General features: G+C 44.4%; 2 protein-coding genes across 2 annotated transcripts; one reads left to right on the forward strand and one right to left on the reverse strand.

Annotated features, from left to right (window-relative positions):
- Positions 1 to 29127: 29127 nt before the first annotated feature.
- FBXL4 (F-box and leucine rich repeat protein 4) lies at positions 29128 to 85932 on the forward strand (the record flags this gene model as incomplete). The annotated part of the gene is made up of 7 exons (XM_084261941.1): positions 29128 to 29636; positions 40757 to 41102; positions 48785 to 49029; positions 58478 to 58691; positions 75002 to 75073; positions 77606 to 77918; positions 85754 to 85932. 7 exons carry the CDS (start codon positions 29128 to 29130, stop codon positions 85915 to 85917), a joined length of 1863 nt encoding a protein of 620 aa, XP_084118067.1. The 3' UTR covers positions 85918 to 85932.
- Positions 85933 to 114550: 28618 nt separating this feature from the next.
- POU3F2 (POU class 3 homeobox 2) lies at positions 114551 to 115864 on the reverse strand (the record flags this gene model as incomplete). The annotated part of the gene is made up of 1 exon (XM_084261943.1): positions 114551 to 115864. The coding sequence occupies one exon, from the start codon at positions 115862 to 115864 to the stop codon at positions 114551 to 114553; it is 1314 nt and encodes a 437-aa protein (XP_084118069.1).
- Positions 115865 to 144179: the final 28315 nt, after the last annotated feature.

Raw genomic sequence — 144179 nt, forward strand, 5'->3', positions numbered from 1 at the left:
CAACACATCGCTCTCCCTTGCTCCTTAGGGCTCCACGTGGCCCTCCGGCCTGCTTCCCTCCTGTTCATTACGGCCTCCTTTGGCCCCCCAGAGCAGCTGCCAGTGCTCCCTTGGCCCAGCGCCGGGGTGACACGAGCAATAATACCATCAGAAGCCACAACAGCGTTGGGCATCCTTGTCCACATTCATCAGCTGTCAGCAGGAGCTATTTGAAAGATAGATGGGGGGTTTCAGTCGCTTTGTTTGTGCACATGTGTCTCAGAACACGGTGCTTAACTAGAAGGGACATAATTCCACAAGCTTCATCGGGACTATCCGTATCCTTAATATTAGGCTCACGCCTTAGGGACTTGTCTGAATCTGGACCTAAATCTGTGACATTTGCTCTGCACACACGTTTCCCGGGGTTTCTCTGTGCTGTGGCTGCCCGGGCCTGCTGTGGTGGCAGCTACGCAAGAGCCTGGTAGGACCACACAACGGGAGGGATGTTTCATGCAGCCTCTTCCCCACTGTTTTGAAGCAGTAAGAGGAGAAAAAAAGTTTGTTAAAAAAACCCCAGTCTATAAAAAGAGAGCTGGGCAATTTTTTTGGAAGTGCTTTTCTCTGGGAAGCTCTGTGAGGACAAAATTAAGGGTTTTTTTCCCAGGTATAGAGAGTTTTTCTTGCTGTTGTGCAGCTGTGTGAGTGGAAATCATAGATCTGCTGGAAGTCTTCAGAAAAAAATTGTTTAACAAGGATCAAGATTATCAGGATTTCCCTTCAAGTCACCAAGAAGGAATTTATATTCTGTTTTTTCCAGGTAGCCTTTGTGCACCATGTTCCCTTGCCATAGAAACAAAATCCACAGCCTGACTGGCTCTACCTTCTCAGGTGGCTCCTATCACTGGGAAAAAAGAAAAACATGTAAGAATGATCATTGCCTTATGCTAATGATCAGACACCCTCATTCCAACTTCACAGTCAAGGAACAGTGTAGGCAAAGAGAAGCAACGGCCTAAAGCAATATGATGGTCCTGTGTTGAGCCTTGCAGCCCCCATTTCCTCTGAAGCAATGGAAAGCCACATTCTCATTTCTACTTCAGTATTAAAATTCAGACATCTCTTCTTAGCCTAAATCAGTTTGGAAGAAATGGAATACAAAATAACCAGTGATTTTCACCACAAAACGCTTTCCATAGGCAAAACCATTGTATTTCCTGAATCCAGACGTATGTTGTACCAGAGAAATTTTTAAAACAAAAGCTTATAGAAAAGATGAGCTAAGGAAATGCAGCCAGAGTTTTTTCTCTTTTATTTCATACTGATGAAAACTAATTTCTTATAAGCAAATAGAGAAACCTCACTAGCGGTCTTAATTTTGTGGTATTTAAAAAAAACCCAACTCTCTGGGGATAAAAATATTGTATAGATACTGCTCCCGATTCAAGAAAAATCTTCCCAAGCACAGAACAAATATGCTGTGGGAGGGTGTTCAGTGGCGTTATAACTGAGTGCCCTGGATGGTCTTCTGTAAAGGTTAATAGAAATAGCTGTTTAGAAACCAGACCCTCACTTCAATCCCTCTAATACGAAATTGAGCAACGAATTGACTACCCTCCATAATGCACCTTGCAGCTAGGAACTAGGGTGTTTGGCTGTTCAGAGCTGAAGGTATTGTCCTTCAGTCGTGGGTTGTTTTTTTTACTTTGAGGTTTTTTTTGCTTCTAGATTGGTTGCCAGAGTCACATCCTTATACACTTACAAAACAAAGCAGGATCACTGAACAGGCAATTTGTGAACTCTGCCTATCTGGGTTAGGTGCTGAATCCAAATTCAAACTAGATCCAGATGAAATATTTATGAGTATGCACAGATAGATATTTACACAGAGAGACATGGATATAGACAAATTCAGATTATCTGTTTTTCTCCCCCATGATCAGACTGTTCCTGGATTGCTCGCTTAGATATATTTTAAATGGTTTGCATTTATATTCATGGTGTTGCACATATCTGTGTTCTTGGTGTTACAGATAGATTTTAAAATATCATACTGAAATTTTATGGAGCCTGATAAAGTTGGATAGCAAACTTTCTTAAACAGAATGAAATTGTACTGTCTAACATCATGCAGGGCTCTCCAAGATATTCTTTAACTTCTTTAAATACAACATTGAGCATGCAGTTCTTTTTCTTTGACATTTTTTTGAGCAAGTTCTCTTCAGAAACGTCCATCATTCGTATCTGTAACCCAGGAATGCATGCAGTATTTCTTCACAGCCTCATTTATCAAGAGAATCTGAAGCAGAGGAAGCTATGGTGAGCCAAATTTTCTGGTGGCGCAAGTGGGGAAGCTCACTGACCTCATGAAGGCTCTGCCAATTTATACTACCAGAGTCCGACTTGTCAGGTGTATCCACATGATGGATAATTAAAAAAACATACTTAAAATTTCATCTGAGTATGTACTGTGATACCATCAGCATTAAAAAAAGAAAAAGAAAGAAGAAAGGTATCCCACAGAAGGAAAAAAGAGCTTAAATCTTTTTCTTGACATTTTCACTCCATTGATTCCATCCCACATTCAGACAGGTAAATGGAGTGTCCCTGACTGCTCCTTGTTTCTGTTTTGAAGCCAGGCATGGAAGAGAAATCCACCAAGGGCTGTTAAAAACAAAACACTCTCTCTGGCTCAGAAAGCCCCTGAGATGCAAATTTGTGGTTGCTAGGCGAGCATTTTGGGGAAATATCACTATGTACTTTCTCTATTCTCATACTTCTCTGTAGCCACTTGCCCTTGGACACTGCTAAAAACAGGGTCTTGGGCTAGGTGGACCTTATATTGGTAAGAGTCAGAGGTGAGGGGCAGATGTAAACCTTCACCATTAAAGCTGTTCTCCAAGCAGAAATGTTTGCCGATATTCAAAGTGCATCAGAGTCTGATAATGACATTTTTCTCTTTTCTAGATGGTCCTGGGTCTTTTCCTCAGAGGCACATGCTTGTGTTCCTTACTCAGAATTTACGATGAGTAATCAGACAAATCCTATCCAAAATACCCTATTCAGAATCCCCTTGCAGCGCCCCTTGCCCCTTCCCCTTACAGCTGGGAAGGGTGAGTGCTTTGGTTATTGTCACAAAATCACACCAGGCACATGAGAAACAGGGCTCCACACTGTAGGTGGGTTTTCTGCAGGACAGAAATGGGGGGAGTTGAAAGCAGTGAGGGCTGAGGAACAGAGAGGGCAGAGATTCAGGACATCACTCTTCTCAGTGATGGGCAGCGATAGGACAAGGGGCAATGGGTGCAAGCTGGAGCATAGGAAATTCTATGTGAATGTAAGGAGGAACTTTTTCACTGTGAAGGTGATGGAGCACTGGAACAGGCTGCCCAGAGAGGTTGTGGAGTCTCCTTCTCTGGAGACATTCAAAACCTGCCTGAACTCGTTCCTGTGTGATTTAGTCTAGGTGATCCTGCTCTGGCAGGGGGGTTGGACTAGATGATCTTTCAAGGTCCCTTCCAACTCCTAATGCTCTGTGTTTCTGTGATTCTGTGACATGCAGCTTCAGTTTCTGCTTTATTCCAGAAACTTCTTGCACGTCTATAGTACCTTGCCCATACTAGTAATTGCACAAGGACTAAAGAGGAATTTTTCACGCTGGCCCTCACCCTGCTAATTGCTTTCCCACTCCAGGCTAACAACGCTAAGCCCTGGGTTTTGTACAAACAGTGCTCTGGTGGGGTGCAGCACAGGTTTCGTATTATTATCGAAAAGATGCATGGACAGAGCCATGATCACATCTCAAATCTACAGAGGCTCCACTTGGCCCAGAAGTGGCCCAGGTATCATCTGGATGATCTGAAGAGAGCTGAAAGGTATCTCCTACTTTCCTGTGTAATCTGAGTCAGCAGCTGTCTTTAACTATATTTTTTAGGCAGTTGGAAACTCTAAGCATTACTGTAAGCTTAGTAAATAATGAAAACAAAGCTAGCTTCTTGATAAAGCCCTTCTGGTAGGGAAGAACAAGCTTTTCTGTTACTCTTGCTGCATGTGATGCCTTTAAAGGGTGGCTCATCGGAAATGTGCACAGTGATCCTGTTACAAGGCATTCTCAGTGATTTCCTTAATAAGCCATCCACGTTTACTGTACTTGTCCCTTATAATATGTGCAGTGTTATATTTGCTATCTGTAATCTCTTTGTTGATTTTGATTCTTCTGAAATGCATTTTTCCCTCCAATGAAAAACACCAAAAGGGCTTTCATTCAAGAAAATATGCTTGGCATCTGAAAGTTTGGGATATGTGGGAGTCACATCATTTTTGTACAGTTTCTTTTAGTACAGTGGGAGTTTAACTCCTTACTGTGTCCCAGAATCAAACTTCTGGAGCTTGCAGTGCAGGTGCTCGGGAGAGAGCAAGGCTGCAAGGGACCTTCCTGAGGCAGAGGCCTCTGAAGGCTTAATACATTGCACCTTCGGTTGGTCTAGATCAGTTGTTGTGCTGATAAGGATCAGGCAGAGTATCAACATGTTCATCTTTTTCACATAATTCCCCTTTTATTTTCCAGCACAGTTCTGACTCCAGAATCAGGTTAAAAGCTTGAGAAGCTGATGAGAAAGTACTGAGTGCTGGACTGGATAGAAAATTAACAGATTTTGTCACCTGCTTAATTCTGGTGGTTCTGTGGGCCACAGGGGCTGCTCTCTCCCCACCATCTGTAGCTGTTCTTCTTTGACAACCTCGCACACTGGTTATGGTCTACTTTGTGCATCAAATACATTTTCTCCCACCCATGAGCCACCACATCCCTCTCTTGGCTACATTTGTTCTTTTGATGGTATATGGCACAGGTGTAAGAGCAGTATAAACGTAGGAGATGTTGAGACTGCAGCACCAGAGAGTGCTTCCCAAGTCCTGAGCTGGCTTAGTATCCAACCAAGGTCTGGACTGCACAGGTGCAAGAGACCTGCAATGCTCTCCAGCAGGGCCCCTGAGGGCACCTGGCCTGCTGTACAGACATGGCCATGGGGCTGATTTGCTCTTTTTGCACCCAAGGAATCACCAGAGATCATTACAGGCGTCTCTGCTCTGCAGGAAGCATATAAACGAAGGCAGGAACCAGTACCTGGCTCACTGACAGAAGACTTCTGGCCAAATGACTCACCTCTGGAGGAGTCATGATAAAGCTCTTCAGAGGACATGACTTACAGGGGAATTCAGTAGCTGGGATTTATTTATTTTCAGGGCTTGCTGAGCTTTCTTTAGCTCTTTAAATAGTAAATCTGCATATGGAAAGAACATAGACTGCAGACTCTTGAGGTCTGAGGACAGACTTCACAAAGGGTCACTTGTGACTTCCCCACAGAGGAAGAAAAAGCAGGTTTCTTACTGTTGCCCAGATCATAAGACTCCACTGCTTGTTTACATGAAGATGGCAAGCTGAGCATTTGCCTCTGGTTATAAACACATCATTTGTGAAAGCATCCATCCTGAAAGAGAGAAGTTTGCTTCTCCTGAGAACTGTCTCCTTTATCCCCTCGGTCCTTCAGCTGAGGCTTTGCCAAAAAGGTCAAGTAGACAGCGGTCTAATAAAACTGAGAGTCTCTGAATGTATTTAGTGTATTCATAACTCTGATGGCTTCTAAATATATTGCTAGGGAAAGACCAGAGTGTTCAGGGAAAAACTGCACTGATAAAATTGTGAACGTGGAGTACAAAGAGCCAGACACAGCAGAAGATGTGACACAATGGACTACCTGGAGCATTAATGCTGAAGTTGCATTACCTTGAAATTCTCCAGTTTCTGTGCAATAGTTTACACCTTAAGTCCTCCAAGCAGATCCTGCAGCATAAAGTATATATGTCAGAATAAACCCACAACTTATTCCAGCTATCACTGAAAACTATCTGGTGTGTTTGCCTGAAATTGGGGATATAATCATATGTGGTAATTCTAATTCTAATGATAGGTTTATTTCTGCCATAATATCCAGAAGTGGTTACACTGTGCCATTTTTAAGGAGAATCTTCCCAGTGAAGTAAAAAGATAGGAAACCGCTTAGCTTATATTGATATTTTTCCCCTTTAAGAAGTCACATAACAGATTTGTTGGGTAGTTGGTTCTGTAACACTTTGCATCTTCGGAACAACCCCTTTCACATGGGACAGAGAATGCTTTGATATCTGCTTCTGATAAAATTACAGGCTGCAAATCACTTCTGCCCCACTGAAATATGGCTTGAAGTAGTCTGAATTAAACTCTAAAAACAACAGTTCCAGACTGATAGTTTTCAGGCACTTTGCAAGTCCATTTTCAACTAATCAATTTTGCTATAACTGCAAATAAAACACATTTGCAGAAAGCTTTTGTGTTTAGAATTTTAAATCTACCAGTAAAACCTTGCCAGAGCACTGGGTTAAAAGAGGTGAAGGCAAAAAAAAAGTTGCATTTTTCTGTTTTATGCTGAAGATACTTAAGATGTATGCATCTTGAGATTAAATAACAGATTAATTAAATCAGCTTTAAATTCTAGCTTGATGGTGGCAGAAGCAGCGCGTTCGCCTGTGGCATGCTGGCAGTGCAGTAATGATGTGGCGTACTTCATACAGAAGAAGGCAAAGAGGAAACTGTGATTTAAATGTTGGTGCATGGTTCCCTTCCTGCTGACATGTAAAATGGACTGCTCTGGAAAGAAGTATCGCTTTTAGCTGAGCTTTCACAGCTCTTCATTGCAAGACAGAAGCTCCACTTGGTCTATCAGAACATGGGACTGTGAGGAGGTGTAGAAAACGTTCCTTGTGCTTGTTCATCTGGACATGACTCCAGTCAATTCTTCTTTCTTCCTTAGCTCTATCAACACCAAACTGGTTTAGATTATATATATATATATTTAATATATATGTCAAAAGTGAATTATTAAGGAATTTCTTAATTTCCTTCTGATGTTGTACCTGAGAAGCCAAAAAGGAAAATGAGAAATAGTCTTTCATCTAGGTACTGATTACAGACTGGAAAAACAGCAGTAGGAAATAAAAAGTAACACCAGACTAGGCTGGACTTGAACAATCTTGGCTCATATAAGTAACTTTTATTCACTCAGATTCAGCTCGCAAAGCTTGGTGCTTAAACAGGATATATATATAGTCCCAAATTTGGTTGTCATAATGGGCAGTTACCCTTGGGTGACTAAAAAGGAGGCAGAATTTGTGCCTCCTACTGCAAATACCCAAGTATTGGAAGTTGGGTTCTAAATATTTGCTTTCCTGGCTCAGAACAATTATCAGACATTACTATTTAAGGAGTACACTGTATGGCATGTAAATAATGGCCATGTGTTTTAATGTATTTAATTTTACCGGCCTGATTTTCACATAGAGTAAGAGCTCCCTACCTCTCCTTGGCAGCGTATGAAATCTATCTGGCTAGGAGGATATAAAGGGTTTGGGAATGAAAATTAGGGCTCAGATATTCTATTTCTGGACATTAAGGTCTCAGGTATTAGGCGGTTTGAGATTATTGTTACCTACTCCACCTTAACGTGGAAGCAGAATTGTGCAATGAAGAATGTGCTGGGATGAGTGACATATTCCCCCCTTCTGCTGTTGTTTTTTGTTTCTGTGCAGTTAAGAGAAGCAGAGAATGTGCAACTGAGTCCTGTTTGGTTAATAGTAAGGTAATAATTTCACGCACATACTCATACAAGCAGTGCTGCAATGAGAACAGAATACATTCCTGCAGCCTAGGAACACCCATAGTAAATAGCCCTACTCTAAATTAACCAATAAAACTTTCCTAATTGCGCATGGCAGAACAGGTGAAAGAGAGTGATAGCAGGAAATTCCTTTTGCCTCATGTTACGGCTTTGGCAGTGCAGCAACATCACTCCTACTGCCAGGTGCTAGAGGAGATCATACTAGGATATAATTGTTGCTTGCTCATTTGATTGAACTTCAAAACTATATCAAATAACACTTAATTATACACGTGGAATATCATTATGGAAGAGAACTCAGAACTGAGAGCTCAGTGCAAGCAGAAGCATTTAATAATTATACAACTCCTGGAGATGCAAATAGATAACTCGCTGCTAATTACTAGGGAACTTTACGCTCACGATATCCTAAGTAAATCCAGTGAAAATTAGTTGAGAGCCTGAACATACAGTTTTACTATAGCTCCATCTGGTACGTGCCCTCTGATTACCCAGCACGTTGGCTAGCTGTTTGAGGGACACGTTTGATATCTGGCCAAGTTTAAAGGTCTGCTGGAGGTAAAACAATGCCCACCCTTTTACAAGGGGATCATTGTTGCTCAACAATAAAGCTCCCTGGCTTATTTGAATGTCAACAATTCAGAAAAGTTGATGTTTTGAGCCATCAAATAAAATGTTTTTGTGAAACAGTTTATTATTTCAGTGGTAATTATTTGAATCATTCATGGTAAAGGATGTTTGCTAATGAGAGCTTGGCTGCTGTAAATTCCAGGGAGACTGAATGCTCTTTGTGCTGACAAAAAGGCCCAAATCACTGGAGAGCGACTGACTGGACAAATCATTCATCTATGCAAATGCCAGCTGAAATGGTCAGATGCATTTATTACCCTCCTCATTATAGTAAACAAGGCAGGAATCGTGACTGGCAGTTATCAACTTGCCCTGAAGTGTGATTTGTTCTCCTACCACTATTTAAATGAGAGGAAGAAAGGCATGCCACCAGGGACTTTGTCGGTTTATAAAAGAGTAAATGTCACATAGCCCAGTGCTTAAAGACTTTTGATTGACAAATGTTTTATTTGACATATCAAACAATAATGGTTTTCATATCAAATAGTCCATATTTGTTAGCAGAAATTTAACCCTTGGAAGAGCGAGAACTGATTTTTCAGCAGACTCTGAACCCAGATGGGAAGTTACGAGTAAAAAGGAACTCTCACTGGGTGGACTGGAAAGACTCAGACAGGAGCATCAAAAGATGCTTTCAACGGAGGCTTCAAATGGACTGCAGTCTCAGTCCCATCAAGGAAGCATCTCACATTGGGAAGGCAAAGTAACGTATAGCAGAAGGAAATGAAACATTGATTTTTTTTTTCCCTAAAGGGAACACAACAGGAGTTTGAGAGATCTCAACAGGACCTGCCTCATCCTCAGACTATGCTCCTAAGATGTTTTTGCTTGCATTAGGACTGGTAATAGCCCAGTTTGTTTGGGTTTGATAACCAGAAATATTACTGAAAGGAATAAAAACAACCAAAAAAGAAGCGAATGAGAACACAAATCAGAATTCTGATCTGTAGTAGGGGAGTGGATTTGTTGCTCTTTTCCATTTCAACAAGCACAGGCTTCTGTGTCAGTGGTCCGTCGCTATTGAGTATGAACCTACTATTATATAGGTGGCTCTAAGACCCTGCACAAGTATTTACAAAATCATATGTCTGCTGGTATAAAACAAGAAATGAATTGCACGTGATTAAATGATGCTTCACATCACTTGCTGATGGTGTCTTTTCACCTCTGCTAGCTGGTGCGAGGGCCGGATGAAAGAAGCTCGTGTGCTGCATCCACGTGTGCATGCACACTGCTGGGGAACGGCACCTTTCGGCTTTACACCAGCAGGACAGCAGGCTGAGTCAGACCCTTTACAACTTCTCCATCCAGAATGGTAAACTGGGTCTTGAGAATGAGACCCTGAAGCTGAGAAAAAGTGAGAAAGCATTAGTTAGTGTAAGAAGAGAAAAAAGCTGTTTGATTATGACTTTTGGGGTAGTGAGAGAAGCACAGTCCTTGTAACCCACCCATACTGTTGAACTGAGATTCCATGATCCAGGTAGCCCAGAAGAGAAATACCAAGTATGAAAGCAGCAAGAAAAAGCGTATCAGAAAGATGCCTTGGGTTATCTGGGAAATATAATGTGATTTTAATAATAGTATGAATATGAATAATACTGCTTATTAGCTAGCATGATAGACGGAGGAATTAAAAACAAACAATGTCTATATAATGCTTTACGGCTCTTGTGAATCAAACATTAACTGATTCATTTTCTCATTAGCTCTGTGAAGTAGCATCATTAATCCTCCTTTGTGATGGGAGAGCATCTGCATGCATAGATAGGTGATAGATATTTAAGGTCACTCAGCTGGCTGCAGGAGACCTAGGTGTTACTACCTAGAGCATCTGATTTCCACTTGTCTGTGTAGCTGCTACTGTACGCTGGGACTACGTACAGAGACGCTTCCAATGTGCTGCAAACAGACCAGCACGGCATTAACTTGCACTGTGTAACTTGGCTATCGACATTTAAAGGTCCTCTGCCTTTTAACATCATTAAAAAAAAGCACTTGTCATTGTGGCGGTCGCTACTGTCATTAGAAATACAGGATTTTCCATTCCAACCTGAAATAATTATTCACAATTCCAATATCCAGTGCATGGAGGCAGGTCGGCCTGGTGCTACAGAGCAATATCCGTGGCCAGTCGGTCTGTACTGATTGGAAGAAAAAACCCTCCACAGATATCTTGGAACCACAAGGACATGTGGTGAGATATACCTTGCAGACGGAGAACTACAAACATTATTGCTGACCACAAAATAATCCAGCAGCAGTATCTGATTTTGTGACATTGTGCAAAGACGACTATCAGAAGATAATTATTGCTAATACGGGAAAGAAAATATTCCCAGTTTTTTCTAACGTAGCTTCCATTATTAGATCCAAGTGCCCCCTTGCATTCTGTTCCTAATGTAGTCTGAACACATGCCTATATAAAAAAAATAAAAGAAAGAGAGAAAGGTCATTTGTTACCAGCATCCTCTTTATAGGCATCCTGAGATTACCCTCCTGTCTTGGGATCCGGCCAGCTCTTATTTATGGGAGTCCCTGCTTCTCCTCCCTCCTATGCCCCCATATTCCCCTTTTATCATCCTCATGCTCCTGATTTCTTCCTCAGCCTCTCAGAAGCTGGTGCTTTTAAATGCTCCCGATGGGCCACCATTCTAGCTGGCATCAATCTCCTTCAGATCTGCCACGTCATTCCAGAGTCGTCGCTTCTGCAGGTCTTGAGGGTGCTGTCACAGGGGGCTGATTTAACGCGGTGGGAGAGGCAGACAAATGGTTAGCTGCAGAAACAGGACAGGCCAACGGAGCTCTGCAAAAGCTGTAAATAGTGTTCCTGGTTTCGAGGGGTTTGCTACTGAAGAAGTCAAGGTGCTAATGAGGCAGGGAGGAGCATCTGCTCTTTGATGACACTGCCGGCCTACACCTTCTCCACTGGAGAAAAAGTTAAAGGAGTTGATTAATATAGTTCAGGAAGGTTTCAGGATTAATTTTCAGGAATGTGAAGTAGTCAACATTTTCTCAAGCAGTTAGTATGTTCGGTCAATAACAATGCCACCTTCAGGAATAACTATGTGCCCAGAATAAGTGATTGGGAGGACGCCAGGGACAGGGCAGCACTCAGTCTAAAGAGTTGCAATATTAGAGGAGGGGAAAATCTCACTAGCAATTCTGAATGCCTGTCATTCATGCATACTGGAAGCCAACAGCAGGCAGCAAAGGAACTTGCTTCGTTATTCCAAATAACTTGGTGTGTGTCCCCTGCGTTGATGTGAGTAGGCTGCAGGCACATAAGCAGCTTTCTATGCATCCCAAGCCTCCCTAACCCATGCGGGAGCTGCAGATGTCACTGCAGCTTCAGGCTTGGACTGATGATCCCCAGCTATGTCCTTCAAACAGTAAGGAAAGCTTTCGGTAGAGAAATCAATAGATAAGGAACTCAAACCACAGATCTTCTGGTGAAACCGCTGTATTTAAGAGCTAGGAATGCAATCGCTCTGCCATGAAAAACATATTCCGGTCAGTGTTCTTAGCAAATGCACACTCTTACCATTATTTACAGTACTGACAACTCACTGGCAAAGCTCAAATATGAGTTAGAGGAAAAGGCTCCAGGAAGAACTGACCTACCTATAATATTCCTTAAGCAAATTTATAATGGGGTAACTCCAGTCACTTCAAAGCAGTTACACTCATTTGGAAGTGTAGAAATCAGTACAGAAGTAGGCCAAATATTTTATATATATTTCCTGTCAAAAACTATTTAATAGTCATAATTATGTGAAATCATTGGGCCAAATAGCCTGAAACCAAAGGGAGAACAGAACAAACAAAACAAAGTATGAAGATATTTCTACATTTTAAAAAAAGTAATGTTCCTTACATGGTCTGATCTGTATCCAATACGAAGATATTAATACTGGTCTTTTCATTATTCAGAATTCTTTCAGCAACAGCATCCAAATTAGCATAACCATCTATTTCCATGTGAGCAGGAATTCATACTAATTGTACATTAATTCCCAGGATGAATAATTGAGGTATCAGATGCAGCAGCTCAAAAAAAGCTAAATCTTGTTTAGTGAAAAAATAACAACTTATAAGCATTAAGTTAATCAAGAAAACTATACATAGGTCCCCATTACCATACCAGGAATCAATCCACAGCTGATAAAACCGCAGACCATGCAGGTTTAACAGTGTGCGACTCTATCATACTTAACTCAGTCTGAACACATCCGTCTCTTTAAAGTTCCACAGCTCTGGTAATTTTCTATCTAGGAACCATCACCTCCCATTATGCTGCGAGTCCTCTTTCCAAAGCGATAATGATGTGTGGATATGGAAAGGAATTATTTTATAATGATGCCTAGTTTTTCTTGTTTGGGATCAGCTAGTGTTTACTCCAGCTGTATTTCCTCCTGGCAGTGCTGCATGGAAAACTTACATGTGGATGTCCTGCCCATTATGATTCCTCTGTGTACTGGTATGACACTGCGTTGCTTGACAATTGCTGCCTATTCCTCCTCTCTTCATAAATATTACCTGGATCACAAACATACTTCATCAACTAGGGACACCAGCCAAATTCCTGCAAGAAAATATAATAATTTCAAAAGCTAAAACGTGCACATAGAAGACAGCTATCTAGACAACCTAGACAAACTGAGTCCCAAGGGTTGGAGAACTACTTGTAACTAACAGTTTGCTTGGTTCTGACTAGCTGTAAGATGGAAATAGAGTATTCAGCTCACTAAGGCAGAAAAACCCAGCATAATTAGTAGGCAAGAAAGAAAAATACCAAACAGTTTCCTGATTTTTACATTCTGAATGTACGAATGCCGACATGGTACCCACGGACTCTTCAGAAGTTACTCTGTCCAGCTAGTCCCATTGCCATAACAAATCCTTTCCTAAACAAGGAATGTTGGGGTCAGACACCTGGCTGTGGTGTTCTGTATTTGCAATGTAACCATGCTTGAAGGACTTCTGCAAATTAAGGACACCAAAAGTGATTCCAGCAATGGGGACAAGGGGTGTGTGTGTGTGTGGGGGGGGAGGGGGTGTACACTTACACATATTACAAGCACACACACACGGTGTAACTCTTAGATGTTGGTATAGCAGGGAAAGTAAGGTGGCTACATCCTTCTAGTTAGAAGCCAAAGCGCAGTAAGTCTCTTCTGAAATTAGCTGGTCAAAGCATACACATTTAGGGAAGTGATGGATTCTTTTCTTGCATCTTACCTGCTGGAAACCAAAAGCAGAAAGAACACAACTAGAGACTTCTTGCCAGTTTTCCACACCTGTCTGAGGAATATGAGCTCTATTTCTCAATCCATTCTCCTGGTCTGCCCTACATTCTGGAAAAATACTTGAACAACACGCTCAGCTGGATGACCTCAAGTCATTTATCCTCAACTCTGGGAGGACTGAACTTCTGCTGATGAACAGACCTTAACTCTTTGAGAAGAGAGGTTTCTTTTTTGTGCCCTTGCTTGCTGAAGAAGACTTATTTGGTTAACTAAAAGGTCATTAGTTCATTAACTGCCCAAGTTGTGTTAGCTTTCCCATGACTTTTTAGGGCTTGTACATGTTTAGAATCACAGAATCGTAGGGGTTGGAAGGGACCTTGAGAGATCATTGGGTCCAAACCCCCTGCCAAAGCAGCTCCCCAGCTCATATTGCACAGACAGGCGTCCAGACGAGTCTGGAATATCTCCAGAGATGGAGACTCCACCACCTCCCTGGGCAGCCTGTCCCAGGGCTCTGTCACCCTCACTGTGACAAAGTTCTTCTGCATGTTGGTGCGGAACTTCCTGTGCTCCAACTTGCAGCCATTGCCCCTTGTCCTGTCTCCCCAGACCACTGAAAAGGCGCCGGCCATTCCCCCTGCGTTCCATGCTTAAGATACTTTTAAACATTAATTAGGTCCCCCCTTAGTCTTCTCAAGACTGAAAAGTCCCAGCTCACTCAGCCTTTCCTCATAGGGGAGATGCTCCAGGCCCTTAATCATCTTCGTACCCCGTCTCTGGACTCTCTCCAGGAGATCCTTGTCCTTTTTATCCCAGGGAGCCCAGAACTGGACACAATACTCCAGGTGGGGCCTGACCAGGGCAAAGTAGAGGGGGAGGATCACCTCCTTTGACCTGCTGGCTATACTCCTCCGGATGCACCCCAGGATCGCATTGGCTCTCTTAGCCACCAGGGCACACTGCTGGCTTATGGCCAACCTGTCATCAACCAGGACCCCCAGGTCCTTCTCCACAGAGCTCTTCTCCAGCAGGTCATCCCCCAGCCTGTACTGATACAGACGGTTGCTCCTTCCCAGGTGCAAAACTCTGCACTTGCTTTTGTTGAACCTCATTTGGTTTCTCCCTGCCCAGCTCTCCAGCCTGTCCAGGTCTCGCTGGATGACAGTGCAGTGTTCCTGCGTATCAGCCACTCCTCCCAGCTTTGTATCATCAGTGTACTTGCTTAGGGTGGATGCTATTCCTTCATCAAGGTCACCAATGAAGATATTAACCAGGATTGGACCCAACACCAACCCCTGGGGAACACCACCAGTCACAGGTCTCCAGTCAGATCCTGCTCCACTCCTAGACCTCCCCTCATTCAAATTCAGGAATAATTTTGGTTTAGTTGAAGCTAACAAAATAAAATGCTGACTTCCTACCTGTGCGATATGTCCTAGGGAACCTGCTTTGGCAGGGGGATTGGACCTGATGATCTCCCGAGGCCCCTTACAGCCCCTACACTTCTGTGATTCTGGGATTCTGCGTGATACATATTCTGAAAGTTCCATCACAAAATGAGCTTCACAATGGGCTTTGTATATTTCCTCTCAGGTTTCTTTTTTTGTTTTCTTGTTTTGTGTTGTTTTTTTTAATGTAATGCATCAGGCACTAAAGCCTCCTTAATTCTTTTATGGGTACATTTTCTTATGTTGTCTTATAATACATCGCTTTCTCTTTTCATATCACATGATACCTTTAGCAGTGGAGAAAGGCACTAAATAAGTGTATGTATGTTTTTACTGTCATCTACATGGCTGAAAACAGCTTTTCTGCATTCAGTGGATGCACATGCTATTTCAGAAAGAAAACTTGCACATCTGATGATGGAAGCCTAAGACATCAGTTGCACAGCACCATCATCAACTTCTCCATTCACGGCCGCTGATAACAATGCTCAAGTTGGTCTGATTGGAACAGTGATATGAACTCAACAGTACTTTTCATTGTTTTCCAGGTTTCTGACCCTTGTGTGGGATCATCTTACTGTTTAGCATCTGTAAGTCCTCAGCTCTGCTGAGCACCGATTTGACTGATCGTGCCATTTGTGAAGTGCCACAGGAGTGGATGAGCCAAGGGCAGCTTTGTAGCCATGGAACACAACTGACCTATAAAAATATCTCTGGTCATTTGAACATGTTATAAAGGGCTTAAAATAGTTATGTGATGCTTGATGAGAGGCTAACAATGTCTTTTTGTGAGGCTAAATGACATATCTCTACTGAAATCAATATGTCTCAGATCTACAAACACTGAAGTGCTGCACTGCAGCTGTATCTATTCCCTTGCTTTTTGTGATAAAAAAAAAAAGCACGGTGTGGACATGATACGCATCTATCTCAAAACTACCAGTCATCTGCTCCTCGCTGACAGTCGGTTCATGCAGGGACTATGCAAAAAACCATGGAACCCAATGATACATTTCAAAAGACGAAGTACTGGCATGATAAAGGAGAGTCGAGCTGATTAACAATTACTGCCAATCAATACCATAGGCCTGATAAAACACAGAGTCCCGCTAACTGCTAGAACTTTCCTTTCATCACGAAATTACAGCAAGACCTTGCTGAAATGTACCTCGCAGCTCTCTGGTTGTTAGGAAGAAGGAATCAATTGTCCCTGCTCCTGGAGCGCAGGAGCCTGTGATACCTTTCTGCACTCCTGGCAGGCTGCAAGGAAAGCCGAGAGACTAGAAGCAGCCGGCAGTGCACCAGAAGCGCTTAGCTTTTAGAAATCTGACATTCAGAAGGTTAAAGCAACGGGTCCGGTTTGAAGAAAGTAGGTGCTTTGCCAGAATTGCCTCTGGGAAAGTTTTTATGGCGTAGACACCTAGAGCAGTTACTTGTCTGCTGGAAGAGAGAAATGGCGGTAGCCCAAGGGCTAAAGGAATTTCCTACTTATTCTTTCAATTGTTATTCAGGTTTCAGTGTTACTGTATATCTCCCTAAAATGTTATATGGGTTTTACATTCCCGCTCTTAAATTTCAATTGAATGCAGTAACAAGCTGTGCAGTGTCAACACAAAAGCTTAATAAGATTGTATCTATCTCTGTCTCTTTAGATCCCTATATGAAGCCTATTGCTGGTTAAAATTAGCATATTATCCTTACTGGATCCTACTGCTGCTGCCAAAGGATTCTGATTTAAAACCTGTCTGAAGATTCTTGCACAACAACCTCCTTGTATACAGTAGATTTTACTATCTCAAATTCCTTAGTCCTCATTATAAACCTCACGAAGGCTTCAGTCAGCAGAACCTCTTCAGGTTTTGGGATTATTGCTCATATTTCTGCAGAAAGACTAAAAGGAAAGAAGAAAGATTTTTGACCGTGATATCTCCAGGTAATACTCTATTTTGATAAACTGGGATTTTCTCATTCTTTATGCTTTTTTCTTAAAGCTTAATTACGAGGGGTCCTTCCACAATAAGGGCAATGCTTAGCCGAAACTTCTACTGCATACTAGGTACTTCACAGGAGACATAGCAAGATAACGCCCTTGCCCCAGCGAATCTGTAATCTAAATTCTGTGTGATCTGCCCAGAACCAGTGCTAAGCAGCAGAGATGCAAATGAAATATGGCAGTAATTTAATTGTGTATAAAATTTAAGCACATGCTTGTACTGTGGCACCTTCTTCTCTTTATCTTTCAATAAAAAGACAAGAAGATAAAGGTAAAAAAGCAGCCAATGGGATTAGCTATGCAATATGGCGTTTTCAGAGAGCACAGCAGAGAGAAGATGCTATGCAAAATATTGTCACATGGGAAAGAAAACCAAAATCACAGGAAATAAAAAATTTCCTCTGACAAAAAAAAACCCCATAGTTCAAGCCAACATAGAAAGCAATGACTTGTTAGGCCTGGCTCATGGAAACACCTACAAATACATTTAAATTTACTCAGTGAGGAGTCTCATTGACTTAGTATATTTTCTCTTCCACTTCAAAGAATATTGGTAATTTCACATATCAAAAAGCAGTAATGCCAGCCCGAGAGGCAATGAGATGTTTCCTGCGCTGGGTTGATATCCTGGGATGCAGAGGAAGCCAGAGAGAACAACTCACACCAATGGCAACGGTGTGATGCAGACGCACCCAGCGCTGCTTCGCCGCTAACACTTGGCTAAGTGTGTTGTATTAAAAGTAACTCACGGATTAAAATGATTTTGTTATTTTTAGGGTTTGATGTAACGTTTTCACATACAAAGCTTTGCAAAGCAGTAAGAAAATTCAGATCGCTTTCCTGTTGGGAGCAGGAACTGGTGACTTACAAGCCAGGTAGTTTTTCACATGATTTGTTTATTTCCAAAATGTTTTCTCAACCGGGATGCTGGAAATAGCAACACAGCCCCCCTGCCCTCCCTACCAACCTCCCCTCCCCCCCTAGAAAAAATCCCAACCAAAAACCAACAACAAAACTTTAAACTAAAGAGTTACTCTGCTTTCAGGAGGAGCTGTCTCCTAACTCCAGGTCACTGAGTAATCTTTATCAATGACCTGGATGAAGGGATCAAATGTTCCCTGAGTTAGTTTGGTTATGCTATGCTGGGAGGAAGTGTCCATCTGCCCGAGGGTAGGGAGGCTGTTCAGAGGGATCTGGACAGGCTGGATCAATGGGCTGAGATCAACTGGATGAGGTTCAACAAGGCCAAGTGCAGAGTCCTGCACCTGGAACATAACAACCCTGTGCAGTGCTAATGGTATCTTGGCTTGTATCAGGAACAGTGTGGCCAGAAGGTCCAGGGAAGTGATTGCACCCCTGTACTCAGCATGGGTGAGGCCGCACCTCGAGTACTGTGTTCAGTTTTAGGCACCTCACTACAAGAAAGACATTGAGGTCCTGGACCATATCCAGAGAAGGGCAGCAAAGCTGGTGAAGGGGCTGGAGAGCAAATCATACAAGAAGCAGCTGAGGGAGCTGGAGATGTTTAGCCTGGAGAAGAGGAGGCTGAAGGGAGACCTTATCACTGCCTACAACTACCTGGAAGGAGGTTGTTGAGAGATGCGTGTTGGTCTATTCACCCAAGCAACAGGTGATAGGGTGAGGGGGAATGGACTAAAGCTGCACCAGGACAGGTTCAGATTAGACATTAGGAAAATATTCTTCACCAATAGGGTTGTTGGGTATTGGAACTGGCTGCCCAGGGGGGTGGTTGGGTCACTGACACTGGATGTATTTAAAAGATGTGTAGATTAGGTGCTCAGGGATATGGTTTAGTAGAGGATGGGTATGGTTGGACTTGATGATCTCAAAGGTCATTTTCAACCTAGGAATTCTGTGAACTCTTTACCTACAGCTCAGGTAAGCTTCACTGCTTAATCATCAGATTCTTCATTCTCACTAAAAATCCCTTTGCTACTTTTTTTGCTTTTTCAACAACCACCTTGCCAGGAACAGTGGATCTGGACATCTTCTGCGAGTGCAGAACACAAAAGAACCTTGGAGCTCCAACCACCAGACACAACAGCTGTTGTGGTTGGATCTTTACCTCCTCCTATGGAAAGTTTCCCTTGGAACATTTTTATCAGTCATCACAACAGTGCCTCGCGGTGATGAGTGAGTTAAAGATCCTGATCATGGATCCATGACCCAGTCAGATATCTTGAGAGTCAACAGTAATTGAAATGTCACTAGCCATATCACTTCCTTTGGTATAGGTACAGATATAACCTAACTGCATTTAACCATGTCAGTTCCATGGCCTTTCCATTCTTTGTACCAAATTTTGAAATAACAATGATCCTACTGACTTCAGTAAGATCTCTGTCTAATGAGCATGCCATAGCACCACTTACCATGAGCAGAAGCTGAAGGAGATGCAGGATGCTGTTAAGACATGAATTTGGTGATTACAAAGTTTGATTAACACACAGAAGGTAAGTCTCTCTTACGTTACAAATGCAAGTTTTCCCCTGCTGTTCTACCAGTGTATTTCCCTTCAACACAGAGGACCATTTCTGAAGCATATCCTAAGCTTAGTTGTACTGCTGATGTGTATACAGAAATATGAATAAAGCCTTTATGTGGCATAGCTCACTGGAAATTATCTGTCAGCTCCAGACGTGGATAACTGTTGGAGAGAAACAGATCATCAACTCATTTTTACCAAGGCTATGGAATGACAATTTGACAGTAATTTGGAGCACATCTTGAATGCACGTAGCTCGAATTTGAGACAGCAGTCTAGACAAAAAGGACACTGTCACCCAATGTCCTCTGTCCCCTTCAATAAATAGTAGTCTCTCTGCAGAGTTAAAATCCTGCCATTGGACAACCTCTGTGAATAATGATGAAGTTGGCTCTGTAATTCATCTAGTTTGGTACAGATGTTCGTACCAAGCACATCCTATTTGCTGTCTGAAAGCCTGAGGATGGTCTGTGCTAAGCACAGAGAGCTGTACCTCCAAACATCAGTATATTCCGTGCACCTCAGGTACCTGCCAGAGGGGTGAATGGGATAGGCTGGATCACCTGGAGGTGCACATCCATCCCTCCCCACAGGTTACAGAGTAAGTCTCGCAGAGTAGATCAAACTCATAACTTCTACAAAGTTAAATTTAAGTTAAGATGAATCTGTGGCAATTCCAGCCTCTGTGAGCTGGCAGATGAGCAGACTGAGAGAAAACCTTTCATAAGACTTCCCCTATCTTCCGTGCTGGTGCAGAACTCAATGTCAATGCAGTCTTAAAATAAACACAGGCCAGGAATGATTTAGCCAAACACTGACCTCTGTACAAATATCTCAACTAGTTGCCTGCTTTTTTTTATAGCAAACAGAAACTTTGAGGTTGCTGTTCTCAGGCTAATACATTTAATGCTAGAGCTAGATCTTAAAGGGACTAGGTAAATTGTGTCTTCCTAGTGTTCCCTCTCTCTTCATTTCATTCGGGAGGATAGCATACGTACAAAACTTAAAATGAAAACAGGAACAGGAACAAAATAAACCACAAAAACTCAGCTTCATGCCCAACTTATTTTCTGACTCACAAAATGTATTCACAGTCTTATTTCCAATTTTTTTTTTTCTTGTATTACAAATTCAAATGTTGAGATGGCAACTGCCTGGGAAGGTGGTAACCGAAAGCACCTTTCTCAGCACTCTGTAGCTAGTACCTGACTTTATGACAGAAGTCGACGCAGTGAGGCACGCTACACCTCTGCCCACTGGAACCTGAAAGGCCTTCCTTCCTCTTCTGTAGAAGTACTGCCTTAAAAGTTGGGGATTAAATTGGGTATTTTAAAATGGTGTAGTGGCATTTTATGCATATGAAAAATCTTATTGATGTATTTCTGTACGTGCACGCAGGTATAGGAATTGCCTACAAACCGGCTGCCCCGCCGGCACGTCTGCTCGTGGAAGACAAGACTGTGTGGTGGCCCGTCTGGCGCGACAGACAGCAAGAGAGAAGCACCCTACTCTAAATCTCTATTTCTGTATTTGGAATGTATTAGAAACGTACAGAATTTACATTAAGAGCATTATACAAAAAGTACCTTTGATAGCAATCACTGGTTACTGTTTTCTGGATTTAGAATTATGCTTTAACCACCTAGCTGGAGTCAGCACCGCTGTTTTCTACTGTAAGAGAGCAGGCCGGGGTATTGTCTAGCATGGCGCATCGCTGGGGGCAGGAGGAGGAGGTTAAGACATACTGACAGCAGTTTTGGCAGCCTTCACAGGCGATGGCCTTGGACGTGGCAGCCGAAAGTGCCAATGTTTGGGTGCGCATACAAAATTCAAAGATATGGAAGCAGAATATGACGACTCCTTCCCAACAGGCCAGCCAGAGACCTCAGAAGCACCACAGTTCGCTGGAGCAAGTGCTCATTAAGATCAATTAAAATCAGGGCTGCCCTCACGACACGCCGGGGGCTCAGGTTAAAGGCATGACGCGGTGGGGCTGAGGGGAGACGTGTGAGCCGCTTGGGGAGGAACCGGGCCGGGGCTCGCCGAGGGCAGGTGGCTCCCAAGGGCGGCCCGGCGCGGCTGCGGAGGCACGGCGACACCTGAGTCTCAAAACAACAAGGAAACAGTAACCCGCCTTTCCCGGGATTTCGCCGTCAGTTACAGACGGGGACGGCGTCGGGCAGCCCGCCGCTCCCCCCGTGGCCCAGCCGCCGCTGCCGCCCGCCTCGGCCCGCCCCGCGCTCAGGCGCGGGCAGGCGCAGCCCGCGACCCCGCCCCCGCGGCGGGCCGCCGCCGCCGCGCCTCTTCCTCCGGTGCCCCGCCTCCGCGGCGGCGAGGGGCTTCCGGCGGCGCTTGGCGCGACGGCGTGCGGCCCGGGCTGCTCCGCCCTCCGGACGGGGTAGGGTGGCGGCTCCGCTCGGGCGGGGGAGGGGCGGGCGCGGGGAGAGGAGAGAAGGAGGGGGGCGACCCGCTCTGCCTACCGGGGCTCCTCCCCTCGGGACACGGCCCGGGGCGAGGGGGCGGGGTGGGGGGGGTGGTCGCCTCGGCGGGGAGGCAGCTGCCGGGCGACCCCTCGGCGCCCCTGCTCGGCCTTGCAGACGGTTATCGCGGCGCCGGGGCCCGGGAGCAGTCCGGTGCCGAGTACCGGTCTTGCGCGGTGCGTGCGGCCGACCGCAGGTGTGTGCGTGCCCGCCCGGCCGCGGGAGGCGGGGCCGGGCCGGGCCGGGCTGCCGCCCTGGCGTCAGAGAGGGGACGCGAAGAGCAGCGGTGGTGCTGGGCAATCCCGCCTGCTTCTGGTGCCCGTGGGCCTGGGCCCCTGGGTAGAGCGCCCGAGAGGGCGTCGAAGCGGACAGAGGCGGCAGGGCAGGGGCAGGGCGTCACCCCAGGTGAGGGGCATCAGCTGCCCTGGGAGCGTTGGGCTCTCCTCGGGTGTTAGCTGCCGTGCTGTCACTTGCCGCGCTTACACCTTGCGCCCCAGTTGCCTTCTCACAGCACGACAGGACAGGGTAGGAGCTTGACTAGTGGCTTTTAATATTTATTTGTTTTGGTAGGTGTGCGCTTGGCTGTGTTTGGCCTCACGTGAATTGTCAGTTACTGCCCGTGCCGCCTGGCGGTGTGAGGCAGGTGGGTGTGTGGCCTGACGGCTGTGGCCCGTGCAGCGAGGAAGCAGCCGGCCTGCAAGGACATGCTAGGCAGAGGGTGGCTGCATGGAGAGGTAGTACAACACTTGTGAGAGAAAAATGAGAGGACAAACGCACTAGAATTTCTCACTGGAAGTGACATCGAATGGGGATGTGTATTTATTTTTCTTCCAGGCGTGAGGAGGAGAGCTCCACCACAGCTGGAAGGGCAGTTGTTTCAAAATGAAGTGGTACAACCCTGGTGGCTTCAGGCTTTGTGGAGAGGGAGTCGCCTTTTTAAAAGGGGCTGCCCGATGAGTTACACATACCAAAAAGCAGTGTTGGCTACATGGGAAGACAACCCCCAGAAGGCAGGGTGGTCACCTGGAGCTTGCAACAGATGCCTGAGGAACATTTGGGGCCTTTATACTGCAGTGCTAAAGTGCTCAATGAATTCTCGTCCCAGCAGGAGGGCAATCAGTGAAGTAATCTGAAATGCTTGGATTTTGCATGTTTTGATGCTTATGGCAGTGGCATGAGCACGATTTCAAATAGATGGAATTGTTGCGGTGTTCTTTTTTTTTTTATTTTTCCCCAAAACCATAAATTTAGAAGTTGAAAATAGGTAAAATGGCTGGGTCTAGTGCCAGAACGCATTATAGGAGGAAACACAACAAGTGGGGCCTGAGTTTAAAGTAAGCTGTAAGAGCTTATTAATTTTTAATTACTATTAGCTTCTAGTTTGAACGAGTTGAGTGTAGATGTTGGTATAATCTAGGTAATTAACAGTGAGAGATGCTAACCTGTGGTAAAAATACTCTGTTTTCGCCTGTAATATAAGGTTCCCTTATTCCCGCTGTGCATTAACGTGCAAAGATAATTAAGAGATTTTCCATTTACCATCTTTTATCTAAGACGCGTATATTAAATTGCATTAATCTTTCTTCAGAGATAATGCAATCTATTGGTTTTGTCATTTATACATTCTTTGTAATTTGTCAATGTTGCTATTTCTTTTATAGTCAAATGAAAGAAAACTCTGCACAGTACTCCCAAGTGTGAGATTAGCAAAACTGGTGTAAAGAGGGATTATTACCTCTCTGGTTTAAAAAATCAAACCCAGTGTATACATGACTTGTATATACAACACTTGCTTCTCTTGAAGCAGTACAAACTCTTATCTTATGCATGCATTGCCAGGGACAACTCAGGAATGAAAAACGTAATTTTTAAAATGTTCTTTTCTGTGTCTCATACCTGTTACTTGTTACGTTTTTACACACGTCCTTCACTTTGCATCCCCTCAATCCCTGGTATTTTTCTGTCTATTTCCCACCTTTGCTCAGTGTTCAGGTTGGTGAATAACTATTAAGTGTGTCCTGCTTCTGCTTTCATGGGATGAAATTGTGAATACTGGGAAGAAGAATTTGCAAAAACAACCCAAATGAATAGGTACAAGAATCAGAATGGGTTGCTTGGAAGCTGGAAAAGAGATTTATGTGTGTAAGCTTCATGTACAAAGGGGCAAAATAGGTTCACAGAATCACAAGGTTGGAAAAGACCTTTAAGATCATAAAGTCCAACTGTTCCCATCCTGATCTACCCTTTTTTTAAACACATCCAGGGATGGTGACTCAACCCTCTCCCTAGGCATCCTGTTCCAGCCCCAACAACTCTTTCAGTGAAATGTTTTTTCCTAACATCTAATCTGAACCTGCCCTGGCACAGCTTTGTGCCATTTCCCCTTGTTCTATCTCCTGTTACCTGGAGACCAGAAGCTATTTAGTGGTTTTGGATTATTTAGTTTAATTACTGCCTCTTCCCATGAAATCTGTAGAGAAGCCATAAGATCTTTTCATTTATCAAAGTTGGTTGTGTTTGAAAGAAGGAAATAGTGAATTATTGTAGAAGGCTTTCTATATCTATGGCGTGAAGTGGAGAAGGCTTAATCATATAGAAAAGGGAATTTGCCCATATAATTGAAATAGTTGTCAATTAAATAGTGATATGAATAGGAGAGATGGTAAATAATCGGAGGCACGGTAATGTATTTGGAAGAAAGCAGCGTCTCTCTCAGGGAAGTTTTATTCCAGGTCTAGTCCAACCTGGTTCTCTGGAGTCCCGTCTCTCTTGCAAAACTAGACATTCCATTTTGGTGGCACTTAGAGCTGGTCTGACTTGGGGCTCTTGCAGTTTTCTTGCCCCTTGACTTGAGCCAGCACTGACTTCAAGTTAACTGGCAACGAGTTGGTTTGGGGGGATAAACAGACTGAAAGCTACACCTGTCTGCAGGAGCGGTTGGTGCATGGCTGCTGAACCCATCTGGTTCCCCAGCAGCGCTGGCTGTAGGGGCAGCTGTGAAGCCAAGAGGGATGGGCCTCTGTGGGGCAGGAGATGGGTGGGCAGAGCTTGGGCAGCCCGGAGAGAGGCTGGGCAGGGGATCCAGTCTGGAAGTGTAAATGGGGTGTGTAGGCATAGGGCAGCACTCCACAATGTCATAGCGTGCTGCTTTATGTTTCTAATCAAACCCTTACACCCTCTACGCTCATCTGCGGTGGCTGCTGAAGGCCTTGGTGTTCGGTGGTGCCATTTCAGTCCATTTAATGGCTTCTTGACTGAAAAAGGTTATGGAAGAAAACAAATAAAAGGCATCTGTTGCCTGGGAGGAGGAGAATAAGATCCGTTTAAAAGAAACCTTTATTAAGCTTCAGTTTGGCATAATTATGCCTGTACAAAAGAAAATTAATAACATGCAGCAGGCCAGAGATGCTGCCAGAGATTGGAAGGTGTAGTTGCATAGGCCCTAATGGATCTCTTAAGAGTAATCAAGCAGTTTGGGGGGAGGAAACTTTGCACGTACATGAGCTGCTCTGCTGCAGAGCTGTTTATCTCAATGCTTTGCATAGGCCTGAGTCTGCATTTTTATCTTTTTTTTTTTTTTTTTCCCAAAGTTAAATCCCCTTAATTGGAAATCAGCTTGACCCGTGGTGGTTCCTGAAAAAAAATCTCTATATCATCTGGCCCTACTGATCTGTATTTAATGTAATTCTTTCACTAGCTTATTATCCTTTAACCTCCTTAGCAATTTTTCATTGGTCTTCTAACTCAATACAATTTCTATTGCTTCTTTTAAAATGCCAGAAGAAGAGCTCTTTTTTGTATTGGAGTCTTAATGCTTATTTATCCTTCTCTTATAATAGTTTTGTTTCCTCTTACTAGTTACAAACTACTAAATTCTTTATTGCTTCTAAAGCATTAAATTAGCAATATTTACCACCAGTTGTATTGTTCAGACTAAGACAATTTTATAAATGCTGTGTGTTCTTCCCAGTTTCTTCCCACTTACTTATCCATTTTGGAGCCTGTTGATCAATGTCAGCCAGCCAAAGATGACAAAGTGGCATCAGTGTCAAGGATGTAAAATTTTTACAGGTTTTACGAAAATCACCAGGTTGTTGGTAGAGTGGGAATGATCCGAATTGATGTTTCTGCTAATGGAGAATCTGCAGTGTGATTTCAAGTTACTTGCTCTGTTAGATCTGACTTATGCTGGCCAGCTGGTTAATGTAGAGCTCTGAACCATCTGGAGGTTACGTTGCACTTGGTCAGGCTGGCAGGGAGTGCAGATGGGTGTTACTGCAGCGCTGTGAGAACCCTGAGCTGCGGCCAGAGGAAGCCAGGAGTTTGTGGTGCAGACGTGAAGGTGTGTAGGATGCATGCAGGAGATCCATGATTCACACCTGATTTTGGAGTACCTCAACCAAATGATTCTTTAAGTTGAGCTGTGAAGTCATCATTCCCATGGAGCAGGCTTCCAACCACATTAACCAGTAAAATTTTGAGGCAGAAGCTGGTGTAATTGCTGGTCTGCCTGTGATTCCAGGGCTTGACAGCAGCAAGTTCGTTTAAGTTTAATGTGTATCAACATATTCTGTAAATCAATTATTATTTTAAGAGGGGAAAAAAAATCTAGAAGGAGAATGTTTTTGTAGTCTTCACTAACATCTTAGAGCAGCTCCATGCTGAAAAGATAAAATAACAAATTTCAGTTTGTGGGGTTTTTTGCTTTGTTTTGTTGTTGTTTTTTTTTAAGGAGGAGAGATAGAGGGTTGTGCTGGTTTTTTTCCCAGCGGCTTTCTAAAAGATGGTTCAACAGGATGTTTTGGGGAAATGTGACATTGTTGGGTTTTGGCATTCCAGAAGAACTTGAATTGGATCTGGCATTATCATTTTATGCATTCCCGTCTGTCAGGAGTAATTCATGTTGTTGACAGCTATGTCAACATGTGAACTGAATGAAGGACAGGAACTAAACAAAAAGCTAATAATGGAAGAGGCTAGAAAGCGAGAAGTGAACACTTCGTTAGTAAACTTTCTTGCTGTCAGGAGTAAGAGGGTCAAATAGTGCAGCCTGTCCTTATCTGCTGCCACTAGTGCCTTCTTGCTGGCAACATTCACGTGATGACGAGTTGTTTGTACATCTATGTGTGGCAACAAGAATATAGGAAACAAGCAATTTACCCAAGAAACACACAGTAGATTTCTATAGAGGCATACAAAAGTTACTCTGATTTGTCTCTGTTTAATTATTTACCATGCTTCATAGAGTTTTTGGAAATGTAAGCTTTAAGTATAGTCTCCCTTGTACCCATCACAAACAGGAACTGTGTGGTTTGTCTGCCAGGCATCATGTTGGTTGTTGCTTGATGTGTCATCTGCAATAGAGGAGTAACCTCTGTCGGGTTGGTGATTACTGCAGTATGTATCCTGTGATAAACTAATCTGCAAACCCAGTACGGGCTGTTGAAGAAACATTTATTCTATTTTGAGACATGCTTGGTCCTCCCTGTTTTGGCCTCTTAACAGGTTACAGGCATTACTCTTTATTCTTTCCTAGTAAAGCTCATGAGCATGTTAACCTGAAGGTTTGTGAGAAACAGTTTGTACTACTGGAGGATGTGAATTCTGGGGTGCTGTGTTATTGCCCGAGCGTGTTGTGTGCTGCTAGCAGAAATCAGAGAATGCCTGCTGCATTTTGTTACTCTGTTGGCAAACCTAACAGTTTACATCACCCAGGTATGGAGTGGCTGCTAAATATGGGACAAACATACGTAAGAGGATCCTTATTAGTAGAGAATATGATACGGCCCTTCTGTGGCCCATAAACAGCATTCAGCTATATGTATTTCTTCACTGTTGTAAACAGAAAGCTATACTAAAGACATTTTAACTTTGACTTTTTTCTAACTGTTAAACCTGCTTGTCTGTTTAACAGTTAGATTTGGTGTAGGCTGTGCAAAGCACATTACCATTCTTAATTATTAGTATGCTTTGTGTGGATTTTTTAGGTGTCCTGACAGTATGTGGATCTAGTATGCTTTGTGTTTAACTGAATTGTTACGTAAATGAAAATATTTTCTCTTATCAGAAGTAAAATGTTTTCTATGGGGACTTCTGCTTCTGATGCCAGGACTCTTTTGAAGACTTACTTTGTTGCTTGGCTTAAAGGAAGATGATGTTAATGAATTCTGAGCATCCTTCAGGAGGCTGATGACTCTTCTATCATTGGCGAATGCCGTCATGGACAACTTCAAAAGGTAAAGACAGTATTTTTGTGAATCTGTTTCAGGCTAGTGCTCTGACATAGGAACCAGTGGATTAATTTTTTTTTGTTTGTTTAGATTAAACTGCCCAAAGCTCTTTTTCACTTTTAAAACCATTCACAAATTATGGGAACAATTTAGAAGATACAATTTTCTGGAGTAGCTGTCTAGCTTTCTATGAGCTGTGTTTGAAGAGTGTATTTACTCTCCAGATTATAATATATACTTGAGCTAGCTTTAACTACTTTGGGTATAATTTGAGGTAATTTGCAATCCTGTTGCAAAATACAAGCAGTGAAGTACCTTAGGCTTTGTAGAGCTGTGTCCTGCTGCAGCCTGACTAGGCACCCGAGTGCCTATTTATTTAAAAATAAATTTTAAGTATTTCAAAACTACACTACAGGTCATTTCAGCTGTACCTTCAGTCATTTCAGCTGTACCTTCAGATACTCTTCTACAGTCATTTACTGCAAGGGCTAGACTTCATTTCGTATCTGATTTCATTTCCATAAATCAGCACAAGACTTTTTTCTCTTAACAAATCCCTGAAAATAATGCTTTATTTAACCATTGGTCTTTTTGTTGCTTATGGGCTAGTTTGGGTTAGTGTTTCTTCCTAGTCTTCTCTCTTTTTAAACCCAGTAAGTGGGAAGCCACTTAGTAGGCTTCCACTAAATAACTATCTTAAAATTATAATAGTTTGTTAATGTTGGTAAAGGACTTGGTTTAAGAGGGTATTTGAAAGAGCACAGTTTGCTTTCTGAGCATGTTGTGTCTGCTCATTACGTTTATTCATTCTGTTTTATCAGCTCTTTTCCAAAACACCACAAGCAGTTAATGCACCTTATAGAGGACTCTTGACCGTTTTGCATCCTCCCAAGTCCTATCTAGATGTCACCAGTGTTTCCCATGTTAACAGTTCTGAGCATGTTTTACTATATGTGCCTTCGGCGCCGAGCTAGGACAGCGACGAGAGGAGAAATGAACAGCCGGAGGGCTATTGAATCAAACACCCGAGCCTTACCTATCAACGTTGAAATAGTTCAGTATGCCAAAGAAGTGTTGGATTTCAGCTCTCACTATGGCAGCGAAAACAGCATGTCCTACACCATGTGGAATTTAGCAGGTATTCCAAACGTGTACCCTAGTTCTGGGGACTTCACTCAGACTGCCGTCTTTCGAACTTACGGGACCTGGTGGGATCACTGCCCTAGCGCTCGGCTGCCGTTCAAGAGGACACCACCCACCTTCTGCAGCCAGGACTATGTGGAACTTGCTTTTGAGGAACCAGTTTATCCCACTGCGGTGCACATTCTGGAAACCTACCATCCTGGAGCTGTAGTCAGGATTTTGGCGTGCTCTGCAAATCCTTACTCACAAAATCCACCAGCTGAAGTAAGGTAATTTTTTTTTTCCTCCTTTGCTATTTCCTGTAAGCTGATATGATACAAATAACACAGTTCAGAGATCTTTACTTCCTAGCATTTGTCTGTTCTGTATGTGATTCACCAACATTTTCTTTATTTATGATTGTTTATAAAAGTGGTGCTGTGTTTTTGCCGCAACTTCAGCGTTGTAGTACTTCTTGTAGGAATTAATGCAGATCCTAATATCAGGTTTGATTGTGTAATGGTAGGCTTCGTGTTGGAATTTCCATGACCAGTAGTTATTATGTATGTACAAAAAAATCACTTTTGAACTGTCAGTTCTGAGTTCTTCTCTTTCTCCAATAAGGTGAACAAATTGCCTAGAAGAGGCTGAGGATTTACGGTTGCTGTATTATCCTGCTTCAAGTAGCCATAAACTCCTGTCTGTGTGCTTCAGATTGTATGTTTAGTTCAGTCAGGCATTATAACTATCCATATGACCAAAATCAGAAGCACAAAACAGTCAGGGAAAAGGTGATGCTATTTGTCTGATCTTTATTTTTGGTCTAGTCAAAGGGTGTGAGTCACCCTTCATTTTTACACTTGCTTCATGGACTAAAGAAGCTGATTGGATCTTGTTGGTTTTGCTCCTAATGGGAAGAGCTATCAGTATGTGCAATCAAAGTACTCCATTTACATCAAAATGAGATGAAATGTTACCAAGCCCATAAAGGAAAGAAGAACTGATAGAATAAAACTTTAAATATATCCTATAGAAAAGGACATGCTAACTGCTAACGCACTTTGGCAGTATGAGCAGTGTTAGCTTGGATGATGGGTGGTTTTTCACTGACCTGTCTCTTACAGCTATAAAGCATGCTTTTAGGTCTAACTTAGTATACCGTGTTTCCTAACACAGAGCTGTAGTTGTTTATTCAAAACCACTAGAAAATCAAGTGTTGTTGTATTCAGAATTCCCAATGAATCTATTTTGTGTGATTTCTGTCATCTACTGTTTAGTGCAGTTGTTTGTTTTACAGCTAATAAGTACATACTGTATAGCTCTATAGTAAACATCCAAATTCAAGGAACGGGGATAGGTTGAACAAATAACAATGGCCTGCCTAACTTCAGAAGGAGGAGTATGTTTGGCATGATAATGCAGAACGTATTTATAGGTAGTGAAGGCAGCTTCTAAAACTTTGGAACTTAGGACCCAATGTGAAATGACTTTTGGCCGATTACTCTGTGAACTTTCATTTTACTTTTTACAATCTAGATTTTACTTAGTTTTATGATGTAGCACAGCTGTGTGTAGAGATCATTTCTGGAACTGTTGATATTATCGCATTAGAGTAATAGTAGGATAGTGTGCTGCAGGGCACCACAAGGATATAATTCTGGGTAATAAGCTTATGCTGCTTTATAAAAATGTCCATTTAGGTTTTGGTTCTTCAAATAATATACTACTATTAGTTTTGTGCAAAGACTAAGAAGTGTTGAAGGAAAGCTCAAGAGATGTTAACCGAACTGATACGCCAACCATATCCTGGGGCTCATCAAGCATGGCACTGCCAGCCAGTCCAGGGAGGTGACTGTCCAACTCTAGACTCTGCTGGTGCAGCCTCACCTCGAGTGCTGGGTGCAATTTTGGGCACCACAGTACAAGAGGGATACAAAAACATTGGAAAGTGTCCAGAGAAGGGCAATGAGGATGGGGAAGGGTCTGGAGGGGAACTCCTATGAGGAGAGGCTGAAGTCTCTAGATTTGTTCAGCCTGGAGAAGAAGAGGCTGAGGGGGGACCTCATCAGGGTCTGTGGCTTCCTGACAGGGAGCAGAGAGGCAGGCGCAGATCTCCTTTGTTTGATGGCCAGCGATAGAACCCAAGGGAACAGTATGAAGCTGTGACAGAGGACGTTTAGGTTGGATATTAGGAAGAGGTTCTTTACTGAGGGGGTACTTGGGCACTGGAACAGGCTCCCCAGGGAAGTGGTCACAGCACTGAGCTTGTCGGAGTTCAGGAAGTGTCTGGATGGTGCGCTTGGTCACATGCTCTGACTTGGCTGGCCCTGTGTGGAGCCAGGATTTGGACCTGATGATCGTTATGGGTGCCTTCCAACTCAGGATATTCTATGGTTCTATGAAGGAGCTATTTAGTAAGGTGCAATAAAAAAAAAAAGGAGAAGTTTGTTCAGAAAGCTTAAAGATGAAAGAGAAAATACTAATAAAAAACTTTTGGGGATGTGCTTATGACTCCTCTTGGGGTGTGGTCACAGTGAGAGCTCAGACTGTCCCTTCATTAAAAAGAAATAAAGCTTCTGTAGGACTCTGATTTTTCTTTGTAGGCAGGAATGTCTTCTATTCTATCTACCTAGGTTAAGAACTCTTTTTTTTCTACAAGTAGTTTGTCTCAGGGAGCCTCAGAACCAGTTGGCTATGCTGTATCTTCAATACTTGGCAGTCTTGATGCTAGGGAAGTATCAGTGGGGCTTTTTTTTTTTTTGCTTCCATTTCCTCAGCAGGACTTGCCTGTTCAGAGCTGCACATGTGGTTAGTCTCCTTTCTTCTGAGCTGCACATTTGTTTTGTCTCCTTCCTTCCAGAAAGAGACAAATATGTCTTGTGGATTGTGTTTTGAAGGTAAGATGAAGGATCCCTTTCTCCACATGGGGTATGCAGTATTTTTTCTCTGTTCACTTGCTCATGTTTGTGAGAAGCATACGAAGAGTTGCAAGAATGTGATCTCTTTTCTGCTTCAGTTCTTGGTCCCTTGTTTTCACCTACAAAAATTCTTTGAGATGTCAACTAAGAACTACTTCTTTTGAAGGTAGAAGGCTGCTGATAATCTCAGGTAATTCTGTGTTTAAGCGATGTTTTGGACTTAAACTGTCATACTATTTTTTTCTGTTAAAAAAGGCCATGTCCCAGTTACTCAAAGGAAAACGTGTTTTCCTTTTCTTAAAAAACTTGGAAACTTTTTTTCCTCTTCTGACTATTTTGATACTCAATTTTAAATCACCTTATTACCTAAATCATTACAGTGCTGCTTTGTTTCATCTGCTGAGTCTGGATCTGTTTCTATTCACCAATGTAGAAAGGGCAAATCATTAGAAAGGTTCCTTTTCACCAGTTCTTACCTTGCTATAAAAAGACCAAATTAATGGTGGAGTCAAAACTGTTGAGAGGAAAAAGTGTGTTGAAACTTGTTTGAATGTTACGCTTGGTGGAATATGCTAGTTGAGCTGAGTAATCTTTTTCCCCCCCTCTTCATTTAGTATTTAAAACATCAGCTCATCCTCGACTTTGCTATGTGTAAGATCAACTAACCTCCAAGAGGCTCTGTAAGGACTTGGTGTGCCACAGTCCTTCAGAGAGTCACAGAATGGTTTGGGCTGGAAGGGACCCCAAAGCTCATCTGGTTCCAAGCTCCTGCCATGGGCAGGGACACTCTCCACTAGCCCAGGTTGCCCCAGAAGCCCCATCTAACCTGGCCTTAAACACTGCCAGGGAGGGAGAAGCCCCAGCTTCTCTGGACAACCTGTGCCAGGGCCTCACCGCCCTCACAGAAGATGTTTTTTTTTCTATCTAATCTAAATTTACCCTCTTTTAGTTTAAAGCCATTACCCCTTGTCCTATCGCTACCTGCCCTTGTATACAGGCCCTCCCCAATGTTCCTGTAGGCCCTTTAGGTACTGGAAGGCTGCTTTAAGGTCTCCTTAGAGCCTTCCCTTCTCCAGGCTGAACAAGCCCAGCTCTCTCAGCCTGTCTTTTCATATGAGGTGCTCCATCTTTGTGGCTCTTTTCTGGACTGCTTCAACTTGTACTAGGGACTTGCTCAAGAGCACGTTATGTATTCTTGTAGAAAAAATGCTATAGCCCATGTTGTTGACCAATGTGTTTGTTGGTTTCTCCCTTTATGCTTCAGTTACATGAAAGAATGATTTGTGCACATGATCAGAAGAAGCTTTATAGTCGTGTCCCTGTCTTGCTGACGCATTGAATGCTGCCATTAGTTACAGATTTGTGGGACACTGTCTCAGGTCACCTTATTCAGAGTCCTTTTAGGGACAGGATTGGCCCTTCATGGAATGGAAATAAGCATACATTTTTCAGAATGGAATATAATTGATCCTAAATAATTATAATGCTTAAACCAAGAGAGTTGCTGTGAATTTTTTTTCATTGTAGTTTAACCAGCTTCTAACAATTTAAGCATTCTCAGTCTTTTGCTCCTTTAAACACAGAAGACATTATATCATTCCTCTGAATAAACCACTTCTTAAAAATCATAAATGTCAGAGAACTGCTGTCTTTACACGTGGAGACCTTTTCTGCTTTTCATTAGTGCCACTCACACCTTGACTGGTGAGAAGTGTTTGCTAATTTCTTAAACTATCCTAACAAATGTTAGTATCCTTGTACAAATTTGTTACATGTATTTTCTGAGTGCAGAAAATCCAAGCAAAAATTACTATCCTGAGATTAAAGGAATATTGTAGCATATAGTCTCAGTTGTTAGGTGGTGAAGAAATCCCTCTCTTTTTTTCATATTGTTTTGCACTATGATTATTGTACTACTACAGCCCTGAGATTTTTGTACCGTGGTGTACATTAGGGTTTGGTGACAAAGATAAGTCCCTCTTCATCTGGTGGAAGAGGCAGAGCTCCACACAGCTGTGATGGGGAGGTGGCACCTGAACTCAAACAAGAGAATTTTCTTTGTTTCTCATAGCATATCAGATTGATGGATAAGACACAGCTAGCTTCTGTCATGAGGAAAAAGTGGGTTTTTTTTACCCATTTCCTTTTCATCCTCATTTACTCAGAAGGCTTACTCTTTGCCATTCCCTAATGGCTTTCTTGGTGTCAGCCCTTTTGAAACGTTTTGATACTCCTAATAGTTAACTGCTGTCAGATGGAAAGAGTTTGTGTGTGTTTAAAGGGAGCTTTCAAGTCACAAATAATTTTTCCAGAAGTTTTTCAACTTTTTCTTTTTACAAAAATAACTTTGCTTTTTAAATTTGGAATATAAAAGAAAAAAATGGTCCCTGTTCTTCTTCTGTCGTGGTCTTTTTTTAACTTAATTTGACAGTTTCTCTTATCTCATGTACGTTACTGTGACACCATGTATTCATGTGCTTTTATAAAAGCTCAAACCCAGAGATTCCTAACTAGTCTGGGATGTGTGGCAGCGCTAAGGGGTGATGTTTCATAGCATATGTCCCTACTGCTACACAATGATTGCTTTTTTAGTAGATTGGAGATTGTTTTGTGATGATTTTTTTCTTGTTTTCCACAGATAAAGTCTAACATTGATGAGGTTTTTTTCTCACAGACAAGATACCACGATCATTTGACTGGCTGGGAGTAGTTCCATTCTGCCTTGTGCGTTCCCACCATTTGTTTCTTTTTAATTGAAGTTCTTTCCTGTCATTTAGAATTTTGTTAGATGTTCTTTTGAGCAAAATTCCAGATCTGATTTGTAGATGAACAGCTTGGCTCAGTCTTTCCTAGCTTCGCTGTGTTTGTTGCACGTGAGATTCCTTCCTCTTTCTGAAGGTCTCGAAGCCTGTTGAAGTAGAAGCTGCTGCAACCAGAGGAGCAGGCTAAGGAAGGTGGACAAAGTAAAAGGCTCTATCTCCTTCCATTAGGAATTTCATTGTATTTAGGCAGTAGGCTCTCTCTCTCTGGAAGTCTGATCCAGGAGGGAATGCTGCAGATTTTTTTGTTGGCAACCAAGATTGGGATCAAAATATTTGGTTAAAAAACCCAAACAAAACCCAAGTCCCCCTTATGATAAGGGGAGTATACTGAAAGTTAAATATCCTGAGTCTCTTGCTTTTAGAGAGTGAAATTCACATGGTTGTCTACCTTTTATTCCCTGTGAATCTCAGATGAAGGCACCCAAAACACTGCAGATACCCTCAACACATTGGAGTGTGATAAGGGACCTTCGGGGCTGTATCTCACCTATGTGTAACACACAACTTAAGTTCTAGCCATTTGCATCCTTACTTGTAACTTGTTTTGACATCTTCAGGGAAACAGCTTTTCCTTGTCCATATGACTGTCATAGAAGAATGAATTCTGGGCTCACAGGACACAGTCCCGTAGAAAGCTTATGTGGCCAGAACAGTTATTTGAAATAGATTTTGCTGTTTTAAATGCCTTGAGCATTCTTGGAGTCCTGTCTGCTCTCCCTGGTATTTTAGAATTGAATTCTCAAAGTAGAATTGAAAATAAATCTGCTGTGTATTTCCCCCTAGTAATTAGGCTGCTGTGAACTTGGCTTGTCACCTTGATCTGAATAGTTCAGAACTGCCTTCCCTGCCTTTTGTATTTATGAACTCACAGCTGTGACTAGGGCTGCGCTTTCCAAGTTGTGTTGAACCTGGTATGCTGAGGCATCCATGGCATCTTAGCAGGCAGGAGATGGTTTCTTGTAAGTAGCCTACAGATTATTTACGGAGCGCTTGCTTGGAGAAGGGTGGCTGGGATGTATTATAATTACATACCATGATTATAATTGTTGCAGAAGTTGCCATTTCAGCAAATGTATGGTCATACTGTTCTCTGAGTTTCCTTATGTTCGCCTTGTCCCTCTATCTGAAACTTTTCCTTCTTTTGTCTGTTAATGCAACTGTAAGTTTCTTGGGACAGGGAATGTATTTTTTGTGCTTGAATAGCATGTGGTGCTTTATTCACTTTCTAGAGCAATCTCAATTTTACAGTGCAAGAAATCTCAATAGATTGCAGGAAAGTTTAATCTTGTCGTTCCAGAAAGAAAGTAGATCACTTTTCCTAGGAACCACTTTGCCAAAGGATCTTGTTATGCATTTTCTTCAGAAGTAACCAGGTCTATTTAGTCATCAGCCATTAAAAAGCTTTCTAACAGCATTAGGTCAGTAAAAAAACCCCAAACAGGTATTAAAGATGTGCTCTTATTTGACACAAGCCTTGAAAGCATGCTTCTCAGCCTAAAAATCACTAGACTGTGTTTTTCTGTATGGTGAGGGAAGGAGAATGGGAAATTTTTATTTATTTATTTTTTAGCATAGAGGTGTATGGAGTCTTTAGTGTCAGAAATGTGAGTAGAATGAGACTTCATGAGAGAAATCTAATGGGAAAACTGAGTCCATGAATGCTGAATGGAAAAACTTTGCTTAAATGTCTTCATTTTCTTCTGTCACCACAGAAAGTAACACTGATGTTACTGCCTCTTGCTCAGGCTTTGCATGGCAGTGTGAAGACTACCGCGTTCTAGGACATCACTGGTGAAACCTTATCAAAGCACTCTCATTGCAACACCTTTGAACAGCTGCTACTGTATATCTGCAGGAGTTGAGGACAGTGTGTCCTACCATCAGTCATTTGATTCTGCTTGATTTTTTGAGAGCTGCTGAATTAACTCACTGGGCAGGGGGAAAGAAAAAATCCTTTGACTTCTTTACAGGTATTTCTGGGAATTCAGTTGTTTTGGGTTAAATGGTTGACTGAGGACCTTACATTTGGAACAAACGCAGGCAGCCTTATTACAGAAGCTGATTTTGGCACTCACCCTCAAACCAGGACTGACTGTCAAAATGTCTTTCTTTGATGGATTTTGAAGTGGTTGACTAACAAAACAAGTGCTCCAGAACAGAAGAAATGGAGTTCTTACTAAAGCCTCCTGGAAATTTAGACTTTCTAATTCAGTTCCAACCGTGGAGTCTTTACTCCCATTCAGATTACGTGTAGCGCATTAAGTGCCAAAGTGCTGGTGCTAGATGAAGAAACCACTGCCAGTAATGGGTATATGAAGAGTATGCCTGCACTGGGGAGGAATATATCAACTCTGTGACTTAAAGCAATTGCTGTGGCCTGTACTTGTGTGCAGTGACACTGAGGGAGAGAAAAGCATCAAATCAACCTGATAGACTTGAATTTTTCCAGTGAACTCCTTTAAAGTTAGATTGGTAGGCTGTTGATTAAAACAATATGACAAGGACAATGGAAAATAGTCACTGGTGGCCTTGTTCATCAGCATGTGGTATGTAATGTACAGTTGCACAAGACTGTAAAAAAGACATGCTATGAGATGATGCCAAGTTGAGTGGTGCAGTTGACATGCCAGAATTACAGGATGTTGTCATCCAGAGGAACCTGGACAACCTGGAGAAGTGGGCCCATGTTGAACTTCATGAGGTTCACAAGTACAAGGTCCTGCACCTGGGTTGGGGCAATCCTCATCAATACAGGCTGGGAGATGAAGTGATAGAGAGCAGCCCTTCAGAGAAGGACTTGGGGGTGCTGGTGTATGAGAAGCCTGACACGAGCTGCCAAAGCCCACTCGCAGCCCAGAAGGCCAACCGTATCTGGGGCTGCATCCAAAAGGAGCGTGGCCAGCAGGTTGGGGGAGATGGTTCTTCCTCTCTGCTGCATTCTCAGGATACCCCACCTGGAGTACTGTGTCCAGTTCTGGAGTCCCCAATGTAAGAAGGAATTATTGGAACAGGTCCAGAGGAGGGCCATAAAGGTGATTAGAGGGCTGGAGCACCTCTCTTATGACGACCGGCAGAGTGGGGCTTGTTCAGTCTGGAGAAGAGAAGGCTTCAGGGACATGTTATAGCATCTTCCAGTACCTGAAGGGAGCCTGCAGGAAAGCTGGGGAGGGACTTTTTAGAAGGGCATGAAGTGATGGCATGAGGGGGAATGGTTTTAGATTGGAAGGGGATAGATTGACAATTAGGAAGAAATTCTTGCCTGTGAGTGTGGTGAGGCACTGGCAAGGCGGCCCAGGGAAGTGGTGGCTGCCCCCCAGCCCTCGCTCCCTGGCAGTGTTCAAGGCCATGTTGGATGGGGCCCTGAGCAGCATGGCCCAGTGAGAGGTGTCCCTGCCCATGGTATGGGTTTGGAACTTGACAGTCTTTAAGGTCCCTTCCAGCCCAAACTATTCTGTGATTCTATGATTTACTCTTTAGTTTATTACAAATGTTGGGAACTAGAGGGACTGCTTCCTGAAGGAGGTTATTACTCTGAAGTTTGATGACCCTGGACCTCCAAGCGCATTATTTTTTTCCAGAGCTCTGCTCCTGCAAAATAATCTTTTCTCCAGGGCACCAAAGAAGTCAGTAACTGAGACACATTCTGTTAAAAGTTGATGGTCCAGCATATGCTAAATTAGTGGGAAAATAGCCTTGAGTTTCACTAAGGATAGTTGGAGTGGGTACATGAAAGTATGTAAGCAAAATGTCAGATGGTGATCTGGATGTGTTCAAGATGTGTGCCAGCATTGCCTGTTTGCTTAGGGGATCGACCCATGTGAGGGGGTGTGGCGGTGGGACTACATCTGCTACTTTTTGCCAGGGGTTGATGTGCATTGCCTAAATGAATGAAACCTTCCCTTAGTAATAAATATCTCCTAGAAAAAAGGTTGACCTTAGGGTAGAGTTGTCCACTAACCTATTTTGGTGCTCTCTGATCTGCCATGTATTCACCAGTCCTGCATGTTGTTTTTTAGTTCATTACTTCTGCCTTTTCTTTTCTTGTTTCTTTTTTCCCCCCTCTCCTTTGACAGAAGACTTCTGCAGGCCTCCCATTCTACTGTAAGGTATTTGTGGAGAGCAGCATGATGTAGGATAGGAAAATTTATCTGTGCATGCCTGAAAATGTCCAATATGAAATGGAAGTTTCAGCCAATATGGATTTATTTTCCTATCCTTGAAGTAGTAGCAAACACCAAGCCTTATTTATACTGTGTGCTATGTTTTAATGAAAGCCCTTACATTTGTTTTACTTTGTTATGGTGGGCAGCATTTAGGCATTTGGTTGTGGAAAACAAAGCATGATTGACTTTACTTACTCAATTCTTTCTACTAATTGTTTTCCCCCTTGTGTTCTGCAGTACTTGTCAGTGTTGAGCAATACTTCTAAGTGGTATCTGAAAAGCCAAGATGTGGAGGAGCTAGGGAGCTGGTAGAGTGTTTCTGAAGCCTGTGTGAAAGGACAAGTGGCCTGAGAGAAATATTTGAAGCTGGAACTATGGTGATTGGAAAGAAGTGGTGCAGATGTGGATGTGTCAGGGTTTTGCAGATGGGATGCAGAGATATCTCTCACTGTATTGTCAAGGACAGTAGCAGCCGTGGTTGGCTGGTGGAGGCTTCCTTCTTTAGGAATTAACTAGACCTGAGGGAGGTAAAGATGGGCATCAGTGACTGAAGGACCTCTAAAATCCATTCAGTGACAGGGACCCATCCAGATACAAAATGTGTTTCTGTTTTCAGGCCTTTTTGCAAGCTTGGGAGCACTGCAGACCTGACGAATGTAAGACCTGATTCTCTAGCTTACTCAGTTGGTAGCAGGTTTCACTGTCATTCACTGGAAGGGATTTGAGGTCTGTGTGTAAAAATGGGAGTGTATGTGTGGAAGTTCTGTGCATGCCCTGAACCTCTTTCTGTCACTGCACCAAAGAGGAGAAAAACTTTTCAGTTTAGCAGCTTGGAAATTCAGAGGGTTTTTTCGCGTAGAACCCTTTCAAAAATGACTTGAAGATGCTGTTTTCTTTGTTTACAGTGAATTACTTTAGTCAAGCAAACTATTTTTTTAAGACAGAAAACAAAGTAAAATATAGATTGGTTTGGGTTATTTTAATAATTTGCAGTGCTGCATTTTGAGCAGATTTGACCTTAAAAAGTCTGAGCTGTGGGGTGTGGTTTTGTTTGGTTGGTTGTGTTTTGAGGGGAAATGAGAGGTCATGTGACTCTCTTGGGTTATGTGGCAAGACTGTTCCCTGCCTACTTATACTAATAGACCATCATTGTGAAGACATCCTAATCTGTTTGTTATGATTGCCTTACATGTGAAATGTTAGAACAACTTGTGTGTGAATAACAGTACTCTAATGTGAGTGTGTGACTGAGCACAGAGCTTGTTTTTGTAGTTAGCAATGCAGAGAAAATATGCTAAGGTCATGAATTAGTGTGCCCTGGTAAATTCATCCTTAGGATATTTACCAAGTCTAGAGAAAATGTAACATTTTCATTGTCTTTTCAACAATGTTTCTCATTTATTAAATAATTCTGATAGAGACTCACTCTTCCTGTGTTGAGAAGTGTCTTTAATAACTTTGATTTTAATCCCTATGCTGTCTGTGTGTGCAATTTTTTCTTTCACAGATGGGAAATCCTTTGGTCCGAGGCACCTACAAAGGTGAATGGTCCCCAGGCTCGGCAGTTCACACCTTGTATCAAGCAGATAAACTTTCCCACAAACTTAATCCGACTGGAAGTGAACAGCTCTCTCCTGGACTACTACACCGAACTGGATGCAGTAGTACTACATGGTGTCAAAGAGAGACCTGTGCTTTCACTCAAGACTTCAATGATTGATATGAACGATATTGATGAAGATGAGGATGAAGAGAAGTATGGCTGTGGAATGGACAATCTTAGTAAACAGTTGAGCATTGTTACCCTCAGGGAATGGTCAACTAATGGATACTTCGATAAGCTGCCTTATGAGGTAAGAAAAGCATGTGTATACTCAGTGTGTTTGTCTTGATCATTAAGGCTGCAAAGGTGCTTATTATAGGATACTGGTCAAGACTATTGGTTTTTCCAGTTATAGCTCCTTGCATTGTGAATCTCCTGTAGTTACTGTGTAGCTATGCCTGAATTATCTGTCTGCTTCCATGGATGGATGCTAGCAAGCCCCCTTGCTGGTATTTGCATAGTTACTGAACTTTTATATCTCAGGAGTCTGTCCACTCACACACAGCCAGTTATCATAGCCTTGAATTTCTTGCTCCTGAACTTAGAAGCTTCTGGCAGTTTTCCAATAGTTTTGGTCCTCATGCTTGATGAAGATGATATATAAAAGAGATATGGAAAGCCCAGATCAAGATCTAGAAGTGGAAATAGTTTTGTAATGGACTAAAAGCTGCTTCTTCTGTTATCTTTCTTACAAAACCCCAGAACTTTGTTATTGAAACTGCTATATTTTCATATTATTATGAAATAAGCCTCTTCCATCCAGCTGAGTTTTGAATCATGGTGTGAGTAAAAATCTGGACCCCTGTACACTGCCTTGTTTTGATGTGTTTGCTACTTTTTTCAGTGCTATAGATAGCATAAACAGTTGTGAAAAAACTACTCTGCTCAGATCCCCTGGCAGTCAGGCAGTTGCAAGTATGCTCAGAGTCAGTGTAGAAAAATATCTTCTTTCCTGTAATTCCCAGTACAATGAGATTGTGAAGTGTGATTGATGACTATCGTGTGCAGGCCAGGAAATTCCTGGTAGCCTTCCATGGACTACCCTCATTAGAGTAAGATTTGAAAGACCAAGTAATTGTCTTCATCTCACATGAAATAAACTGGGTTGCGTGTGGTGGAAAGGAGACTTGACTTGCTGGTCAAACCTCTGGACTTGGGCAGAGTTATGGGTGTTCCTGCTTTTTGGGGTACTGCAATGTCTGACAGAAGCAGCATGTGATTGTTGTGGCAACTCACCAGGTGGCCAGGGTGCTTGTGGCTTGAATCAAACTGGCTTTGGAAAGCAAAGGGAGGACAGTGAGAGATGCTGTCACTGATTGCAGGGTGTTCTCAGAAATGCTGATCCAGTCAAGTAGTATTTTGGTTTTATTATCTCTTTTTGTCTCTGAGCACCCCAGTATGTTGTGTGAAGGCCATGGGTTGGGTGTCTATGCGCTCTTAGTAACCTGCAGAAGTCTGCCAGGGAAACAGAGGGAGAGAAAGTAACAACTCTCTTCTGTGTATCTTTCTTCTAAGACTTCTTGAGTTTGTTTTTTGTTGTTCTTGTTGTTCCTGCTACAGTGGAATGTTAAATGAAGATGCTAACTTCATCCTGAGTTACTCTAGCGCTTATGGGCTTTTTTCCCAGAGTCCATGTGGAGTTTAGTATGTTTTACTGTTGGTGCTTGTATATCAGTACTAAAGTAAAGTAAGTACTTTGCATATGGAAAGGTGCAGTTAATTCCACAACATCTCAAAATGTGTAACTGCCTTTGAAAATTTGTTGGGTTTAGTCATTCAAATAAATTAATTGTAGAGAAAACTTGATTTAAATCTAGGAAGTCTTGTTCGAAAAGGCTGGATAAATTGATCTGTAGTATAGTAGACTACCTGTGAGATTGATTAATGTCTTTTCTGTTTCACCTGATTATACATATTAAGATTACAATTCAGGAAGTATTTGTGTAGTCCTGTTACTCCTATGAAATTCTGCCTCCGTATACTTGATTGTGCTTTTCTGCTTTCTTGTTTGTGTTCCAGCTTCCTTTTTTTATCCATTTTTTAACATGTTTGGTTTCATGAATGCATTTATATGGTCTGTCAATACCAAGAACGGGGTTTCTTTTCTGCGGCTTTGATTTAGAGAGACTGAAAATATGTGTGGAATATTTATCAGAAAACTACAAAAGATTATTTCTGGACTGGTTTTGTGACAGCAGAAATCCCAGTCACCCACCTTCTTGGTCCAGCTGGAAGGCTTGGGTATCAGAACAACAAAAATGTTGTACTTTGTAGTGTGACAGTTTTTATCACATCAGATATGGGAACAGTAGTCTGCATGCTGTCTTCAAGACTGACAAGCATCAGATTTTTCTGGGAATTGTTCGAACATTATAATGATGAAGTGAGGCGACTGCTGACTCCTTCCAGTTTTGATTGATACATTATGTGAAAAACTGTATCTTCTAAAATGTTCATGTTGCCTGTGAGTGTGTAGCTATCCTAAGTCTTCATAGGTATACCAATGTTTGAGCTGTTCAGGCTTTTTTTCATACTACCCTCTGTAATACACAAAATACACAGGTGTAATGGTCTTCTGTGCAAATCTTCAAGTAGGCAGCAGTTCCTCCAGCCTTTGGGGTTTTTTTCTGCTTTTGTTGTCCTTCTGAAACTTCCACAGACTGTCCTTTCATAGGCTGTGGTGTTCCTCAAAGTGGTCTTAGGAATGGCTTGCTGCAGTGTGAGCTCTAACCAACAAAAGAGAAAAATGCCTGTCTCCTGGAGCACAGGCTTCCTTAGAAGAAAGGGTGACATCTTGGATGAACTAGATGAGAGTATTCTCCTTCCCTGCTCGTGGATGGTGTTAACCAGCCCTCAGTAGCTGTGAAGTGCTTGTGCTATCATCTGTTCGCCAGAATTACCTTAAAATGGAGGAAGGATTTTCTAGGAAACATTTAGTGTCCTGGTCTTTCTTCTCAGTTATCGCTGACAAATTTGTGTTGCTTGTAAAGTGGAAGGAGTAAGATCTTAGTCAGCTTTGCAGGAATGTTTGAGACCTGAAGGCCTGAGCAAGTTAAAAGCCTTTGAGATAGGTGAGGAATACCTTCCACATCATACCTGTTGTGCAGTTTGAGACTCACCAGTCACAGAATCACAAGGTTGGAAAAGACCTTTAAGATCAAGTCCAACCATTCCTGTCCTATGTTAAACCAAGATGTCCCAGATACCAAGAACTTAACTCTTGTTCTCCAGAGAGGAGAAATCCTTCTGCAGGAGAAATCCTGCATGCTTCAGTCCAAAGATTTTTTTTTTTATATATATATAAATTTTAATATAAAAATATGTAAATGACATCTTTATAATTCCTTAAAGCCAATTTTTCTTCTAGCTGCCTACAAGATTTATAGTCTTTTAGGCATGTCTATTCACTTCCCCATGTCTACTGGGGAAGTGAATTTCACTGCAAAATGCGGATTTGGCATCTGTGTTTCCAGGAAAACAGGTCTTGAGTGTAAGATCTGCATCCCTCAAATGATACATCTCTCAAACGATACAAGAGTTGGAACAATAAGCAGGAGCATTTTTAAGTGTCATACACTTTCTTCTCTCAATAATAAACTTCTTGCATCTTTCCAGAACAAATATTTGTAGTTTTTCAGATAACTAGCAAGACTTTATGCCTCTCTTTGGGAAGAGAAGCTCATGAGGATCCTAAAAGCTGTCTTAACAGCTAATCTAATAGTCATATGGCACAAGTTTCCCGTCAGTTAATGGCCAATATACTGCCAGCTGCTCTAGCAGACAGAGCTCTGAATGATGCCACATGGAGAAGATCTCTCCAGCTTTAGTCCTCCTGGAGTCTCGATTGTTCGATTGCGCAGTCTTGGCACTAAGATCCTTTCCTTTTCTTTGAATCAAGAAGGGACTTTAAAACCTTTACAGCCTCTCACTGCTGAGAAGACCTGAGCCTACAGCCTAGTGATGTAAAGCCTGTTCCACCAAAGCATATTATATGAGTAAAGAAGAGACTTAAATGGTTGTGTTTTGTGTAACAGTTGTGAGATCCACTTTTCATGTATTCACATGGGCTATGAAATGTGCATGCATTTGCTGGTGCAAGCTACAGGATGGTGGAAATCGGGGCTCTGCTTTCTTAAGCTGCGCTGAGGAATGTCAGAAGCCCTGGAAAGCCATCATCTTCTCCTTGCTTTCTGTCTTTGCTTTTTTGTGCACACATCCTTAGTCCTTTGAGTGAGTCTTTGTATCAATTCTAATTAGAGTCTAAGCTGTGGCAGCTCTAGCTGCTGAATGAAAAAAACCTGCAAGTCGTTCATCTGCATGTTTCTGAATTGAGTGGTTTGCATAGGCCAATATATTTTCATGTTGGAGGGACTCACGTAGAAGAGCTGAAGGAGGAAGCTTGTGGAAAGGGCAGATATTCTCGGTTTAATCATCATCCAAGCATTATTTTCTGACCAAATCAAGTTCTGGATTATTGTGCTTTAGCCACAGGCAGTATGTTATGGGGTGCAAATGGCTATTGCTTGCTGTTACTCAGCTTTAAGAAGCTGGAGGAATTTTGAGGTAGGGAAGTACTGTTAGGAGCAGGACCATTGGTAATTTTTTATCCCATGTGTTGGAGTGTGATGGTGATCCTGTCTGAGCTTGTAAGCAAACTTTGATGCAGTGGGCGAGATGTCTGGGTTTTTTTTTAAAGATGTTTTGACTTTTAATTTATAATTAAAAGTATATGCTAATGTGTTAGGCACTGCAGTTAGGACATGATGATAAAACACACACCGATCAAGTATGAATCGGCATCTTTTTTTGTGCTCCATCAGCACACAGCAAATTTGTATGCTGGTGTTAGTAATTGTTATGGAGAGTAATGGTTTGGAAACCTCCAGTTTTTGGAAGTTTTCACAGTAATGAAACCACATCTCTAAAGCTGATGTGGGCTAGGTTGGCACTTGAAATGGAAGAGAAAGTACATTTGTATTTTTTGATCCATCACAGCCCAAAAAAAGTGATCAGTGTTGTATAAATTACATTTTGGTTTCCTTTTTATATTCCTTTGGACTGGTTTTTTTTTCTGATAATCTTTGTTTGTAATGATCAATTTATTTATTAAAAAGTGTGAAACAATGATTGCCACAATGTTTCTTAAAATCATAGTTAAAGCAGTTGTTTGCGAGAAGCTGTGTTATGATGTAATCAGTTTTCAGCGCAGACACTCAGTTCTGCAGCATTCTTGGAATCACCATCAGTGCCGTGTAGCACAATACAGCACATCATGTCACACTCTCATTACAGTATCAAATTGTACTTTATGCTAGGATACACATACATAAAAAGCAAATTTCTGACAGACACCAGACTCCAGACTAACGGTGATTAATGGTTATTAGTCTGTAGGTTTGGAACCTGTTATCTTTGTTTAATCAAAAGCCAGGCAAAAAAAGTACTTTATATCTTAATGTTGTAGTAGTGACACTTCATTATAATTTTTTTTCATTCTCAATATTATGAAGTAGCATAATTTCAGTAAAAAATAAAGAAGGATTGTTATTTTTTCTGATTAAAGCATTCATGTGGTAAGAGATTTCATCTCAGGTGTGGCAAGATTGCAAATTCCTTTATGTTATTAAATGCTCCTTAAAGTCATCAGTTAGTGTAAAGGGACATTGGTGAGGCATTTATAGTTTCATTCACCATTATCTTTACTGCTCAGAAGTTACAAAATAACTTCTATTTTTTTTCCATTGAACAAAATTTGTGTTACTTTGGTGTTGTCAGACATTATTACGGACATAAATTTAGCTAACTGCAGCCTTTGTTGCTGAGCTCTCTGCTCTGCAAAACTTCCTAAATAAGCATGGGAAAAATCTGAGGGAAAAGACATTCATAAAATAGATATTTGTGTGGCTTACAGAGTGTGGAGTAGCTGACATATTTCAAAATAGCTTGAAGCTGTCTTTCAGAATGTTGAGAATTACTTAAAGTGAACTGGTCGCCTTAGAAAAATATATGTATGTTTAGGTATCTACTATGAGAATGACAAACAAAACTGCCAAGAAACTCAAAAGCTGAAGTATGGGTCTGAGCCAAACAGGACTCAAGCTATTAATGTGGGATTACATGTCTGTTAGCTCCTACTTACTCTGCTCTCTCTCGGATACAAAAATGCCAGCAACCTAAATGTCACTTGGGAGTGAACTCTGATTACATAAACTGCAGTTAATATGGATTTTATAAATTTTATATGCATGTTGCTGTCAGATTGAAATGTCTATGCACATCCTCTGCATGAAGCTGAGGTGAGAGCTCCAGGCACCTTTTCATAGGCAAGAAGACTGGGCTGTTTTTAAGGGAAGGAGGAGCAAGGAGGCGGGAAGAGGGAAGGCTTGAAATAAGGTTGAGAGAAACTGGAGTATATGCGAACACTATTTTGGCATTAGACTTGGAAGTTGATTTTGGGTTTTTTTTTTTTTGAGGAGTTGTAGATCATGTTTGAAATCCAAATACTAAATCTGGAGCTGAGTAGGAAGTAACATTTTTCATTTTGCAGGAAGTTGGATTGTTTTCTTATTTCTTCTCTTCCAAAAATGAAGGGGGAGGAGGGGAGGCGGAAGCTAGCTGCATAATCAACTGGTACATTGGAAGTACAATCTGTTTGGATCTCACAAAGAGCTTCATTTTCATTTTGTGTCAAGCATTTTATTCTGAATTTTGGCACTTTTATCTTATGAATCCTTGTAAGACATTAAAATGAAACATTATGGTATTTTGAAAGGGCCACGGGACTCTAGAGTTTGAGATGCTTTGTGGGAGTGTTTTTTGTTTTTGTTTGGTTGGGGTTTTTTTAACTGCACTGATTCATTTCAGTGAGTTTCTGTTTCCCACTCTTCTTGAAAACACTTTGTCATTTTTAGTTACATAACTTGAGTGCAGGTACTTGTAGCTGTTAAAGGCAGCCCTGGTAAAGTAAACATTAATTTTTAGATTTCATTCTACAAGTGTGCTTTCTCTCAATTTCTAAGCTAAAGGAGGGGCTGTTTTCCTTGAGCAGTTTTGTTGTTTCCTAAAGTATTTATGTGTCTGTGTGTGTTGATCTTCCATTAGAAAGGAAAACAGCATGACAGGAGACAGGGAATATTTCTTCATTGCTGAGTGTGAGGTAAGTCATTATGAAAACATACATAGTGCTGCTAGTCGGGAGGACGGGCGATTATTGTGGAGCTGAGACTATTCAATCTGATAAAGGTAGAAAAGCAGTTTTGCCTTTCAGATTTGACTGTGGCATAAAACAAACATGGTCTCGAAATATTACAGCAAGAAAGAGATTACTTCATAAAAGAGGATCCAAACATGTTCTATTTTTTTTGTGTGTGTGTAGTTGCATAGTCTAGCATGGCAGGGAGAGGATACAAGGGAGAAGACAAGACACTGATTTTTCTTAAAGGAGGGAGCAGAGGAATAAATCCAAAATCAGTTCATGGTGTGGGGAAACTGGGACGTGGTACGGTTTTTCCATGTTCTCTGCAAATATACTCCCATCTTAGAGACCAGAGAAGGAGGAGGATGCCAATTCAGTGTTCTGATCAACCGCAGTGCACGTTGTGAGGGGAAATATGTAAACATAGTGTTTACATATATATCACTGTTTAAATTAGCATGGGTAAAGAAACATCTAATTTTCAGAGCTTCCTGCCGCTTTCAGATGCTGATCTGCTTTATTCCTTTCTTGTTGAATGTGTCGTCAGAGTGAGAAGGCAGCGCAGTCTTATTTAATAGTTAATCAATGATTTATTCAAGAGGTTACTTCTAAGGAAAAGGATTTACTTTTCTTGGAACTTAAATCATCTTTTCTTATTCCTTTGTGGTTTCCCCTTAACACTTCAAATGATATATGACCATCTGTGACTTTTTTTTTCTTTTCTGTTTTTAATATAGCTCATCCAGTTGATTTTGAGTCACCTTACAGTACCAGACCTGTGTAGACTAGCACAAACTTGTAAGCTACTGTATCAACATTGCTGTGATCCTCTACAGTACATTCATCTCAGTTTACAACCTTACTGGGCGAGGATTAATGACACATCTCTGGAATACCTACAGTCTCGCTGCACTCTCATCCAGTGGCTGAATTTATCTTGGACTGGGAACAGGGGAGCCATCTCTGTTTCTGGATTTAGCAGGTCAGTGCTAAATGTTCAGAAGTATTTTGACAAGCTCTGTTTGCATAGCTGCTGCACAGTACTTTAAGTATTTGAAACCTTATTAAAAGACAAGAAATGCCTTTGATTTACTGTGAAGGGTGTGCTTGTTATGATGCAGAAAAGAACCCCAGTCAAACCAGTAAGAAATAGTAGATAGAGCAGTAAAAGTCCATTTCAGTAGGTAGAGTCTCCATGTGCCTAACTGCCTGTGACCGAAAGGCTTCTTCCAGGGGCAGCTGTGTCCTGCTTTGTCCTGGGCTTCTAAAAGCTTCTGCTGGAACCGAGCTGCCAGAAGCCCGTCTCGCACAGCAAACGTGTGCGGTTCCCTTCTCCTACAGATGAGTCATCAGTAGGGCCGTGTGAGAACGGCGGCAGCAATAAACTGATTACAGTGCATGCTTACAAGGTACGGGCCCGCAGTAATCACTGGAGTGCAATGGAAATGCAAATATTTTCATAAAAATGATTTAAAACATTAGCCCTGTTGGGAAACAGGGGGTTTGCATGTGCATCTTCCACTGAGCTGAAAATATGACTGTGCTGCGTAGGTCATTAAAATAGCAAATTCATAGGGATTCTTCTCTGTATAACAGCCGTGTTCTCTGCTCTCTGAATGTGTAATTTCTTGCTGCTTTGCTTGTTTGCATTAGTTAAACAGCATCTATCAATGCATTTCATTTAAGCAAAAATTGCTGCTTCAACTAAGTGGTAATAGCAATGGCAGGTAAAAGCAGACCTTGACTGATATGAAACAGACACATTTGCTATATCTAAAAAAAAATTGTCTTGGGTTTCTTTTGTGTTCTGAAGGAAAAAAGGTTAAATCAACTATTCAGACATTTTCTTTCTTTTGGTGCCTGGGTGCTGTCCCTGGGGAGGTAAAGTAATTTGAAGAAATACTTTGTCAAGATGAGAATGTTGCTTCCTTTTGTCCTGACCTTCCAGTATAATGCAAGATCCCTGTGCTCTTTTGTGCTTGTTGGGAGAAAAGGGAGGTACATATCAGCTAGTTGTTGAATGGGGCACAGACATTTCTCCTAAACTTGGATTTCGTCTAGATACCTGATGCAAGCTTTAATTGAGAATTCAGTTCTGAAAACATGAAGTGCTTGCTTTCTGATGCTTAGCTATTAAATCTGTCTTTTGAAAACTTAAAAGTATCTACATCTTCATGGCTTTTTTTTTTTAATTTTCACAATTTTTTGTTTGAACATGCAGGACTGCTAAAACTTGTTATCTTCATAATTCTCTGAGTTTGGACATTCATAACCTTTGCAGTGCAGGCATTTCTGACTTGCAGTTTGCTGAAAATGGCTTTGTATTCATTTGTATTCATTATAATGAGTGATATTTATTTCTAACAAGGGCAAAAAGTGTTCTTGGACATTGACATAATTGTAAGTTACCTGTATTCCTAGGAAAAAGTTTTTCTTGGAAGATATATATGCAGTCTGGGAATGCAGTTCAAAAATAAATTTTTGAAACAAGGTTGTAAGCTGAATAATTTTCAGGTGTAACTTCTGCTTAGAATTTTCACTTCTGTGTCAAAACTTGTCTACTGTAATGAGGTCTGGTTTTGAAAGTTCTCTTTTTTTCCAATACAGAAATAATTTTCCAACTGATTGTTCTGTAGAAGTCTCTTGTAGTAGAAGTTCCAAACACAAATTTTCCTGTTGACATTCTTTATTCATATGTCTGTCGAATTTTCTGGTCTCCAGGAAAGGAAAATTTGCTGTGCATTTGCTGTGGAATTATCAATTAATACAAGAGACTTACTAGAACAGCACTTGGTTTTCAAAAGCATTAACCTGACTTTCTTCAAAAAATAGCTTCCTGATAAGAAGTAGATGTTTCTCAAAGGAGAAATCTGTCAAGTAATGTTTTAACTGTATTTCCCTGATTGTCATTAAGAAACTACCTTCATGGGGGATAATCAGCATCCAGGACACCCAGTCAGGAACTCCCATTTCTGTTTTCATTTGGTGTTCCTCGCCCAGCTGGTCTTTTAGGGGGTACTGTGCAAAACACGGTTTCTAAAGGATGGGGGAGCTCTGACTTTCCTGGGAGATCTTTTCACACTTACATTTTCTTTCTAGTTTACAGAATACAAGTATTGCAGAGGAGGTTCTCAGTTGGCTGAGGAGAGCACGTTGCTGCTTTCATCAGCTACCTGCTGAAGTTAACTGTTGCTAAAAGCTTGATCAGATATTTCAAACTCTAATTGCCCTTTGCAGAAGTTAGAGACACATAAAGACAGGACTATGTAACAGTGGAAGACTTGTACCACAGCATTTATTAACGTAAAAAACTCCTCTTGCTGCCTACTCTATCAATGTTTCTTTATCAGTTTGTTGGTTTCTCTTTATCCTGCTCACTTTGGCTCCCTCTCTGGTCTTGGTATTCTCTATTAGTTTTTCAGAAACAAATTATTAAGGCAGTGAGGTGTGCTTATAGGGTACCAATTATTTTATGCTGGATTTAACTGGTGAAAAAGTCTTCTTGTAACTTGAGATTGAAACCCGCCTAAATTGCTTGTTCTAATAATTTGTGTTTATAAATTTTTGTGATAAGCTGGTGCATAAGCGACCATGAATGACTGTCAGGCCAGATGCTTGGAGGTGTAAGGAATCCTGCCTAGAAGTTGTGACAGTTTGAAAGAGGCCCTTACATTGTTTTTAAAAAGCCAACCTGTATTCATCAATTCAGGGAGAAAAACCATAATTTTCTAGGCAAAGTTTATAAGTAACAAAAAAATACAAGTTGCTGCAATATAAAACCAGCAAAACACTAAAACCAAAATAACTTATCCTCATATATAACAGCACTTCGCTTTTGCAGGGCCTGCTTTTTATTCTATATTCTTTATTTTTGCACTCTTCTCAGCATTTGGTGTTACAGTTGGCACTGGTGAATTAAAAACTGGTAGAGTTAGTTTCATTCTTGCAACTATCCAGTTTAGGTTATTTCTGCAAGTTAGGGCATGTTGAAATGCTACTTGTGCTTATTTTGGCAAATGTCCTTCAAAAATGTTATCTGTTGCTTCCTACAACAGCCTTGAAGTAGCTTGTGTAAATTTGTGTGCTGCTGTAAAAGGTTCATACAGACCTGATTGTAAGAAGTAATTGAAAATACGTATTTTTCTTGTAAAAATGTATTAAAGTTGAAAATTTTTTAAAAGTCTAATTTTAAGAAAAGCGACTGGAGCAAATACTGTATTGTCATGAGAAGACAGAATGCTTCAGGCATCTGAACATCCCGAGGCAAAGCTGAAGGTATTTTAACTTATTGATAACATCTACTCCTCAGGGATAAAAATGACTACCATAAATTTTTCATTCCAGCATGTAATATAAATTAACTGAACTTCACTGTTCAGATTGAACTAAAAGTCTGTGGAGAAGTGAAAGGCAAATGAAACGAGTATCCCAGCCCCTCTCAAGTGCCTGGAATGCAGAGTGACAGGGAAGCGTTAGAGCTGTGGCGGGCTCCTCCGCGCCCGGGGAGCATCCGCGTGGGAGGGTGAGGCCTGTATTGGTTGGCTGGAGGTATATACTAAGCGTTGAGGTGCAGAGTAAATGCTCTGAGGTTTGGACAGCTCAAGGACGCTGAACAGTTTAGAAACTGAGTTCTGCGTGCAGATTTTTGTGTTCCACTGATAACGTCATTAGCTCGCTTAGGAATTATTTTGCTTTAAATATCTGAGGTATTAGAGGGTTTTTATTTACCACTAACATTTTATACAGTGAAAATGAATTAATAGTGTTTTACTTTCAGGTGAGTGATGCAGCGTTTACGTGACAAGCACTCCCAAGAATACTTTTTAAGCTATTTTGTTAAAATTTGAAGGCTTTAGTTGCTGTGTAGTAAAGGTGTATTTTGACGGTGTTTGTCTTGGTAAGGCTTTGTTACCAATCAAACTTGCAGGAAGGTCAGGGAAATCACTGAAACATACATCAGATACTCAGTTGCAGAAAACAGGAGTAATGTGTGACTTGACAGGTCTTCTCAATTTATAATTGTGTCTGTCTCTCTTGCTTTAATTTTCACAGTTTTTAGTAAAACCTAGGGTTGCGGTAACTGAGGTTAAGTGATAAGGTTTGTTTCAGATGTTTTTATTGAAAATAGTTTCATCTCTGTTGGGAAAAGCACAAGATCAGGTACTTAATATCCTTAATGTCCTTCCTACTTGCACGCAGTATTTTAAGGTTTCCTGGCTAAAAGAGAAGTGTAATACATGCTGGAATAGAAAGTAATGTTGTAACGTTTAGAATAGCTTAGAGGAAGGGAAGCTGCCTTAATTTAAGAATAAGATTCTTTTACTCAGCCACACTCCCCCACACTCACATGCACTGAGATGGCAGAAATGTGTCCAGCAGGTAGTCTCTCCATCTTGTGCCACCTCTCTCATTCGTCTCCAGATCTGCATGTTCCAAGAAACTGCACATACAGATGTTCAAGGGTTTGATGACCTGCTGATCAGACTTCCACCAAGACACACACTGCTCAACCAGCCTTTGTATTGCCATTTGCCTTTCTCATGCTTCTACGCATGTACCCATCCATTCTCCAGTCATACCGATCCTACACTTTTGTTAGTTATCTGTACTAGCTGCTGCTGCTGTGTAACACAGCAGTCCTGAAAGGAAACATGTCATTGTGAATGTAGATATATCTGAACAGGACATTGAGAGGTGTATTGAAGTGTAATTCTGCAAGCCCTTGCATTAAATGCAAGACGAACTGCAAGACACATTGGGATCCTGAACTCCTCTGCCAAGTTTGTGGGTAATAATATAGATGGAACTAGAGTAAGAAAGAGAAGACTTCAGGATCTCAGAAGTGAAATGAGGAGGAACAAAATCCAGATACTGTTTTTCAGCATTATTCTTGTCTGGTACCAGGCTTGGGAAAGCAGGAAACCTGAGTAGCCAGAGGCAGTGTGTAGTTGGCTTGAAGCAAACTGAAATGGTTGTTTTCATCACATACTGCATGTAGGAGGGAGATACAGAGGAAGGCTAGACAAGTGGGACAATGATGTATCTATCAAGCAGTGGAGGTAACATCCCTGATTTGGATGCTAGCATAAGATAATGGTACAAGGCAAAGAGCTAAAGAAGACAATCTTTCTAACCATGTTGTTCAGAATCGCAGAAAGGGTTGGAAGAGTCCCTTAAAGCCCCTCTAGTTCTAACCCCCTGCCATGGACAGGGACACTCTCCACTGGCCCAGGTTGCCCAAAGCCCCATGAAACCTGGCTTTGAACACTGCCAGGGAGGGGGCAGCCACAGCTTCTCTGGGCAGCCTGTGCCAGGGCCTCGCTGCCCTCACAGGGAAGAATTTCTTCCTAAAGTCAAACCTAAACCCACCCTCCTTCAGCTTAAGGCTGTTACCCCTTGTCCTATCTTCCTGATAAACAGTCCCTCTCTGGCCCTCCTGTAGGTCCCTTCCAGGTATTGTAAGGCTGCTAATGGAAGTCTGTATCCTCACACACACACTTAAATATCAAATTCAGTGATTTATGTGTCAGTGACCACAAAATAGTTACCTAAGACTTTAATGGAAAATAAATTTGGTAAAATCACCATGATGAAACCCTTTGAAATAACGGTACCAAAGCAATCTAAAACTAGGTAGCTATTTGTGTTTAGGAGGAGTGAGCAGATGAGAAATAACTGGGCTGTGTTCCTTGCTTGTTGCAAAGTTTTCAGTAACTAAGAACTGTAGGACATTGAGTAAGTGGAGATCATAATTCAAACAGTGAAGCGCAGGGCTTGGGTCCAGTGCAGTGCCATGAGAAACCACCTGAGCAAATGTCAATGTGTTCAGTCCCCTCTTAAGCATATGTGTAAAGGTATTTAGAGGATTATATTTGGGAGGTTTTATGCATCTGGTTCTGACAAGAAGGGAGTGGTCTTTTACTTTGATATTTTAATTTTGGATCTTCCTTGGCTCCTGGGTTATGCTTATCATATGGGCATTAATTCTAAGACTGAAAGTTGTTAATAGACTAAGTGACCCCATGATCATGATGGGTTTAACATCAGCGTAAGCAAGCAGTGTCTTAAGTGTTAATCGATGTATTTGATGTTTTGCAAGGATTTCATTAGGACTAACTCACTTCCTGAAAGCAGAACGGATAATGAACAGCAGTTCTTAAAAACAGGCAGAAAACGGTGGAAAATGAGAGTTCTTTTTATAATTAAAAACAAAGCGAAACACCACCAACACCCCAAAAAAACACTGGAAAACCCCCCCTACCCAAAAGAACCCCTGAAATACGAGGTCTAGAATGAGGATGAACTTACATGGAAAGACCTAATCCAGCAACTAGCGAAGTAAATGTACATGTTCACATTCTTCTAGGTTATTTAATCAGTCATATTTCATAAAAAATATGAAGGGAAATGACTTCAGAAATTGCATGTATAAAATATTGATAATAGAAGCAAAACTAAAGGGATGGATGACTGTGCAGAAAGGAGGAGAGACTAAAAATGGGAACCAGTCAATTCTCAGAGATTAAAGGAGAGGTATGTGAAGAAGTGTTGATTTGAGTAGAAGGTGCTTTTTTGGGGGAAAGTTTGTTTTCAGATGAGCTAAGTTGGAGTCAGACATCTAGTGTCTGATAAGTCTCAGAAGTATGAAGGCAATGCTACGTTCTGAAAGCATGAGAACCCATGTTCTGCCTTGCCATATGGCTTTGCAAATCTGTGTAGAAAGATGTTAACAGAAACCTCTGTCCTGAGCAGTCTGAGTCTAAAGAAAGATTGGGGTGTCCCAATCGCTAGGAGAACTCTGCAGTTCTGCCTAATGTTTTCTTCCCTAAGCTGGTCAGTGACTTCCTCAGATTCCTTCTCCTGTTTCTGTTCATGTCTTTGCTTGATGTTTCTCAGATCATTCTTGTACCCTGCTACATGTCCCTTATCGCCCTCAGTTTTCTGCTTAATGACTCCTAAGATAACCTTTTCCACAAAGGCAGCAAAGCCATGAAGCACAAGGCTCACAGCTACTGCTGTTTGCTCTGCCTGTGTGTTTCCAGTGTAATGAACTTAAATAAAACATTACAAGGATAATGGCTCCTCAGGCTGGTGAGCTGGTAGTTCTTCTCCAAGTCTAGGGGGTTAACTGAGTGTCTCCCTGACCTGGAAGTGTTAACTTTTAATAGTCCTGGAAGAAGAAAAGCCTTCATCTGTACCAACATTTGTAACAGCCAAGCCCTGTTAAATTATATGGCAGTTAACCTAACATCCATTATTGTAATGGAGTAATTCATAAAATATTTATCCGTTACAAATTAAAAGCTAGAGGTATAATAAGCAGCGATTGACAAGGTTTTATGGAAAATATCAGCATTCAAACAAACCTGGTAATTTGTTGATGAAAGAAGCTGTGCGAATGTATTGTTAAAGCACTCATTAAATAGAGGGATTGGCTAACTGGTAATCAGCAATGAATCCATATGTCTCTACTCTGATTTCCAGGGGCTTTCCATCCTGCGTTTCTCCGTGGCGATGTTGAACTCTATTGCTAGTCTGAAATAGCAGTTTAATGTTTAAATACCTGATGTTAATTGTTGTGAATTTTCATGTCATTTTCATGTCATTCTGATGCTCCCATGAGAAGGCTTTCCAGTCTAGGTGAATTCATTGTGTTCAGTATAAAAACAACAAATAAGAGCTTGGTGTTTGACTAAACTCTGATTTTACAAGTTAGAAATAGATTCTAATGAGAGAGTGTGGAGTTAGACAAAAATAGTGGAAGAGTAGAATTGAAGTCTGTGCTTGGCAGAAGCCTGATGCTCTCTGGGGCTTATGTCTCCCTTTTCACGTCTCAGACTCTCTCTTTGTTTCTGTTTGCATAGGCTCATAGAAATGTTGGATGTTAGGGACCTCTGAAGGTCATCTGCTCCAAGCTCCCACTTGGAAGTGCCAGTGTCCCCAACGCTAGATCAGGTCAGTCAAGGTTTCAGGTGACGGTTGGAAAACTCCAGAGATGGAGGTGTCACTATAGAGTCTCTTTTCCCCTCTCTACTGCACAGGACCTGTGCAATCAAACTAAGGCCATGGAATGTGCAAGATGAAAGGAATAAAGAAAGGTGATGATGAATGGCAAGTATGGCTTAGTGAGTGCTGAAAAAATAGTGAAAACTTGAATCTTGAAAGATGGACTAAAGCTCCAGTGCTGCTGTTAGTATCATTGAGGAGTGCCTCCCTGAATGTGTCTTTTAAGACCAGCATTTATTTTACCCTAAGATTCATCAGGGGATCAAAGTCTTGGGAAGGCTAATAATACCTGTTTAGTTATAGCAGTAGCAGCTTTTGTGCAAGCAGAAGCCTCGTGTCTCTCTGGCATTTATATTGTGTCAGTTAAACCCAAGACACAATACTAACTTCATGGTGCAAGTGTCAGATCCTAAATCTGCTCTCTCTGCATTAAGGTTTTTGTAGGATAGAATGGGTAATAGAGCATAGTATTATGAGAAACTTCATGCTCTCTCACAAGTAGCTTCATTATTCTAGGAAGTAACCAGGGGAACTCATTGCAGCCCAAAACTTGGGAACTTGCTTGTTTCTACTGGGGAAACTTCATTGCAAATGGGGTTTTTTGTTTGGTTGGGTTTTTTCCTATTAAATGTCAAACTTACAAGCCCAGTGATTGATTTACAGTTTGAAGGTTATCTTTGCAATAAAGAGACATAAACTTATGTGGTTTTAATCAGTGCTTGGATTTGAGGTGTTAATTAAACCTCTTCTGGGCAACCTGTGCCAGTGCCTCACCACCGTCACGGGGAAAAATATCTTCCAATATCTAATATAAACCTGCCCTCTTAGTTTAAAGCCATTACCCCTTCTCCTGTCATTACACTCCCTCATAAGAATCCCTCTCCAGCTTTCCTGCAGGCTCCTTTAGGTACTGGAAGGAATTTGTTCTTTTACAATTTGTTTTCTAGGTAGAATTGCTTTTTTGCTCCTGTAGTGATACTAGCCTCCTTATGCCATGTATGGCATTATATAGGCTTTGGTGTTTCTTAAATATGTGTAGTCAAATATCCCTCTGTACAAAACATTGTATAATATCTAGGTCACGTACAGTACCAAGCTGATGTTGATAAAGCAGGCTTGACTTTCAGGCTACCTTTGGTTGTTTGAATATTGCTCTCTAACTCAATGCCTAATTGATTTGGTCTCTTCTGGATTTGTACAGATTTGATTCAGAATTAACTTCTTCAGTGTGGTTATGATTAATTTACGTTACCCTAATCATGTTTTATGTTAGTTAACTGAGGTGACATAAGAGTTGTGGGCTATAAGCTTTTTATTGTTGAAAGGAACTCCTTCCTGGTTTCCATGCTTAAAGTTCTGACAGAGTTCAGGTTCTCACCTGAAATTTTGTATATTTTTCACCTAAGATGTGGGTTTTTTTACAGGTTCTTGAAGGTTTGTGGCTCTGAACTAGTACGACTTGAGTTGTCATGTGGCCATTTCCTCAACGAAACGTGCTTGGAGGTCATTACAGAAACGTGTCCCAATCTTCAGGAATTAAATCTCTCCTCATGTGATAAAATACCACCTCAGGCTTTCAACCACATAGCCAAAGTGGGCAGCCTGAAGCGTCTCATTCTCTACCGAACAAAAGTGGAGGTAGGAACAAGTCTTCTTAACCTTTGAAGTAAATCCCTAGTAAAGGGTTTTTTTGTAAAAAAAACCAAAACAAAACAACCCTGTAAAAGTTTTTTTTGTTTGCCTTCTTTATTCCCATTAATGTAGTAATGAATTAGAACTTTGTGTGTACAGAATTCAGATGCAGATTCAGAAAATGCAAAGGTGGTTTCAAAAACCAGAGGAACTTCTTTTTTATTTCCTTTCAAAATAGCTTTTGATATTAACAGAAATAAATAAAAGCCTGTGTGATTTAACTTGTGTGGAAGCTCGATGATTTTTCACCAGCTGTTTTAAGTAATGTAGTGGAATCATAAATGTGAAAACTTTGTTTGGAAGGGAATTCCAGGCTGACTGTATGTGGTAATATATTTGGGAAATTTCCCTGTTTACTAACTTTATGTAATTATCAACATTGTCTCCTTTAGAATGACTTTCTGATTACTAGATTCCTATTGTCTTTTTGTATTAACAGTATTTGAGACATGGCACTCAAATTTTAAAATACTTTTCATTTACAGTGTGAAAATCACTTGTTTATACAGTTACTCAACTGTCCAAATCAGGGTTATTATGATTTCCTGCAACTCATTTCCTATCTGCAATGGAATGGTTTATGTTACAGTTGAGATGATTTGTGTAGTTAACTACATTTTACAAACGCTGTACCCGAGTACATTCAGCACTGTGATTTAGAAGCAGTTCCATTCCTGTGTTACTCAAGTAATGCCTCGCTACTCTGCATTACGTGGAAGCTCTTGTGCTTGTTGAGCTTCTCTTGTTGCAAAAGCTGTGGCTTTGTTGAGCTCCAGAATGGGGGAAAAACACATCTCTGCAGTTCAGTTTCTAGGTTTAAAGGTTTTAAGAGGGGTTTGCTGCTGTTTGTTACTTCTGCTTATGCTTTTGGTACACAGAATGGGGGTTCTGGATTGTGAAGGACTGAAGCTGGAACTTCAGTTCCTACTTCCAGAAGTAGGTTCTGTCTACTTAGATGTCTAAGGGGAAACTGAAGTTACAGTGTCTTATTTATAAGCAGTTCACACCTAGCATGCATGCTACATAGTTAGTTGAATCTTATCTTTTTTTTCTTTCTCTGAAATCGTATGTAAGTTTGTGTCCAGGGCTCAGTGCTCTCTGCCAGTAACCGCAGCGTGGTCATGCAAGATAGCTAGATGAAAGGGTAGGCTGCCTGCAAGGACTGGCATTTGCCGTGGGGCATGCAGGCAGTCACTGTGAAGCCCGTGTCCCTCAGTAACTCCCTGGTAGTTGCTCTGTGTATTGAAGCAATTATTATGTTCTTCAAACTAAAAACTAAATTTTTGAGCCCTGCTTTGAAGTGCCTTTTGTACAGAGCTCTGAATCAGTACCTTGGGTGTATCTGTCCTGTTTATATCTCACTAGACTTTCTGTAAATTTTAGATAAATCTCCCTACGTCACTCTGAGCATGGGCTCTGTACTTCACAAGGCTTTTTCAGATCTGAAAAAGATCACTGTATCAGAGGTACAAATTGTGTAACTTTTTTTTTTCCTACTGTTGATTGATGATAATCTTCTTGATTCTGCGCAGGTAACATCTGAAGTTTGAATCTTCACATTTGTAATAGAGCGGCAGCTGAGGTGTACTCTGAAAATCAGAGCTAGCTGTCATTTCTGAGCTATCACTTTGCTGAACTTGAAATTAGATTGAATGTAGGTGGTAAAGGTTCCCTGACTTGGAAGCCATTAAATCCAAAGATCCTTTTTTGCCTTTCATGTGTACGGGTTGGATGGGGCCCTGGGCAACCTTGTGTAGATCCAGGCCTGGAGGTTGGTGGCCCTGCCTGTGGCAGGGGGGTTGGAGCTCTATGATCCTTGGGGTCCCTTCCAACCCAGACCATTCTATGATTCTATGACATGCATCTGCTTTTAATGAGAAGAACATTCATTCATTCATAATCAAGCTTAGTCAAGGTTGCAGTATTGTTCCTAGCAAACCACTGAAGAGAAATTTCTAGAACTGTTAGTAAGTAAACTGGAGAGGATGCTTTACTTGTTAATATGAAACCACAATATAATTTGTGCATCACAGGTGGAGAATTAAAAGGGAAAGAATGAAAATGTGTTGTGGATTTGAATTAGACAATTAGTTACAGAAGTGACAGATTTATAGAAATACTGTTTTCTCGCCATTAGCTTCTCTTTATGCAAATCTGGTTCTCTGTACAAAGTAGGCTGCCATTCCTTCTGTACTCTTTAGCTGGTAAGAAGATGCTACATAGTAACTGGTGTCTAGAAGCCAAAAAGGCAGGATAGATTCATCAAGCATGCTCTGAAGTGATTTAGACTTCTCTAAAACTTGTCAAAGAACTGTAATAAAGTTGTGTTCTTGATTTTTTTGGTGATATTCCTGCTACGGCTGTTTCTCTATTGTTGGAGCTTTTAGGGAGGAAACAATGGAATGATGCTAATGTTTAGTCAACAGCTTGGCAATGTATTGTTGCCAGCTGGACCTGCTCAGAGAAAAGAATCAGAGGCCACCAATCACCTAAGAGAAATTCCTCACTGATAACAAGTATGTGATTATTAAGAGAAAGTAAGAAGGTGAGAAGAACAGAGCATGTGTATGTTACGGTCTTCTATAAAAGTTCTGTCTCAAAATGAAACAAAATGCAAATTCCATGTAACCTACTGTTTTCTAAGTAAATCTGTGGTTTGCTTGCTTTTGGTCTTAAGACAAAGAACAAACAAAAAAAAAGGACCAAGTTTCTTGATCTAAATTTTCTTCTGTCATCATATTCTTGAATGCAAAGGTACAGGTCCTACAGTAATTATCAGTGAGTCGTCATTTCTTTGTGTCAGAAGGGTGGCATCCCTGTTCATCTCATGTTAATGTCCTTGATGCAAAATCGGGGTTATATGCTTCTGATGTTACTGGAGACTTTGGGGTAGCTGCCAAAATGTGAAGAGGGAATGAATATGCAGAGAACAAGTAGGTAAAAAGGTGACCAAAAGGAGTTATCCGGTGGGGTGTGGTAATTTTCTTTGTGTGTGTCTTACTGCACGGTTAGTGGCAGTCGCTGGAATCGGGGGATAACAAAATCAGATCAAGTAGGGAGGAGGACTGCCTTTGATGCTTGCACAACACTCTGATGAGTTTATTGTCATGGCTGATAAAGGTAAACACTAAACTTGAATTATTTAAGGGAAGTGATCATATTTTTCAAAAAGGGCAGTACTGAAGAGACCAAGAAAAGCAAAACAGGACTTGATGTTTTACGTGACTTTTAAAGGGGGTCACCTCTCTGCGTGTTAGTTGTGATGCCAGTGGAAAAGGGGTTGTTTTGCTACTCCATAGTTGTCGATATCTGTTGAAAATGTGGTGTTGTGTTAGAGCACATCTGAGTAACTTGTACGACTTGTTCTCTTTGTTGCAGTTTTGGGTGTATGATTAAATAATACAGGATATGGGAAGCAGATTCTTCATGCTTTTGACATACTGCTTGATAAAGCTGTTTCTGATTTTGTGTGATGCTTTATGAAGTACACTATTAACATTTAACAAAATAAATTATGTTTTGACTAAATCAAAACAGATTCCCCTGTACCTGCCCATGTATAGGATCTCCTTTACTCACACCATGTCTTGCAGTGCTTTCTTCTTTTATTAATTCTTTTGATAACGATTTTCAAAAAAGAAAGAAAAATTGCTTTTAACATTTAAAGTATTTATTGACCTTTTCTGTTAATGTGACTACTGTGACACTAATGGGTGAATTCTGAGAAAATACTGTGCAGAAAATTGACTACTTGCAATGATTTTTGTTTTAGGTACAGAAAACAGATTTTGAGGTAAACAGAAACTTAATAAAATTGACAAGATGTGATGTAATCATCTGAGCAGCTGTTACAACAGTTTCTTGTTTTAGCTATTTTCTTTGAAGAAGTTTTGCATTTAAAAATATTACCATTGTCTCTGTAATCAAAGCTCCAATTTTTAAGTGTTAGTTTTTAGTGAAATGGGCAATTCTGGTGCTCTGCTACTCACTGCTCTGCTGTTTTGGAAGATAGCTCTGCCATCTGGGAGCGTTTAATGGTCTTTACTCCTAACCCTGCTGATTCTTAAGGCCATATGTAATGTTACTTCCTTGACTATGTGCAAGTTGCTGTGTTCAAAATCAGTTTTGAACTTCTGAAGTGAAGCTTCCAACACCCTTGAATTATTCCAACCTCTCTGTTACAAAAAGGGAATTCCAGTGGTTTTCAGTAACTTGTGTAGGCCAAGGAAAGTAAAAAGTTATCCTGCATCACTGTACTCCTCTCCACTAAATGCAGCTCTTTTTCCACAGCTTTAAGTTCATTATAAGAGGTTTAATTCTTAGAGGTTGTTCAACTTTATGGGCTCGAATAATTTGTAACTTGCCATAAGAAACTAATCCAAACGCTTTGTAAAAGTGATTTCTGCTCACTCAAGACTACTGTTATACTTGTGGGATTTTTGTGCTGGTGGTTTTTGGTATTTGCTGATACATGACTCAGTTTTTGTTATTCATTGAGAGCATATTCACAGGACAATTTAAGCCCTTCTTGTCATTGATATATTTAAATAATACAATGAACAATGAAGATCCTATTGTATACAGTAATTGGCAGTGCGTTTCTTTACGGTTTGAGTATGAATATTATCTTGATTTAATGCTTATCGTGAAGTGTTCCACCCATATAAATAATGCAGCCAAAACTGTATGTTAAAGAAACCAAAGCCACAATTAGAGCAGGATAACTTGACAGCTTCTGCATTGTTGGGTGTAAATTTTAATGTAAGGTTATATATTTCATGTTGCATGATATTCTGGATTCTTTATAATGTGTGATGAAGTTTTTAAAATTTGTGTTACATTTTTAATTTAAATACAGAATGGACTAAAAGGAAATCAAATTGCAGTGGACAAATGACCTTGTTTGGCACACATTTTCAAATAAGCATTGTATTTTCTAATCATATTTCTGATGTTTGTGACCAAGAGGGGAACTTGGGCAGCTGTAAGAAAGGACATTGGAAGTCTTAAGATACCAAGAAGAGGCATAAGAATCTTAGCAGTAAATGTAACAGCTCTTACTTTCTTAAGCCAAGAGTAGTGAAAGAGTTAAAGCTGCCATAAAATCATTCTACAGAGTTTTCAGAAATAACCTGTTACGGGTTATGCTATACTTCTGAGAGCTGTTGTGTGAGGTTTTTCAGCTTGGACGAAACTTCCTTGGCCCCAGTACAAATCTTTAGGATTAAGAGTTGCAAACAAATATTGTGTGGGAAAAAAAAAAGTGAAAGGCTTTAGCTAGAAAGTGGATTCTTGGAAGGAGGTTGAGCTGGTGACAAATAACCGTGCAATACAAGGCCTTAATGGTGCCTTCTGGTCCCATGTCAGGCTCGTAGGGCTGAATTTGGTCATTTGAGCCTGTAATGTGAAGAACAAGGGGAGAGAATGAAGGTATAAAACAGATTTGCAGACATAAGGGAGGGCATAATTTAACCAAATTAAGCAAAACCAAAATACAGTAATTGAATTAACTACAGAGACTATTACTTTCATTGAATTAATTCAGCAACTGCAGTGTTGCTGCGTCCCAGTCCCTGCTGTGTCCCTGGCACTGCCAAGTAGCTGTAGAGAACAAAAAGGTGCCCCTGTACATCCTGAATCCTGTCCTGCAAATGACACTGCGCCTATTTGTGAGGAGGCAAGTGCTTTGAGTTTTGAAAGGCAACATCTGCACTCAGTAATAATGTTCATTCCACCTTCATTTCCATGTGCTCTCGTTCTCTTACCTGGTGCTCATACAGTCTGTGTGTTGCATCTGTTTTTAAACCTGTGTCTTTACATTTTGGAGATAAAAGTTTTATCCCTGTCCAGTTCTTCACCTCAAAGATGGTCCAGTAGTCCAGGTACATCGGAGAGGAGGGGGAGAAGAGGGGAGCTGAGTTTTAATAAATATATTCCAATTCTCACCCTTTTCATCATGTTTCTTTCCATGTTATATCTTCCAAGATGATAGCTGATGAATGCACAAGGGGAAAGTAGACTTCTGTTCTTATGCCAGCTTATACTGCAGAAGAAAATGTTTTTGCTGCTGTACATTTTGAATCTGTAAATGAAAATACTCTGTGTTAATGTCTCTATCCAGAAGGCATCTCTTAAATACGCTTGTGATTGTGGTAATAAAGGGCAGGGTGGGAGGTTATCCCCTTCTGTAAACACTGGTTGAGAAGGTGTGAAAGGGAGTGACTCCTCCATCTGTTGAAGGCTTTTTCAGTCTGGTTGGAGAGGCTGGCTGAGCTGGAGTGGGATGAGCTGAGTTAGGCAGTCTCCAGAGGTCCCTTCCAACACTTAGCTCCTCTGTGGTTCTGTGACTTGGTGGTGATGGCACTAATTGAGCACTTAACCCAGGAGCTTTGTTTTCCTGATCTGTGACCAGGCCATGTGCCAGTTGTGAGATGCACTGTGTCTGCATGCCACGCTTTTCCCATCGGTAAAATTCACGTAATAGCAACTTCCTCATTTCGTAGCTGTGGTAGAGTAGGCTAAGTAAAACCATATGGTGGGGTTAGTGCTTAGGTTATAGTGACACTGTTTCATTTAGGGTTAAATGTACTACGTTGGTCTTCTAAGGAGGATCCTTGATCAGTAACTTTATTTTGTATAACTTTGTATAAACAATGCACGTCTTCCTAATTACTGTCCTTGAAGAGAGAATGATAAAAAGGGATCATCCTGCCCCAGAAGGCCCAAAATCCAGGTAATTGTCAAGGAAGCATGAAGTCAACTCAAATCTACAGTAACTGGTGGGGGGGGAAGTAAAGGTGGTAGGGGAGATGAGACTCAATTGAACAACTGTGCCAGTTAGCCCCCCACAACTTCCAGGAGCATGAGTGTTTCACCATAGCAGATGATACAGGAATTTCTAAGCGGTGAGTGTAAATTTAGTCTGGTTTTCCTAATTATTTAACAAGATAAATAGGTTTTTAATTCCGTGTGTGGTATGCTAGCTTTGTGGCATTACTACCTAGCACCCATCTTTGTGCAAAGGTTGAAGTAAATAAATAACTTGGCTCATTGTGGACCTGCTACCACCACCGTTTGTGGGGCAAAGGAATGAGAATACGTATAAAGAAAACGTTGAGATTCTCTGGTACTACACAGGGTACTCTACATAGGGTTGTGTCTAAGGACTTGAAATACTGTACCTTGTTAACATGCTTTTCTAAGTTGTGGTAAATTCAGTTATTTATAAAACACTGCCTTTTTCCTCTGGGAAGACTGAGAAAGGTTTGCTAAAGGAAGCTTGCTAAGAGGTATGAGCTTTTCTGTGAAATAAATCTTTGGAGATCTTTCAGTGGTTATCTCTGTCTTGGGACTACATGGGTATCTTGTTCTTCCGAAGGCCACAAAATCTAGCTTGTAAAAGATGAGGTGATTGCTTCTACTTGCTTCCTCATGAAATGGCACCAGTTAACTCAGGGAACTGAAGGATTCAAACAGAGACCAAATTTGACCAACATTTAGTTCTAATTTGGCATTTGATTCCTTCCATTTTCTGTAACATTTCATTTAACTGAAAACTAACATACTGAAAAGTAAAAACAGATTAAACCAAATGAAGGTGAACAACTTGAATAGCCTTGTAGACATCTAGAGACAATTTTAGTTTCCAGAAACAGTATATTGCATATTTTGTGTGTCACTGAGTTACTATCCCTTCTTCCTGTCAAAAATAAGATACCGAGGATAAGTATTTATCTTTAGAACTCCAAATCTTTGAAGTCATCTGAAAATAAGTGCTTTCAGGGAAGCCAACAGGCATGAAAACTTCTCCTGAAAACTAAAGCTAGCACTACACACGTATCTAAAATTAATTTTATGTTCTTTTGTAACTGATTAAACCATTGACTCTCCTGTGCTTATAGGCACTCATACCATTCATATCACACAATCTATCTCAAATGTCCAAATTTCCTCTTTAACATAGTTGTTTAAAAGTATCGTAATACCAATAAGTGAGTAATTATCTTGATGCCTTATAAGACTGGTGGAAGAGGGGGGGGAAGTAGAGACCAGGAACATATTTTAGTTTCTTTGCTGGAGCAGATTTAGATAGGAATCATATTTTACCATTTCTGTAGCCTTTGTTTCTGCATTATTAATGTATTACGTTTTGCTTTCTGTGGGAAGAATTCCTTTTGGGGACTATTGTAGGTTGGTTTTTAGATACCGAGGTACATCACCTTGAAATTAATGATGTAGATTTTATTAAGTTTTTTTACCTTTTTATAGGCAATATCAATTTGCCCCATTGAACCTTTCAAAACAAACTGTTTAATAGAAATGTACAGAATATTATGGCTTTGCATCTGATGTGCTTTTTAATTACTTTATTAGAATAGCAGATGCCAAGTGATTTCTGACATAGTTCTTTCATAGACTATGCAAAAAAACCCACCAACCCACACCCAAGAAGTTGATTTTTGGCTTCCTTGTACTATATAATGCCAAAAGGAGGGAGGGAAAAAAAGTATTCTGAATTTATATAGAGTTTGAATTACTTTTGACAGTCTTAACAAGATTACCTTTTACATTTGCATGAGGTGTTTGTAATTGCAAATATTTATAGCAATAGCGGCGCTCAGATTGAAATAAAATTGTCAGCCTTCATCTGAGGTTTTTCTTGGTGGGTTGGTTGGGTTGGGTTTTTTTTACCACACATAGTTCTAGTGTGGTGAAACTTTCTGATGTGGTAGCTGTGAAATAGAACTTCACTGGCTTAAGATAAAGCCTGTGATAAATTCTTACTGTAGATTTTCAAATAGTTGATGGATATCACTGGTAACAATGTTTCTGCAGTATTTTTGCAATTAGAAGCCAAAATCAGAGGGAAGAACTTTCTCTGTGCTGAACTGTGTTACTGGGCATGGGGAGAAGGATTGTTTTTCGATGGGTCTTACTGGAACCTCCTTTTATGCAGTTTTAAATATTGAAATTGTTCCCATTCCAAAGATAACCTTAGTCACATGTAGTTATATCTATAGTTGTAAAAAAAATGAACCCAATGATGTGCTGCCATCAAGATGCCTTGTCTCCACTTTACACAGGAACACGTAGTAGTTGCTATTCACTGAGGTGTTCCTGAAAACCCTAAAGCAGAATTAAACATTTAATGAAGTGTCTCAGTTCTTCTCCCTGAAATAAGTCATTTGGTTCATATCCTGCAATTCTTTAGCAAAAGCTTGTAGTGAAAAGAAGGGAAACCGCCATGGGAAAGAGGACAGTTCAGGCTCTTTCCTTTGGTTGGTCTTTTGAGAAGGGGCTCTCTCTCTCCAGAGGCTCAGCAGTAAACTACAGCTGCCTCTTTCTCTCTGAAGGGTTCAAGTTGAGAGAAGCTGTGGCTCTCAGCAGGAAAACTCCTGCCAGCTGTTAAGTGAGAGTGCCTGTCCTGAGGGAGGTGAATGCTCTGCTACCCATTGCTCTCTGGCTGTTGTTTGAGCTCTACTTCTAGTCACCCAGTATCTTGCTGTGCTAGTCATTGTTACTACCCTGTTTTTCCATCATTCTCCTTTGATTGGTTTGTCTGACTTTTGAGTAATCTGAGGAGGATGGTGATGATGATGGGGATGGAACTGCCCCGAAAGAGGCAGTGAGGGTGTTCCCCTCAGGAGGTGTCTGTCAGTTGTTCAGTCTGGCAGACAAAGCAGCTGAATCTGGTTCGTTGTAAAGCAGTATTTTTTGTATAATTCAGAGTGGGTTTGTGTACATAGGGGCTTTATGTGCACATTGAAATACCTAGAGGCCACATGGATGATGTTTTAAAGCCAGTTTAAAAGCCATCACATCTCTCAGGGGATGATCATGCACTATTAAACCAGCCTGTGTTTCTCAGGTCTCTGCACATGTCCCCTTGGCTACATTAGTTCCTGTGAGAGAAAACTACTTTGCTGCCCATGGAATCACTGACCACTGTGTTATTCAGAAGCATGTCTCTGGTGAAAAGCAGTGTGTGGCAGTTGTTAGGTAGGGTGGGTCTTACTAAAGGAGGCTTGAACTGTCTGTGTGAAATTGGGAAGGGGTTAAACTTGGAGTTGCTAGTCTGACCTTCCAGAAAATTTGGTCTTGGTTCCAGTAGTCAGGTCGTTATGTAAAAACTTCCACATATCCCTTTGACTGAGTTTACTTGATCCCAATAAATAACCCATGTGAGACTGCTGTCTCAATGGCAAGTGGTAGGAGCCACACGCGTGATTCTCTTCTCAATTTGCCAAGAGCTAGCTTGTAGTTGTCTTAAAGCAGATGGTGTTTTCCTTGCTCTCTCCTTTCCCAGTGACTCAATAGTCAGCTTTTTGTTTCACCATGGAGTTCTTCATGTGTGTATGGTTTTACTTGTGACAACTTGGCAGATCATTTTTATTATTATTTTGAGGAAGGAGCTTATAACCTGTTTGGCATGTTCACTTGCTAATTTCGTTGTCATTAATTTGTGACTTCATGCAGAAAGACACGATTCAGACTTCTCATGCCTTGTGTATGTGTGATGTGTCTAACTTGGTTCTCCCAACAGGGTAATTCTAGTCTGTAGCATGCTGGAGTCAATGTGTTGCCTTTAAGGAGAATTCCCAAAGTAGTTTTGTACACAGTAATGTGTTTGCAGTAATACTTGTGTGCAGGACGAGGCAGTTGCGCAGGAAGGGGCTTTGTATCTGCAGCAGTAGAATCATAGGACCTGTGGTACGTGTCCTGAAGTGTCAGGTGCTTTGATTGAATCTGTTCCCACAGTCGTGCATTTGGCTGAATCAGCTGATCCCAACTTCCCTTGCTCCAAATTTAAACCCTTTGGGAACAAAAGGGAAAGTCCTGCCCAGATCACAAACACAGGAACCATTCTGTGCAGTTCTGAGAATATTTGAGTTTCTCTGCCGAGGGATCAGCTTCCAAGAACATGAGTGTGATTGATGGGCTGAGACCTGGAAGATTTCACTGGCTTAGCCTTAGTCTGTAATTCTCCACTTCTCTCTGCCTGCTTCTCAGGTTACAAGAAGTTTAAGGAATTAATTCAAAAGCTATTGACTGTGACTTTTATTAGGGAGGCAGAGCACTTAGAGTACCCTGCAGATTTACCTCCTCATTACCACATTTACCTCTCCTCATTCAGGCAAGGTTGAATTTTCTGTCTTGGATTTTCACTCAAATTATTAGTTGTTACTAAATGGAATAATACTTTCAGATAAATGGGTTCCCAAAGTATAACTGTGTGGTGTCAAATGTATACTGACTGCTTGATGTCCTGTAGTAATTGCTTAATTGCAGTATCAACATTTAGCTAAGTGTGTTGAGAAATGTAAGTTTGATTTGTATACAAACTGCACATGACAACTGGGTATTTGGTGTTTCCCAGTTCTTTAATAGTCAGCTGATCAAATCTTTTCATGCCTTTGCTGTTTGCCTTATGAAAAGGTGATTATCTTTGGAGTAAACTTTTCTAAGCATGTTATCCATTAAAGTTGGTTAATACAGTCTTAAATACCCTGCTTCTAAGCTAAAAGCAAATATTTTTTATGAATTTTTTAACGTAGATCTATAGAGTAAGATGAAATTGCTGCCTAGAAACAGGTGATAGAACCTGTTATTAAATGTAACAAACTCGTAAATTTATATGCAAAGGCAACTCGCCGCAAAGACTCTTTGAGGTTCAATTTTTGATGGAGAGATAATTGAAATATGAAAAAGAAATTGTCATCTTTAGGAATGTTGTTATATTAATTCTTTGATATTGTGGGAAAATGCAATATTCTCATTGTGGTGAGCTTGTAGATGTAGGTATGTTATCTGATATCTGCCTGCAACTAAGGTTATATAGATATTTGAATGTAAGTGGAGACAACAGGGTTTGGGGGGGAGTTAGGCCAGGGAGGGTTACAGATGAGGTTGTCATTTCAAAATTATAAGAAAAAACTAATACACCTTTGTTTGTCCTTTCATATAATGGGTGGGGGAGGGTGGGGTGGGGAGGGAGGCAGAGATTAAAGGATTTTTTTTTCCTACCCCTAACTTAGATTTTGTTTTTTAAAAATTACAAATTAAAGTCTTGCATAACTCAGTTTTTTCGTGAACAAAGTGGCTAGCTGGAGAATTAGTAACTCTTTGACTAAAAACATAGTTAAGCACAGGAAATTATATTTAGAGAAGGGAGGAAACAGTCTTTGATGAGACTTAACGATTGCGTTCAGCATTCACTTCATTGAAAAATTTGAAGAAAAAAAAATTGCAGGAGAATAAAAGTCTTGTAAAAGATTCAGGCTTTCAAGTTGTTTCACTGAGGGGCTGGAAGAATTCCCAACTTATGTGAGACACAGTTCTTCTGAGAACGAAAAACAGCCTGTTGTTTGTTCCCAGCATAAAATGTAACAATATTTAGTTTCTTAGGATTTCTGTATAAAAAGAAATTTTATAAAAAGGTACAGACTGTTTCTTCCCTGTCCTACCCCTAAAAGTAAAACACTGTTGTTTTTCTTAAGCTCCTCCTTTAATCCCCCGGAGGCACACCGTGGTGCACATATTTTTCTGCCTTTTATTATTGTGCAGCCATGATGTGATAGCTGTATTACATTGCATCATTTGTATTTTTAAAAACCCTTTTTTTGGGGGTGGTGGGGGGGGTTAAATCTTGGGCTACTTGATAGTAAAGCTGCAGTGCATAAACAGTCAGAAATTCAAAGCACGTCATTCACAGGTGAGCCAGACCTGCCACAGGCAGAAGGGGGTTGAGCTCAGGCTATCTCTTGGATACTTAGCTCATTGTACAAACGTCAGAAATCATTTGCACTTCCTGCCAAATAATGAATGAAAAAAAATCCTGAAAAAAGCAAGATTCAGTCTTGCCAAGTGTGTTACTACTCTGGCACCAGTATTTGGTTTCTCCACTGGTGGGTTCTCCGTTCAAACCAGCAACATCTAGGTCAAAACTTAAGCGTGATGTCTGAGGTCTTTACAAAGACAGGTGGGTTACAAGTTAGTCCAGGGTCAGCTCTTTAGTTGAAGTATACACAACACACAAAGGACTTCCAGGCTTCTTGTTCCATAAAGACTGGAGGACTATGTTTGGGCAGACCTCTCACCCGTCTTATGTGGAGTAAGTTAGGTTATCCAGCGGTAACCTCTTCTCTTGTCCAAAGCAAGATCAACTCTGTCCTTTCTGACGGATGTTTGTCTGACCTGTTCATAAAGGCTTCAGAGGCTCCTCAGGCAGTCTGCTTCCCTTTTCTGAGGTGTAGGAATACCTGCCATGCCCCAAAACATTTCTGTCATCTGCTCTGTAAGGTTGTGCTCAGTAGCAGTACCATATTCTTCCGATCAATTTGATGTCAAGAGTCTTCTCTTTTAAAACAATTCCTGCACAGTCTCAGCTGCACATTTTCCTCATCTGAAAACACTTCTCTGAGGAATGCAGGTTAGGGTTAGAACTATTTTTTTGGTCCTTTTGGACTCTTCCTGTTGTCTGTGCCATCTTAGAAAAAATTATTATTATTTTAGTAGGTTTTGTTTTGGCCTGGATGGCACCATGGACACATTTACAGTTTTGTTTCCAGGGTGGCAAGGGGTTCTTTGTTTGGTTTTGTGGTGGGTTTTTTTTAATCACCACATTCTCTTTTTTATCTGATAAGATAGGAGTCTTATCGCTCATCTTGTGTGGCAAGTCAGAGAGATGAATTGTACAGACAGATGGCTTGAAACAGACAGGTTATAACAATGATACTCCTTCTATATGTTGTGCATATGGATTCTGTGAGCTGCCATTCTCGCCTGCTATTTTCATGTCCTTTGCCACCTGGATTCTCAATTGACAGAGGCACAGCTAGGCATGCACAAAGGGTTTTTTCTTCTTCCTTGACATATGTGAACCCTGCCTCGGTGGCAGAAGAACAGGCACTGCTCCTCAAAATCCTGACTTGCTGCGTGTGGGCATGTACACGCTCCAGAAGAGGAATTCATATAGCCAGTATAATTAATGCTGAGTAAATACATGTTTACTCTTGGGCTTGATGTGGTATGCCATGGTGTTCTTCCATGCACCCACATTCCCAGTGCTTTTTTTTAATTGTTTGAGGAGGGGGTTTTAATAATGGTTTAAAATTATTCTGTAAAAACTTATCAGTTCTGAAAAGACCTTTGAAGATGTGGACTCTATGCATATCAATACAGGAAGGACACTTTCAAATTAGAGAGGGGCTAGAAAAGGTATTCCAAGAGATGAATTAAATTCCTGTTAAAGTTAATGAAAGTAGCTCAGTTGTCTAATCAGGGTAGCTATGAATATTATTCTTCCTATCTATTTCACCCCTCTCTGAGCAAGAGGAAGCATGAACTTGATCTCACGTTCTTCAAGCTGTTCAGAGTGCCTGCTTTTGCACTATTTGTGCCAGTTAAAAATATTGCTGCTTCCCTACCTTTTGGGCCAGTGTTTAAGTTCTAGTCTAAGAAAAAGCCATGGTGGAATGTAGTGAGGTATTCAGCTTTCCTCTGGAGTCGCCTGAATACCTGCAGAAACCCTGTATACACAGTGTATGCAGTCAGAGGCTGATTTATTTAAGATTTTTAGAGAGGGGATTGGGGATTTTGCTTTTCATTTGTGCACCAGAGTAGGTTCTAAAGCTCCATGGCTTCACTGAGTTAAATAGTAAAGACTCTGTGTCTCATTCTCTTGGAGTTACTCATTTATTCAGCTTTAATGACCCAAATGAAGCATTTGCTTAATAAATACGTTATTTAAAACGTACTGGATATTTACACATTCACTAGCTTTAAAGTGTTACCTCTCTACTAATGATTTTTTAATGCTCTTGTGTTTAATTCCCTAGCTACCTTTTTCTTTAAAAACATGAATGAAAGTAATGCAAGCAAGCAGAGAGTGGCTTCGTAAGACCTCTGCAAAGATATATTCAGCATGTACTTTCAGTCTGCCTTTGGGAAATCAAATCTTAGAAGGCCAAGTTAGAAGCTGAGGTTCCATACATGTCAAGTGTTGGGTGTTTCTAATTGTTCTCTGGAGACACCTAAATTAGGTGTCTGAAATGGTCTCCATGAGTACCCCATGCTATGTCCCTGTTCTGTGTCTGCCAGCCTTTCAGATATTTCTTCATGGTGGTATGACAAAAGATTGTGTTTCTGCCAAATTTCATTACAGCATAACGAACTGGGGAAAATAAGAAAAGCATTTTACCGTAAACTAAAAAAAAATAATAAGCTGCAAATGCATAAAATATTGTTTATTAATGTTCTCATAGGAATTCCACTTACTAGCAGTAGATTATTTTGTCATTTATATATTGCTTGGGGTTTTTTCCATTGGAAACTTTTGTATATTACTGTAGACATCCACAGACTTCTATTGTTAATACATTGTGAAACTTATTCCCATTTTCAAGCTCATACAGATCACAAAGTCCTAATGAAGCGGTGAATGTTCTAAGTACGACACGCAACTCTTTGGGGTGTGAATCCCAGGCTACGTGTGTATTTCCAATTCCAAAACAGAATACGGCTACAAACAACATGGAAGAGTCTTCTCTGTGTCCTGGAAAGACAAATAAAAACCCGTGAAGTTCCCCTTGTTGTACTTTACATTTTGTAAGATGCATCTGATGTTCCAGTCCGATTTCAAGCTGAGCAGCGTGCAGTACTTTCTGAAAAGAATGGCCATGTTAAATGGCAGGAGCGTGACTGTAAAATACACATTATATCTGTTTCACTCTGCATGTGAGTAGTGACAGGTGCTCAATGGTTGTCAGCATCCTTGTCAGCACAGAGGCTCCTTTGACATTAAAGTCACCAGCTCGGTCCTGATGCTGCGCAGCTCTATTGGCAGTTCCATCAGGCTGCAGCCGATCAGCGAATGTCAGAGCCTCCCCTGTTCTTCTGGTGTGTCGCCAGACCTCTGTGTTTTCGGGCTGGCCTTGCCTGTTACTTGAACTTGCCATACTTCTTCAGCAGCTTTCCTGTGGGAAATGAGTGGATAGGTCATGGGTGCGTAGGTTTTTCTTCAGGGCAATGCACAACCACATCCAGAGTGACTTGCATAAAGGTTTGTAACGATTACCGTTGCTTTAAGCCAATCAATGGGTAGGGTACCCAGGGACTCATTAAGTGGCATTTGTGGTGTCTGTAACAGAGTTTTGAGCTGTATTTCAGGAAATGTGGTGACAGCCTTTAATGTCTAATTGACCTCTTCTCTTTGTTTCACTTTCCATATTCCCTTCTGATGTGTTCCCCCGTGGCAGCAAACAGCCCTGCTCAGTATTCTGAACTTCTGCTCGGAGCTGCAGCACCTCAGCCTGGGCAGCTGCGTCATGGTGAGTACTTACACTGAGACCGGGAGCATGTGCATGTGCCTGCTTGCTTTGGAACTAGACCTATGTTTGTTTCACAAAGACACATTGAATGCTAAGTTGATCACAGAATCAGAGAAGGGTAGGGGTTAGAAGGGAACTCTGGTGATTATCTAGTCCAACACCTCTGCTAAAGCAGGATCTGATGTTATATTATACTCTCTTGAGAGGTCCAAGATGAATGCAGCTTAGTCATATGCATAAGGTTTACATACTAGTTCAGTGGGCCTAAAGCATAGCTTATAGTCTTTCTCCGTTCTTCAGCCTTTTCGTACATTTTGGGGCATTCTTTATATGTATAATCACCTTTTCTTTCCCAAACTAATCAAGACACTCGTTTTTATTCAGAGCAAACCATCGTTCCTAGCAGACAAACACTTGTGTCTGACCCTACAGTAATAACCATGAGGGAAATAATTTCAGCAAAAGCTGAGTCCTAGACTCACTGGGCACCCTCCTCAATTTAAAGAAAGAGGATACAGGGACAGCAAAGATTCTGTAGGGCACTCGCTGAGCTGTGTTCCATGTGAGTGCTGGAGCTGTAGGTAGTAGAGCTCTGGCTTGCTGCTATCGTGACAGTGGACATGCCAGATCATTCATAGGGAGACATAGCTGACCTTCCTCATAGTTCAAGAAGCAAGGAACAAAGCAGAATTGGCTCAGCCTTCCCTGCTTTGACTCATGGACAGATGAGGAAGGCAGCATGACTGCATTTTTCCAGCTTTCTTTGCCTTCCTATGTTTTTTGATTGGGGATTTAATTTCTGCCTGTCAGCAGGACCCTGTTTCAGTCCCTCTGGCTTGCCCGAGGTAACTAGTAAAGTCTCCCATAAGGAGATGCAGCAACTGATCAACCTGGAATAGAAATAAGCTCATTCTTCAAGCTGTATGTGCTTATGGTGGCAGTGCCTATCATCATAAAGACAGTTTTAATCACATTTTGAAGGAAAAACAACTGTGCAATAAAAAGAAGGGGTTTTCAAAGAAATTGAACTTTTCACTGCATTTTTACTGGTTTTTAGAATCACAGAATCACCTGAGTTGGAAGGGACCCATACGGTTCATCAGGTCCAACTTCTGACTCCACACAGGTCCAGTCAAGTCAGAGCATGGGACTGACTGAATCGTCCAGACACTTCTTGAAGTCAGCCAAGTTCGGTGCTGTGACCACTTCCCTGGGGAGTCTGTTCCAGTGCCTGACCACCCTCTCAGTAAAGAACCTCTTTCTAACATCCAACCTAAACCTCCCCTGTCACAGCATCATGCCATTCCCTCAGGTTCTATCACTGGCTGCCAAAGAGAGGAGATAGGTGCACGCCCCAGGCCACAGTGCAGAGTGGGACAGTCACCTCCCTGGACTGGATGGCCATGCCGTGCTTGATGCACCCCAGGATACTGTTGGCCCTCCTGGCTGCCTGGGCACTAACTCATGGTTAACTTGCTGTTGACCAAGACCACCAAATCTCTCTCAGCATGGATGGTCTCCAGCATCTGATCCCCCAGTCTGTACGTGCAGTCAGGGTTGCCCTTTCCCAGGTGCAGAATCTGGCACTTACCCTGTTAAACTTCATGTGGTTGGGGGTTGCCCGGCTCTCTAATCTGTCCAGGTCTCTCTGCAAGGCTTCATCATCCTCAACAGAGTGAACAGCTCCTCCCAATTTGGTTTCATCTGCAAATTTACTTAAGGTACCATCTAGTCCTGTGTCCAGATCATTTATGAAAATACAGAATCAGAATCACAGAATCACAAGGTTGGAAGAGACCTTTTGAAGATCATCGAGTCCAACCATTCCCATCCTATGCTAAGCCATATCCCTAAGCACCTCATCTACCCTTTTTTTGAACACATCCAGGGATGGTGACTCAACCACCTCCCTGGGCAGCCTGTTCCAGGCCCTGATAACTCTTTCAGTAAAAAATTTTTTTCTAATATCCAATCTGACCCTGCCCTGGCACAGCTTCATGCCATTTCCTCTTGTTCTATCTTCTGTCACCTGGCTGAAGAGACCATCACCCACCTCTCTACATCCTCCCTTTGAGTAGTTATAGGTGGTGATAAGGTCTCCCCTCAGCCACCTCTTCTCCAGGCTAAACAGCCCCAGCTCCCTCAGCTGCTCCTCATATGATTTGCCCTCCAGCCCCTTCATCAGCCTGGTTGCCCTTCTCTGCACTTGCTCAAGGACCTCAATGTCCTTTTTATGGTGGGGAGCCCAGAACTGCACACAGTCCTCAAGGTACTGAAGAAGAAATAACTGGACCTAATTAGAATTAAGTCAATCTTTTAAAACCACATGTCTTTGGGGTTGATAGGAAATTGTTTCTGGTTTTGTCTCTTGTAAAAGTAGACCTCACTGTACTCTACAGTCAGTTTCGGAGCTCTCTAGAAATGACAAATGCTTAAGACAGATCTGTAGGTGTGTTAGCAAGTATATCTTGAAACACCTATGTATGTCTGGAGAGATGGTATACATGACAAAGTGTTTGCTTTCCCTTGCAGATTGAAGACTACGATCTTGTAGCAAGCATGATGGGAGCAAAATGCAAAAAGCTTCGCAGCCTGGATCTGTGGAGATGTAAAAACATAACCGAAAGTGGAATAGCAGAGTTGGCTTCAGGCTGCCAGCTTTTGGAAGAACTTGATCTTGGCTGGTGCCCTACCTTACAGAGCAGTACAGGCTGTTTCACAAACCTTGCCCGTAAGCTCCCGAACTTGCAGAAGCTCTTCCTTACGGCCAACAGGTCCGTGTGTGACACGGACATCGAGGAGCTGGCTGCTAACTGCACACACTTACGGCAGCTGGATATACTGGGTAAGAAGATGCAGGGCTGTTGGTACACTTTCTTACTGTGCCTCAGAAGCCTTGCAGTTAAAAAGAAACCCTTAAGACAAAACTGTCTTCTGAGCATATTTTTAAATAAATACCTGTTTAAATTATGGTTTAGCATATGAGAGAAAATGGAGGGACCTTTTACTCACTGCAGTGAATTTCTAACTCAAAATCCAGTGGATTTTACCAACCATATTTGGCTGCTTAGTATGAGTTGCTTAGACTGATATTCAGCTGTGAGATTTTTCCAGTAACTTTTAGTTTCATGGCCATTACGCTTTTTTTAAACTTTTAATCTTTCTCTTTTGACTATCAGAAGATCCAATTTCTACTCCTTCTTTCTGCTTTTGTTTGTTGTTTTACTTCTGTGAAGTGTGACAAAGTGTATTTATAGCCTGAGCCTGTGATCAATAAGCAGATTTATGCTTTTGCACAATACAGATACACCAAGCAATATTGAATTTGTTGCTGTTACCGGGAAGTAAATTTAACTCATTGAAGAGGAAAAGGTAATTAACAGCAAAACTTCAAATAGACTTTCTGCTAAGCTGGGAATGAAGTGATGAGGGGGCAAAAAGCATAGTAAATCTTTTAATTTCTAATCCTCTGCAGCCTCCGTATTTTAAAATATTTTTAGAAATGTAAAGTAAACATAGTTTGGACTCTTGAGTAAGAATTTTGCGAAATGTTGTTTTGCATGATACTGAATTTATTTTTTTATGGTGGAATATGAAGTTTTCCTTTTAAACTAATGTAGGACAGCAGGGATATTTGTGACATCAAGGTGGGAGAAATTTCTTCATGCATTTGCTGACATGTTTTCACAAGGTCAGTTGAAAAAGGAAGATTTACATTAAGGGAAGAAAGTAACTACACTGTGTGATTTTAATATTTAATGATTAAAATGGAAATACTACAATTTGATTGAGAGAGGTGCTAGAAAGAACTGAGAGGCCTCAACTTGAATAATATTCCAAGCAAGTTTAAGGCTATCAGCATTTCTCATTTAAAAAAAAATTACCATGTGGCTTCAGATTGTCACTCCACTATAGCTAGGACACTCTTCCACCATGAAATATGGGTTTGCTTATCTCTGATTGACAAAGTTGCCTTCTGACCAATGTGGGAAAGGAGAAGGAACAGCTAAAAACCTATCCCTGCCTTGTACATATTGGAAAGCCTTGATGTCTATGTCCAGAGGAGGTTATGTGTTTTGCGTATCCCTAAGGAAATCTGTATCATAGGGCACGTTTCTCTACTCAGACATGAAAAATTTCCAAGCAGCATAGTGAATGAAGTCTTTCATAAACATGTGTGTTCTCCTGACCACCCACTTCCAAGCATTTCTGTTACAGTGGCATTGTGTTTGCCCACAAAGTGGTCTGACCTTTCCGCTACGCCAGAGACTGCCCAGAGACTGGCTGAGCTGTGCTGAGCCTACGGGTGGTCTGCTGCTTCTGCTGCCTCTCTGCCCGCAGCGACGGCTTGTTGCCACTCTTCTCCTTTAGCATTTGAATTCAGGTTGATGTCTCGCTGATGTTTTTTTGTGGAAAAATAATGTGTGAGTGTGGAAGAGGATTTTGTTCTGTTGTTCTGCTGCCTGGGTGCTTACCAGTATAGCTGAGTCACATGGATTTGCAGTCAACCTTTCCCAGTGAGGCTGCGTGTTTATTTCAGATACGTGCTCTCCAGAGGATAAGCAGTTGAATTATCTGTGAGATGTTACCAGAAACCTTAATATCTGCCTTCCAGGCCTTGCTTTCTTCCTTCAGAGGAACATTTAGTTAGAAGGGGGGAAGGTTGTCTTCTGTAAAGGAATCGGTACAAGGTGATGTGATATGATATAATATATGAAGGAGTTACCCAGCTTTTTTGGGAGCAGCAAGGAAATGGTGCTGATTTCTTTGCTTGAAGGTGGGGAACCATTGCATTCTGTGGTTAAAAGAAAGAGTTACCAAGTAGAACTCTACATCAGGTCATCTGGAGGTAGATTTGCCAGGGTTCCCACCTAAGTGCAGAAGTCGCTGTTATCTGAGCTAAAGAGCTCGTGTCTCAGTGTGGGAGCATGGGGAAAGTCATACATCTCTGTATGTGCACTAACTTTTGGTGGCTGATGCAGAGCCATCCTGTTACTGGTAGCTCTGTAAAATGCTTAATATGTTTTTGTCCTTTTGAAGAAGCGCGACAACAGGTCTGAAGCTGTCAGAGGCCTGAGGTCAATGCTCAGCTTTGCAAGAGTAACCTTGAACAGTGGGTCTTCTCTGTGATGTGAATGTAGGAGAGGTACTCTCATTATATCCTTTGTCATCTCCCAAGTGCAGAAATGCCTGGCTTGTACATGCATTGTTAAGGCCGCAGAAGTATTGCTGCTAGGTTAGCAGTGCGTGCTGTAGGGGAACTTCTTTTGCTTCAACAAAGCTCTGTAAAAGCTTGAGGGTTATTTTTTGCTATGTACAGGCGCTTCCCTAAGTAGAGATCTGAGTGTCTTACCTTGCACTGCAGTCACCAGCGTTGACAATACTGTACTGGTTTCTCTCTACAGTTCTTGGAACTTAATGAACTTGTCAGGGAAGACTTCCAGTTTCAGTTATAGATTGTTTATCACCACAATAGCTTCGGGACTGGAGGAGTCTACGCCTCTGAAAGAAACCTTGTTGAACTTTGTCATTCATATAAGTGTTACAGAATGGGTGTTATATGTATACCCTGGATGCTGTTTTCAGGTGGTAGGTCCTGTGGCTTGCTACTCATCTGTCCTTTCCTTAGTCTCCCCATTATTGCTTGGAAATTCACTTGTTACAGAACTTGAGGACTCCATAAAAGATAAAAACTTCCAGTTTTCAAGGGCTCTGTAAAATGATTTGCCTCTGTGTAACATTGTTTGGTGGGTGGCTGTGTTTGTGGTATATAAAACATAATTCAGAAAGTAAATTTCTTTTTTAAAAAAATAAATCATGAGTTGGATTCGTATCTGCTGTATTACAATACAATTTAGAAGCAGCAGCATGATGTAAGTATGTTATATGAGGGTGTGCTTCTTCAAGTTGGGTTCTGAGCTTTCTTTTACCCATTACGTACTGAGCTGCCTGCTTACAAGTATCATTTCTTTCTCTGCCCACATCCTTCCCACTGACTGATGTGGTGGGTTTCCACCCTGCAGTGGAATGATCCAGCTGTGATCATCTGACAGTTTTGAAGGGATGGAGTAAATCATCCACTGCTCCCAAAAGTTAAGTGGACACCTGTAGACCTGTAATTGAAAGCCAGCCTTCAAAGTGATCAGTGTTACGCAATGCGACGAGTCAGATGACAACCTGGATTGGCAGTGCCAAGAGCTTTTCTTGTACATCATATCAGCTGCATAGTTGTATTGCTGTGGGGCTGCCAGCTGCTGTCGAGGATGAAGAATAAGTCATCTTAACCTCACTCCCCAAAAGTCTTGACTGCCTCTGTCCTGTTCAAAAAGAGTAACAAAAAGCAGACACCCTTGTTACCGCAAAATTCATGTATTCCTATCTACATACCAACACCTCCCACACCTTCCTGAGCAACAGAAAACCCAACTGCCCCCTTGCCAGCTGTCAGAATTTTCAGCTTTATCTTGAGAGCATCAACACGTAGGTAGTCAATTCAAACATGAAAATGTGTAGCCTGTTAAAATTCAGAATTTGAACTGTGTGCAATGGATTGAATAAAATGTCTGGCTGGACTAGGGGAGGAAAGGAGAAGTAAGAATGTTTGAGGGAGTAGTTATTTTCAGGGTCTCTACACTTAAATATTAGTTGGTGTGTAGTAGTATCGCTTGCCCTCAAAATTGGAGCTCTGGCAATTTTTTATACACGTCTCCTGAACAAATCTAGAATTGAAAGCCTTGGATATAATACTTTATAGCTAATAAAAATAATTGCTCTAGCAAAGAAATTATTAGTCAGAAGTACCTTTAACAAAGGTGATATCAGAGAATTTTTCCAGGGAATAACCCGAACAACAAAATTAAATAGCCAATTTTAAAACACCAATTAATGTATTTATTCTGTGAAATGGGTGATTAGTCCATGTTGGAAAAGATGTTGTAACAGAGCTTCCAAACTCTAGAAAAACATGCTATATAGGTAACTAGCAGGATACATTGTCAGTCTTTCAAAGGCAAAGGAAAATGTGCTGTATTACATTGCAGAAGTGCTTTTGAGTGTGCTGATAAGAAATATATATCACTAATTTTATGTTGTATAGATAAAAGCAAGGCTGTGGGTGATGTTTGTTTATGTCCTGGCCTGAGTAACCAAACCCCAGCTAGATTACTGGCTTTGTTTTTTTTTAGCTTTTAGAATAAGGCATTTCCTGACATAAAATTTTAAGTCTGAGGAGGATACAAGAAACAGGTGCAGTAAAGCGTGTAATTCAGGATGGCCTGTTTAGTTACAAATCTATTCCAAATCTTAGGTGAAACAGTAGGAGAACTGTCAAAGTGCAGGTAAAAGGGAATGAAGAACACCCCACACAGAAAATGTGTGGCCAGGCATCTCGATCCATCATTTCTGTAGAAACACACATTTGGCTCTTGAAGCTTAAAAGCTGTGATGTGTAAACGAGACTGGTCTGAAACAAAGGTGTTGGTGCAGTAGCAGTTTTAAGGCTTGGTGGGGAAAAAAGGATGAGAAGCATAATGTGGTGTTCCTGGAGCTTTGGTTGGAAGGATGGAGCAGGTCTTGCTGGTAGGGTGGTGGTACTACGGTAAAATTCAGGTTGAGTGAAATGAATAACTGAAGCATGTTATGGAATTTCTGTGTATGGCTGCAGGGACTGTTGCATCGGCCACCTGATGGCTGTGGTGACAGTGGCCATGTAATGACAAGGGACTTCTGAATCACAGTAATAGTGACAAGCTTTGATTACCTTCACGTGGATGAGGTGAAATTTGGGGGCATGATACTGAAGAGTGTTTTCAGGTGATGTTAAATGAGGTCTCAAAGCAACTAACCTAAAAGCCTGCTGTAGAAGTGAAGACCATGCAAAGATACGTCCTTGCTTACAAAGAGAAGAGTACAGGAGGCTACTAAAACCACAGTCATCTTTCTGGAATCTAGGAAGTAAACCAAAATCATATTGTGGCAGAACGAGATATTAAAGAGCCATTGGCTGATGGTAAATGCTAAAATTATATTGACATGTTCAAAGAAGTTTGCGTGAGAGTTACTGAGGTTGTCAGATGCTCCAGATGAAAAGGATGGCTCAGATATGAGGTGGCCATTGCAAGAGAACAGTTGTCTATCCATTAGTGTTCATGGCAAGGGGGATCAAGCAGGCTGCTACATCAGAGCCATTCTTTCCAGGAGATTAGCCTGGAAAGCTGCCTTAAATTGGAATGCCAATACAGAAAGCTTTTGAACAAATCGATACATTGAACAATAATAAATTGTTAGGACTAAATGGTATTTATGCAGCGGTTCTAAATGAGCTCAGCTACAGGGCTGTGGAAATCTTATTTCTGGTGTGTGATCTGTCACTTAAATCAGCCTCGACACTAGAGGAATGAAGGATTACAAACATGGCACAGGCTTCTGTAAAGGGTTGGGAGCTGCAAAACAGTGAGAGTGTCTTCTGCTCTATGTAGAATGGTTGCAGTGGTAAGAAATAAAGAATCACTGGACATAAAAGCCATTATGTATCTTGACGGAGAGCTGTATTCCCCATCAGGGTAGTTGTGCCCCTTCAGTCCTTCGGAGTTCCTTGAAATTCTTGCTGAAGGTGAGCACTGATCCAGTGGGTTTTCTGCTTTTGTAACTTATCTGTGTTCTTCTGGGTTGTCATGAGTGTTTCAAAGATCCAGATCTTTTATCACAATGAAGTTAGGGCACTGCTCTGGTCTTCAAGGGTTTGTACTAATCTGTTTATAAGTAATCCAGGCAAAAGGTTGAATCATTCTATACCAGAGGGTAATGCACAGATATTTGGGGTAGAAAAATCTTAAACTGAAAAATTTAACACTGAAAAATTGCAGAGTGATCCTATGATACTTAGTAAACAGATGATAAAGCAGAAGGAAAAACTGTTCCATCGAGTGCAAAATAATCATGTAAGGCAAAATAACATTAAGCATATGGGGGATGGTTTTGTATTAGTTACTGTTCTGTAGGAAAGAGATCCCATGGACAGATTTTGGAAAGCGTCAGCTCATCACTCAGCAGGGTTCTAACAGACAAACAGGTGGTTATGCTTACTTAGGGAAGAAATGGAGAAAACACCCTAAGGCCTCATTATGCAGTCACCAACTTTGTGCTCAGACCACTGTGTAGTTCTGGCCATCCAATTCCAAAAGTACTCAATCAGTGCAGAAACAAGACATCAGAACTCATGTGAGTCTGGAAGACAGACAGACTTGAGAGAAATGAGGGTCCATAGGATTATGGATGATGTGGAAATAGTGAACGGGGAATGATCTCTCACTGCTGCTTTATGATTCGTTCCTCCTTAATTATTGCAATTGAGAGGCAGTGGGGTTTTTTGGTTTGGTTTTTTTTAAAACATATAGTTAAACTATAGAATGAAGCAGTCATAAGTATAAAGAAGTTTAGAAAAGTAGTAGCATTCATAAAAGGTAGCTTGAGAAATCCCCAAACTGATCATTTTTGGCAGCTGAGAGGATCCACCAATGAGAAACTTTTAAAATCTTGCTTTTGCCTTTTTTCTTCTTCTTCTTTTGATACATATTATTGTCCCTGGACAACAATATTGTCCCTAGACAAGATCCCAGTCTAGATGGCTTTTTGAGGTGCAGTTCAGTTCAAGGTGGAGCTGTATCTACCAGCAGGTCTCTGCATTCATGTTGGATGTATAAACTTTCTAGAGCCAGGAGGGCTTGATGAGCAGTCCAGCCCACCGTAGACATCCAGGCTTGGTTTGGTTCCATTGCCCAGAGTAACCTCCCTGGCTTCCAAGCCTTCCATTAAGGCATGGATCTTAACTTCTGAGACCACTGTCCTGTGTGCCAGCTCTGTGTGGATGCCCCCAGGGGGCACGAGGCACTTCAGGCAATGGAATCAGTGCCCAGTCAGCTGCATCACATGCTGGGCATTGTGGACTACACTGACTGGATTTCCATCAGCTATAAAGGTGTGTGGATGCACGTATATATGCACTAATTATTTGATTTCTGACTCAGTCCCACCCTTGCTGTGAGCCTGTGGGACACTCAGGAGCTTAGTCGCTGTGGCCATGTTTTCAGCAGGGGTAAATATGTGTGTTTTCTGTTACAGTGTGTGTGTATATATACATACAGCTGGGAGTCTTTTGCACAGCTGCCCTTGTGTGTGCTTAACACCCATACTCTGGAGCCTCAGAAGCCTTGCTGATGTATTTGGCACAGGAGTAACATATGTGTTTGTGTGTGTGTGTGTGTGTGCTCTGCCAGTCATTGCAGTCAGCCAGAGAGTCACGAGAGCACAAGTGTAGCGTACTATGTCACTTGTTGCCAGAACACATCACCTGGTCACTGGGAGGTCTTGTAGCTGTGGGTACCTTGGCTCAGCTTCTGTACTTAGAAATTCCTCTTGAAGTTGTAAAGTTGCTCCCCCTGCACCCACCCCATTAGAAAATGATAGAGATACTTAAGCCGTTGGGTTAGGAAACTACAACAGGCTTCTTAAAGGCAAAAATTCTGCACTGTCTCTGAGAGGCTTTTACTTTCAAATCTAGTTGAAAGAATCTAAATAAAAAATGCATTATAGTAGCGTTGTTTTTATAGTAGCTTTTTTTAAAAACAGTCTGTTCTCTGTAACCTTACAATTCGTTGTCTTTCTCCTTTTGTTTTTGAACAGGGACGAGGATGGTAAGCCCTGCATCTTTAAGAAAACTGCTGGAGTCTTGTAAAGATCTTTCTTTACTCGATGTGTCCTTCTGTTCACAGATTGATAATAGAGTTGTCCTAGAACTGAATGCCAACTTTCCTAATGTGTTCATAAAAAAGAGTTTCACCCAGTGACTCGCTACATATGCTGCTGTGGAATTTGTTTGACAGAGTTGTTTCCTGTGAATTTGTGCTGACTTTTTTTTTTTAAAGAAGAATATAAATCCCCTATGAAATAGTGGAAAGTATTAATTATCCACACAAATGGGTAAAATACATTTAAATATGTTATGCATTTCTTAAAGACTTGATATTGTATCTAACAGTTGTTTTACTCTGTATTAATTTGTGGCACTGCATGTTTTTAAATACCAGCCATATGTGTGGCTTTAATGAGAAGAAAACAAATAATAACATCATCTTAACTGTCCCTCGATAGGGTGTGATACACAATAAACCATGTTAATATCCAGGAGAAAGCAGAACTTCAGTATTTAGCAGTAAGCAAAAGATATGGGTGCTTCCTTTTTATGTACCTGCGTTTGTGTGTGTATATATGAATGTATACAGATGTATTTGTATATACATACACACATACTGTAGCATTCGAGTTTGGCCTGCAGCATAAGTTGTTGTGAGCTGGCCTATAATTAGTTGTTTGAAAACCCATTTCAGCTTGTCTAAGAATGGATTGAAAAGACACTTTGTCTTCAGGTTTTTTTGTTTCTTTTCTGGCAGTGAATTGCATCTGATACATACTTCTCCCTTCCTCCACCTGAGTTAGATGTAGTGATGTTTTACAGGCCAGCCTAAGCAACACAACAGATAAATGCAAGAATCTTCCACCTGAACTTAGAGCAGAAACAAAAGAGAAAATTGCCAGCTGCTTCTTGGTATTGGAGATAAAGTTTGAGCCAGGTACTTAGTGTCGTAACTGGTAACGTGTGGAAAACTCCAGAGCAAATTTCTTTTCGGATTTCTGTCATTGTCAAGACTTGACTTGTGGTGCATGTGGTTATCATGCAGAGTACCATAAAGAGATAGCACTTATTTGCGTTGAGTTAGCAACTCTCCCTTACGCTGGCATCCAATCTACTATCATGTGTAGAAACAAGCTGCTTGTTCAGTAAAACAGCAATGAATATACAGTGAGTTTGAAACAAGGGCAGTATAATTTGGTGGTTTAATAATCACCAGACCTTACTATTGGATTTGTGTTGGGGTTGGGGGTTTTTTATGTTTTTCCAAGGGTTCAAAGTACTGTTGCACTCTTTAACACTCTTCAGCCTCTGGAGCGGGAGAACTGTCAATGGACAAATTGTAGATGTTTCTTCCTTTTGCACTTCCTTGGATGAAGTTTTTTTCTTTTATCTTTTTTTTCCCTTTAATACTGCTGTGAGAGTGTGTTGCTATGTACAGCTCGAGTTTCAAATTTACCTTCCTAGCCTTTGTTCATGAATATGGACCATGAAATACAGCCTGTCATTTGCTGTTGGCTTCGCTGTTCTTGCATTGGTGGCACTTAGGATCTGCTGGAGTAAGGAGGACAGCGTTTTTTCTGGCAGAAGTACGTTATTGCAGTGAAGATCACTGGCTGAGAATGCTTCCCTTTGCCCAGTAAACAACCGACTGCTACTAGAGGACAGCTGTGAATCATTAAGGATTTGACAATCCCTGTGACTCCTGAATGAACACTTTGAACTCTGTGTGCTGGTGCCAATATTTTGTAAACCATGTCATGAAACGGTTACAGAACACTTACCTGATTTTATAAAACGACCTTTATCTTCAGATTTTTGAATTTTCCAGAACCTTTTGGGAATTCCAGATCCAAAGAAGGGCATGCACAGTTGGCTTTTTGATTTTTCCTCCACACAGATGGCAGCGTGGCATTTCTAACTAGATTATGCCATTCCTTTTTTTAATTTTTTTTTCCTTTTCAGAGAACTGGACATTGTCAGAGATCTTGGGATTCATGTTTAGTATTTTTTTTTACCAGACTGACAGATGTCACCTTTGGTGTGATTCTTGTGTGAGACCTTATTTCTCTCAACCAAGTTTGGGTGGATTTATTTTTCTGGGAACTTAACTTTTTTTAAGGTGGGTTTTTTTAATCTACAAGTAATCTTTTTCATTGTAATTTAGTATTAAACATCAGTGTCCTTGTTCTGGGAGATCACAGGTCCAGATAACGGGAGTTTACAAAGAACAGTATTTCAGAACAAATGTTTTTGTTGTGAAATTTCACTTCTCAGGGTGCATCTGTGTTCATCTCCTTTTTTTTCCTAGAGATCCTTCTTATTTGTTTTTTCACTGTAAATAGAATGAGATGTGGATGAAGTGATAGCCATTGTGCCTTCAAACTGGTAAACTTGGTAAATAATACAGTTTCACTTCTACACTGTCAGTGAATTAAGTGGTTTTGTAATCATGTATGTGTAAAGGACTTAATTCTCTGTTGCTTTTTAGGTAGTGTAAAGGGGGCTTGAATTGACATTTTGTTCATACTAAAGGATATTTTTTTCTTCTCTTGTGCTTCCTGTTTGAAATTGATTTTGTCAGGAATTCTCTGTTGTCACTTGAAAGCTAAATTGAAGTCTACTTTTTATTTGGGCCATTTAAAACTTAGCTATCACTAACACTTAAGTAATTCAAATGGCTGAATAGTAATTGGGAAAAGCTTCCTTCTGTAGTCGTAGACTTGAACCTTCAATCAGCGGGTAAGAAGCTCTTTCAGCTGTGGCTTTATACCTCCAAGAAGTCTTCCAGCAAAGGGAGGGTACACCAGACCTGACATTTCTAATATTTCCAGGATAAAGAAAAGAAAACAACTTGCTTTCAGACCTTCCTTACACATCACAACAGATCAAGAATACACCACTGATTTTTGAGTTCTGGTATTTTATGTGTGTATGCCTCTTTATACGTATGTATGTAGAAGTTGTACATATGCACACATATGCTTGGGTGTGTATATGTATTTTTCATGTGTGTACATGCTTTCACACACACATACATAAATCTCAGAGCTTTTCAGGTAGGAATTACTTGTGTGTAGTAGCACAAAGTGTTTCATAAGAGTCCTGTTTTCAGCCGTTGTTCTGCTGTACCTGGAGTTCCTCTCCTCCTGTGCAGCGGGAAAAGCCTGGGCAGGTGGTGTGCTGGATTTCCTCTGTTGCTTTGCCAAAGTGCCTTTTGGTTTGCCTGTGTGTGAAAGGTGTTACAGGACAGGGCAGAGCGTGAGCGCAGAGTCCGGTCACGGCTGCGGGCTGTGTCTGTGTGGAGCAGCCATGCAGAGGGATGTTTGTTCCAGTCCTGTTTAGTCTGGAGTGAATGATGCCAGTTCCTCCGTTGGAGGAATTTAATTATTCTGGAATTGGGTCGTCTTTAAGACTAGACCATCCCTCAGTCATGTTATCTAAATTCTGCTTTTATAAGGATATTCCATTTTTTTTATCTTGTCCTTTGATCTCACCTGTCTCTCCAAAGCATTTTCAAAGAGGAACTTTGGCAACAGATGTTACAAAAACATTGCTAACACATCCAAAAAAGAGGCTTGCACCAAAGTGCTCCTGTTCTTAAACTAAAACGGGAGGGAGGACTTCTGTACTGTCTGTATGAAATTGATCTAGGCAGGTATGTCATTCTTTTGGTCATTCAAAAAAATAATACTATTTTACCTTTGAAATCATCTTTCCAATTCCTGAAGGGTCTAGTTGAATAGTATACTTAGTTGTTTTCATAATTCTGAGCTGTCCAGCTAGATAGCTCTATAGAAATGGGTGGGGTTTCTGTCATTCAAATTATGCACATGATTAAGTACATTAGTGAGAAGGACTTACATGAGAGAACAGGTTTGCATAGGAGTTTGGGCCTCATAATCCCTGTGTACTTGGAGGTCCAAATTTCAGTCAAAAAACCCCACCCAAAAAACATTGTGTTTACTGCCTGATTCCTCATGCCAACTTTTCTAGATACAGGATATCCAGTAATCATGGTACACAGTGAGTAGAATTCATCTCACTGATTGTTAGCTCTCTGAGTTGGACATCTAGTTTAAGAGAGGGATCTGGGCACCTCTAGAGATCTATTAATCTCCTCCTAAGATAGATATTTAAGGAAAATAGAATGAATCATGTTCTGGAGAGCCTCTCTAGAGACTGTGGAAGCTGTGATGTAAGCTCAGGCTAAACTGAGATTAATTCCATCCAGCGCTGTGCTACCTGTCTTAGAATAGCAAAAAACAAGGTTGGAACAACATCCATCCCCAAACCTCAAAACCCTCCAAAATCCATCCAGAAAGAAGCAAATGAAAGAGACATTAACAACTTGAAAAGTCAGTGGTTTAAATGCCGGGGTGTCCTTCTGCCCCTGAGCCCCATGCCAGTGGTGGTGGTAGGTCTGTTTTCTTTCTGCTGCTTCTTTTTTGTTGATGGTGAAAACGCATCCTCTGTCCCTGTTGTGAAGTCTCACATACCTGACTGGCTGTATGTGTGTGGTTCTGCAGCTGCAAGAAATGAACGGGAGAAGGGCATTAATGTGCTGCAGCTATTTTGGTGACCTTTCATTCTGCTGTAATTAAGACTGTGACTGGTTTACCTGCTCCCCTGTCCTCAGAAATGTTACCCGCTGTGGATTCACAAAACCTGTGTATTTAGCCCTGGTTCTTGTCTGTACTTACTGCATCATATGGGGTGTGTTTCCCGTGTCACACCTGCAGGGCTACTAAATTTACAAAAACTAGATGAAATGTAGCACTTTATATAGAGTATGGGGGTGATTTTATTGATGTACATGCTCATTGTTACTCTTTTGCAATGATTCCATAAGTTGTAGCTCTTGAAATGGGTAGGCTAGAAATTCCTGGTTTGATGCATCCCTACCTGCTGTGTTGGACACAGTGAAGATTTTTCCTGAATGAAGGCATTTGTCTTTCAACTGAGAGGATGATTTCTGTGATTTTTATTTTTTTTTTAGATTTTTGACTTGATAATGAAATCCAAGAAGGGCTCTTCACTGTTACCAGGCATGGGGACAGGTTGTGGGAACTGATGTGAGGAAGAGCTGAGGCATGAGTCTTGCACATTACAGGTCTTCATGATCATCAGAGAAGGGCCTCGGGTGGAGGAGGCTTGTTATGAGAAGACTCAGCTCCAGTTACAGCAGGCAGTGGTGAGGGGTTTTTTCCTTTTTAGCTGATGGACTAAGTACTGTTACTTTAGTTTGAGTTGCATCGTTCTGGTTTCTCCCTCTCCTGTTCTCATTTAAGAACGACAAATGGCACGGTGTGGACAGACATCCTGACTTGGAGAGGAGCCTTTGTGAGGAGTGAAGTTTTTCCCTCACATGTTTTGCTCTCCTTTTCTGAAAGCAAACAGATAAATAAATTTTTTAAAAAGCCTCAGCTATTTGCAAGCTCTCTCTTTTTCCTTAGGTACCAAAGAAATGCAAATGTCAAGAAAGCTGAGAAAGGAAACAAAGGGGACTTACCCCAGCTGTATCTGGAACCTCATGGAAGGATGGCCAGAGCTATTTATAGGTGTGAGGAAAACAAATGTGTTGTTCTAGATCAGGTCTTCCCGAAAAATCTGGTTTCACATATAATTTCACATGCTCCTACTTCTAAGTCAAGATTTAGCATTTAGATGCTTTTAATATGGACCTTTCTTAGATGTGCTTGTGCAGTAATTCCTGATTTCTCTTTGCTTCATTTTTATAAACTACATAAAACTATTTTTCCTTCAGTGACCACTGCCTGTCTGCATTTTTGGTTGACCTCTGGTATTATTTTGTGCATGCACACACAGATGCATGCAAGGCTTAATTGCTTAATATTCCTGTGATTGGTCCCCTTTTGAGGACAAATAAACTGCAATTTTGAGGTAAAAATGGTGAAGGCTGAGGGAGATATGGGAATACCTGATGGAGATGGTGGTGGAGAAAAGGGAGGCAGATCCCATGGACAGGACGAGAAGCAATGGGCACAAACTGAAACACCGGAGGCTCCATCTGAACACAAGATGACTGATATGATGATTTATGGTCTGATGAATACAACCTGTGGAGTCTTCATCCTTGGAGATACTCAATAGCCAGGTGGGCATGGTCCTGGGCAACCAGATCTAGGTTGCCTGCTGGACCAGATGACCTCCATCCTCAGCTGTTCTGTGATCTGAGATTTGCCCTTTGGTGGTTCTGTGTGCTTCTGTGTACTGATGGCTGAAGGTGGAAGTGGTGAGAAAGGAAATAATACCTATCTTAAGAATCTTGTTGGTTTGTTAATTTCTTTTTTTTTTTCCTTTAAGGAAAGTTTGGGGGGGTTCTTGGTTTAGGTTAATAAAATGTAAATGTAACTTATTCAAATAAAAGTTTGTTAATGTTTTTGACACGTGGTTCTGTCATGTACAAAACACACGGTTACGGGAGTGCTGTTTTCGCTCTGAAGTCTGACAGACCAAGGGTTGAGGTAAATACCCCTGTTCTTGGGCACTGACAGTGGTTTCTGTTTAGAAAATGAGTCTGTCACACACTAGGAACACTTTAGTTTGCATATTTTTTGTATTTGTTTACATAGATCTTGCAATAAATTGGATTAATGTGGCTTAAGTGGCAGTCGCTTCTGCTTACTGTGTTGGAAACTGGACGTAGTGGTTAGCAGTTCCTAGTGCCAAGGCAGGGAAATCTGAATTCGTATGAAAACAGGGACAAAGGTTATGAAACATGGAACTGTCTGAGCCTTTTAGGGAGAGAATGTGTATTACTGTGGTGAATTACCATCTTTTATGCGTTTACTTACCATTATACCATGGTTGGGGCTATAGGGTAGCACAGTCCCCTGCTCACTGTCAGGAGATGGGTTCTCTCTACCAGATCTTTGTTTCTTTAGATTGATTTTCTTCAGGGCAGCGCCACAGGTTTCTGCACATACACATCGTGCTGGAACTAACTGAGGCAGCTTAAAAATCGCTGGTTTGGTTGTGGTTTGGAAACGAAGGACTAGTCTGTGCTGGGAGCTATTTTGGGAGAGTTGCTGAAAGTGGATTAAAGTAACCAGGGATCAGTGTGTTTGCAGGGCAGGTGGGGAACGTGCACTTCTGATTTAACTTTCATACACAGACAAGTCCTAATTCCCAGCTGTCCTTGAGCTGTCAGAGCAAAATCAGTGTGCTGTTCTCATTCTAGTTCTTCTTAGTGAGCATAAAGGCCCCTCCACCCCCCCCACCCCCCCCACAACCAGCAGCAAAATCCTTGTGCTGTATTTATGAATTAATTATGTACTCCATCTCCTGCCACAACAACAGGAGTTTGAGTGAAGTTACGATGAACTCCTACTGCATTACTGTTTGACTAGTTCCCACAAAAGGTGGAAGAGCAGCAGCAGAGGCGACGTCCCAGATTCTATCTGTGAGTAGCTGTGCTCTGTGCTGTGCCAGTGAGCACCAGAAGCAAGCTAGGCCTTTCTGTTGAGAAGAAGTCGGGAAGGACAAAAGGGATAATTGCCTCTGGGCACATTTTCTGTAGCTAGGGGATGTTGTCATTTTAGATATCTATGGTAGGTACTCAGGTTAAGGAACTAGTCTCCTCTGATCCCTTCTCTCTGGAGAGATAGGGTCCTCCACCGGGCAATTTGGGTCAGGATATCAATATTAAATCGAGGCCTTGAATTGGCCTCTGGAGTAGCTGAGGTCCATATAGACCACAGAAAGCTTCTATTGGAAACTAGCTTCCTGAACTGCATCTGCTGTCCTAACATGCGTAGACTCGGAGTAAGATGCTCCCTATTACTCCCTGTTAGCACGCTCGCTTCTATTGCTTCCACCAAAGGACACTGCTTGCTTTGTTCTCTTGCTCCTTACAAAATGTCTTGGCTAAAACTAGAAAACCTTCTTGTTTTCTAGTAGCTGAGTGTTTAAAACTACATTTTTTTTCCGTATCCTACCTCAGCCCCCCCTAAGTCTGGCGTTGAAACCTAAAGAAGGAAGAGGACAATAGCCTTCAGTGAAGAGAACCAACAGGTGGAAGCATGTTGGTCATGCAGATGTCTTAATGAGCATAAATGAGGATAGCCACTCTTCTGTGGTGTTCCAAGACTCCTTAACTTAGAGATAGCTTCCTCTCACTACTGCTTCCTAAAGATGTCCACACTGAGGGGGTTCATTTTCACCTCATAATAGTGGTCCAAGCTCTAAACTATAAAATGCTGTGGACAGTGGAGAACATACAAGTTCTAACTGGCTTCAGTAACTTGCCGAATTGAAGGTCCTTTAAACAACAGACACTGGAAGGTTTAGATCTGGAAGTCTGCTAAGAGCATATTTAAAACAGGCTGCCCAGGGAGGGATTGAGTCACCTTCCCTGGTTGTGTTCAAAAAAAGGGTAGATGAGGTGCTTTATAATATGGTTTAGCTTAGGATGGGGATGGTTGGACTTGATGATCTTCAAAGGTCTTTTCCAACCTTGTGATTCTGTGATTCTGTAACCTCTGCCAGATGCTGCCAGGAGCTTCCCGCATATCCCCATGTCCATTGCTTCAAGACCAAGCCCATCAGTGATGGTGGTAGTACCTCTGGGGTAATGTAGTTAAGAAAGGTGGGGGGAAAAAAACATGTGCCACTGCAACTGCTGCAGAGAGAGGAGTGAGAGTATGTGGGAGGAGTAACTCTGCAGACACCAAGGTCAGTGAAGAAGGAGGGGAAGGAATGGCTGTGTGGCCGTGTGGAGAGAGGAGCCCAGGCTGGAGCAGTTTGTGAAGCAGCTTGTGGGAAGGACTGACCTTGGCGAAGTTGGTGGAGTGTCTGTCATGAGAGATACCCCACACTGGTGCAGGGGAAGAGTGTGAGGAGTCCTCCCCCTGAAGAGGAAGGGGCAGCAGAGACAACATGTGATAAGCTTACCACAACCCCCATTCCCTGTGCCACTGTGGGGAAGGAGGGAGAGAAATCGGGAGTGAAGTTGAGCCTGGGAAGAAGGGAGGGGTGGGGGGAGCCATTTCAGCATTTGGGTTTCTTTCTCATTAAAGCACTCTGATTTGATTGGTAATAAATTAATTTTGACAGTCTGTTTTGCCCATGATGGTAATTGGTGAACGATCTCTCCCTGTCCTTATTTTGACCCACCAGCCTTTCATTACATCTCTCCCCTGCCCGGCTGAGGAGGGCAGTGACGGAGCAGCTTTGGTGGCCTCCAACCAGGGTCAGCCCACCTCGGTAACATCTGAGGCTTGTGCTTTTTTTGTATTCATACAAGTACTTGACTGCATTCCAAACCCATGGTCTTTTTCCCTTCTGTGTGTTCTGCTTGACCGATAGTAAATGGCTGAGTGAATGTGTTACTCCTCCTCACTCTTGGCTACTGCGCCTTCTCCCTCTGTGTAAAGCCGCAGGTCCGGGTGCATGCTCAGGTGTGGGTACCTGGCGGCTCCCCATCCCAATGCCCACTTGATGGGTGTTTGTGGCATAAGGTCAGGCTTTACATGAACACACAGGAAGCTAAAGATGTCAGCCCTGTATTTACACGTGATTGAATTCACTACGGAGACATCATCCAGCGCCTTGCATTGCTCACCCAGAGGTAATTTATTTTTGTCTTAAAAAGTTAATTGCGTATTTACACGCCAATTATTTCCATTTAGTAAATTAAGGCTGTTTCATTCCGAGGAGTCGGGTCGTTTAAAATGTCATAATATTGTGTTGAGCAGTTTCATTCCGTTACTGCCAGTGTGAGGAAGCTCGTGTCCTCCCCGCGCTGTCAGCGCCCGCTAACGCCGCGGTGGCAGAAATGGGGGAAAACATACTCAGCCTGTAATACTTACTTTGTGCTTTATTTTCCCCCTTTTGACCATGTTCAAAATTGCGAAGTGTACCACAAAATAACAAATAAAACAGAAGCAGATGGTTTGCTTACATCAGTTGACCTTTTGTGCCTTTGTTTAAAAAAAAAAATCCCCAAACAACCAAACCCAACCCAATAGCGAAGCAAACCCAAAATGCAGTGCACTCAGGGGAACAGTTTGGGCATGTTTTTATCACTGTTCATTTTGAAATGAGCTACCCTGGATGTTTTTAGATACAAATTTGGGAGCTGATTATTATTTTAAGCGTATTGTTTAACATTCAGCTGAGTGTGGCCCTGTGAAAGCAGGTGGAACGAGGCACATCACATAAAACAACTTCCGCTGCTTGAAATGGGTTGTGATCTTAGGTACAGTGTGAGAGACGGCAGGTCACAGAATCACAGAACTCCATGGGAGTTGGAAGGGACCTCAAAAGATCGTCTAATCCAACCCCCCTGCCAGAGCAGCATCACCTAGACTAAATCACGCAGGAATGAGTCCAGGCGGGTTTGGATGTGTCCAGAGAAGGAGAATCCACAACCTCTCTGGGCAGCCTGTGCCAGTGCCCCATCACCCTCACAGTGAAAAAGTTCCTCCTTATAGTCACATGGGACTTCCTATGCTCCAGCTTGCACCTGTTGCCCCTTGTCCTATCGTTGGCCATCACTGAGAAGAGCCTGGGTCCATCCTCCTGACTCTCACCCTTTACATATTTATAAACATTAATAATGTCACCCCTCAGTCTCCCCCAAGCTAAACTGCCCAGTGCCCTCAGCCTCTCCTCATAAGGAAGGTGTTCCCCTCCCTTAATCATCTTGGTGGCCCTGTGCTGGACTCTTCCACAGAGTTCTATGTCCTTCTTGAACTGAGGGGCCCAGAACTGGACACAATATTCTAGGTGCGGTCTCACCAGGGCAGAGTAGAGGGGGAGAAGGACCTCTCTTGACCTACTAACCACACCTCTTCTAATACACCCCAGGATGCCATTGGCCTTCTTAACCACCAGGGCACCAGGGCTGGCTCATGGTCAACCTGCTGTCCACCAGGACCCCCAGGTCCCTCTCACCTACACTGCTCTCCAACAGTCCTCAACCTATACTGGCACCTGGGGTTGTTCTTCCCTAGATGCGATACCCTACACTTGCCCATGTTAAATCTCATTAAACTTCTCCCTGCCCAACTCTCCAGCCTGTCTAAGTCTTGCTGAAAAAAAGATGGATGTAGGCAGACAGGATATAAAGTGTGCAGATTACGGTCTACCAAGGGAAAGAAAAAAAAAGTTGAATTTCTGTCAATAATTATTCTTTCAAGAATTATTTCTTCTTTCAAGAATTCTTTTCTTACTCTAATGCCAGTCATGTTGCCATAGCATACGAATCCCTTTCGCTATACAGCTGGTGGTATAGTTGTATTTGGATGTTGCAGGACTCAAGTGACACAATACACTCAACTCAGCAAAGATTTTATGGACTTTTGCAGCTTTGAAAAATGGGAACCGGGCTGGGCTGGGCTTGACCACTACTACCCGAGTACTGAACTGGAGGGGAGTAACTGCTTTGCTAGGCTTGGTCCTCCTGCTGTCCTGAAGCCACTAGAAAGTTGGTCTATTGGTTCAGAATTATTTGCCAAATCGATATGGGGCTGATCAGCACCCATTCAGTACGTGTCTGATTTGCCTGATGCTGTTAATTGTTGAAGACAGCGCTCCCACTAAAAGAAAGCCTAAGTTTTGAGTTGTTCTCTTGCATCTCAAGAGAGCTTTTTCTGAAGACCTTTTTTAATCTCCAGGCCCTGCAGAAGAAGTGTTCAGCCTCGTTTATGGGGGTGTGGGGAGGTTATATCACAACTTTGCCTCAGGACGGTGTAATTCCAAGGGTGCTAAAGCTGCCTCCTGGCACCAACGCCGAGCTGCTCTTGCTTCTCATCATGAAGCAGCATAAGGATGAGACTAGACCAAGGTTCTGCACATCTTGGATGAGGTGCAGCTGACTTTTGACACGTGCTGAGCACAGTTCCAGGCGCCGTTTTGGACTGCTCTGTGTTTGACAGGTACCTGCTTCTCAGAGCTGCTTTCATGGTGTTGAAAATCCACACACCTACAACCGAGAACCTGGAAGTCTTCTGTTCCTCTGATCGTGCAAATGTTTTAAAAAACCCACGTGGATAAAGCCAGATTTCAAAATATTTCTGGGCTTTAATGCTTGGGAGCCTGAAATAGGCTTTATTGCATGGTTATTATTTGACAGGGGCACACTGCTGTTTAGGGGAGTGAAGGCAGGTAGGTGTTCTCACTACTCCCCTAGTTTTACACATCATGTGTCCTCAGGGACAAAGGAAAAGTTTTAAGTGTGGGGTGGAAACGTTCAATAATGTGAACTTATCTCTGCTGGCTTCAGCATGCAACTGGCAATCTTCATCAGATTTATACTGGCTTGCACCAGGAGCTGCGTGGCCAGCAGGAGTAGGGGAGTGATCCTTCCCCTCTACTCAGCGCTGGTGAGGTTGAGCCCACAGTACCTTGAGTACTGTGTTCAGTTCTGGGCACCTCACTACAGGAAGGACATCAAGATGCTGGAGAGTATCCAGAGAAGGGCAACCAGGCTGGTAAAGGGTCTGGAGCACAAGTCTTACGAGGAGTGGCTGAGGGAGCTGGGACTGTTTACTCTGGAGGAGTCTGAGGGGAGACCTCATTGCTCTCTACAACTACGTAAAAGGTGATTGTAGTGAGGTGGTGGTCAGCTTCTTCTCCCTCGTAGCTAGTGACAGGACAAGGGCAAACAGCAAGTTTAGGTTGAATATTAGGAAAAATTTCTTTACTAAAGGGTTGCCAGATATTGGCACAGGTTGCCCAGGGAGGTGTTTGAAAGAAGAGTAGATGTTGTACTGGGTGACATGGTCTAGTGTTGGACCTAGTAGTGCTGGATAGATGGTTTGTCTATCTTAAAGGTCTCTTCAGACTGAAATTCTATGATTCTATAAATGCTGTAGATGCAATACAGAATCACAGAATCAGTAGGCTGGAAAAGACCTTTGAGATGAGGGCTGCAATTGTGTATTCACTGGTAATACCAAATGTTGTCACACACAATGCAGGCCTTTATTATGTTTTTTTTAGCATTAAGATTTTAACATAATGCTTTTGGTTTTGAAAAGCTAGAACTAATAATAATAGTAATAAAATAGTAATAGTACTAATAGAATAATAGTAATAGTACTAATAAAATAATAATAATCTCACACAGTGACCAGGCAGTTTTGAACTGCCAGGTATCTTTAGGAATTAAAGTAAGTGCCACAGCATTTTTATAACAAGGTTGTGTTTGTGTCTGTCTCTCTGGATGCAAATGCACAAACAATTCAGGTTCAGAACTTCAGGCCAGTAAGTCTCTGGGTGCTGCTGGAGCCCACTGATACAGATCACGTGGGGTTTTTTTTGTGAAAAGGATAAATTTTGCTTTAAACTGTTCTTATTAATGGGCTGTGAGCTCAGGTAAAGAGCCTGTGTTTAAAAACTGCAGGGGAAGGTTGGGGTCTGGTGTCTGCTATCCCTTCCCAACACCTGTTCCCAGGCTGCTGCTGCTGCTCCTGGGAACGGCTGTTCCCTTGTGGTGACTGCGGCAAAATGTCAGAGGACTAAACTGCTTCGTTGGGCGTTTGAGAGGTACGTAAAAGGAGCGTGCCTGGGGATGAACTTTGGAGACCTCTCTAGGAGGCACCTCTCTTGGGAGTAACCTTTGCCACAGTTGGTGGGGTTTTTTGCAGTTGCCTCTGGTCACTTTTTCGAGCGAGTGCAGAGAAGGGCAACCAGGCTGGGGAAGGGGCAGGAGGGGAAAGCCTATGAGGAGCAGCTGAGGGAGCTGTGCATGTTTAGCCTGGAGAAGAGGAGGCTGAGGGGAGACCTTGTCACTACCTACAACTTTCTGAAGGGAGGTTGTAGAGAGGTGGGCGATGGTCTCTTCAGCCAGGTGACAGGAGATAGAACAAGGGGAAATGGCATGAAGCTGTGCCAGGGCAGGTTTAGATTGGACATTAGAAAAAAAATTTTACTGAAAGAGTTGTAGGAGCCTGGAACAGGCTGCCCAGGGAGGTGGTTGAGTCACCATCCCTGGATGTGTTCAAAAAAAGGGTAGATGGGGTACTTAGGGATATGGTTTAGCTTAGGATGGGAATGGTTGGATTTGATGATCTTCAAAGGTCTTTTCCAACCTTGTGATTCTGTGGTTAGTAATTGCAAAGTGATGGTGTGCAGATTACCTGACCTGTACGGGGGGGGTTGCTGCAGATGATGGCAAACTGTGTTCAGCATTTGTATATTTATGCTCCGTTCCCACGCAGCGTGTACACAGGCGTGGCAGGATGCTTGGCAGTGGCTTTCATTCCACCAGCCTGCGCCTTTTCTTTAAGGCCTGCAACTGTCAAGTGGCAAGCCCAAGGGACACCTTTTTTATAAGCGATAAAGGGCAATAAAAAAGAAAGCCATGGGTGGGTACAGAGGCTTCGGGTGGGCGCCCCGGTCTGCGGTGGTGTCAGTGCTGTGCCTGCCAATGGACCTGGGGACCAATTGCTGAACATCTGTGTGATCGGGTAAAATTTACTGTGGTGATTGGTGGAGCAGAGTCTGACTGGAGACCTGTGACCAGCGGTGCTCCCCAGGGCTCGGTGTTGGGTCCAGTCCTGGTTAATATCTTCATTGATGACCTTGATGAGGGAATAGCATCCACCCTCAGCAAGTACGCTGATGATACAAAGCTGGGAGGAGTGGCTGACACGCAGGAACACTGCGCTGCCATCCAGAGAGACCTGGACAGGCTGGAGAGCTGGGCAGGGAGAAACCAGATGAGGTTCAACAAAAGCAGGTGTAGAGTCTTGCACCAGGGAAGGAATAACCACTTGTATCAGTACAGGCTGGGGGATGACCTGCTGGAGAAGAGCTCTGTGGAGAAGGACCTGTGGGTCCTGGTTGATGACAGGTTGACCATGAGCCAGCAGTGTGCTCTGGTGGCTGAGAGCCAATGGGATCCTGGGATGCATCAGGAGGAGTGTAGCCAGCAGGTCAAAGGAGGTGATCCTCCCCCTCTACTCTGCCCTGGTCAGGCCCCACCTGGAATATTGTGTCCAGTTCTGGGCTCCTTGGTATAAAAAGGACAGGGATTTCCTGGAGAGAGTCCAGAGAAGGGCTACAAAGATGATTAGGGGCCTGGAACATCTCCCCTATGAGGAAAGGCTGGGTGAGCTGGGACTGTTCAGCCTTGAGAAAAGAAGACTGAGAGGGGATCTTATTAATGTTTATAAATATCTCAAGTGTGTGACACAAGGGGAAATGGCCAGCCCCTTTTCAGTGGTCTCTGGAGACAGGACAAGGGGCAATGGCTGCAAGTTGGAGCACAGGAAGTTCCGCAACAATACATGGAAGAACTTTTTCACAGTGAGGGTGAGAGAGCACTGGGACAGGCTGCCCAGGGAGGTGGTGGAGTCTTCCTCTCTGGAGATATTCAAGACTCATCTGGATGCCTACCTGTGTGACCTGTCCTAGGGAACCTGCTTTGGCAGGGGGGTTGGACTCAATGAGCTCTGGGGGTCCCTCCCAACCCCTATGAATCTGTGAATCTGTACCTCATACTAATAGGATTCATGGAGAACTTAAATGTTACGCAGGAGTAAGCCATTGTGTTTGAATTGGCCAAGAGAAGGGATCTGAAAGGGCGAAATACAGTGGGTACCGATCAAACCTGGAGATCTACAACACTGCTCTGATTTTTTTTTATTTTTTTTAATATGCTTTTAAATAATTCAGTCTCTTTGGGGAATGACAGCAGCTTTCAAGTCAAAGTATTGATCCACGGGTGTTCTGCTGCTCTCCAAAAGGCACAGAGGCCTTTGCACCTGTGCCTCTGCCACTCAAAAGTGGCAGATCTTCGGAGAGGAGGTGCAGATCGACATTAATGATCTCCAGCTAATGATCAGGTGCTATCTGTCACCTGAGAGCAAGGAACCAGTTGCGAGGGGGTGGGGTGACGACCCACCTCTTCCCGTTTTCCTACATATGCAGTCCTTAGGCTGCTTTTACGTCTTTTGGTTGGCAGGAGTTAAACCTGAGCTCTGGCAGGTGGAGCTGCCGTGTTCACCTGTGGCTCTGGACCGCAGGATTTAGTGCCATGCATCAGAGGATGGATCACCTCCATGCACGCAGTTGTTCTGTGCCAAGTGTCACACTGTACTTCCAACATTACCCTAATTTATCATCTAAAAATTGTGGAATGCAGGTTTTTGAATAGATTTCTTTTTTTCTTTAGATGTTCTAAGAGGCTGAGTGAAAAACATACGTTCTCCCCTTCGCAAGAAAAAGAGCATACTACCTTGCATCCCAACATGCCTTTTCCCCCAGAACAACACTCTCTCCTTGTAAAAATACTCCTTCCCAGAAGTCTCCCACATATGATGTACTTAAATTTGGAAGAGTGAGGGAACTGCAGCTCCCTCTTGCATCCCTCCCCATCTGCTGGACAGTTAGTACCTGTCGTGGCCCTGCTCTCCCAGAACAGCGGGATCTGTCCAGGGAAAGCTGAGAGGCTGTTCCCTCCAGTTGAGAAACAGCCGTGCTGTATTTTGTCTCAAAACCTAACAGAAATGAGGAAAGGGACCAGATTCTCTTGGGATGCTCTTGTGTATTAGGCTGGGACTGTGGCATTTTGATGAGGCTGCTAGCCAGGTTTTGCAGTGCTTGCTTCTGTCACTGCTGCCACCTCTAAGGACTCTGGCAAACTCCACAGAGTGTCCTTTACCCCAGGCCCTTTGATCTTAAATAAAATTCATTTGTGCCATCTAAACAACCTGGCTTCCCGCTGCCTGCAGCTGTGTGTTTAGGACTGGTAGGTGCTGAACACCTACCTCATTTGACCTGGCAAGTGTTAAGTCCAAGTCTGATGGTAGAAGACTGGTAGGATGTGGGAAGCCTTGGATTTGGAGCGAGGGGAACTGAAGGTGCAGCTGAGGCTGGCCCTCTGGGTTGGGCAGAGGTACTCATGGTGAGCCCCCCTCTGCCCTCACACTGGAGAGGTAGAGGCAGGAGGACAAGAGTCTTGGTGCTGGGATGGGTGGGGAAGAGGGAGACTGAATTCAGCCTTGCAGATAGGTGAGGAGTGAAATCTTACCTGCCCCTATAGACACGGGGCTCTGCACAGGTATGCCTGGCCTCTGCTGTGCGTGTGCCTGTGGTACTGAACCATCAGGCAGAGAGAAAGGTGGCAGCAAGGAAGCTGAAAGGACTGGCTGCCCCTCCACAGGCCCTCTGAAGCACGACTTCCTCCCTTAGCCTGCTACAGAGGGCACTGAGGCCAGCTGGGGTCTCCAGCCTTCGCCTTGCCTGATACAAACAGGCAGGCATTCATAATTTTAATAAGGGACTGGTTAAGTGAAGTGCCAAGATTATACCCCAAACTCAAACTGTCTGGTTTGCAGCATGATTTATACACTGATGGTATTAAGCAGAATTAGTATGCAAAAGGTCAATGTTACCCAGCTCCCCAAATCTATCAGCAAAGAAATCAATCCTCACTTATCCGCTGCTTTGGGAGAGGTCCCTGAAACAAAGCCAGCTTTTCCCTTTAGAGGCTGAGCCCTCGTCATGTCTTCCTGCCTGCTGTGAACAGAGCCATCTCTGCAAGCTCCGTCTGTGGTGGGAGGTGTAGCCTCTGCTTACCTTTCCAGTTCCAGCCATATGCATAGCATCTTTCTTCTGCTATCTGAACGAGTCCACTGCTGATGTTCAGCTGAGAAACAGGTTATTTTTCTCCCTCATCTGCTCAGGGCTACAGTATTGGCTGCCTATAGTACGATGAGCTGTGTGCAGGGCACACATTTCTTTCTAAAAGTTTATCTGTCTCGGGTTTGTTTTGCTTTGTTTCCACTCAGTTTGCTTGTGGAGTTAGCAAGAGACTCAGAGCTTGTGGTATGTCACTCACCTGTTTTCCGTGCACTACAGCCCGCTGTAGCAGAATGTCTGGATGGATTGCGGTCCGGATATTCCTGGTTATTTTAGTGCAAGCAGTGGTTACTGAACCAGTAGGTAGGACTGGAGTGAACGCAAGATGTAAACCTCTGTGGTCTCACCACAGAGCACCAGCACAGTGCTGCTGCTGGGACCTGGGTCCCATAAAGAGCCAAACCCCTGCCAGCTGTCAGGTGTCTCAGGTAGGGTGTCGCAGTTGCATCGTGAGGCTGGTGTGTTGGGTGAAGAGAGAGAGCACCCAGCCAGCACCGAACAGGACCAGGGCTATGCCTGGTTCTCTACTCCTAGAAAATGTGTGTGTGTGTGTGTGTGTGTGTGTGTGTGTGTGTGTGTGTGTGTGTGTTCAGCCAAAGGGCTGGCAGAGGTTTGGGGTTGATTATTTGGGTGGGCTTTTGGAGGCCTTTAGTGATGGTGTGGCACCTGGAGTGATCCCGCTCCATCAAGAACAGAAACCACGTGGTGAAACCGTGGGAACTGAGACACCCACACCCCACCACCACCACCCAGAAGAAGGGAGCCAGGTTTCGAAGGCTCTGGCTGAGGTGTGGGGGCGGTTGCTGCCGCTGCAGCCGGCGGGGCTGTAGGGCCCTGACCCGTTCCCCCGGCTTTGCCGGGCAGGACCGAACGCCGGGGAAGCGGCTCCCGCGGGCTGCATGGTGCCTGGCGCTGGGATCAGACCTCGCAGCAAGCTTGAGGGCAGCAGGAACCACACCGCTCCCTCGCAGCGACCAGCCCGAGCGCACAAGTGTCCCCTGCCACGGGCTTGGGGGGCGCGGGCACCACCGCGACTGTTTCACCGCTGCGCAGGGGAGATGCCGTGGGTTTCTCCGGGTATCCAATGCGGCGTTGCGGAGCTGGGAAACAGGGGGGATTCCTTCTCGGAGGGACAGGAGATCTCCCCAGCCCTGCGCCTGCGAGGGGGGACAGGCGAAACGTGTCCTCTCTCCCAGCCTTCGGGGACTTGCACATGAACCGGGGGGTTGCTGTTTTGTTGTTTTGTGGGGGTTTGTTTTCTTTAACCCCGGTCAAACGGCGGGAGAAGCAGCACGCTTAATTGATTTTGATGCTGCTGTGTGTATGCTAAAAGAAAAAAAAAACGCAAACAACAAAAGCCCCAACATCAACCAAAAAAACCCCAAGAGGTAAAGCGACAAGCGTACTCACGGCTTTCCTCCCACACAGAGGCACCGGCGGGCTCAGCGACCTCTCCACCAGGTGCCCCGGAGCCCGGCTCCATCGTCCTTGAGTCCAAGGAGAGAGAGGTCTCGGAGAGGAGGGCGGGGGGGGGGCGGGGAAGGGGGGGATGGATGCTCCCCTGCCCTTCCCGAGGGAGTCCCCGCGGCGGCGGCGGCCGCTGGGGGGCGCCCGCACTCCACGAGCCATCCCGGCTCCGGCCCCGGTCCCCGGGACCAGGACCGGAGCCGGAGCGGGAGCCGGAGGCACCTTCCCGGCTCCGGCCGAAGCGCTGCGGGCGCAGAGACCGGTCCACGGAGCGCGGCGAGACGAAGCTCTGCGGGAAGGAGAAACAGGACACCCCCAGCACCCCCTCCCTTCCCCGCCAAGCACCCCCTCCCAAACCCCACCGCTGTCCCCCTCTCCCTGCACGCTCCCCGCCCCCCCCACGCCACACCGACCCCGGGGGAAACTCGGTCCCCAGCCGCACCGGCGGCCGAGTCCGTTTGTCGGAGGAACGGGAGCCGCCTCGGCCCTTTGTGCGCCTTGCGGGGCTTCTCCTTGCATAGGCAATTGGCAAAGGTTAGGGAGGCGTCTTCAGATCCCCTGTAATCCCAGTTTAAATATTAAAAGTATAAGCAGCCTAGGCCCAGTATTTACCTACGTAACTCCCTAGATTTCCCTCCAGACCTGGACTTCCAAGAATTTACGGGACGGTTTGCGTTTCTTTTTCCTTTTCTATTCTCCCTCCCCCCTCCTTGTATTTCCCTCACCCCTCCGCACCCCCCCTCCCCCACTCCCCCTTCGTATTTATTTAACAAACTAGCGGGAAGAGGAGGGGAGGGGAGGCACTAACAATAAAAGCAGTGTTTTTATGACCGAGAAGTAGCCCGTCTCCCCGCCTGTAACGTGAGAGGAAGGCGAGATTCCGTCCCCGCCGCCCGCTTTGTCACCGGCTGGGTGGGTTTAAGTGGCCGGCACATCAACACAAAAGGCAAAAACACACACACACACATCCCAAAACTCGGCACAAAACCTCTATTGGCTCAATAGTCAAGATGGGTATTTTGATAACGAAATAACCTCTCTGCTCTTGGTGGGGTCTGGGCTCCGCTTCCTACCTCCGCCGTGGTACCTAAAGCGGCATCCGCCAGGGGAAAGGGGGGGGAATCCCTCAAGAAAGCGTTTAAGGTGGAAAAAAAATCCCTCAAGAAAGTGTTGGGGTGGCGGGGAAGTCTCAAACGGGATTAAGGTTTTAATTACAATTCCCTGCCGAAGTAACATGTTTGATGAACTGATCTTATCAATTAATAGTAACCTTAATTTAAAACTTATGAAATAGATTCGCATCGAGTGTACCTCAGGCTTCCTTCTTCCATAAAAAATTAGGTGTGTTTTTTATTTTTTTTTTAAGAGGTTAAATGCTACAGCCATAAAGTACCAAAGCACTGGCAGAGGGAATTTTAAGGAGCAAACGTGCTGCTTTGGCTAGAAATAATTATTTGCGAACGCTTTGGGGAGGGGGAAGCCTTTATCTGCTGGGGGCATCTGTAAAAAATGGAAGCTCTACTTAAAAGGCAAAACAGATAAATGTTTCTACCCGCTGACGGTATCGTTTCATCATATTTTTGGCCCGCACTATATTAAAGAGAAAAACAAGGTAATTGGAACATGCATCAACAGTTTTCCATGAAATAAGAGTTAAAAGAAGTAATAGAACTAATCACTGTCTCCTCAAATCAAGTAGAAAACATTTCAATGCACTAATTAGAGTAATTAGAATAATAAGACTGCCTATATGTGGTAAGACAATGTGTACAAACAACTTTATTTAATGTATACTGGTAATCAGCGATGCGTGCGTGCTTGAATGCTTAGTGCAATAAAATTCACCCCCGTCCGCCCAAACAATCAAATACAAATTAGTTTAATGATTGTGCCTGCTTGAACGTCTTAGAAATCCACAGGCAGAGGGAAATAAATAGCACCATCCTTGTTTGTACGTCTCCCCTACTGACCAAGGAGCTGATGCCTCCATGGACTTGGCAATGAATGACTGTAGACATGAATGAATCAAGGAGGGAAAGAGAATTAATGAATGAGTCAGGCTGGCTAAAAACAAGTCCTAACTTTTAGACGAGCGCCTCTTACAACTCCGGGGACGGGACAGGGAAGAGGAGGGGGAGAGCGGTCTCGCCATCCCTTTTACGAACTGCTGCTGCCCGGGTTTTCCTGCCAGGATTCACCGCCCTGCGAGGAGGAGGAGGAGGGGAAGAAATACTGGCCGCCAACTTCCTACCGGCCTACTCTCTTTTTAATCCTTAAAAACCGACATCGGTGGGGACGTGCCCGGGGATACACGGGGCGGTACAGGGGGGCTGGATACGGCGGGGCCGCCGGCAGAGCCGCAGCCGGGCCGGAGCTGGACACGGCCGGCGGGACCGCCTCTCAGCCCCGGCGGCTCCCCGGGATGGCCCGCACCGCCCCGGTCCGGCCGTGGAAGCGGCGGCGTTGTCCGGGACAGCCCCCTGGGCCCCCACGGCTTGCACCCCTCCCGGCGAATGGGGAGGAGGGAGGGCAGCCCCCTGCCCCGAGCCGGCAGCGGCTCTGACCTGTGCACGGAAGGGGACAAAGGGGACAGACAGACACTGGCCAAACTCGCCCCTTCCCCAGGGCGGAAGGCTCCCAGCCGCCCACCTCCCTCGGGCAAGGGCGCAGCTCCCGTCGGCTCCCTGCCGCGCCTCCCGCTAGCTCCGGAAAAGAGTTTGAACCGCTCCTTCGTCGCTGTCCTCTCCCATCCCTTTCCCTTGCCCGCCGAAGGGAAGGCAGGGTCCGACCCCTGCGTCCCGCAGGGAGGCTCAGGCCTGGCGGGGGGCGGCCGGGGGAGAAAGGGGATGCAAGGGGCAGGGGGTCCGCGCCGGCACAGGCAGCCTCTCCCGCCCCCAGGACCTCGGCACACCCGGGATGCTTGGCCGAGTTTCGGAGATGTTTAATCGACCGCGCATACGAGACGGACGCGCGGTTCGAGGGAAGGGACGCGGGCCGTGGGCAGGGATGCGGGCCCGTGGGCAAGGATGCGGGCCCGTGGGCAGGGATGCAGGCCGTGGGCAGGGATGCAGGCTGAGGCCGGGTGCGGCGCGGAAATCCACTTGCCGCGGCTCGGGCTCGCCTGTCGAAAAACCCGCTTGTTTGGTTTATAATTTGGTGGGAAGTCGGGTCTGAGACGAGTTCTTGCTTTTTATTTTGCCCTTTCTGCTAAGGCACGCTTTGGCTTTGCTCTGGTTCCCTCCGGGAAAGTACCCGCTCCTCCAAGTACCGCCCGGTGCCCCGACAGCCCGGTCGAGCCAGAGTGAAACTCGCCTTGTTCGGAGCATCTTCGTACATCCCCGACGACAACCGCGAGCACGAAATACCAATTTAGCGCCCGCAACTCTGAAAAAATGTTCAGGGTTTTTTGGGTTCGGGTTAGGGTTTTTTGTCTTTCCCGCATCGGCTGCCCAGGCCCCCACCTCTTCTGATACACAAAATAAACAGATAACACCCCCACCCCTCCAAGGAGCAGAGGGCGCGGGGAGAGACACGTTTTCCGAGCCAGACCACAACACCCAGCCTCCGTTCTCGAGGCAAAGGCCGCCGCTGCCCCATCCACCCGCCGAGAAGCCGCGGACATCTCCCCCCCACGCTCCTTGCTCCCATCATCCTGCCCCGCAACGCACCCTGTGTACACGACCCTCCCCATGGCTTTATCTACACCGTAATCCCAGCGCGCCCACCCGCCGGCGGCCCCTTTCCCATCCGCCGCCGGGCCCCATTGCGCAGCCGGGGCCGTCCCCGGGCGGGTCACCCGTCCTTTTCCTCCCGCACTGGAGAAACCCCGCACCGACGGCACCGGAACAAAGAACCATCAAACCCCCAGCAACGGGTCTTGGGACAATTTCGTGGCCTGGGGCCGCCCCGGCGGGCAGGGAGAGACAGCAGGTCTCTCTCAGAGAAGGGGCGGGGGGGCGGTGGCGGCTCCAGGCGGGGGGTCAGGGCCGAGGCCAGGAAGGCGGGGGCAGCGGGCCCGACCCGCCGTACCACCGCGTCACGGCGCAGGCCAGAGGAGCGTCGGGGGGACCGGGCACTAGAGAGGATGGTCTCGGCGGGGGGACCCCCCAGCTCCTGCCAACAAAACCCGAGGGGGAGAGAGAGAAACGATGGAGTGGAGCCGGGGGCGACTCGGGCCTCTGCCCCCGTCGGGGCTCTCGCAAGTTGCCTGGCCCGAGAGCATCACCTGGCGAGGTACCACGCCGGCCTGCCCTGGGGGATTTCCCGGATTATTTTCCCCTTCCCCGCTTCTCTCTTTCCAAGCCCTGTCCCCTTCTTGCCCGCGGGTCTGGGCTGCGGCGGGAGTTCCCCAGACGGGCAGCACCGGCCGCTGCCTCTCACCCCCGCCGAGCCGGGGACACGGCGGGATATTATCACGACTCTAAGGGCTTCGGGATAGAGTCTCCTTCCAGGTTAGGCCTCGGTCAGAGGAAGCGAGGGGAGGAAATAGGGCTTTTGTTATCTACGACAGAGTCCCTGCTGGGAACGATGGCTGGGGAGCTCAGGGAGCTGCCGCTCACCCAGACATCCACCTGCAGAAGGTGCATCCTACTGCTGCTCCATTTCCCCCTCTTCTTTCTCTTAAGAGAGAGAAGGAAACGGGGGAAAGGACACACACACACACAGCCCCCGGCCGTCCGACCTCCCCACAACCAGCCGGCAAGGACGAGAGAAGTGGCTCCCATCTTCTCAGCCTCTGGATGGGCAAAGAGCCCTGGAGGAGCAGCCCGAGGACCCCAACAGCAGGCGGCCCGGCCCCGAGCAGCGGCTCTCGGCGGCCATCCCCGCGGCGCCGGGCCTGCCCCGCCGAGCAATGCAGCATCCATCCATCCATCCATCAAGTCACCTCCTGTCCACCCGACACGGGGAGCGCTCGCCGATAGCAGAGCCCTGTCGTCAAAGCCGAAATAGTCCCCCGGCGCCCACCCGAGTGTCCTGCAGAGGGCAGAGGCTGCCCGCTTTCCGCAGCCGGCTCCGCGGGCTATTGACCAAGGACTTTTAAATCCATACCCAGCTCCAACAATTTTACCCGTCAGCACGTCTGCGGTCACAAAACACTTCTTCTTTCTGTCAGTTCTCTTCGGAACTATTGATAAGATCATTTGGCTGAATCTGTTCGGGATGAGTGTAATATTGACTAGGAGTTAGAAAAGATGATTAAATCTAATAAGCCTAGAAACTATCGTGAAGGAGGAGGGGTGTGTGGGGTGGGGGTGTGGGAAGAGCAGGATATTGCACTTAGAAAACCGAGCCAGCCAAAAAAAAAGCCCCCAACTCTAGGACGCACCGCCGCGTGTGCGAACACTGCTCAGCCTGATGCCGCTCGCCAACGCGCCAGCCCCGCTGGTCCCCAGCCGGGACCCTCCGAGTAAAACCGACCGGGTCGTTCCACACACACGGAGCCGCACACATCTAACGGGAAAGCACCGGCCCTCGCCGGCTCGGTGTCGCCACCGCCGAGCCCGGGGTCCGGCCCGGCCGGGGGAGCGCCCGCCCGCCTGCCCCAGGGGTGCGCAGCCCCGCTGGGCAGCCAGCTCCTTCCTCCCTCTTTTAAACAGCGCTCCCCATAATTAAGCTCCGCCTTTCTGTTTTGTTTTTCTTCTTCTTTTTTTTCCCTTCTCTTTTTTTCTTTTTTCTTTTTCCCTTAAGCAGCCAGACCTTAAATTATCAAAAGGGAAGGAGGAGAGTCTCTTCTCCCCCCACCATCCCTTCCGCCAGAACACGCGACTAACTTGAGGAGCAGCTCTCCCCACCAGCATCAAAGGCAGGACAACCCCTACCCGCACAGAAATCAATGCTTCAAAACACACGGCTGCGGCTCGTCTGCGGAGAGACACAATGAACACAGCTCCTGAGGCTCTCCTTCAAGACCCTGGAAGTTATGAACGTGGAACCTCTCGGTATAGGCATCAAATTTATTCCAAAAATTCCATGAAATATAAAGGAATGGCGGTGCTTTTACACAGATCTCAACTCATTATAAGTACTGGGGTGTTCTCCCTCCAAATCTTAAGAACTATGCAAATCTGTGCTATCTTTAAAAATAAAATAAAGATATTTCAATAATTAGAACAAACTATGAAGGTATTGTGCATTTCTGTTTTATGTAGATAATAAAATATTACTTTAACATAAATATATAAGGATCTCTGCGTTTTTATTTTTCCCCACAAGCACATCCAAATGTACCAAAACAAAGTATTTTTAAAGAGACTGAACAAAAAAAAAAAAAAAATTACATCCCATATAGATTTTGTTCACCTACTCATTTAAAGCTACAGAAAAACAGTTTCCAGAACCTGTTTGCTTTAAAAGAAATAAATATACATTGAGGCAGGCCACTTAAAAATGATATGAAAATATTTCCCTGGGTAGCATTAAAAAAAAAAAAAAGAAAAATAGACAAAGAAAACATTGAAACTATTTCTGCATTTCAAAGGACAAATATTAAACATATATACATAGTGGTAAGGTTTGCGTGGTAACTTTTTTTTTTTAAGTAAACCTATTTGGAGTTTGAGGCTTTTCTCCAACATCCTCCGACTCCGTTTTCTGACCTTACACACGTATTAATAAGTGTCTGAAAGTTCATTTCCTCCCTTTACCACTGGATCTGCCCTGATCTGATTCACTTCACTAGGCGCTAGTCCTCAACACTTTAAATAACAAGCAGCTCAATACATCCAGAAAAAGAAAAAAATAGGAAAAAAAAAAGAGAAAAAAGAGAAAAGCTTGGTGCCCGTATCTTTGTAACAATTGCTGGAAAACTAGGAAAAAGGCTAATGCGTGTGCCTCTTAGAAATCATCATCTGACTTACCAAGGAGAAAGAGAGAGAGAGAAGGTGTGAAGAAAGAAAGAGAGAGAGAAAGAGAGAAAGAAAGAAAGAAAGGAAGAGAGAAAGAGTGCGAGAAAAGAAAGAAAGAAAGAAAGAAAGAAAGAAAGAAAGAAAGAAAGAAAGAAAGAAAGAAAGAAAGAAAGAAAGAAAGAAAGAAAGAAAGAAAGAAAGAAAGAAAGAAAGAAAGAAAGAAAGAAAGAAAGAAAGAAAGAAAGAAAGAAAGAAAGAAAGAAAGAAAGAAAGAAAGAAACCTAATGTCACAGGCGCTTTAAAAGACAATGAGAAACATACTCTAAAGCCTTAGCTACAGAATGCAATATTTATAGGAGAGTTCTGCAAGAGAATGCTTCACTGTTTTTTTCGCCATAATTGTCCAACACTCAACTAAGTAAACTTTTCGACTATAAAAATGCTCTGTCTCTGCAGCACCCGTTTGTGCTGGCTAGAGGATCCCTTTATGAATTGGTAACTACCGTGGTTTAAAGTTCCTCTGATGTATATGCATCGCTGTGTGTGTGCAGAAGTACACAAACACACGCACACAGACACGCATATACATGCGCTGCTCTGGGGTCCCACTCCTCTGCTTCCCTTTAGAGCTTTTTGTTTCGCCCTTTTTTTTTTTTTTCCTCTTTCCCTTTTTTTTTCTTTTTTGTCCCCGTGGGTTTTTCTCTTTTTTTTTTTTTTTTGAAAGTTAACCGTTTCCCATCAAGAAAACGTCACGAATGCACTTCAAAACTATTAACGAAGGGGGGAGAAAAGACGGGTTGAAAAATGGCATTGTTTTTTTTCCCCCCACTTCGTTTCATTCCCCAGTGAAAGACACAAGGCTGCCCAAGTCAAAACTGGCCCTTTCCTTCAATAAATTAAACCGCAACCTGACCAAAGGCCGGGGGGTGTGTGTGTTACATATGAATAGAAAAAAATAAATTAAAAATACGAGAATTAAAAGCAAAAAAGAAAAAAAAAAGAGAGAGAGAAACGCACACGGTCTTTGTAGGGGGATGTGGGGGCAGCGTGTGTTTACACGCAGGTGTAAGCACCCGGACCCCCCCCCCCCCCCCCCGCTCCCTCCTCGGGCCCAGCAGCTCCTCGGGCTCTCCCTGGCTCTGCCTTGCTGCGAAACTGCTCAATGAAAGAAAGTTTGGAGGCTGCTGACATCGGCACGGGCTGCCCGGGCAGAGGGACCGGGGATGCCAAAGGCACGCACGGGGAGCCTCGGGGGGGAGGAAGGGACGGGAAAGGAGCTGGGGGTTAGGGGGAGTGAAGCTAAATACTCCTCTTTCCCCTCTCAAGCAAGTGCCACTTTCTCCGGGGAAAAAAAAAAAGAAAAAAAACAAACCCAAAACAAAACCAAAACAACCCACAAAACTCTGGAAACGTGTTGGTTCGTCTCTGCCTTTCCCACGCCGGGCCTGGCTCCCCGCACTGACACAACCTGGAAGGGCTGCATACATTTTATATATATATATATATATATATTTATATATATATATTTATTTTTTCTTTCCTCCCCCTCTGGCTGCGCCTCGGCCCCCGGACACACTGCCTGAAAATGAAGTTTACTTTGCCGATTTGCATCATTCTCCCTTCTCCCAACTCGACTCCTGCCGTTGAAGGCGTCTACATTAAGCAGTTACGAGAGTCACGTCTCTGGAGAATGGGAGCTGGCGGTGCATATATCTATATATATGTGTATATAGAGAGGCTATATATATATATATGTGGATGTATGTACGTCTATGCACGCATGCATATGTGTACATACATACAGATATACGCATTCTTTTTTTTGCTACGGTAAAAGGAGAAAATAAGCGTTACACATATTTAAGAAGACTCGTTTATAACAAAAGTTCACATATACACATAAAGCAAAGGCTAAAACACAGTAACATATTGTAGACCGGTCACTGGTTGACTAACGCTCACCGTGGAAAATGCAAGTCATTTGCAAAAATTAAGGTCGGAAAGGAAGGAGGAAAAAAAAAAAAGGAAAAAAAAACCCCAAGAAAAAAAAATTTGTTTATGTAAACTTCGATTTTCTTGCAGTGCAAATTGGTACGGTTAAATACTGTCTACATCAAAAGGGATAGCTTTTCCTTTTCTTTCTCTTTTTTTTTTTTTTCTTTTTCCCATATATTCCTACAGGGGATCCACAGAAAATAAACACAGCAGCATGTGCCAACACCGAGAGACATTCCACAATGCAATCTGCCTTTGTGTGGCGGGAGGGGGCTGCGGAGGGGACCCGAGGTGGCTGTGCGCACCCCCCCTCCCCAACCTCCCCCACCTCCTCCTCCTCCCGCCCTCCCCCCCCCCCCCCCCCCTTTCCCCTCCCGCCCCCTCCCCGGCCGGGCAGCGCCGTATTTTTCCGCCACCGAGCCAAGGGAGTTTTGTGCGAACCGCTTCGCCCTGCCGCTGCCCTGCCGGTGCCTGCCGCTGCCTGCCTGCCTGTGCGCGGTACTCACTCCACTCCGGTGCACGGGCACTCGCCTGGAAAGGTCAAAATACAGCATCGCACCTGCTACCGTCTAAGGGACAGTCCGGTGCAGGTGCTTTGTCTGTCTGTCTGTCTGTCTGCTGTGATTCGCGCTCGCCCTCTCGCTCGCTCGCTTTTTGTTTTGTTTTCTTCTTCTTTTTTTTTTTTTGCTTTTTTTGCGCGTTTTTTGTTTTTTTGTCTTTTTTTTTAAAGATAGGAGAAAATTAAAAAAAACAACAAAAAAAAGAAAAAAGAGAAAAAAAAAAAAGGAGGACAATCAAAAGTTGGGGGAAGGAGGAGAGGAGGAGGAGGAGGAGGAGGAGGAGGGGCCGGGCGCCCCCGCCGCGAGTTCACTGCACGGGGGTCTGCACCCCGTGGTGCGGCGGCGTGTCCCTGCTGGCCCCGTACACGTCCTCGGCGCCCGGCAGCGTCCCTCCCGGGGGAGTCATGCGCTTCTCTTTCTGTCTCCTGTTACAAAACCACACTCTCACCACCTCCTTCTCCAGCTGTAGGCTGTCCGCGAGCGAGGTGATCTCCTGGGCGGAGGGCTTGGGGCACTTGAGGAAGTGGCTCTCCAGCGCGCCCTTGACGCTCACCTCGATGGAGGTGCGCTTTTTCCGCTTGCGGCCCTGCGCCGCGATCTTGTCTATGCTGGTGGGGCTGCCCGAGGAGGAGTCCGCCTCCTCCAACCACTTGTTCAACAAAGGCTTCAGCTTGCACATGTTCTTGAAGCTGAGCTGCAGGGCCTCGAAGCGGCAGATGGTGGTCTGCGAGAAGACGTTGCCGTAGAGGGTGCCCAGCGCCAGCCCCACGTCCGCTTGGGTAAATCCCAGTTTGATGCGCCGCTGCTTGAACTGCTTGGCGAACTGCTCCAGGTCGTCCGAGGTCGGCGTGTCCTCGTCCGAGTGCGGGTCGTGGTGCGGCGGCGGTCCGGGGGGAGCGGCGGAGGCGGCGGGCGCCGGTCCGGCCGCCCCGGGGTGGGGGCCGTGGGGCGGCGGCGGGTGCTCGGCGCCGTGGTGCGGCGGGCCGGGGGGCCCCGGCGGCGGTTCCTCGTGGGCGTCGCGCAGGCCGTGGTGGTGCAGCGCCGGCTGCGCGGCGCCCAGCATGCCGTTGACGGTGAAGCCGGGCGGCTGGGAGTAGAGCAGCCCCGCCTGCGCGCCGTTGGCCGCGGCCATGCCGGGCGGCAGGTGTGCCGCGCCGCCCGCCCGCCACGCCGCCGCCGCTGCCGCCGCCGCCGCCGCCGCGTGGTGCCCGCCGCCGCCGCCGTGGTGCACCAGGTGCGGCGCCCGCCCCGGCGGCGGGTGCTGCGGCGGCGGCGGCGGCGGCAGCTCATCGCCGCGCCCGCCCGCCTGCACCACCGCCGGCTTGATGTCGGGCTGGCCCAGCGCTCCCGCCGACCAGGGCGCCTCGCCGCCGCCGCCGCCGCCGCCGCCTCCGCCGCCCCCGCCGCCGCCGCCGCCGGGGCCGCCGTGGGACAGCGCCGCGATCCACTGGTGAGCGTGGCTCAGCGGGTGCCCGTTGCTCTGCAGCGCGTAGTCCGCCTGCACCAGGGCGCCGGCGTCGCGGTAGCCGCCGCCGGGCTGCATGCCGCCGGGCGGCTCGGCGTGCACCATGGGGGAGCCGGAGGCGAGCAGGCTGTAGTGGTTGGAGGCTGCGGTCGCCATGACTCGCCGAGCCGCACTGATCGCGCCGGTTAAAGGCGCCGCGCATTTGACAGCTACTTTTTCGCCTCGGGCGCCGCGCGGCGCCCGCGCCCCCCCGGCCCGCGCGGCGGGGCCCACTGCGAAGGCACGCGCGGCCGCCCCGCCCCGCCGCCGCACACCATTGGCTCCCCGCGCCCTGACGGACGCGGGTGCCCGTGGCAACCGCCGCCGCCGCCGCCCACCATTGGCGCGCCCCTACGGCGGCGCCCCGCCCCCTGCCCCGCCCCCGACCGCCATCTGGAACCCAACTCCGAGGGGGAACGGGGCGCGGGGGAACGGCGGCCGCGGGGCGGGGGGCGGTGGCGGTGGGAGGGGAGGGGACGGAAAGAGGGGGGTGTGTGTGTGGGAGGGTGAAGGGGGGACGCGACACTCCGCCGCCGGCCCCGCCCCGGCCCGCCCCGCGCCTCCGGACCAGCACCGCACCGCACCGCACCGCCGGCGGGAGGCTGCTGCCGCTGCTCCGGCTCCTGTTGCTCTCGTCCTGACGCGGGTCTCTGCGCGGATCCCGCCCGTGCTGCCCCGGGGCTGGTGCTGCGCGGCGGGAGGTGCCCGCCCGCCCGCCCCCAACTTTCTCAGCCGGGCCGAGCGCACGCAGCGCCGCCCCGCAGCCGGCGCCGCCGGTAGGGCCGGGGACCGCCGCGCCATCCCCACCCCCCCTCCACCTCCGGGGAGCGGGGAGCGGGCGGCCCCTGCCCTGCCCGCCGCCCCCAAGCTCCCGGTGCTCCTCGGAGCGCACTGCAGCGCCGGGGATGTCGGGGCTTCGCACCTCAGCGCTGCGGCGGCGGCCGTGATATTATCATTCCCCTTGCCCCGTCCCGGGGGTGCGGGGTGCATGCGGATCCGCCTCAGCGGCGTTGGCGGCTCTGCATCGATACGGAAGATTTGGGAGGAGGGGGTGTGTGCGGGGGTAGGGGTTATGTGTTGGAGAAGGGGACAAAAATATATAGAAAAAAGAGAGGGATGGGGGAAAAAAAAAAAATAACCCAAAAAGTTGCGGCCCGGACGGGAAGGAAGGAGACCCTGGAACTGGATCCGGATTTCCTAGGAATGAGCAGCGCCCGGGCTGACCGCCGCGACAAGAGTTCGCTGCCCGTTTTTGAGCTGGAAGCCATAGCTTTGTCTCGAAAATAACCCGCTCACGGGGGTAGGTGCGCGCCGCAGGCTCCCGCTATCTTCATCGAAATAATACAATAGGGCGGGCCGGGGAATTTATTACTACTAACAAGAAACAGCTTTCTTCTGCGAGTTGTTTATAAATCATTGCGTTTAACGTGAGCGCTGGAAAGGCTCCTTGCCTGGAAATATTCCTCTGCGCGGGGGTGTGGAGGAGCGGGGGGATGGGCTCCCGCATATAAACATATACAGGGAAGCAGCATAAACAGGATATCCAGTGCCCTGAGACAAGGGGCGCAGCAGGAGTTACCTCGTTTCGTTAGTTCAGCGGCGTATCAAGAGTTCCTTCAGCCGGGGGGTGGGGAGAGAAGGAAGGAGGGAGGGAAGAGAGGGGGGAAGCAAACTTTGTCCACGAAAGAGTGGAAGAGTCTTCCTAAGGGGTCTTCATCCACCTCAGCCCCCGCCCCCATCCCCCCCCAACTCCCCTTTTATTCGACGTGTAGGCGAAGGGAAGAACAATACTGCCTGTTCTGCGAGTGTCGCGGAGAGGGAAGTCAGTGCCTCTGAAGTGAAGCTCTGCCTTTTGTTTCCCGTGTCGAAACAACCGGGCACCCAGGAATTTTATAATTTGATGCTCATTTTCTCGTCTGTCTCCTCCCAATTAGGTGTAGACCAGTGAGTTGAAACAAAACATCAGGGCAAGTCCGCAGCAGGCTTCCGCCAAAGCATCGCGGGGACCATCCTGGGAGAGCCGCCTTGCTCCCTGCATCCGGGCCAGCCCTCCCGCCCCGCTCCCGGGGCCGTCGGGGTCGGCTTTTCCGCCAGCCCGCCTCCAGGTCCGCTGCCAAAAGTTCCTGCGTGAGCGCCACACGAGGGGCCACGCCACGCGTCATTAGGTTTTCGTGTGGGTGCCCCAGAGCGAGTGAGGAGCTCGGTCAGCACGGACCTGTACTGGTCCCTCGTGTCCCGGTCCCGTGGCTTGTGCACGCCCCACGGACAGGAGGTCCCCGCGATGAGCCGTGGCGAGGAGACGGGACGCCGGGGTCAGCGGGCTCCAGACATCACTTTGGTCTTGCTTTTTTTTTTGGAGGAAACACCCTCCATCCCTGCCTGTGGTCATGCATCTCTCCCCATCCTCCCGGCCCCGGCCCCGGCCCCGGCCCTCCGTCCTGCCCGGCCACCTGGCAAGTGATGCCAGCGGTCGCCATCCTGCGTGCCTCTTTGCCCCTGCCGCCCCAGCGGCAGATCTCAAAGGCTGACGGTAATCACACAATTACCGAAGTAGCAACACGGCATTAGGAGGCGGACAAAACCCGAGCCCCGCAGCAAAACCCCTTGCCGTCCCTCCTTGCCCCTTCCCCGGCTGAGCGCACGCCTATGGAGTCGCAGCTGGGAGCCGCGAGGAGCGCGGCCGGTGCATTCAGAGCCGCTGCAGACTCCACCTCCTCGTCCTCCCCATCATTGTTAGCCCTGTCATTAATACCGCTCCTTAAGCATCCTGCGCTCCCGTCGCCCCCCGTGGAGGGGAGCGCCGGGGAGCGGGGAACGAGTGCCCGACCGCCGCGCTCCGCCGCCGCGCCGCTGCCCGCCCTGGGCTCCGGCCGCCGCTCGGGGACCCGCTCTGGTCCGAGGCGCTCGGGATGTGAAAGAGACAGTCATGTGCCCCCTTTCTGGCGGAGCTGACCCCGCGGGATTAGAGGTCTCACCAGCCTTTCTTTCCTTTTCTCTGCTCGTATAAAAGCAGGTTGAAGGTGATGCGGTGTCTTGGGCAGACACTGCAGTGTTTTGATTCAGCTCAGCCCTTTTCACTGTTCAAAGCAGCTGTTCAAATACTAGGGCTGCTTACTTTGACGTGAAGAAGATTTTCAAACAACCCCAAAAGCTTTGAACTGACAGGCCTCCTTGATATCTCCTTCATTGCAGTGCAGCTACTCGAGAATATTCGCTATAAAATACATAGAGCGCCACTTAACTGGAGCTCTCTCCTGGCTGGGAGGCGAGGTGCTGCATACACATCAGGTGCATGCAGAGAGGGACGCTGGCGGGCTCCGGGAGTCCTCCGGCCGCCCCATGCCTGGCCGCCCCCTTGCCCGCCACCTTCCCGGGGCCGCTGCGGCGGGAGGGCTCCGGCTTACGTGTCGTGGGGCTCCCTAGGCGTTTCAACTCCGTGCCCGCCGGAGAGAAAGCTGCATTTCCAGCAGCAAAACAAGAGCACGGCTCGTTCCTAGCGAGCCTCGGCTCCCAGCCACTGCTCAGCAGCCTCCTCAGCTCCGGGGGCTGGGGGAGCGCTCTTCAAACACTCGCTCCCGCCCGTGTTTGGATGCGCGCGTTCGTGGGGTGGATAATACATATTGCACACGCCTGCTCTGTTCAGAGGTGAAAAGCTTATTTTAAACTCTGGTCTCAAAGCCTTGAGATAGATTCACGCAGCTAAAAGGGAAGGGGGTGGGGGTTGGGGGGGGTGGGGTGGTGGTGGGGAAATCCCCGCGCCTCCTTTCTGCGTCTCTATTATCTTCCCATTAGATGTTGTTTTAGGAGGAAATGCGCCAGGAGTGCAAAGACGCGGCGAGCCGCTCAGAGAATTGCTGGGTGCAATAAACGTGAGGCTCCTGGTGCTCCCTTTAAAGGCCAACTTGGAAGATTTGTGCTTATTGCTGGGGCGCATTTAATGCACCTTTTGTGAGATGGGATTGTTTTGATCTCTGCTTCCTTTTTAACCTTTCTCTATGAGGTATTCAAGCCTGCACTTTCGTGTGTCTCTTTCCAGTGTTGCTCCAAGGAGTCTGATTCGGTGGAGAGACCCAAGACATGAATGAAACTTCAACTTTAAGGGCCTGCGGAGAGACAAAACTGAGGCCGGGGCTTCACAAGTGATTGCTTTAAAAAAAAAATCCAATCTACACAAAGAGGCAGCTGGCTGCTTTAATGAAAACTGCTTAAAGCTGCAAGAACCGCAGCCTCAGGGATGTATTTATAAGATGACTCAAAAGCTACACTTTCAAGTTGCTTCTCCTCGGGGTAGATATAACAAACACATTTAACTAAGAAATCTAAACAAAAATGACAGAAATTGATAACTTTGATTGCACAAGCTCACATTACCCATTGAAATTAAAATCCGCCGCCTAAATAGATTTCTTCACCTATCTCTAGAGGAAAGAAAATCTCTCTCCCCGCATATATAGATATACACACACACACGTGTAACATCATATACTTTTTTCTTCTTTTTTTCCCCCCTGCTAGAGTACTGATTATCCCAGAAGATAGAAAGGTGTAGAATTTGAAAAAAAAAAAAAAGTTCCTGTAAAGTTTGTATTAATGCTCATTTCCAACATTCCCCACAACTCTATTCTTCCGGCCACTTCATTCATCTGAGGCTCTGCTATTTTATCTGTATCACTGTTTAAACTAGTCGGATATAATGTTCTAAGTTCAGTATTTGAAATTAAATTATTTGAATTCACGGATATTAATCTTTTCCCTTCATCCTCCAGTTCTGAATCTTGTCATTAAAAATGATCCACCCTTTGTAGTCCGCAAGTGAATATTTTATAGACAGATACCGCTATGAAGACTTCTAACACAACGTCAACCAGTCAGACTCAGCTGTTGCAGGGATTACTTTGAGTAATTTATCAAAGGCAGGCTGCTAAATTTTGAGTGGTGAATATGAGGCCTTGGGGGGAAAAAGAAGCAGAAGAAGCAGAAGAGGGGTGGAAAAAAAAAACGGGGGAGGGGGGGAAAGACAAATTCCATCAGTCTACGAGATAAATTCTGGTTGGAGTTAACACGGCTTGTTTATTGAATTCTCGGAGACAGACCCAGATGCGATTGGTGCTGCGGAGTTCGCAATTTGGTGTTCAAAAGCCTGGCTGGGAAATGACCGCCCCGCGATGGAGCTGCAAGGGCGTTTCTTCTGGCGGGAGAAGCAGGTGAATTGGTAGGAGAGGGGATGCGATCCAGCCTCTCCGGCACGGGAAAGCGGTTCCAGCCGGGAACTGCCAAAACCCGCCCTGTCCGGAGACTTGTGCAGGACGAAACACAGCAACACATTAAATAAAATATAACAAATATATATGTATATTTTAAAAAGGGGGGGAGTGCGGAGAGAGAAAAGTGCTCAACCTTCTCTGACAAACGTAACAGTTGGGTTTTTTTGTTTGTTTCGTTCAGTGATCACGTCTGATGGAGACAAACAGACTCCCCGGGAAGAGCTCAGATAAATCGTGTCCCTGCCTCACCGCGGGGCAGGATCCTTCCTCCCCCCTTCAAGCTTTCGGGGCACTTCTGGGCACAACTCCCGCTCCTCTCCCGAAACACCACCTTGGCGGGCTCTCGGTCGCCGCTGCCCCGCTCTGACACTCGCGGTGCCAAGCAGAAGCCGCTCCAGGCCGGGGACGCTGTTTTATCCCACCAAAAGAGACGAGCCCGGGGGGGAGCCATCCGGGGGCTGAGCACCGCCGGGGATACGGGCGGCACCGCTCCGACCCCAGCCGCTCAGGGCCGCCCCGCACACGGACACGGGGCTGGGGACGGCTCTCGGGCCTCGCCCCCTCCTCCCCCCCCCCAAACCCTTCCGGCCCGATGCAACGGGGGGAAGGGTAAAGGGAGGAGGGCAGCCTCCCCCCGGTACCCCGGGGGAGCAGAAATCCCCCGTCCCGCTGGCTGGGGGAAGCGGGGCCTCCGACTGGAGGGCGACTTGTTTCTCCCCCCGACCACCTCCAAACCCCGCGGCTCCCACGTGGGGGTCGAACCGGTCCCGTTAGGGGCTGAACGTGGCCCGGTGGCCCTGCGCCGGGATTTGAGCAAGAGCCTGCCCCGGGGGAAAAGAGGCGAGAAGGTGTATGTGTGTGGGGAGGGGGGCTAGAAACTTTCTTTCCCTCGGCGAGGAAGAAGAGGAGAGAGGCGAGCAGGAAGGCTGGGCCATTGTCCACAGAGGGTGCATTTTTGTCAGCCTGGCGTTGGTTGCTATAGTGAGGAGGGAAGGGGAGAGAGAGAGAGGAGGGAAAGGGAAAGAAAAAAAACACCCAGCCCTAAACCAAACAGAGGAGCACAGTTCGCCTCCCTCCGCTCTCCCGGCTCCAGCCGGCAGCGCTGCCCGCTCCCAACCAAAATAAGAGCGCGCCGCGGGCCGTCCCGGGCTCCCGGCGTGGAGCGGAGGGGCCAGGAGCCTCGGCGGTCCCGGCCCTTGCCCCGGTCCCGCGGAGCGGCCGCACAGAGCTGCGCTGCGCCCGCCGCCGCGCATCCTCCGCCGGCCGCCCGCGGGGGAGCAGCGGGGTCGGCCCGGCGCTTCTGGCTGCAGAGCAGCAAAGACGTAGCGCTGCGGGGTGCCCCAAGTCACACAGCCCAACACCACACCTGATCCAGCGCTTACTACTCACTCGGTCACAGTGGCTTCGCACCCTGAAGAGCATCCGTGACACTGATCCTGACACGAGCTGCGTGGGGTTCTGTGGGGTGGTCGTTTGGTTTTCTCCTTTTTCTTTTTTTTTGGTGCCTAAATAATTTAAGGGGTGGGGGGGGAGTAAGAATAACTTCTTCCGATGCAAATGAACAGCTCTTTAATTTTAAGAGACTCTTATTTTGCAGCAGTGTTTTTTGTTGCCTTGCTATTGAACTTTGAAAATAGTGTGGCGGGGGAAAGCAATAATGAAGGGTCTCGAAGGCTTAAGATTTAGTTAAGTGAGTGACTCAAGATGGCAAGAAGAAAGTTAGTTATTTAGTTAATTGAGAATTATTCACCTTCTGAGATCGGCGCAGCGGTTTGTTCAGATGACAGTGAGAACTTGGGGCGGGGGGAAGCCGGGGGGAGGCAGGAAGGCAGGCAGGGGAGGAGGCAGATTTCACTCTTTTTTTTTTCTTTTTTTTTTTTCTTTTTTTTTTCTTTTTTTTTTTTTTTTCTCCCCAGGACAAGTTAAATTGCAGCTGAAGGAGAGAGGTCAGTATCTTTTCAAATCAATCTCACTGTCTGTCTGCCTATGTCCCCATCTATTCCCTGTAAAGGGAAAAGCTCCAACTTTGTTCCTCCATCTGTTCTGTATCATCTGCAATCGACAGTTCCTGAGATTGCATGCACTTTTTGCTCCCGATGAAGTGAAACTTTGAAGGTGTACAGTCACTTATCTGAAATAGGGAAAAAAGGCAAGCCGTCTTTTCCAATCTTATAGAACTGTTCTCTTCCCGTGCAACTGTTAATTCTCTCTCTTTTTTTTTTTTTCTTGTGTGTGTGTGTCTCATTTTCGAATTGTAGTTGACAAGTTTTATTTAAAAAAACACTTTACAAGCCACCACTTAATGCATTATTCACATTTTTTAAAAATGCTTGAAAGAAATCACGTTAATGAAGAGAACATTTGTAGTAATTTGGTGATAATTATCAGAATCACCAAATATTCGCAAAGGCTTTAACATTACGTGTTGGAAGAAAAGCAAAACACATTATTTTAATAGTCTGATATGCAAACTATGGACCATTCAATTACATGGCTTAATAATGCATACATGATGTGATCTTGTTATTGGGATAGGAAGGGCTGCAGTAATTCACTCCAAAGACCAAGTGTGCTCTTACATCCAGTAAAATCCATTGCCATGGATCAGGGGGCCCTGCCAAACTACATTTAAGAGAATAAAAATTAATGACTGAGAATTTGAGCGTTAAATTAACATTAATTATATGACCTGCCTGCTGGAAAGATTAAATTTCTTACGCCCTAATTAGATAACGTCTCCTCATACATCAAACAATTTCCATTTCCAGATTTCAGGATTAAAATGCAGACCGGGAAGACCAGGCTTCTTCGGTCGCCGGCGTCCGCCGGCCGCACGGAGCGCTCCCGGTCCCGTCCCACTCCTCCCGGCCCCCGGGGTTCACCGGGGGAGGAGAGATGGGGCGGGGGGGTGGGTGGGGAGCGGGGCGGGGGAGCAGCTCCGGGTCAACCTCTTCTTTAACTTGAATTTCTCTCACCCAGCCCTCCGGACGTGGCGGCGAGACCGGTCGGGGCCGCAGAGCGCGGAAGGTGCGCGGGTGGGGATGGGGATGCGGCAACGCCTCGCCCACCGCCCGGGGCTGCTCTGAGGCGGGGCCCGGGTACCCACGCTGGCCCACGGGCTGCCCTCGCCGGCCGCTCCGAAGGGGTAGGGACAGAGAGAAAAGACTGCCTTCCCTCCGCATGAGCGAAACTAATTTGTATTTAATTGCTTCTCTCAAGAATAAACCCTCGGCTGTTCCCCCTCCCTCCCCCACGCGGGTTCCTGCCTTTTGCCACCCGTGAGCAAATCTTTGAGGACTCTCCTCTCCTCTCCTCTCCTCTCCTCTCCTCTCCTCTCCTCTCCTCTCCTCTCCTCTCCTCTCCTCTCCTCTCCTCTCCTCTCCTCTCCTCTCCTCTCCTCTCCTCTCCTCTCCTCTCCTCTCCTCTCCTCTCCTCTCCTCTCCTCTCCTCTCCTCTCCTCTCCTCTCCTCTCCTCTCCTCCCCTCCCCACGGGCCACGCTCGCCCCAGCCAGTCTCGCAACCCCACAGTCCCCCCTCTATCCCACTCCCCCCGCCAAAACCCCCTCCCTCTTCCCTCCCCACCCCAATCCGGACGGCTCCCGGGCCACGGAGCGGACACGGGTGTGAGTGGCGAGGGCCGTGCCACCGGCGGGGCCAAGCAGCTCGGTTTCAGGGCTTCAGGTTTCAGGGTTTTAACCTCGACTTCTGGAAGGGAGAAAAATAAATTAAGAAAAAAAAAAAAGAGGGAAGAGAGAGGAGAAGGAGAAAGGAAGACGGGACCGTGGGGTGGGATGCGTGGGTGAGCACCCTCGGGGCGGAGTGGAGGATGCTGAGGGGGAGGGGCGGGGGTGATGCTCGCCGCCGGGGATGCCTCAAACGGGACCGTCTCCCCAGCGGACGGGGGGAGACGGTCCCGTTTGAGGCGTCCCCGGGGCAGTGGAGTCGGTGAGACGGTCCCGTATGTGGCGGTCCCGGTGCCTCTGTCCTCCCAGCAGCATCCCTGGCCTGGCGTGTATGTGTGTGTGTGTGTGTGTGTGTGTGTGTGTGTGTGTGTGTGGATACTGGCGGGTCTGTGTTTGTGCCACGCATCCAGAAAAGCTCCCGAATTAAAAAAAAAACAAGTTAGGGGAAGGGCTGAAACAGGAGTTATTATCCAGAGGAGTGCAGCAGTGCTGGGGGTGGCCTTTGGTGGCCTTGCGGTTACATGCAAAGGTTACCTGCAAGCCCCTCCCCACCTTGAGAAAGTTGTGAGAAAGGGGAATCAACAGCATTGCCGAACTCCACCTTTGTCCTCACTCAGTGCCGTTAGTACCAGGTAATTGCCTTAGTACCAGGTAATTGCCTTTTCGACTCAATTGAAACTCGGTTTCTGTTGCTGCGATGTTACGGCTCCTCCGCAAGCCCCAGCGCTTGTCTGAAACATCCATGTCTCATCTATTAGTGTCTCTTGCTCACTTTCTGGACGGGATTGATAACCAATTACGCTTAATGCTGTTAAGTAACAGCTTCCAGAAACGGAGTGGGTGAGGAGGCTGTGAAGGAGATAAGAGGAAATTGTCTTGTTCCTGGCCTGCCTCCCCGAGCTCCAGGAGCACCTCGTTGCCTTCAGGTACGAAGACTAGGCCATGCAGCTAGGCCGACACTAGAAACAAGTCACTGTTCCTCAGGGGGCTAATCTTTCTGATAAATAACAAATAACCTTTATTTTAAACAACCATTACCTTTTATTTTTCATTTGATGGCAAATAAAGTCTGGTTGATGGGGGACAGCAGCACACAAGAAGTCTGTGAACTGGAGTAACATCTCCATCAACCTCTCCACAACTCCAGTAACAGCAACCTCCAGCCAGGAGCAGCTGAAAACCAAAATAATACTGTGGCAAGCAGCAATAAAAAAAAAAAAAAAGAGTAGCAGCTTGCAGAGCTCCCACTGTTTGCCACTCCTTTTAGCTTTACAACAACTGTTTCTGTAGGAGGTTACTTTTTCCACTGGTCAAATTGGTGGCTCTCCCTTCGTCTCCTCCCGTGGGCTTTAGTGGCAGAATTGAGCAGGGCTGAAAAGCGCATCGAAGAGGGCAGAAATGGGTGATGTTGTGAAGTTCAGGTGTTCAACTGAAACACACCTGCACTCATCTAGTTACCCAGTTATCCCACTGGGAGTGTAGAAGCCTGTTCGTTAGGGTAATCTAATAATCGGTGTAGTAATTTTATCTTGAAAGTTGCCATGGCTGTTTCTTCCCTGAAAATGCAGGCGTGATGTGGCGGGATGCCCTTTTCTCTTTGCTGTGGTGAGTGATAGCTCAAAGTTTAATTTTAAACATTTGCCACCTGGCAGGTTTTTCTCACGTTTGTGTAAATCTGATGGGTTTGAAACCACACACATCCCTCTCTTGTTTTCAAGAGCAAGGGTGGGTGGACACCTTGGCCAGAGCACTGCTACAGGTGAAACGATGGTGGTCACACCTTTGCAGCTATGGTTGACTGTCTGGGGGGCTGCTGACTCCAGCTTTCTCTGCTGCTCCTACACATGGCCAGCAAAAGGCAATCAGTCTTCATAGGGAACAGCTTGAATAATTCATTGTTGCAGTTTTGTGTAGCTGAGTGCTGGTAGAGAAGGTGGGGGGGTGACGGACGGATGAGCTGCCCCTTCTCTACCAGCACCCAGCTACACAAAACTGCAACACTCATGTGACACAATAATTGCTTATTGCCACTGAAGTGACACCCAGCAGCCAATTCTTCAAGGAAAAAGGTTTTCCCATAACCCTAGGTAGCTGCTGAAGTGTTACATATCTAAAAAAGCCCCTAAACCCCCACGATGGTATGTCAGTATGGACAAATTAGTGGTGATTCCTGAACAGAGAGCTCTCTGGCTGTAACGGGAGGCTCTCTGCATGTGAGTTGAGGTGGCAGAAACGAGCCTGGATCCCTCCCCTTTGCCTGCTAGGCCCTAGATATCAGGAGGACTGGGTTGTATGCCCCCCCCAACCCCCCTTCCGATACCACCCCTACCCCCCCGTTGTCTGCTGCGCAAACATATGGCTGGTGTTTCCTCAGTGGGGAGCCCCCAGCTGAGATCGCACCTGTGGTATAGTCAACAGTAAACATGACTAAAGAGAGTTAACCTACTTATGTGCACTGAGAGAGGGGAGTTTACACACTTTTATTTACTGCTACACCGCCGGACTGCGCTTCAGCATAAATTGGTTCAAGGTGCCTCGCTTCAGCAGCCGTATGGAGAACTGGCTCCTTAGTTATTCTGTAACTCAAAGGTGTGCAAAATTGCCACCTAACTGGGAATAAAATTATCATAAGCACAATTATGCCTGTGCTTGAAAGGACAAGGTCAGAAGAGAGAATCCAAAATGTCAACAAGACTAGTTCATGATGGATTGTCCCAGACAAAGCTGTCTGATGCTATACATCACAAAAAGTTAAAAGATGATGTAATTTATATGTTAAACTTATTGTCAATTCACACCAGAACCCGAGGAACGGCACAATCAGTTGTAGTACTTTTGGCCATATGGCACGTTTTGGGATGTGTGGTGAGGGTGGTTGGCAACACATGATTGTTATCTTCAGCGTGTCAGCAAAGCATTTTCTGAGCTGACAGTAGCTTTTGCGCTTGGCATCGATAATCCTAGGGGACCCTGTGTCAGCCTGCTTTCCCTGCCATGGCTTCACAACAACTCGCTCTCCTCTTGATGTAGAAAGACTTTATGCAGTCTAAAGGGTCTCCGGGTTAGTCCTTTGCTCTGGAGCTTTGGCATTGCTGGTTGAAACCTCTTGGCCTGGTCCATTGCAGTTGGGCTGAACTACTCAAGGGCAATTGTAGGGTTGGACTAGGTGATCTCCAGAGGTCCCTTCCAACCCCTACCCTTCTGTGGCTTTAATGTGTTCTACCAGCCCTCAGATGTTCCTTGCAGGGCTGCCTGTGCCCCTCCATCATTGTTTCTTTTTCTTAGTCATCTTTTACATTAAACCAACACACTTACCCAGTAAATATCCAACAAAATCTGTTCAACAACCAGTGCTCATACATTACTTTGGAAGAGCTCCTTATTCACTGCTTCTGCAAAAAAACAAATACATTTAAAAATCTGCATGCTTTGGTTGTAAGGCTAGGAGATGAAGACCTCACTCTTAGCTTTGCTGCCTATGCTGCCTCTTGCTTTAGTTGCCTGGTAACTTGTGGTTAAAAAGTCCTAGTTATAATGTTGTTGGATTGTATTGACAAGGCCATTTTTTTTCTGTGGTCACCTAGAGCGTTGTGAATGAGAGTGAAGATCACGGCACTGAAGTTCCAGGCCGCAAGGAAACCCAGTTATGCCAATATCACCAAGTCAAAAAGAGTTTGGGAAAAAAAAAACCCTCTCCACACAAACAGGTTTTATGTACTCAACAAAGCAGCAGTGGGCATCTTTGAAGGTTCTCTCTTCCCTTAAGAACTTCCATTCGCTCACCCCTCTGAAAACCTGTGTGTGCCCTCGTTGACTGGGTACAATGCCACCAGAGATGCACAAGCTGCATCTTCACCTCCTAACTGCTCTGTGCTGCTTCCAGAGAGGCTCGTTATTGTCAGGCACAGAGGCTGGACAGCAAAGCTCCCTGGAACGGGGGCGGAGGGGAAAGAATGGGGTGAAAAAGGAAGGAGAAGAGAAGATGGAGACACAGATTTGGGTTCACTCCTGAAAGCTGGAAGAGGAAGAGAAACTATGACTCGGCTGTCAGATTACATCTGAAAATGAAAAAGTGGTTAGGGATGGTTTGGCAAAGGATTTAGAGCTGTCTGAAGAAGGAACCTAGGTCTGAGGATTGGGAGGAGGATCCTGCTGTCTGGGAGACAAAAGGAAATCTTACTGAGGGTACTCCAAGTAAGCAAGAAGCTGAGTGAAAAGCTGGAGCACCTAGGGCTGGGTGGGCAAAAGAGTTTTTGGACTTCTTGGGCCATGCAGGGAAGATTGAGACACGGTATGAAAGCAAGCACAAGCGGAATTTTCATCTGTGGTGGAGCATAGGGAAAAGTCCAAGGAGTGGGGGACAGATTGAGAGGGGCTGGATGAAGTAAGGGCCAAGGCAGAACTAGCTCTTCCAGACATAGCTGAGCTCTTTCAGCTTGATCCTGTACGTCCTGCAGACATGCTGAGAGTGGAGATCAGGACCATTTGGAAATGATGTACCTTCAAATCCTAAGTGCACTGTTGACACAGTGAGTAGTAATGATTGTCCCTCTTTTCCAGAAATGTCACTCTCCTGGACCTTGCACTGGACCATATATATTGTCTCAGGTTGGACTGAGAAAGACAAGACCAGAGCTAGGGCTTTTTGATTTTAGCATAACTTGCTATTATGTCCATAAAGAAAAAGGCACATTCTACACATACATGCATGTGTTTATACATATATTCAGAGATGTGCAAAGATGGTAGCTGCATGCCAGGCATTAGGTGTGGAAAAATACTGGTTTGATTGCTTAGGATAGCCACAAGCCCTCTCCCTTCCCATGTGTTTGCTGAAGTTACTGTAAAGAGGCAAGTTTAGGCCGGATACCCAGAAGGGGGCTGCAGCTCCGTGTTGCAATGCCTAGTTTTCTTTTGATACCCTGCTTCCCAAGGGAATTCTAGGCCTGGAACTGGACTCCAGGTTATCGGAATGACAATCCTGATAAGCAGGCACCTTGGAAGGGGCGTGCTGGCTGGTCCTGCCCTATTGATAACAAATGGTAAGCAAAGGCAGCTGCACTTCTCTTACTGAGAGTTGTGCTCTTCTCTTCCATGGGTAGTTTTGGAAAGACAGAAGGAAGCAGTGAGGGTGAGGATCCTGTCACGTCACTTCAGATGTCTGCAATGTGAGGGCTGGTTGTGCTCAAGGGGAGGCAGAGCTCGTTTGCTGTGTCTGTGTCTGCTCTGGGATGAAATGCAGTGCCAAGGTAAGAAGTGCAGGCATAGCTCCCTACATCCTGGGTGCTAAAGTTAAGCAAAATGAACGTGATGCCCCTGTTAAAAGGCTTGGCATTTCCAGCGATAAACAACAAGGTCTGAAGATGCAAATTTTGAGCGTGGTGACCCCCAGGGACAATTCAGTCCCGAGCCACGAGCAGCTAGAAAGTTTAGGCAGTGTAGTTTTCCCTCATCTCTGGCTCTGTTGACATAAAGGATCAGAGCTCCTAGTTGTGTTTTTGGTGTGTGTCTGCATTTCCATTGGGGTGGGTAGGTAGCCACAGGCTGCTCTTTCTAAAACCTCAAAGTGAAAAGTGTTCTTGGTTATATCTGAATAGTACTTCAATGTCGAGGGGGGTTGGGTGTTTTTCCTCCTATGGGTTGATGTTTGGTGAGGCAGGAGGAAACTACCTCTCCTGCTATTAACTCACGTGAACGGGATCTTCCAACGTGTCTACCGAAAGCCAATGTTCACACAACTGGGATAGTTAAAGTGGATTTTGATGAGAGGTAAATGAAGGAATATATATGCATATACATAGGAATATGTCTCCCACACCTGAGATGTTTTTCTCTATTAGCTATGGGTGAGATGTCTTTTCTGCTTGACTTTGCTGTCACTTCAGAACATTTTTGGGCAATGGGTCTGTGAGGCATACGGATAGGGAAAAAAAAAAGACTTTTACAGCTAAATTAAGTGTTGGCATCTCTCACAGGACTTTATCACAATTTTTTCTCTCCTTAAATCTCCTACTCCTGGATTTATGTAATTAAATGACAATCTCAGCTCTTGTGAAAAGTAAAAAATGTGGTTTCTATACATCATGATTCTAGAGGGATGTTTTAAAAAGTGATTTGAAGGTACCCTGAATGCGCAGCAACCAACAGAGAAATAAAATGAAAACCACATTTATTATTAGGGAAAAAAAATCTTGAAAGTTTTAACCGTACTTGTCATTTTTAAAGTTGACTTATGATTTAGATTAGACATTAAGAACAGCTTTCTAACTTTCAGTTGGAAAGCACGAGAATAGATTGCCTGGAGTGGCAGTGGGAGGATTTTGAAAATAGATTGGACAAATGTCTGCCGGGAACGGTTCAGCTGCAGTCGATCCAGCCCAGCGCAAAAGGATGCACAAGTGACCTCTAATCCTTCCGAGCTGCAGCGCGCTACGGCCTCTGAAAGCTGAGCGCGTCCCCCCTCCGCCGGCGCCAGCGCGGCAGCCCGGCCGGGGTACGGCGGTGGGCAGGCGCAGGCGGCCGGGCTGCCAGCCCTGCCGGGACGCGTGCGGCGGCGGCGAGCACCGAGCGCTGGCGGAGGGAAGGGCTGTCACGGCTGGGATTCGCACCCCGCCCCGCCTGACCTTTCCGCTTGACTCCTCCGAGCGTATTTTTTGGTTCTAAGCCCTTCCTCTGGGCAGCCAGGGGCGAGGGAGAGAGTCACCTTCTCTGCAAATGTTCTACATGAATAAACACCTTCCTAGGCTTACTTAACCCGAGTCCGCCGTGTGCCTGTTTCCCTGCTGACACGCCATTAGCATCTGAAGCATCTATATTTCCTGAATCGCAACAGAGATAACTTATCACTCCAGCTGCTTATCTCAGACCTGCCCTGTGGATCTGGTGGAAAGATTTTCCCTTTAGCACGTAACAACAGGTGCCTGATACTCTCTTTGAAATGTTCCCCCTTTTTAAAAAAAAAAAAAAAAAAAAAAAAAAAAGAAGATTCAGGATTCTCTCCCTGTACATTTTGCATCTCCCTTTCCATCTCTATGCCCATATAGCTCGGCTTATTATTATTGGACCTCTGGCCTATATCTTGCTGGCAGTGATATCAATTCCATGCAATATATGCCCTGGGAAGTATTGGATACATTACAGCTGTCAAGAGTGTGCCATTTAGAAAGTGAACCATGAGGGGATTAGGTGCAAACTCAGGAAACTCTTCTGGAAGCTGCAGGACTGTAGGAGTAGAGGAACAATTGTCCATCTAATTGTCTTTTTTGTGTCTCTTTTTTTCCCCTTAACAAAGACTCTGGATACCAAGTCAGCACATACAATGCTACTCATAGCTTCACTTTCTGAGGAAAGAGTCAGCAGAGGCAAAAGTGCCCATAGCAGCTACAGTGATGGCCCTGGAGAGCAGGAGGGTGGGACTGGACAGGAGCCTGCCCAGGAGACATCCCTTTGTGACCCCTTTTTCTGGGAGTCTTACTCTGCTCCTGCAGTGGCCAGGTGCAGCATCACTGTGACAAGCAGCTTGTCCATCACCTTTCTTTGCAAACATGGTAGACTGGAGTGTCCTTCTTGTCCCCACTGCAGCCTGGAGCCACCAGTGAGCCCCTGACATGCTTGGGGCTGCATGTAGGTGGGCTGGCTGATGTATTAATCTCCACAGAGCCTGGCCCCAAAAAGGTGTTACCTCTTTCAGGGGCTGCTCATGTAAGTTACTGACTCAGCCTTGTTGCCCATGTGTATGGGCACCTCTACAGACTTCACTGGGACTTGTTAAAAGAGATACTGATTTAGAAATGTCACAACTTTTTCTAGTGTTTTTTTTAGGTAAGAAAACAGATACATGCAGAGGGAGGAAGATCAGGGCAAGAAGCAGAACTTCATTCTTACTATACTGAGTAGTGCTGTGGTGGTTTGACCCTGGCTGGAGGCCAGGTGGTCACCAAAGTCACTCTATCACTCCCATTTTCAGCTGGACAGGGGAGAAGATATATATTGAGAGGCTTAGGAGTCAAGATACAAACAGGGAGGGATCACTCTGCAATCAGCATCATGGGCAAAACAGACTCAACACAGAATAAAGGAAATAAAACTCTCTATTACCTTGCACACACAGTGACACCAGAGTCAGATAATGAGAAGTGTGACCAGATCTTAAAGCAACCCCCCTCCCATAGCTGTGGGGGTACACACCATGGCTTTCTCCACAGGCTGCAGGGGAATCTTTCTCTCCAGCACTTGGGGTACTTACTCCTTGCTTCTTCCCTGGCCTTGGTGTCTGCACAGTTTCTTATATCTTCTCACTCCCTTTTCTGGTGGCAGATAGTGGCAGCTGCTATTGTTTTATTTCTTCTTAAATGTGATTCCCAGAGGTGCTGTGACCATCACTGATGGGCTCAGCCCTGGCCAACGACGGCTTCAGCCTTGAGCCAGCTGGTGTTTGCTCTCTGGGGTCTGCAGAGAGCTACTGGCTGCTTCTTGCAGAAGCCACCCCTGCAGCCAACCCTTCTCCACCAGAACCCCACCATCCAAAACTACAACAACTGCTAACCCCAAATCATCTGCTTTGTCTTACCCAAAGCAGTGGAAAGGAGCGCATAACTAACCACGGAGCTGAGATTCATTGGCTGGAATTCTATTGTGAGAAATGAGGAGCATGATAGACACACTGGTGCTATCACCTTTAGATATGTTCCTTGATGCTTTTCATCAGAAGAGGCTGCTTCCTCTTGCTTATATAGTTTTGCCATCTGTCTTGATTTGAATGTTTCAGTGCTCGATGTTTTCATCCAGATCAAGATCCAGGAGACAAGTGAAAATACAAGCAGCCCATCTTTCATTTCAAACAAAGAGCTCGACTTTGCAAAGTTGCAAAGTTTGCCATGGAAGCCCTGCAAATGCAAAGAGAAAGCAAAACCACCTCAACTGCAGGTGCCTGCTTTTACTGCTATTTGGGAAAAAAAAAACATGATTTTACAGGTAATCTATGAAGCTTTTTTGTGTGTGGCCTGATTTGTAGCTTCTCAATGCTCGGGACTGGCAGCATTGTTTATAGCTTTGCCAAACTTATAACAATGAAAGAGCTTTTTTTTTTTTTTTCCAGCTAGTCTCTGACTCAAGGCAAACTCTCCTGGAAGCAGCCAGGTTTGTGGTTCTGTCATTTCAGTGCATGAAATTAAGGGAAAATGATGGATTTGGACATCCTAAAAATTACTGCAATTCATTTCATTGGGGAGATGTAGCACAACATGCTTTGGTACAGAAAGGACAGGGAAGTGCCTTTAACCAAACTCTGCTGTTTCTGAAAATGTCACTTTACAGGTGCTTGTTTAGCCTAGGCCAGATAAAGTCCTTGAAGGCCATGTGCACGTTTAACATGCTTCAGTCTCTCCCCTCACCTGGTAAGGACCAGATCATCGATGGAGAAAGAGATCCCAAGTGAGTGGGTTGGAGGAGGATTTGCCAGCAACTTCTCCTTGTGGTAACTTTACATTTCTGGGTGTCTGGGTTAGGGGAACTGCCAGTAAGAGTCACTCTCTTGGGACCTTATGTGTTTCATCTTATTGGGTGAGACTGGAGAGGTAAATGATCAGAAGTGTGGGAAGATGGAGGGTAGGGGTTCAGACAAGGGAAAAGAGGGGAAAAGGGAAAGAACAGCATGAACGGGGTGAGATTAAGAGGATGAGGGCAGCATCAGGGCCTGAAGTAGGACAGAAGATGAGGCTGAAAGAGTCTTGCAGCTCTCTAAGGGACCCAGGCCAGGATCCAAGAGTGCCACCTCTCAGCATTCACTTTCTGACTTGCAAGTAGCAGCGGATGCACTACCCTTGGACATGCTCCTTTACAACTCTGGTGAACACCACTTAAACAATCACAGCCTGTTACTGCCATCATTTCAAATAAGGAATGGTGCCACAGAGCTAATTGTGAGTGGAGGACTTAATTCTCCTACCCAGTGATACATTTATTTTAAAACTAGTAATAAAGTTTTCCTCCTCCTGAATTCCATCTGTCTGAGGGGTATGAAGGTTGGATAACTGAGCCTTCAAAAGTTACAGTGTGCCAGAATTAAGTTTCTTCTCCTGTGTATATAATTTAAAATGTGCTTGTGTGATCACATATCTGGCCTCAGTTGACTAAGATTGGACATCCAAAGTTGAGTGATCCTTTGTGAAGAGTTTGATCTAATGACCAAACCTTTTTTTCAAGGTTTAAATTGCATCTGACAATGATAGATAATAACCACACATTGCATGTGCACTATTTTAATCCCAAAGCCTCCCTCATAATGTGGGTGGAACACTTCATTCATCATTGAAAATTAGCCCTCACCAGGGTAGGAAATCTGACCTGTTATTTCCCAGAGCACAGGCTCATTACACTCAGTCTTCTGGCTGGAAGTGAAAGAAACTTCCTCTAGGACCCCTCCAGTGGAAGGACTTTTTACAATGGCACTTAATGATAGGACAAAGGGTAATGGCTATGAACTGGAAGAGGGTAGATTTATATTAGACATAAGGAAGAAATTCTTCCCTGTGAGGGTGGTGAGGCACCAGCACAGGCTGCCCCAGAGAAGCTGTGGCTGTCCCCTCCCTGGCAGTGTTCAAGGCCAGGTTGGATGGTGCTTTGGGCAGCCTGGGATAGTGGAGAGTGTTCCTGCCCATGGCAGGGGGTTGGAACTGGATGCTCTTTGAGGTCCCCTCCAGCCCAAACCAGTCTGTAATTCTATGAAACCATCACCTCTTTATTTTCCTGGGGAAATTAGAGAACAACATTGTCAATGGAATGTTGAATTATCCTCACCGGGCACCTCAAAACTTTTCTGCATAGATGAGCCATGGACACCAGTTAAAGTTATATTGTTCCCTGTCATGATGGCTGCAGCTCACCCTGACCTTCCTGGCCCTTTGAGACATGAGGTTGCTGGAACAGGCCAGAGAAGTTTCTGATGGCCCAATTTGTCCATGCAAATGGGCACAGAGCAGCTGCAGCAAGTCTTGTAGCCAGGGCCCTGGTTTGACTTTTGCTTTCCTCCTCCTTCCCAATCGCTTTTCAATCAAGCTCCAAAATGACAATTTGAGGTGGGTAGAGTGAGAGCAACTCTTGGGAACAGAGGTTTATTATTTTTCTGGTTTCATATGCTTCATAATTTTCACTGAGGGCACAGCAAAGGCAGAAGTCTTGGTCGCACGCTGAATATTCAACAGACTGTTCTGCATCTCCTAATTCTTAAGTAGAGAAGAGCCATTGCTGCGCTGAGGAAAACTAGGCTTGTCAGTTCATTCACATTTTAAAAATGATCTGATAAATCTGCATTCTCTCCATCCTACTGACAGCTTCGCTGCCTCTGTCTTTGCACCGCGTAAGCCCCAGGTTACCCGGGTTCCTGCGGTACGTGCAGAGCGCGTGGTGGTCTCTTCAATTTTAATGAAGAGCATTTCTAAAAGTAATTACCTAGAAACAAATATTAAATGACTGTTGCGTATGACATAGGAAGAAGATTTATTGTGGAGGAATGAAGGCTGTTAGGAAGGTTGCTGCTGTGCTCTGGAATGTGGCTCCCCCCATGTCCTCCCCCGGCCCCTCGCCCCAGTGGAAATGCAATAGTGACGATTGCTACGCTCCTCTCAAGCTTTAGATGTCTGCCTAACTTTCAGCAGGTGGGTGATGCTGGTGATCTGATGTGCCCTGAGTTAAGCACGCCTGTAAGGTGGGGCTTCTGCTTTTTTTTTCTGAATTGAGACCTCTGCTTGTGTTATACTGAGGTTGGTGGTGACTTAAGTGAGCTCTGGATGTGACTGAGGGACCCAGATCTCCCCAGCAATCTGATCGCTCTGGCGCTGGAAGAGCTTTTGTTCCCCTCCAGTAATTCTTCAGCATGCTGTTTAAGGTTTGAAGCTATAAAAAGCTAAATGGTAAGTCAGTGTTAAACACAACATTTTAACTGTTTCCGATGTTTTGGTGGTTTGTTGTTGGTTTTTTTTCTCCTCCTTTTAGTAAAAATATACCCCTGTAAACCAAAAAGCAGTTCACTTTAAAATGCTTAAGCAGGCAAAACAAAGTTTATTGTCTTTTACCCCGATGTTTTATACACCAGGGTGGGGATGGTAGGTGTGAATCTAAAAAAAAGAAAAAAAAAAAGAAAGAAATAAGGGACCAGAAAAGAAAAATCGCGAGCTGTACGCTGACAGGTGTAAATGGGCTTAGATAACAAGGATTATACTCCAAAATCTAATATGAAGATGGGTTATATCTAGCTCTTGCCAAAAGTGAAAAAAAAAAAAAAAGAAATCTGATCAGCATGGCAGACAGCTGAGTTTGACCCAAAGACTTACGGAATAAAGTGCCATTTGCATCCTTTTTCTTTTCTGCAGTCTCAAAGCAGTAATAAACAGTGCATTAGGAAAGAAGTGGCAGTGGAATGCCTCGGTTTAAAACTTTTTTGCATTAACCTTTTTTCAAAAGGAATAAAATAAGAAACTGAAGGTAAACAGTTCTGTTTAATATATAAAAAGCATCTAAAATAAGCTTTATGTTTTTATGTATATGTGTTTATACCTCTTTGATGACAGCAAAATACATGATGATGAAGGAGAGATCTTCATTTTTTTCCCTACATATTTTCTATGCATCCTTTTTTTTCCCCCTGAGGTACCCTGGTGTTAGAAATCGGTTGAAATACACATGATGCAGGGGTTTACTGTGAGACACAGTTTTACTAGATAAGAGAGTAAATGGGAGACTCTACCTACACTAAATGAAACCTAAATATTATATTATGTAGTGAAGAAAGCAGCAGCCCCAGCCAGGTCGGTACACACAGACAGGGCTGGATGTCCTGCTGGCTGAGACTCCTTTGGACAGGGCTCAGGAAGGCCAGAGGTTGTCAGAAAGAAGCGGAGCACCAAAAATACATGGAAGGTGGAAGACCACCCTTAGTGAAGGTCATGGGATTGATCTATCCTATCTATCTATCTATCTATCTATCTATCTATCTATCTATCTATCTATCCATCCATCTATATATTTATCCAGCTATATATCTATCTATTGCTGCTAATTTGCAGGAAGGAGAGGCTTCATCTGGCCAAAAGAGCCAACACTCATAATGGATGCCTTTGAATAAATCTTTGAATGGAGCCTAGTATGTCCACAGCTAGGAGCTAGTGTATCCGTCTACTTACCATGCTTCAGTTCATATGTAGAATGATGAAAAAAGTGTGTTCTTAAGGACACTTGCAGGCTGTACAATGTGGTGCTGAAGCTTTTACTGCATTGATTCAACTCCTTTCTGCAGGTTATGTAAAGTAATCTTTCTGTATCTCGTGGAATTTGCATCCTGGGAGTGATTGATACTCTAAGTGTGATGAAGCTGACTTCCATCCCCTACCACACAGGTGTGTGATGAATCCCGGTTTGAGGTGTGCTATTATTTACTGCCAAGGTTATTTCATAAATTCACTTTCACACTTCTAATTCAGACCTGCATGCTTTCTGTGAGGAGAGCTCTTATTAAGTCATCATTTCTCAAGGAAACTAAACTAAACTAAAAGGCACCTGTATTATACTGGTTTTATTCTGCTCCATAAATGTGTGAAGCATTGTTTTATTATACATTAAAAGTGTGATTGTGTGTGATGATGTCTTTGGATCATGTCAATGGATGAGTGCCACTTTTCACTGCTAGCTTTAATCTGGGTGTACATCACTTTTAGTTTGCCAGGAGATTTGTTAACAGGATTATGAAAACATATAACACACGAACTGGAAAGTGGAGGGGAGGAAATTACCTAAAACTGCCCAAGAGGTTGGTACTAATTTTCAGACTACCTGAATGTTGGTATGTGTATATCACTCAGCATTACAAAGCCAACTCTCCCACGCAGCAATTATTTTCCGTTCTAGGGACAGGGAAACAAGGAAGCTTCTTGGAGACCACACACTATTGCTGCTGGCTATTCAATGGCAACCAACAGATCCCCTTCTGCTTCTTGACAGCAGAAAAAGTGTTTATGGTTTGTCAGGCAGTTGCAGAATTCAGTGTATCTCACCTCTGTCAACCATGAAAACGGGGCAGAACTTTCAGAAGCGGGAAGAATGTCTGGTCTTTTTTTAGCCTAGAAGCAGGTTAGAAAGGATGAGAACATGCTTGTTGGGTAGATGCAGTCATGAAACAGCTCCTTTTTTGCACATTACCCTTCAAGCTCAGCTTGGAATAGCCTGCCTACTTATTTGTTCTTGATTGATTTGGAGTCTTTCAGGCATTTGAAGAGCAGAATCACCCCCATCTTTTTGTTCTCTGAGGTATAAATTATACAGTATAGTATTTTTTTTTCCTTTTAAACCTTTATTTAGAGCACTCAGAATGGTTTGTGCCCTGAATCTGTACTCCGCAGTAACTTCTGCTCCTGTGTTCTTGCTCCTTATGGGGCTGTCTCTGTCTACATGGGAGGGAGCTGGTCAGCTCCATGGCTCTGGCTGTGCTGTGTGAGCCACACAGGCACTGTGTGGACTGGATGCTCAAGATATGAAGTTCATAGGTACTTTTGTCTTTCTGCTAAGTCTGGCCTTATCCAGCATATTTTATCTCTTCTCTTGCTATGCTTTATGACATACATGTCCTGACTCATAGGTATAACTTCCACACCATTTATATGGATGCTTAAGGCCCTTCCTTATGTTTTTGTCACAGTTTTACACACACACACACAAATAATATAATCCCACTGCTTTAAAGGATAAGATGAATTAAGATTGTTCAAGGCCAGGTTGGATGGGACTTTCAGCAACCTGGTCTGGTGGAGCCTGTCCCTGTCCATGGCAAGGGGATTAGAACTAGACAGTCTTTGAGGTCCCTTCTAAACCAACTCAGTCTGTAATTCTGTAACTCTAAGATTTCAATTGATCTACTCCCCTCTCTCCCTCTTTTCCTACACCCTCCTTCAGGAGTACCTCCCCTTAAACGTATCTCACTTGTTTTCCCTACCAAAATCAGACTGGTTTCTTTCTGTACAGGAAATGTATATTTTGAGCAGCTATGGTTCACTGGACATCTCTTCTCCAGAGTTACTGTGTGGGTAACCTTTCTAAAGAGTTTCTTTCTTTCAGCTTTACCTCTCTCCTGGCCCACTTCAATGTGGCTTTTGTCTTGTCTTTTCCAATAAACTAGGTTAACCATTTGTTCCTTCCACCACTTTCCCTTCCCTCTCATAAATCTAACAGCCAGATGAGACATCTTTATACTCTTCTTGATGCAAATCTTGATACAAATCTTTATGGTTCAATTCTGTTATGCTTGGCTCCTTTGGAAAATGATACCTGTGATGTCTGGAGTAGTCCTGGTTATGGCCAGGACAGAGTTAACCTCCCCAAGCAGACAGCACAGGTGAGCTGAGTTAGCCTGATGGAGAACATGATTACCACATACAATGGTCCTTCACATTAGGAGGGGATGCTGTGCATGATGTGGATGAGACAGGCCAAGCAAAGAATTTGTGGGGAGCAGAGGTGGGATAATACTGCTCCTTTCCCTCTGCCTCTCTGGTCTCTCCCATCTTTAGCACGTTTGTTTTTAGTGTTCCCATGAAATGCTTCCTTGTCTTCCTTACATGCTGTCTTCTTCTGTAGAGAGGGAGCTCATAAAGTGAAACAGCCAGAGGTACAAATGCACATCTTGCCTGGAGCTGTTAACAGGCTGTTTGAAATGTGCTGTGGGCTGCCCCTAAGTTCTTCACAAACAACACAACATTGCTTTGTTTTATTTTTTAAAATAATTTGTTTGGAGCAGTGGTAGTGATAGAGCAGGCCAGGTAAGGACTTGGCTGGTGCTGGGTGCATATTCCACTGCTGCAGAGAGCTGGTGATGAGGCACTAGAAGCAGGGATGCCACCAAGAAGGGAAAGACCTAAGCTGGAACTAATAAGCTCGCCTCTGCCACTGTTTCTTTTCCATTGAGGGAAACAAAATGAGATTTCCAAAATGACTTTGTCATGGTATAATTAACTTTCCAGCCGATGAGCGAACAATATTTTTTTCTCCTTTACTTTTGTAGTTTATCACCCTGTGGTGTGCACATCTTCTTTAGTTTCCACCTGCTTGAGAAGGAATCTACGAGTGTCTGAATGCCCATTTGTCCAGATGGCAGGGACATTCGGTGCAGTTCTCCACACTAATCTGTTTGCAGAACAGGAGCCTGAAGTGTGGAAGTGTTTGCAGTGTGAATCCAAACCAGCTTCTATTGCAATAAAGTATCGTGTTCTACTAAGTCAGAAGTAGCTTATTTTTTTCCTGGTTTGATGCAGATCTTGAACAGTTCTCCTACATCTGTCTTCAGAAAGGATAATTCAAATGGGTGATGAAGTAAGAAGTGGAGTCAGATGTTTTCTGTACAGGTAGTGGGAAAAATCAGTGCAAAGACCACTCATTCTGATGATGTAAACATAGCTAATTTACCATGTGTTTTACCCTTCTGAAAAAACGCATATGCGTGGCACTTACTTAGAATGGATGCTTGGCATTGCTGTCAGAGTAAATCCATATACTTCCTTTATATTAGATCACTGCTTTATTTCAAGAGTTACATGCATACAGGATGACAGCAAGCTGATTTTCCAAATTACTCTGCTTTGTCACTGTTAGCTCCTGGCATTAGGCCATGCAGATACTCAGTTTTTGAATGTGCTCTGCCAGTTCCAGAGCTGTACCTCCAACTCTATCACCTTTCCGAAGGTCAGTTACGCTCCTACAGTAACTGGTACTTTACTTTTTTTTTTCCTTTTTCTTTTTCATAAATAATAATTCTGTCTCAGTACAAAGAAATGAAAGAACCCTCTCTCCCAAACATAGCGCTCTGTTGAAAAAACACTGAAAAATAACCAGCCTACAAAGGATGTGGGGCTTCTCATTCCTCTCTGGTTTCTTGACTTCTGCTGATGTTCTCCACCACATGGATCTTATTAAATAAAAGGGATTTTTTGAATAAAACACCTCTCTGAATCTCTTGCTTCTCAATGTGAGCTCATCAGCGTGTCAGGAGTCACCTATCATGGTAAGGATTTTCCAAGCAACAGAGTAGAAGGATTGGAAGTGCTGAGGAGGCAGAAGTACCATGGAGGGGAAAAATTGGCTTTCTGTTTTGCCAATACGCTCTTGGCTGCCAATTTCCAAATAGAACTGCAGACACTACACGGGAGTGGAAACTTTCAGATAGTGTCGCACAACTCTTAAGCTTCACTGCCACTGAAAATATAATTAGAGATCTGGTTATCCAGCTAGAGGTCAGGAAGCTAGAGTTAATTGCTAACCTGTTTATCCTACTCAAGGGATAAAGTGCATAAATACAGCTGGAAACTGCTTAAAGCCTAAGAGACCTCTGCTGAAAGCCTGCTGCAGGCTTAAGGTAACAATTTTGAAAGTGCCTGAGGGGATGAAAAAATGTGGGTAGTGCGTGGCCCCCAGTACGCCACCCGCACTGGCACAGCCGGCTCTGCACCAGCAGTCTGCAGAGGTCCTGCTTTGGCCACGGCCTCAGCAGCAGATGCTTTCCCACATCCCTCCCTGATTGCCCAGGAAAAGTCCCTCTGTTAACCAAGATTCTGCTGGGAGGGATAGATACAGCCTAAGTGACTTAAGTGGGGGAGCTCCTTTAGAAAACCAGGCTTGGATACTCTTGACAAAGGTACCCAGGACTTTTGTTTAAGCCCCCCCGTCCTCCGAAGCTTTACTCATGTGAATAGCCCTCACCCTTCAGCCTAGTGTGGCTGAAATAAATGCCTTTTCACGTGCCCCTTTCATGCTTCAGTGTCAGGCACTACAAGTCGCTTGTTTCCTCTCCTTTCAGCACCTGATTTCCTACATTAAAAGCCCCGTGTGTATCTGTTATGAGAAGGTGATGGAACCCCTTGTGCCTGTACAATGCAGCCCACTTTCAGCCAGAGATTTCAATTTGTTACCCCTTGTTCTTATCAAAATATCTCCTGTGCATACAAAGACTTTGATTATCAAACACACCTAATGCAGCCAAATCTCAACAGGACTTCCATGGGGCTGGGAAAAGTCACTCCACCACTCCCTAAAGGCAGTCTTCTTCCCAAGTCTCTCCTCTCCCCTCTGGAATATTTCTGGGCTACAGCACTTGAAAGAAGCCAGAAGAATTATTTTTGTATCAGGGAAATGTCATTTTATTTTTACTCTCCTCACACTGGAAAAAAACCCATCCTTTCCTTATCAAAGTTCTCAGAGATGTTTTCCTCCACGGCAGGTTGAGCACAGTGTTTCTCTCCCCTTGTTTTCACTGCTGAAAAGCCAGCAGCCCAGCTAAAGCTGCTCATCGGGGCTCTCTCAGCAGCTATTAGGTGTTCTCAGAGGGAAATGCGCTCTTTCCTGGGAGAGGTGTTTAGGAGAGGGCACATGGGAGGGCTCCCAGTGCTCTGCCATGGGATGAATGACAGGCCAGCTGGTGAGATGGGTCTCACCCGAAAACCACAGAGATGAGGAGAGACTGCAAAGAGGAAAGGTTTGGATGGCTTAAGTGGTGGCCCTCCGCTGGGGCATTGCTTCTGCCCCCTGTACTCAGGGCTGTAGGTATATGCCAAACTGTTGAGTATGGGCACGCTGACTCCAAAGAAAATTAAGAATGTGCTTTGGCCTTGTCCTCTGACTGGCACACTCGCCTAATACACTACCAGGGAGTGTATTATTGCCTGTTGCTTAATGCAAACATGATGGAGTAGTTGATTCATATTATTTAATAAGAAGATGACTGACTGTTCTGCATTGTCTGTTTGCATCTTAGGAGCAGTAAAACGAATCCATTAACTTATTAACTTTTATTTTGAAATCTTTCATGGAACTGTCATGTTATTTTGATTTGAGTAAGCGATTCATCTTTTTTAACAACTATTTTTTTGGTCCAGGGAGACTCGTGTACTTCTGTTAATAGGTCAGAATTATGAGACGTATCACTCATGTTCAGAATCTTTTTGTAGTGTATAGCTTATTAATAATAGATTTGAATATCAAAAATAATGATATGCCGTTTCAGCATTTAATTTTTGGGAAACATTCAGAAGATTTCCCCCTTGTACTGGCACAGTCAGCGATGAAGATAGAGGGAGACGATCTGTACTGTAGGTGGGAGCAGAGACACTGCAGCAGCTAATGTGAGGTTGAGCTTTAAATTTTTATGACAATTCATAAACTATTTTTCTAGCTGAGACCCTGGCTAATCACAGCCTCTCCCTGACAATTTCCTTGTTCTGATTCTCATGGATTTAATAGTGTTCGTGGGGGGTGAGCCGGGTGAGATAGCTGGCTCTTGTAAGCTGCTTACACTTGTGTACATTTTTCTTCGGGAATGTCATGTCTTCAGCAAGCTGTTTGCAGGCGGGTGATTTCTCTCCCCTTAATTCTTGTCTGTCTAATGGTTTTACTAGTGGAGGGTGGACATGTGGATTCAAAGTGATGGCTCAGAAGCCTTTATTCTTGACAAAA

This window comes from Gallinula chloropus (assembly GCF_964237585.1).
Source record: "Gallinula chloropus genome assembly, chromosome: 3".
NCBI classification, from domain to species: domain Eukaryota; kingdom Metazoa; phylum Chordata; class Aves; order Gruiformes; family Rallidae; genus Gallinula; species Gallinula chloropus.